Here is a 144,179-nt window from a genome sequence, read left to right as displayed (position 1 = left end):
TTAAATCTTTTCCATCCATTATTCACATTCAAAAAGGTTTAAATACGTATTATGCATTCGACTTGTCTACCTGTATAAACCATGCACTGAGAACCCTTAAGAACACCCAAGTGACATGTTAAACTCCTCCATTTACTTCCAACTCAGTCCCAGACTCACAACCCTCCAACAGTAGCAAGTAATTCGTAATAAAAAAAAAAATCAAAAATCAAATTCCAAGAGAGCCTGCTCAATTTTTGGAAAGAGCAGGCTCTTTTAGAGCTTTGAGCCGGCTCTTTTACCCCATGGAGCCGACTCTTTACCTAGAAAAGAGGAGGGAGCCGGCTCCCTCCATCCATGGAGCCTTCTCCTTTGCCTCTTTTGTATTACCAATGCTAGTTCACTCTCTGCTTGAATTTTGCTTCATTATGTCCGTGTATTCTTTCCCCGATTAATTCCTAGCCCTCTGTTGGTTACTTAGAGTGATCTTAGAGGTTCAATACTATCCTAATATCATCCCCCAAGCTTGATTACAGCAATTTAAATTAATTAAAAGAAGTAAATTTGCTACGGAACTAAACATGTTTCTATGCAAAAACTGAAACCTCATGCATGGATTACAACGAAGCAAAATGCAACAGAGATCTAAAACAGAAATAGCAACCTTCTTATGAGATTTACATAACTCCTGTAGTCTTTTCATACTTAGTTTACAGTAGTTGCAATCAAAAACAGAGACAAAAACTACGACAAAAACCCTCATGCTTAAAGGACATAAAACTGAACCAACTTGCATGCACTGTAACAGATATTGCAGAAATCATCACAGAAATAATTCAAAGCATACATATGATTAATTTGATGTATAACATACATGAATGATTTAGTTGTTAATTTCCTTAAAACCCTAGAGCATATCTAAGTGCACAGAACACGGCTCAAAGGGAAAGAGGAAGATAGAACTTGCCTGAATAGGTTTGCAAACAAACCCTTGTTGCCGTTGGTCTCAGTTTTTCGACATCCACTGAAACTTGTCTAACCTCCTAGAACCTCTGCTCTTTCCTTCTCCTTGGTTAAACCTTGGAACCCCAGTCGAAATTCTCACAAACTGCTCTGTTCTCACCAAAACTCCCTCTGTAACTCTCTCTATTTGGCAGACTTTTCCGTGTAAAAGCTACGACAATATGTAACCCTAGGTTTAACATATACTGAGGTATTTATAATTGCAAGATTAAAACCCTAATCCACAGAGCCCTAACTTCGTCGGCCCACAAAGTAACCCAGTTTAGATACATATCAGATGCCTATGAGACGGCTCCAAAAACCCTAACTAAAACGTATCTCAAAACCCTAGTTAATGGGAATTACAAAATTACCCTGTTCAAAAATTAAATACTTAATAAATAATTAATTAATAAAAACCATTAATTAAATCAAATAAGCAAGCAACGAATCACTTAAAACATATAAAATAAATAATCAAGCAACGAATCAATTACAACACATAAAACGCAAATAAAGAATAAACTGCAATTAAAGAATAATTTAAATAATAAATCAACTAATGCACATAAAAAATAAAAATAAAAATCCAATTTAAACAATAAATTAAATACCAGGACTATCATTTTGAAATTAGGGGTATTACAGTAGTGATACACACTCCTCTTGTTTGGCTACTTTGACTAACAGTGGAGTCTTCTAGTAGTTATTTCTACTACTGTGGATGAGATTTACTTTTTTATTGCCACTATATCATCTTCTTGTTCCATAAAATATTATAGTTTCGTTTATTTCTCATGTTTTAATTACAATTTGCACTATTAAAATTCTAACTTTGTTGTTGCAAAACAAATAAATTAAAGAAATTAAGTTTTTCAAGTTAATTGAATTAGATAATTTATTTTTAATGATAGAATTGAATTTCAAAAAAATAAATATAAAAGGACAGAAGCATAATAAAAATAGAAACATTACATATATTATTCTGTTTATTATATCATTTAATCAGTTTAACTTGCAAGTGTTGTGTTGTTCCAGTGGTTGAGTTACTGCATGTATTTAGGAGCCATACGAGTTCAAGCCCTGTATTGAACCAGGGGGGGCGGCGGGGGCGATGGCCGTTCCTACACACCAAATTGATGTAGTGAATGTGCGGTTCAAGAAAAGTCTTTTGGGTCAAGTTTAAATTTATAAAAACCACTAATACTAAGGGACTGTGAGGATCGAGCAATGTCGTGGAATCACAATTAGGGTTAGTAGGTCGAGTGATCAAACAATTGGTTGGTTGGTTGATTAAAGAGCAATTAAATTAAACTAAGTGATAACAAAAGAATGCAATTAAGAGTAAGTAAGAGAGAGAGAGATCTTGGGGTTTAGAAATCATCACCAAGCAATGCATTTCTATATCATTGACAAGTGATTAATGAGGACAAATGGTGTGTGTTGCAATATTGGTGTGTGTGTGTTTGGTTGATTCAACAAGCAAGGATGACTAGTTAAGCGTGTATTATCTAAACATCATGTGAAAGGCACAATATATCTAAGCAATGAAGTACATATTGTCTAAATAACATGTGAAAGGCACAATAAATCAAAACAAGTCATTAATCATTTCATTAAGTTCACAATCCAAATACAACACAAGGTTAGAGACATATGCTACTTGCATTCAAAAGCTTGGATCATCAAACAACAAGCATAGATTGTCCTCCCATTTAACACTACACTACAACTACACTACATCTACACTACTAGCATGAAAATAAACTAGGGGAGAGGTACAATCCATCAAGAGATAAGCATGAACCATCAAGAGAATCATAAAAGCATTCATTTAAGCACTATGTTTTGACAATTTCCAAATCTATAGCATCAATACACATAAACATGCATCAATAACACAAAATCTAGAGACAAGCATATGAACATATATTCTAGCATACATAGACATATGAATAGAATGAAATTATCAATTGGAAGCATTAAACCACATAAATCATTAAACAAACAAGATCTATATATATCAAAGTGTCAAAACATTAATTACAACACTAATCCCTCAATAATACACAAGATTAAGATATAGAAAGTATGATTGGGGCTAACTCTAGTCCCATGAGGATGTCTAGCCACTCATGGTGATGATGCTCCAAGCCTCAAGGGCTAATTCCATAGTTGAAATCTGCTCCTTGTTGATGAAGAGTCTCCAATGATCTCTCTAGCCTCCTCTTCCTCTAAATTTCCTCTCCAAGAGATGATACGAAAATAAATGTTAGCTCTATTGTAAAAAGCAATACTTATCCTTATATAGGTAGGTCAAAATGACACCCAAAATGAGCTGGGGTCGTGCACACAATATTCCCTAATGATTGGATAAAGGACAACTTTCAATGAGATGGAATTTTAACTTTTCGCACTGGAGGAAGTTCGATCGATCGAACCTTGAACTTGGATCGATCGAAAGTAAGTAAAATCGATCGAACTTAGGCTGGATCAATCCAACTGGCTGAGCTTTTTGGAAAAAGACAAATCCGAGATATTTATAGGAGATATTTATGGGAAAAGGACAAAAAAGATTAGTGGGTGGTACAGCTGTGGATAGGATCAATCATTTGAATAACGACAAAAGTGTTCGATCGATCGAAGGATGGTGTTGGATCGATCGAACTTTTGGAACTTTATGCTTTTGGGTCAAGGCTTGGATCTATCTTGAAGTGCTGAGATCGATCATTGTTCGATCGATCGAACCTTGAACTTGGATCGATCGAACTTTGTTGTTTCCCACCTTTGGCTTCATTTGCTTCCCTCTTTCTTTACTTTGCTCCTTTCTTTGTTTAATCCCAGAATTGCTTCAATTAAGCTCTTATTTGGCTGAGTTACCTTATTTTCGGGATAAGTGCCTGAAAAAGGAAATAATACGAAATCAATCTAAAACGGTAAAGTAAGATAGATAAAGGTAGTAGAATGCCTAAGCTTAAGGGGTTTAAGTACGTACTTTTCAGTGCTCATCATGCATCATCCTTATCTTCCCTCTAACAATTAAGAAATTATTAAATAGTCTTGAACCATTAACTCTTAACATTCTGGCCTTGAAAAACTAAAAATAAAAAACAAAAAATATGTGTTTAACTTTCTATTTTTATAAAGGGCCCATACAAAACAAAAATACTTGAAAAAGTATATATATCATCCTTATCCGGAAGTATAAAAAAAATTGGCATGGAAAAGAGGGGGGAAATGTTAGCATGCCCTTTCTCAAGTGGGGGCATTAGACCTAGGGATAAAAGTTTGCTCTACAGGGATGGGTTCCGCCCCAGCTCGCCCCATTTATAACGATTTTGGAGGAGCGTTTAACTTATTTGAACAGTAAAAGTTTTTATTAATGAAAATTCGCATAGGGGCAGGGGTGGGGGGGTCACCCCGCCCATATAGGTACTAAATTACTAAATTACCCTTATTTTAATAGTATATATAGTTAACTCTAGAAACCCTATGTCACATTTACTCACTTTCTCACTCATTCTAAAGAGCGTTAGAGCCTTACAAACTAAGAACACTCATACCCTTAAATTTTATGTTAAATTATTGATTACCAATTTTTTATGAATTTTTTCAATAATTAATATAATGGCATTTGAGGAAGGAAGACGATATTCGCACTCGACTTTTCAACGTTTGCACTTCATTTTTCATTTTTCTTTAAAGTGAAAAATAAAAAAAAAAGTCCCCAAACTAATTAATGCAGCATCCCTTATTTTATTATACCTTAACTATCCTTCGCACTATAAATTTTCTTTTTTTACCTTCTTTCCTATTTAGAAAATGATAGTTTAACGTAGCAATAAACCAATTAGTTATCCTCCTAAATCTTACCTGGCATATTAAATGCACTAATTTTAGACAAAACTATCATTTCATCCTCATCTTCCTTACCCTTTTTTATTTCTATATCATTTATTCCTCCATACATTATCTTTTTGTTGAAAATTCTTCTTTATATAAAATATTTTTCTTGAAGAACACTGTTGCAGTGAATTTTTTTTTTTTTTTTAATGTCATAAATTAATATTATATATTGTTAATTTTTAGAAATAAATAAAAAATTATACCCCAAGGAAAAGGAAAAGAAGATATTCGGAAGATAAGTTTTATTGTTGTTAGTTTTGACAAAGTTAAATTTAGAATTATATTTCAATTGAATGTAAGAGAAGTAGAGACAAAAAAATAAGAATACAAAACATATGAGGTCAAAAAGCGAATATAGTTATATATAATACCCATCTCTCTCTCTCTCTTATTCTTTTTTTATTTTTTATTTTTTTGCACAACATCCATATTCTTGAAATTTGTAATGACCTGGTCATTTTTCTTCCTTTCCTTTGTCTCAGATTTTCACGGATATTTTTTTTTCCGTTGATCTTTCCTTTTTTGAGTTTGGTTTCTCGTCACTTAGTGTCATCTCGAGTGCTCGAGAATGGTTTTCAAGACTCTTTCTCTTAGATTGACAACTTCCTTTATGCTCTGTTCGGTAGGAAGGAAGGAAGAGGGGTGGAAGGAAAATAAGAGAGAATGAACAAAATTCCTTCATTCGGTAGGAAGGAGACATGGAGAGAAAGGATAATAGGAGGAATGGTTTATCCCTCCTTCTTTATAAATTTTCATCCACTTAAATTTGGGCGGAAGACAAGAGAGAAAACAAGTGGAGCTACTAAATTACAAGATTATCCTTCCCAAAAATTAAAAAATAAACCCTACACATCTCGTTTCACGCAAAACCCTATCAAGAAAAACTCACCTTCACATTGAACTCTCTCTAGCGATCTCTCTCCAGCGATCTTTCTCACGCAAGTAAGAAACTCTCTCTTGCACTTTCTCTTCTCTATACATATACATAGATCGACAATATTTATAAGCAGATTTGATTCATGTGTTATATATATATATATATATTGACATTGATGCAAGGTGAAAATTTTGAATTCGGATCTTAAGCTGTTGTTTGATATGCTGTGTATGAATTTTAAGATAGTCTACAATATCGGGATCATAGAACACTTTAAACATGCGGATGTATTCTTGTACTGTTCTGATCACCTATACATACCTAAAAAATCTAAGGATGACAGGCCTGATCACAGATACTTGAATACACAATTCAACACAAGAGCAGAATAGCTTGTTTCTACAAGTCAGATATATTAGTATAATGTAGAAAATTATCGTAACCCCATCATGTTTCTGTAGTTCTTACATAAATTAACTTGAATAATTGGTGTTCTAACAATCATTACAGAAACTACCATCATAGAAAATAGCATAAATTAGGAAGACACTAGAACCTGAAATGTTAATGTTTCTACAAATCCATCAAAAATTGTGGGTAGGTTTTCATTGTTCATCAAATGCCTAAATAGTTTCAGGATTATGGTACTCAAATTAAACATCCTCAATTCCATCAAAAACTAATCCTTAAATTTGCTAGCAAGTTGAACCTGCGAGGCAGAGAATAATCTGCTCCCATCTTTAAGCTTTTTCTTAGAAGAAAGAAATTTGAAGTTTCCAATAAACTTGCACAAAAAACTAAAAACCTTACACATTGCTTATGAAATCCACTTAAGCCTAAAAAGGATAGATGCAATCAACACCTTCAAAACAAGAACAATAAATAATTGTCCTCTCTGCTACTTTTGTATAGTATGTCCCCCTCACAAAAAATAAATAAAAATATTAAATAATTGTATAACTGTGGAGAAAGATATATATAGATATATATTAATTAAACATTTTACCTTTATAACATTGTGTGTGATTTGAATAACTGTTTCACTAATTATTTAGATACAAATGACATTTATTTGGTAGATGGACAAGGAACATAATTTGCATAATAATTTTGGAGAAAATATATGTGACAATTGGGATGAGAATGAAGAGGAGAATTTAGATGAGTGTGGCGAAGAAAATTGGTGGGAAGATAGTGTAGGGCAATTGAATACTTAGGAACAACGACAGCGAATGGCAGCGGTACATAATTTGTTATTTTGTTTATGCTCTATATTTGATGGGAGAAGTATTCTATTCACATTATATAGATAGGTCTATCAACAACATGAATGAAGGCAAACAAAGAGCAAGAGAACGACTAATGAATAAACTTGCTTCAAATGAAAATTGTCGTGACATAATTTGTACGGGGCCATATACATTTGCCAAGTTGTGCCATATACTTCGTGGCACTGGTCGCTTCAAAGATTATAAAAATGCTTCAGTCGATGAGCAAGTGGCCAAGTTTTTCTATATATTAGCACGTAATGTGAAAAACTGTGCCATTCGATTTTTTTTTTTGCCAATCCGGTGACACTATTAGTCGTCATTTCCATGACGTGCTAAAAGCAATAATCACATTAGAAGAAATTTTTCTACAACAACCAAGTGGTTCAGACGTCGCTCCAGAAATACTCAACAGTAATAGATTTTATCAGTATTTCAAGGTAACATAATGTTAAACCACTAATTCACATTATTATATCCACATATGAAAATTATAGAAGTGTTTTCAATAATTTCAGGACTGTGTAGGAGCAATAGATGGAACTCATATTCGTGTCAAAGTGTCTAAAACAGATGCACCGAGATATCGAGGAAGAAAAGACTACCCAACACAAAATGTCTTAGCAGCATACTCATTCGACATGAAGTTTATGTATGTTTTACCGGGTTGGGAAGGAACTGCAACTGACTCAAGGATAATTAAAAATGCATTAAAAGAGCGTGAATATAAACTAATAATCCCTACAGGTAATTCAAAGACAATAATATATAGTTTTAAATTTTTAAACAAATAAATAATTTTTTAATTACTTTTTGTGTCCGGAGTTAGGTTTTGACTTCACGTATCCTCATTCTAAGTGGTTTCCACGAAATACGTTTCTTTACTTTTGCAGAAAAGTACTCTAGTTGCTCCCATTATCCATAAGGGCATGGATGCATAGTTTTTCAGAAACATTTTCTTTTCTTGGGGTGTTTTTTGTAAATATCTTTTGAAGATATTTTATTTCAGGGATTTCTAAGAAAATATTTTTGGAAGATATTTTCATTCTAAATCATTAGTGCAGTTAACCCTTTTTGCATGGGTCATTGTGCAATTAATGAAAGTTATTGCAAAGATGCCTTATTTTGAGTCTGGATCCTCGTACGGGATTCATTTTCACATTTCTTTGAGTTGCGTACTCTTAGAATTTCCTTCTGGTCATTTTTCTTTAGTTTCAGGGTTTTTGCCCCCAGTTGTCGCCGAACTTATTCGGGGCATATCTTTCTGTTCGGGACTCGATTTTCAACGTTGTTTCTTCCGTTATTCATGTTTTCTTATTTTGGTTCTTTTTCATTCACGGAGTTTCACCGTTTGAGGGCGTCGGCTCAAATTTCACTTTTCCGAACCCGGCAGGACCTTTTCGGGGCATTTTTAGGATTTTACTATAAATAGAATGTCTTAAAGTGAAAAATCACTTTTTCCATCTTCTTCCTCCCTCTTGGTTGGCAGCCATGGAAGCCCATGGGTCTGCCACCTTCTCTCTCTTCTTTTGAACTTCTTCCCTTTGTTAAAAAGTCGTAGTGCCTTCGTGTTTTATGCTTGTCTTGACTACGCGCATCTTTCCCCCTTATTAGAATCCGTTTTTGGCCATTTTTTGAGTTCGGGTTTGAGATCAAATTTGGATTTTGGTATGTCCTCGTTTAATATTCACCGTGTTGTCCTCAACATAATATAGGAGTATCGTCGGATTCGGAGCACTTTTCTTTCAGTGGGGATTGGAGATTTTCATCTCAAATGGAGGTAGATGATGTTATAGTTTATATTTTTGTTATCTTGCAAGCTATTGATGCTTATACAATTTGTATGCATGCTTTTGTTCACAATCTAGAATTTAATTTAATTATTTTCTATGTTTAAAATTTAAATCTCATGATGATATTCAACTTAGAATTAAATTGTGGCATGCTAGAAATTTAGGCCTTTGTATAGTTGTTGACATATATTAAATTTGGATTATTTGAATAAGAATAGCAACTTTTATTTAATATTTTTCTTTTGAGAAAGATTAATTCATATAGTTGTATAAAGCATGAAATTAACTTGTAATGTGATAGTAAAGTAGGCTTAGATGAGTTCTTTAACATATGTTAAATTGAGAGCATTTGGAGTTGTTTAAAAATCTAGAAGAAAATAATTAATTAGCTTAATTAATTTTATTCTAAGTATTTTAATCACTTAATTGGTTATTTGATGTGATATATGTGATGACTATGCTACGTCCTTCAACATATATTAATTTGAGATTATTTGGAATTGATTTGGAGTTTAGAGAATTTAATTATTTTTTTATTTAATTAAATTATATCCAATTGCTCCATGGATTTAATTGTGTTTTGGAAGTTGTTTCTATATTTAAATCATGGACTTGGACTTGTTGTACATTCACTTGGTTACATTTTGAGTATTGAATAACATTGTTGTTATATTTAGATTCATGAGTTTATGTTTCCAATATTAAGTAACATTGATATAGCGTGTAACGAATCGCACACTGAAGATTCGACATTTGTCATTCCATTGTAGTTGTGGACTTAGAGCATGTATTGTATGTGTTTCCAAATTTGGTTGTGCGTGGTAGATAGTTGATTATCTTGTATATACATGTTGATATATACGTTGTTGCACAACTTGTTGATTTTGGAAACTTGGAAATGTTGTTTGACTACGACTAGGACATGGTTATAGTACGGGGGATTGTCCCTCTATAGTCTAGTACACATATAGGGAGGTTACCCGTGAGCTAGTAACCCTAAAGTAACTATGGTGTCAGTCTGATCCGGCATGATATCGAAGTATCCACCTTGTTTGATTTCACATTTCATTTCAGGTTAATAACTAGATGCTAGCGTAATTTGTTGTTCCTTATTTGATTTCCCATTTTGAGTTTCAAGATGTTAACTTTGAGAAATCATGTTTTATGCGTTGTATTAGAAGTTCAAATGTTGGTTAAATTGCATCGATATTGTCATTTGGGTTGTATTGTTCTAATGTAGCCTAGGATGATTCCTTAGACTCATTTGGGACATAGACGTTAGGTAGCATGAATCATTTTAGTTGATTTCATATTTTAGATTTCAAGTTTATAACTTTGAGAATCTATATCTGGTTGCTTTATATAACATGCTTCTATGTTGTTGAATTGCATGAATGAGATGATTTTTGTTATAAACGATCTGACGTAGCTTAGGATGCTTCCTGAGTCTCACTTATGACATAGATGTTAGGTGGCATGACCCCTTTCGAATTGTTTCAGGTTAAGGTAATAACTTTGTAAAATGTTGGGTCTTTGCATGCTCATTTCCTACGAGTAGCTTTTTGTTACTCACCCCGAAATTACTGGAGGTATTTTGCAAGTACAAGAATCAAGATTCAAGATTCTCATCATGCATGGATGATTTGTAGACTCGAAAGTTTTAATTCTTGTAAAGATTGGTTTGAAAAACCACTTGTAGCCTTATATGTCGAAATATGTATATTTGATTCTAAACATGTAATGTATATATAAGTACGCTCTTTACAATGTATTTGACATGTATGAGATGAGGCCATAGGCCAATGATATCAAATTTGTATTCTATTCATTTTCACTTTCAAGGTTTATTATGAAAATATTGAAAAATGCCAAGTCATTGCTTCACCATGTTTGCATCGGGTGTGGGAATTCTATTTTTTTTCTTTCATAGGATCTCATTAATCATGTATGAAGTGTGGCCAAGGGCCAAACAGTAATTTGAAATCATATGTTAATTTTGGTTTTCAAAATTTTCATTTCTAGTTCATTTTAGTCATTTTTGGCCGTCGGGGGGTCATATTTTGCATCAGCCATTTTCAAAAGTCGCGGACCATTCCCGCATGCTCAAAATCACTATTTACGTTTGCGTGCATGATAATTTTCAAGTTTAGAGTCATATTCCACTAAATGAGTACTCTAATGATTTGTTTTGACACTTTTCTGCACAATCTGATTTGAGAGCATTTTGAAGATTTCTTTTTAAAAATAAATTCCGACCTTGACATGGTCACTTAGAAAACGTGATTTTAAGAGGGGTTTCTTCTTCGTGTTTTTCCAGAAAGCATCGTCTTGGTCCCGAAAATCCCGCGCAAATTTCATTTTTCTGGTTTATGCCATTTTCTTCAAAACTTGAGATTTTAGTACTTGATACTATTCATCGACTTTTTTTTAAAAAAATGTGTTCGACCGATCCAAAACTTCCATAGGTCTTGTGGGTGTATTTTAAGGTTGCATTTTCAATTTAGGCAATTGAAAAACCTCCCGACGCCCCATTTCTTTTCCTTTGGCAGCAGCTCGGAAAGATTTTGATCCACTTGACCTGATTTATTTAGGGACATTTTGGGCATTTTACAGCGCACTTTTTTTTCTTTTTTTTTCTGTTCAAGTGATTGGGTAGAAAACTTGACTTGGGGGGGGGGGGGGGGGGGGTTCACAAAAAAGTCCGTTTCGATGCCCGTTTTTGTTCTCAGTTGTAGCAGCAGTGGGCTTACAGCAACAGTAGCTGTCATGGCCTTCGTCGGAACGCCGAGACGTCAATTTTGTTTTTGACCTTTCTCCCTCGTCTAGACTCCAATTCGAGTGAACTCTTTTTTTTTTTTTTTTAACTTGACTAATTTTTCGTTGTCAATCCAACGGTGTACTCGATTGCACCCGGATATTTCTAGATAATTTATAATTTACCCTTTTAGCTTTATTGCTCGTTTTTCTTGTTTTGCCGTTTCTTCTTCGTCCGGATTCCGAATCATGCGATTCTTGAGTCCATCTTGATTTGTTTTTTTCTGTCTTTTCATTGGTGTGCCCGGTGGCACCCGAATTTATATTTTTATAAAATTACCATCTTGCCCCTGGAGACTTATTTGTCATATTTTCGATCTTTTACTTCAGCATCAGTTCTCATTGAGTTCCACGACCTCATGAAAGGTCACTTTGACTTCTTACAGTCTTGTTTTCCGTTTTCGCTTTCGCATTCGGATCCGTTATCGGGTCAATCTTCGGTTCATCACAGGACGCCCTGACTTGTAAAACTAGAGCCGTCACAAAATTTTATTATCAAAATAGTTAGGGCTTTTATCATCAACAAGAAGATTTAAATACATTTCAAATTATTTCTTAAAAATCAGATTAAGGAAAGCACACAATACCAAAAGAAAACTAAAAGGGAAAATTATCATCACCATTTGCATTAATGGAATTGAATGGCTCATGAAATTTTGATAGTTCTTATATATTTCTTATACTAACAAGATCAATTACTTTGTTTAACTCCACCATTTCTTCATGTGTGAAATTTTCCATTATTACATATAAAAATCAATATTAAACTCTAATGAGAGAGAAGATAAATAATACAAAGTAGAGAATAAACGTTAATTGGGGAGAGAGAGCTAAGGAGACCAAGATATCTTTCCTTAATTGTGGCATTTGAAAAAATATTATTTATTTATTTATAAAATTAGGGATATAAGTGTCATGTATTTTAAAAGAATAGTGCAATTGTAGAAAAGTGGAGTGCGAATATCGCCTCCCTTTGAGGGGAAAAAAAATAAAAAAATGTTCTGGAAATAAATGGGGTAGTGCTGGTGCCACCGGGCTGGGTAAAAAAGTTGAATAGGGCCAAGGATGTGGTGGAAAAGCCCCCTGCTTAGACAGTTTTGGGTGGAGGTTTCTAAACGGTTGTGGGGGCGAAAGAGGGTACACCCTCCCAAAATTGCCCTCATTGTCATCTCTAATTAGGCCATTACCTGATGCTGTGAAAAGCTAATGTAAATATTTTTATCTCCTACACAAATTATGAGCAAATAATAAAAATTTAGAAATAGATAATTAAGATAGGATTGATTAAATGGAAAAGTGATTCTAATAAAATATTGTATATGCTCTTAAAATTTGAAGGCAAATTTATTTTAAAAAATAGAGAATTATTAAATGAATTTATTTCTTTATTTTTTCCTTGGTAAAAAATGTGAGTTACGCGGTGCCAAAGCTATTAATTAATTAAGTTGTAATTAACTCTCTGAATAACCTAGAGGAAGTGATTAGGTTAACTTGCCCAATTTTTGTGATTGATTAATCTACCCACAAATATGATTAATTAAACATCCACAACCACAAAAATAAAATTTGAAAAATAAAGCAAGAAAAGTAAAGATCGAAAGATGACACTAGGATTTTTAGAGAGAAAACCAATTGGAAAACCTCGAGGAGTTTTGCATTGTCCCGAGCATAAACAATCCACTATGTATGAAACAAAATACAGCAAATTTTCACTCAGACTCACACCCCTTCACTCTACCAAGACCAAACTTGTTGAACGCCCTAGCTTAGCGACCTCCCATCCAGCAGGTCTCGACTCAGACTTATGCCTTGAACTTTGTAGAAGGATTGATGGTAGATCAATAATATTCCACAAGTGCCTTGACCCCTTCAAAGTGTGATCTTCTTCAAATCTGAATTTTATGTGAATATAGATAAGATCCAGCTTCTCAAAATTTCTGAATCTTCAATTAAACTCCAATTCTAATGAGATAGAGAACAACCCTCCTAAATCATTCTGTGTTTATGTGTGTGATCTCAAAACAAAATCAAAGAAATCAAGTTTGATTTTCTAAAAATTATTTCTCAATGGCTCTCTCAAAATATCTGAATTTTTATTCGAAAAAGCCGTATTTAATTTTAAGTAACAGAGAGATTATATAAAATTTTGGAAGACCTATAAACTCGTAGAAAATAAGCCAATTTCGTGCATAATCAACATAGAAGAAATCTACCCAAAATAGAAAGCCAAAACAGACTAGGATTGAAAGTTACCATCAACCGGTTTAGGAGGGGCTGAACCGATTCAAGTTGGGCAGAAAGAATTTAAAAACCAACCTTTGGTACTTGAACCGGTTCAAGTTGCCCAGACTTGAACTTCGCAAAAAGGCCTTCAAAAGTTGAATCGGTTCAGAAAAACTTGAACCGGTTCAAGTTAAGCAGAATGAAAATTTTCATAAAATGTCTAGTTTTAAACCACTCAATTGTCCTTACACACTCACTTACCTTCCTAAAGCATTATTTTCATCATCACGGAGTGTATCGAAGCATAAACATGATCACTTCTTCAATTCCGATTACAATCTTGAATCTTGATGATTCGAACTGAAAATTTGCAACTTGATCGGATTCGTTTTGGCAATGAAGTTAACCAAATTACAAATTTATATTTCACAAAAAAATTACTCATCCATTTGCTCTAATAAAGACTCTAACTCCGTCTTTACTTTGAAATGTAGAAAATATATCATTAAATTACAACTCTTAGTTTCAAATTAATTTATTGAACAAGAATAATAATAATAATAATAATAATAATGGAATAAAATGATAAAGGTAAAGTCAAAATAAATATTTAAAATTAAAGAAAATATGATAATATGTGAATTTAATCGAAGTTATGACACTAACAAAAAAGCAGAATAATGATATCTAATTGGGACAAGTGTAGAAAACACCCATAAAGTATAGTACTCCGTGTAACACTTTTACCCATATTTAAAAAAAAAATAAGCAAAAAACATATATAATCTTTTTACATTGTGCAAAAATAACCCTCAATCATAAATCTGACATAAATTAGTGCTGTAATAACTGTTTTGTCCTTTTATTTTTTCGAAAATGCCCAAGGGGGTATATATGCTACTAATATCATAGTGTAGGGGTGTTATATGCACATTACCTTATATATATACATACATACATATATATATATATATATATATTTGAAACTTTTTTCTCTATATATATCTTTAAACTTTTTTTTTTTTTTTTTTTTTTTTTGAACTTTGAGAATTTGAAGAATAAGGATTTGATTTTTTTGAGATTCCAGTTTACCGTCTTCTACTAAATTTGTTTTATTTATTTATTTTTCGTACCAACACTGTTAAAAAAAAAAAAAAAGAAACACATCAATATCAGTGTGCACTGTTTTCGAAGTTTAGAGCATATTTGTTTTCTTTAGTTTGTACTTTATTTTTTTTATTTTTTATTTTTTATCTTTACTTTTCATTTATACTTTTATTTTATATTTTTATCTTTACTTGTCCATTGTCAGGGTTCTCCAATAGTATCATTTTACAAAATTATTTATTTTTATATATTTTATAAAATAGTTCAGTTATGGTAATTTAGTCAACTTAGGGTTTAAACCTATTTGCACCAAATTGAAACTTTAGGAGTGTTTTTTGCACGTGAGAAGTGTCCTTCAATAGTGTCTTTTTCGGTCATTTTATAAAATTATTTATTTTTATATTTTTTATAAAATGGTTCAGGAAGGATAATTTAATCAATTTAGGATTTAAATTTGTCAGAGGGACTTATTTGCATCAAATTGAAATTTTAGGATTGTTTGTTACACGTAAAAAGTGTGATATGCATTATAAACATACTTATTGAAGAGTATTTTCTGCACTTGATCCTAGATAATTCATTTAGATAATTCATTTAGTTGGCATCATATCTTTAACAAAAAGTTCTGTTTGATTTGAGGGTCCATATTTTTATTTATTTATTTATTTATTTATGTTTTTTTTTTTTTTTTTAAGAATCTTAGGTATATAACTCAGTCCTGAGTGCTGAGTCCGCTTGTACATTAATTGGAGAAAGAAAGAAAAACGGGGGAAAAAAAAAAAAGTCAACAACAGTGAATTAGGTTAGGGTAATCTAAGGAAAAAAGTCAACAACCGTTAATTAGGTTTAGTCAATTATTTTTTGTATTTCTCGGAAAGTGCCTCTATCTGACCGTCAAGAATGTTGAACTAACAACAAACGTAAAGCGAGTGAAGTTTGAATAAGACTTGAACTTGGACGTTTCTTTAACCCTGTTTTTATTATAGAATATAGAAATAATTCAACAACAAAAATAAAATTGACTTCAGTTACAAAATCAATTAGACTTATTTCACCCATGAGCCAAACTTGACTTCAATTTGCAGATGAGTTTATAAAATTAAGTTCTCTCATTAGTGATGACAAATACAAAAGCTAATATATATGTGTGCACACACACACAAAAAAAAAAAAAAAAAAAAAAAAAAAAAAAAAAAAAGCACTAATATCCATATAACTCATCAATTAGATGAAAATTTGAAACTATACTTGTTTATTCATTGCATTAGGAAAAGAATAGACATGGTACAAAATCTACACCATTTGACTCTATGGTTGACAATTTGAGTTTTTAGAACTAAAAATTGTTCCTCTGTGAAAAAGATGAGAGAAAAATAGAGTGTAAAGAATTAAGGATTGCCGTACAAAAAGTGGCACACCCGCAACCAGAAATAAACATTTGGTAGTAAAATGTCAGCAATCCCAGCATCCAAAAAATTTTCCAGAATTCTGACCCATTGGAATTTGGCTAAAAACTCAGAAATTCCAAAGGAATGATGATTGTTCCGAAAATACCCCTTCGCAATTTTCATCACCATAATCAACGCTAGGCAATGGTGGAACATAAAAATCACTGGAGAGATCATCAAAACCCGGAAATATACCATAATCCGACACATTGTGTTCCTGACCCATGTTCGTAGATAGATCCAAGAACGACCCTTCCAGTCCACCCGTTTCACTATCCAAATGGACTGCTCCATCCGAAACCGAATGAGACGGTGATGGAGACTCGGTATGCAGTCCGGAGGACGATGACGAACGATCCGAATGAATATTCCGGGGCTCCGAATGACTTATTCTGGCTCCCGAACTACTACTTGTTTGGGGATTCGAATTCGCAAACCGTGCTGCAGCAGTTTGGATTTCCGCCGGAGTAAGAGACCTCCCGCCCACGATGTCCGGCGGGTTATCGGGGAAATTGAACTTCGCTGTGCGGCCGCGCAAGCAAAAAAGGGCGGCGTCGAAAGCCCGTGCCGCCTTCTCCGGCGTGTCGTAAGACCCTAACCAAATCCGTTCCCGACTGTTGGGTAGCCGGATTTCGGACACCCACTTGCCCCATTTTCGCTTCCTCACGCCCTTGTACTTGGAATCACTCCTCTCAGATGGATTTCTGCTCATCGGTCTCATCCTCAAATGGCAAGTGCTGTCTTTCTTTATGGATGTGATTGTGACAAATAAATTTGTTGTTACTGATTATGGAAATTGGGTACTTGATTTTTCGAGTGAGATAGTTCGAGCAAGTCTCCGTTGATGAGGTGTGTCTGGGATTGGCGGCCTATATATATGAGTGAGTATGTGACTGTGCGTGGTATTAGTACAGTGGAGGGGGGTCAACAGGGCGTGTTGATCAGAAAAGCAAAGAGAGAGAGTGTAAAAATAGCGGACACGTGGAGGATGAGAAAGGTAAGATGATGTGATCTACGCGGTGGAGTAATACTGCTGATGTTATCACGTGTGTCTTATATTCCTCGTGCCTCATATTTGTAGTCAGAAAACGACAATTTTTGTAATTATGTCTTGGAAACAATGTGGGAGCCCACCCGATTAGCATTATTTTTTTAAAACAATTCTCATTTAATATTATTTTGACCTTATCATTATTCACACACTTCAATTTTCTCTTCTTCTTTTTTTTTCCTTATATTTTTAGTAATTAAACATTCTGTTTGTCACATTTGGAGGGTTTGAATCCCTCATTTTTATATTAAGATGGTTAAAGTCATGCAACGTAAGTGGAGAGTTGAATGGTCATACATCTTTGCTAATTGAAATGTTATTATATAAATCTAATTTTCTCCAAGATTAAAAAAATAATTAATGGGTTTAAGGGAGCATATCAGCTTCCCTCAAGGGCATAACAATATTTGTAAATATAATTTAATTCATATATGTTACATGTAGAATTGAACTTACATAGCCATATATTTTTTAATTGGTAACTGGTAAGGCATTAATTTCAATTTTGTTAAATTAATTTAATTAAAAAAAAAAAAAGAAAAAAAAAAAGAACGATTTCCTGTAACATAATACTACCTAATACTACTTTTTAACATACAACTAATTGATTTGGCCCGGACGAATTATATGGGTAAAGAAGTCTAACGGTGATAAGGGAAGGAGCAAGAAAAACATAAGGAACTGTGCCTATCACTATATATGAGAAGAAGCAAAAGAAGGAGATGACGACCTTCGTTGTGGGGCGTGGTTTTCTTAGTTGTCAAATCATGCTTACATATTAGCTTGCGTATGCTCATACATAAGCCATCTTCCAGAGAACGCGTCGCTTACTGCCGTTGCTTTCTGACGACTCTCTTGTTGTTGTTGTTGTTGTTGTTGTTGTGATAAACAGACAGTGAGACTAGTCAACTCTATTTCTTTTATCAATCTTTTTTACTGCGTATAATACAGTACCATTACACACTCACGTATGTCATAATATGTCATCATCTATGACTTCCTACTTATTATGTCAGCTCCGCGCCTCTGCACGCCCTCTCTTTTTCAACCGTCTCAATTTTCCCCTTCATTTGTAACCGAAGGAAAAATGACCCTATTTAAGCCAAATTATATTGATTTGTAATTACTACTAATTATAATTATAATTAGTTAGTCATACCATGTCAATATTACAAGGGTAAATTATAGTGATCTTTTCTATAATTTTGTTAATGTACATTAACCTTGCATTTTGTTCATCAAATTATATTAACCTCTTGTGTCAGACTTATTAAATTTGTAATTACATTTCTGTCCTTATATGTAATGTATTTTATTACAATAAACATATCTCCTAACAGTAAAATTAAAATTTGAAAGTTACAAAAATTGCTCACTTCAGCATTTTTTTTGTCAGTCTATTGTCAACGAAGAGGAGGTATGTGTTATTTACATACAAATTTCAAAAGATGAGTTAGGAGAGGGTCAATGTAATTTACCATTGTTATTATCCTTACATTAAATTCTTTCCTTTTCAATTCAAATACTGTGACTCTCTGTGGGTGGGTGCAAGATATTGGACGAATTATTATACTGATAGGCTACAGGTGTCAGATATGATCCCATATTATGTATGTTTAACACGACACGATGCATTTAAAAACTGCGATGACAGCAAACCCATTAAAATTTTGCACAAGAGTAATATCAGGATGAATGGCCTCTTAAAAAGTCTAATTCGAAGAGTCAAAAGACAGTATTGCATCATGTACATAATAGTGTTGAAAATTTTGAAAGCTAAAAAATTTGACTGAAATACAAATTTGATTATTTTAAAATTAAACCAACGCGCTTGGAAATTTTATTTTGAATACTGCTTTCTGGAGCACTATTAAGTTAACCTTAAAAATAACAATCACTTTTTGATAGCTTCTTAGAAAGTGAATGAAAATGAATAGTTTAAAAGTGATTATACAATACAAGAACAAACACCAACATAATCACATGTACTGTTTGGTTTTCTAATATTTTTTAAACTGTTGTTTAGTGACTGCCTTTCTTTGTTTTTCTTTTTTTAAAGCCCTAAGTTGAACTTTTTCCTATAATTTTAATCTGCCACATGTTTCATACTTTCAGTTCTCCTGAAAATTGATATGAAATTGCATAATCAACTATTATATATTTGCTGAACTCAGAATGTCCATATTCTATTTTCCTTTTTTGTTTTGGTCCCCTTTAATTTTTTACTATATATATATATATATATATATATATATATATATATTCCTTTTGAGTTAAATAACAAAACATACGAACCTAAACAAATAAGAAGAAAGCAAATTTACTTGCATTAAAGAAGGGAAAAGTATTAATTAGTGAGAGTCACGCACGCCCCAAATGTTGGTCAAAGCAAGGCCTATTACCGGATGGGTTGGTACAGGCTCAACACGGGAATAGCGAAGACCATAAAGTTTTTTTTTTTTTTTTTTTTTTTTTTTGGGTAAATGAAGACCATAAAGTTAAGTGCTTCTTTAACATTTTTTTTTTTTTTTTTTTTTTTTTTGCACTTTTTTGATTTTTTTTTTTTTTTTTTTTTACAAGGTTAGAAGAGTTATAAGTTAAATTAGCAGATACAGAGAGTCGAAGTTTGGCACTCCAAAATCCACCAAAGGTACTAACATACTGGACTATCGAGACATCTACATATATTTATTTGTGAAGTAATGTCAAATTATATAAATATGATATTCTATTTAATATTTATTTTACTTTCATAAATATTGTGGAGATTCATGACCAAGACGAAAATTGAATTTGAAATCGATATGTAAATGACAATTAGGTTCCGTTTGTTTGGATGTATAATATTTTTTAAAAAATAATTTTTTAAAATTTTTGGTATTTAGTTATTGTAAAATATTTACGAAGAAAAAATAAATAAAATCTAACAAAAAATAACTTACTCATCAGTTTTCGGTAAATTATTTTACACACCTCATCTAATAGATTCGAGTTCAATCTCACCATAGATATTTAATAGATTCGAGCTCAATCTCGCCATAGATATTAGCTCAATCTCGACATAGATATTTATCAAGCACCGAAAAATAAAATAAAATAATATTTTACCTAAATTTTTTTTTCTTTACGTCAAAACAAACAAATGGAGTCAAAGGTTTGATAATTTATGCATTTAAATTACTCCACTTTTTTTTCCCCATACCTATGTTTTAATCATGGTTAAATCACTCTCACCTCCCCTGAGATTTTGGGTAATTACCCATAGCTTAAAGTTTTGACAAAACCACTCCGACCTCCTTATGTAAATCTAGCACAGAACCCCAATATATAAGTGTAAGATTATTTATTAATTGTGTGGCCCACATGATTTAGACACGTGATATATTTCATTAATTAATGGTTAAGTAAATAGATATCAAAAAAATATTATATTATTTGGTCAACTTATTAATTACCTTTTTGGTAATTAATTATTGGAGAATTGTTTTCCTATTTGTTCCTTACTTTGATGGAAAGTGGATATTAAGTTACTAAAAGGAAAATTGGTCATCTCTCTGTCTTTTATAAAAGTACATATATTCCATCAATTATGTACGCTAATAAAAACAACACGTATAATATTTATTTGTGCAAAAGGTCAAAAGAGAGAAATCAGTTTCCACGCTTTACCTATTGTTTGGAGTTGCAGTTTAGTTCGTTGTTAAAGGACCTCGACGTTGGACTTAATCTCAACAAGGTTTGCTATCACAGATCGATGTATTTATATTTATGCATTATAGGAATGTGAAGATAATGAAGTTTTATAATTTTGTGATTCATATTTATTTGTGATTAATGATTTGTACGAATAATTAAAGTTGGCATGTGGTATCAGAGCCTATGGCTTAGAGGCTCATTATTTTCCACTAAAGATTGCATAAATAATATGTGTCAGTAAAAATTATAATTATATAATTTATTTATTTATTAGGATCATGTACTGTTAGCGGATTACAATGAAATTGGATTCGGATTGTACTTTATCATAGATTTAAACAAGATATATCTAGCATGTATTTATTTATTGATTTTCGTGAGCAATGCAATGGTAAACTAATAGACACACAAAATATGTGTTAGTTTCTTGATTTTTGTGCGTCACTGAAATAGCTTATTGAATTGGAAAGTTTTAATAGAATTATGTTTGTTATTGTTCTGACGAAACTTATTATTATATTAATTGATGTCTAATGATTTCAAAGATTCTATTTTAATTTTTTAAAAGTTAATAAATTATTAAATACATAAAGTATATGTATTTATTTATTTTATTATCTGAATTTTTAGAATAATATGTGAGTTTAGAAATTTGATTTCATTGGACATATAAATAAATTATAATTTTGTACTCAAACATACATACATATTGGAGAATCAATTTTAGATTGATTCAATTATAATCTTCAAGTCCAAAAATAAAAATAATATATTTTATTATGTATATAAAGTAAAATTGATATTTTTATTGATTTTTTAGACTATTAAGTTTCTGGAATTGAACCTACTTAAATTTGGATTGATCAGTGTGAGTATATGTGTATAATGTTGTAATACCCCGATAATTTTAAAGGATTTATTAATTAGGATTAATTGTTTTATTTTATTTTTCAATGATTTATTTTATTTTATTGAGTGCTAGATTAATTATCTTATTTTAATTAAGTTATATTTCGTGATTATGTATGATGATTGATTGTTTGTGTGGTTGATTATTGATTGAATTATTGGTGTGTTGATTTTATTGGTATTGTGTGACTTAGTTGTAAATTCTTGTTTGTTTATGTGCTTCATGTAATTAGTTATTTTAATTTTAGTATTTAATTAATTATCTTATTTATTTAAATTAATTGGATTGGGTTTAAGGAAAGTTGGACAAAAAGATGTGGTCTTGGGTTTGTATGAAACCTTATTGGATTACTTAATGAAGGCCGGTGGTTATTTAATTATTTAAATGATCACTTTTGTATTAATTATAAATATATAAATATAATTAATTAATAATTGTTATGGAAAGATATATATATAGATATATATTTATTGATATTTATAAGTATATATGATTTAATTAACTAATGAGTTAATTATGGAAGGAATATATATTTATATATATATATGTTTATAGATATAAATTATTTAAAGATTATTATTTTAATTCATAATACTAGTTGGAATAGGATTTGGAATTTAAGGTGTATAAAAATACACATAAGGCTTTAGGGTTAGAGGTTTTACACGTTAGAAAAATAAAACAGACAGAGAGAGAAGAAGAGGAAGGGCTGACAAGGAGGAGGTCGGATCTGAAAAGGAGGACGTCGGAATTGGAAGAGATAATTAAAGCTTAAAGCGTCGGTTTCGTTTCGAAACCTTCAGGCGAGTTTTCTCTAACTTTCCTCTTAGAACTCATAAGGATTTCACCTTGAGTATCAAGGCTTTAATTAAATTTATTTGTTTAAAAATTATGGTTAGATCGGAATAATTAAAAAGTATAAACTATTATATTTGATTTTTAGATTATTGGATTTTAATTGATATATATAGGTGTTATGTATATTTTAAAATCAATCTATAGGTGGATTTGTGACACAAGAGAGTTAATTATGGTTTCTTTATTTTCTAGAATTGTTCTGTAATTTTCTGAAATTTTTCTGATATTTTTAGGAATTTATTAGGATTTATTTTCCTATTATTTGTTAGGAAAATAATTATATATATATATATACTAGGTAACTGGCGCATGTGGAGCGGCGGCACAATAAAGAATTGATCCAGTGCGGCGCGGTGTAGGATAATAGGGTGTATACGCCAATTAGGGCCATTTGATTAATTAAACTTATGTGAATTGATATGGTGCATCGCGGCGCATAAAACTTTGGTGCGCATGTGTATCTGGACCATAGAAGTGGTCTGGTCAACTATGGAATTATTTGGTGTATTGCAGACCATGAGAAGATGGTGCACTCGCTGATCTGGACCTTAAATCTATTATAGTTAATAGAAAATAATCTAGTGTGAGCGTGTTCATTTGCGCACTCATTTATGACCATTGGATGCGGCATAAAGGAAGTGATGGATTCAGTGTGGTGAGCTCACGGTAGCTGAAAGAGCTTAGCCAATACCAGCACACAAGGAGGCTTGAATCCAGCGCGTGCAAGTGCATAGTAAGCACGTGGGCGCGCGTGGGAAACTATGTTGGCCTAATTCGACACTAGAAATTAAAACGGTCATAACTTAGTCATTTTAAATCGAAATTGGGTTATTCTTGAGCTCAAATTCAAGGATTTTTCGTCTTCTTTCCAATGGTACCAATTTCATTATCAGATTCCCATCCTACTAGGAGATATTTATGTTTTAGTGAGAAAGTGTCGGAAAACTATTTAAACCAATATGGAGTATTTAAAGGAAACTATTTCTGACATATTTAGTTGCACTAATTTGTGTAAATATAATAAATTAATAATTTGTTATGGAAGGAAGTGTATATATATATATATATATATATATATATATATATATATATAATTATTTATATATGTGTATATATAGTTTAATTTGTCTATGAGTTGTATGGAAGGATGAATATATATATATGTATGTATGTATGTATATTGATTTTAAATAATCAAGGATTATTAAAGAAGGTGTTAAACACATAAATACATTAAATAACATATGTGTAGGTATATATATATATAAATCATTTAAGATGATTAATATTATCATTCTTATTTGGCATATCTTAATAGGCTGGTTGTTAAATTAATGATATGCGTATAATATGCATGTGATGGCTATGTATGATTTAGCGTATTGTTAATTTTAAAGTTAATTCATGGTTAAAGTGTGGGCATGGATGAATTGTCAAATGATTAAATATATTACCTAAATATTTGTATGAATAGAATACATATATGGAAAGCATGGATGAATTGCTAATTAAATGTATGAATAAATATACCTGTGGAGGCATGGTTGAATTGCCAATGTATAAATATACATACACGGAGGCATGGTTGAATTGCCAATGTATAAATAAATATACTTATGGAGGCATGGTTGAATTGCCAATATATAAATAAAAATATTTACAATGGCATGGTTGATTTGCCAGAGCATAATTACGTTGTTATGTGTTAGATGATTAAAATATCATCTATGGTTGTTGTATGTATGGATTGGATTAGGGTTAGATATTCTTAAATGAGAATAGTTTAGTACTTACTGGTTAGTGTATTATTTTACATTAATAAAATAATATTGGGGAAGACGTGGATGATTTGTCAAAACTTGGATTTTGGATATGTGATTTAAACAATTTAAATCATCATCGGGTTGGGATTAAATAGAGTATTTCTTTTATTATAATTTGTTGTTTAAATGATTAGACAACTGACTAGGATGGGATTAAGGTCAAAGGAGTTTTTATAAAATGAAATGGTAGATTGGTCTAGGTATGAATATTATTTTAATAATTATTTAATAGGTATGGAAATTTAATAAACCTATTAATGGATGTGATTAGTATAGTATATATAATTATATATAGACATGTATATCGTGCTTTATTAAAGTTAAAACTTTATTAGGTTTGGTTTTGATCAGAGATGATCTGCTTATTGGTTTTCAGAGGCCTGGTAGAGTGAACTTGCTCGTAGGGTTTAACCCACGATTTATTTTTCAGGTTATTAGAGGTTCCAGTCTCGAGGTTGAGGATCTGCAGCTGGGAGACTGTCATTCGTCTATTCATCTTGTGTACTTTTAAATAGTATTGGATTATTGGATAATGTTTAAGGGGTCCTTGAGTTATGAGATTTTCGAATTGTAATTGTTGGAGAATCATTAAGTAATATTTATTTATTAGTTTTCTTCAGCGGTTTATTTATTCTTTATTATTCATCTTTGTATTCTGTGCTTGTTATATACTTAAATTGTTTTGATATCCCTTGATTTTGTGCGCGGACTTGATCAATCCGTGTTCCAAAATTAGGGGGTATCACAGTTGGTATCAGAGCCTGACCCAGCCGGAAGTGTGCCGACGGGGACGTCGGGCCTCCAAGGGGGGTGGATTGTGATGACCCTGTGGGCGGGTGTGCCGTGGGCGGTTGCGAGAGACACTGTCAGGCTACCACACTGGCGAGCTACGGGTGCACAGTCCCACATCGCCTGGGTAGAGGAAAGGTGAAGTACTTATATGTAAGTGTGTCACCTCCAATTGGTATGAGGCCTTTTGGGGTGAAGCCCAAGAGCAAAACCGTGCGGGCTCAGGCCCAAAGCGGACAATATCATACCATGTGGTGGAGTGGGTCGTTACAAATGGTATCAGAGCACTCCAGGTTCAAGTGTCCCTAGGGTGTCTTTCGTTGTGTGACTTCCGCGTTGTGTACTCTTTTACTTAGAGCTTAAGTTTAGGATTCATTGTATTCTATATTCGGTCCGTTAGTGTGTCCTAATGGTAAATCATTGCGTCTTATCAGGAAAATGGTAAAACACCGATTTAGAAGGTATTGGTAAATCGTTGAGTCTTCCCCTAATTTTGAAGTATGGGTTTTATGGATTTATGCACCAATAAAATAATATGGAGGTATTTTAGGGACGGATTAACGGAATAGTTAAGTCCTACCTATTTATTTATGAATTGTATGGTTTAATGCACCGGTATGGGACGGTGGCATTTCAAGGACGGATTAACCAAAGAAGTTAAGTCCTACCTATATATTTATAAGGGAACGGATTAACCATAGCGTTAAGTCCTACTTATTCGTGTCAGGTCAACGGAATAGTTGGATGGTATGCCATTGAAATAATATGGTTGGATAGTTTACTTTGATGTGGATATAATGGATTATATATATATATATATATATATATATATATATATATATACATACATACATACACACACACATATATGGGCCATGATATAAGCTTGAGTCTCAGGATCAGTGGTTAGGATGGAGGCGTATATTGCCGATTGAGATGGGTAGCTGGGTTTAAGGATGTGTGGGCTCTGGTAGAAGGAGGACTCGTAACCACCTTTGTGTGCGTTTTACATGAGATACCCACTATCCGGTTAAGACTGCTTTAGTCCAGTGAGAGTCTCTAATGTGTATTTATATTTATCAATTATATAAATATGGAATTAGCTAATTACGTGATGTGTCTGCTAATAATGAATATGTGTGGATGGGTTAATTTCCACACGGATAAAAGGAATAATGAAATTTGAAATTAAATAATCAAAGTTTTTATTTCATGGATTTGTGAATTCCGAGGACGGAATTCCGTTTGTTAGGGGGGAAGAGTGTAATACCCCGATAATTTTAAAGGATTTATTAATTAGGATTAATTGTTTTATTTTATTTTTCAATGATTTATTTTATTTTATTGAGTGCTAGATTAATTATCTTATTTTAATTAAGTTATATTTCGTGATTATGTATGATGATTGATTGTTTGTGTGGTTGATTATTGATTGAATTATTGGTGTGTTGATTTTATTGGTATTGTGTGACTTAGTTGTAAATTCTTGTTTGTTTATGTGCTTCATGTAATTAGTTATTTTAATTTTAGTATTTAATTAATTATCTTATTTATTTAAATTAATTGGATTGGGTTTAAGGAAAGTTGGACAAAAAGATGTGGTCTTGGGTTTGTATGAATCTTATTGGATTACTTAATGAAGGCCGGTGGTTATTTAATTATTTAAATGATCACTTTTGTATTAATTATAAATATATAAATATAATTAATTAATAATTGTTATGGAAAGATATATATATAGATATATATTTATTGATATTTATAAGTATATATGATTTAATTAACTAATGAGTTAATTATGGAAGGAATATATATTTTTATATATATATGTTTATAGATATAAATTATTTAAAGATTATTATTTTAATTCATAATACTAGTTGGAATAGGATTTGGAATTTAAGGTGTATAAAAATACACATAAGGCTTTAGGGTTAGAGGTTTTACACGTTAGAAAAATAAAACAGACAGAGAGAGAAGAAGAGGAAGGGCTGACAAGGAGGAGGTCGGATCTGAAAAGGAGGACGTCGGAATTGGAAGAGATAATTAAAGCTTAAAGCGTCGGTTTCGTTTCGAAACCTTCAGGCGAGTTTTCTCTAACTTTCCTCTTAGAACTCATAAGGATTTCACCTTGAGTATCAAGGCTTTAATTAAATTTATTTGTTTAAAAATTATGGTTAGATCGGAATAATTAAAAAGTATAAACTATTATATTTGATTTTTAGATTATTGGATTTTAATTGATATATATAGGTGTTATGTATATTTTAAAATCAATCTATAGGTGGATTTGTGACCCAAGAGAGTTAATTATGGTTTCTTTATTTTCTAGAATTGTTCTGTAATTTTCTGGAATTTTTCTGATATTTTTAGGAATTTATTAGGATTTATTTTCCTATTATTTGTTAGGAAAATAATTATATATATATATATACTAGGTAACTGGCGCATGTGGAGCGGCGGCACAATAAAGAATTGATCCAGTGCGGCGCGGTGTAGGATAATAGGGTGTATACGCCAATTAGGGCCATTTGATTAATTAAACTTATGTGAATTGATATGGTGCATCGCGGCGCATAAAACTTTGGTGCGCATGTGTATCTGGACCATAGAAGTGGTCTGGTCAACTATGGAATTATTTGGTGTATTGCAGACCATGAGAAGATGGTGCACTCGCTGATCTGGACCTTAGATCTATTATAGTTAATAGAAAATAATCTAGTGTGAGCGTGTTCATTTGCGCACTCATTTATGACCATTGGATGCGGCATAAAGGAAGTGATGGATTCAGTGTGGTGAGCTCACGGTAGCTGAAAGAGCTTAGCCAATACCAGCACACAAGGAGGCTTGAATCCAGCGCGTGCAAGTGCATAGTAAGCACGTGGGCGCGCGTGGGAAACTATGTTGGCCTAATTCGACACTAGAAATTAAAACGGTCATAACTTAGTCATTTTAAATCGAAATTGGGTTATTCTTGAGCTCAAATTCAAGGATTTTTCGTCTTCTTTCCAATGGTACCAATTTCATTATCAGATTCCCATCCTACTAGGAGATATTTATGTTTTAGTGAGAAAGTGTCGGAAAACTATTTAAACCAATATGGAGTATTTAAAGGAAACTATTTCTGACATATTTAGTTGCACTAATTTGTGTAAATATAATAAATTAATAATTTGTTATGGAAGGAAGTGTATATATATATATATATATATATATATATATATATATATAATTATTTATATATGTGTATATATAGTTTAATTTGTCTATGAGTTGTATGGAAGGATGAATATATATATATGTATGTATGTATGTATATTGATTTTAAATAATCAAGGATTATTAAAGAAGGTGTTAAACACATAAATACATTAAATAACATATGTGTAGGTATATATATATATAAATCATTTAAGATGATTAATATTATCATTCTTATTTGGCATATCTTAATAGGCTGGTTGTTAAATTAATGATATGCGTATAATATGCATGTGATGGCTATGTATGATTTAGCGTATTGTTAATTTTAAAGTTAATTCATGGTTAAAGTGTGGGCATGGATGAATTGTCAAATGATTAAATATATTACCTAAATATTTGTATGAATAGAATACATATATGGAAAGCATGGATGAATTGCTAATTAAATGTATGAATAAATATACCTGTGGAGGCATGGTTGAATTGCCAATGTATAAATATACATACACGGAGGCATGGTTGAATTGCCAATGTATAAATAAATATACTTATGGAGGCATGGTTGAATTGCCAATATATAAATAAAAATATTTACAATGGCATGGTTGATTTGCCAGAGCATAATTACGTTGTTATGTGTTAGATGATTAAAATATCATCTATGGTTGTTGTATGTATGGATTGGATTAGGGTTAGATATTCTTAAATGAGAATAGTTTAGTACTTACTGGTTAGTGTATTATTTTACATTAATAAAATAATATTGGGGAAGACGTGGATGATTTGTCAAAACTTGGATTTTGGATATGTGATTTAAACAATTTAAATCATCATCGGGTTGGGATTAAATAGAGTATTTCTTTTATTATAATTTGTTGTTTAAATGATTAGACAACTGACTAGGATGGGATTAAGGTCAAAGGAGTTTTTATAAAATGAAATGGTAGATTGGTCTAGGTATGAATATTATTTTAATAATTATTTAATAGGTATGGAAATTTAATAAACCTATTAATGGATGTGATTAGTATAGTATATATAATTATATATAGACATGTATATCGTGCTTTATTAAAGTTAAAACTTTATTAGGTTTGGTTTTGATCAGAGATGATCTGCTTATTGGTTTTCAGAGGCCTGGTAGAGTGAACTTGCTCGTAGGGTTTAACCCACGATTTATTTTTCAGGTTATTAGAGGTTCCAGTCTCGAGGTTGAGGATCTGCAGCTGGGAGACTGTCATTCGTCTATTCATCTTGTGTACTTTTAAATAGTATTGGATTATTGGATAATGTTTAAGGGGTCCTTGAGTTATGAGATTTTCGAATTGTAATTGTTGGAGAATCATTAAGTAATATTTATTTATTAGTTTTCTTCAGCGGTTTATTTATTCTTTATTATTCATCTTTGTATTCTGTGCTTGTTATATACTTAAATTGTTTTGATATCCCTTGATTTTGTGCGCGGACTTGATCAATCCGTGTTCCAAAATTAGGGGGTATCACAGTTGGTATCAGAGCCTGACCCAGCCGGAAGTGTGCCGACGGGGACGTCGGGCCTCCAAGGGGGGTGGATTGTGATGACCCTGTGGGCGGGTGTGCCGTGGGCGGTTGCGAGAGACACTGTCAGGCTACCACACTGGCGAGCTACGGGTGCACAGTCCCACATCGCCTGGGTAGAGGAAAGGTGAAGTACTTATATGTAAGTGTGTCACCTCCAATTGGTATGAGGCCTTTTGGGGTGAAGCCCAAGAGCAAAACCGTGCGGGCTCAGGCCCAAAGCGGACAATATCATACCATGTGGTGGAGTGGGTCGTTACAAATGGTATCAGAGCACTCCAGGTTCAAGTGTCCCTAGGGTGTCTTTCGTTGTGTGACTTCCGCGTTGTGTACTCTTTTACTTAGAGCTTAAGTTTAGGATTCATTGTATTCTATATTCGGTCCGTTAGTGTGTCCTAATGGTAAATCATTGCGTCTTATCAGGAAAATGGTAAAACACCGATTTAGAAGGTATTGGTAAATCGTTGAGTCTTCCCCTAATTTTGAAGTATGGGTTTTATGGATTTATGCACCAATAAAATAATATGGAGGTATTTTAGGGACGGATTAACGGAATAGTTAAGTCCTACCTATTTATTTATGAATTGTATGGTTTAATGCACCGGTATGGGACGGTGGCATTTCAAGGACGGATTAACCAAAGAAGTTAAGTCCTACCTATATATTTATAAGGGAACGGATTAACCATAGCGTTAAGTCCTACTTATTCGTGTCAGGTCAACGGAATAGTTGGATGGTATGCCATTGAAATAATATGGTTGGATAGTTTACTTTGATGTGGATATAATGGATTATATATATATATATATATATATATATATATATATATACATACATACATACACACACACATATATGGGCCATGATATAAGCTTGAGTCTCAGGATCAGTGGTTAGGATGGAGGCGTATATTGCCGATTGAGATGGGTAGCTGGGTTTAAGGATGTGTGGGCTCTGGTAGAAGGAGGACTCGTAACCACCTTTGTGTGCGTTTTACATGAGATACCCACTATCCGGTTAAGACTGCTTTAGTCCAGTGAGAGTCTCTAATGTGTATTTATATTTATCAATTATATAAATATGGAATTAGCTAATTACGTGATGTGTCTGCTAATAATGAATATGTGTGGATGGGTTAATTTCCACACGGATAAAAGGAATAATGAAATTTGAAATTAAATAATCAAAGTTTTTATTTCATGGATTTGTGAATTCCGAGGACGGAATTCCGTTTGTTAGGGGGGAAGAGTGTAATACCCCGATAATTTTAAAGGATTTATTAATTAGGATTAATTGTTTTATTTTATTTTTCAATGATTTATTTTATTTTATTGAGTGCTAGATTAATTATCTTATTTTAATTAAGTTATATTTCGTGATTATGTATGATGATTGATTGTTTGTGTGGTTGATTATTGATTGAATTATTGGTGTGTTGATTTTATTGGTATTGTGTGACTTAGTTGTAAATTCTTGTTTGTTTATGTGCTTCATGTAATTAGTTATTTTAATTTTAGTATTTAATTAATTATCTTATTTATTTAAATTAATTGGATTGGGTTTAAGGAAAGTTGGACAAAAAGATGTGGTCTTGGGTTTGTATGAAATCTTATTGGATTACTTAATGAAGGCCGGTGGTTATTTAATTATTTAAATGATCACTTTTGTATTAATTATAAATATATAAATATAATTAATTAATAATTGTTATGGAAAGATATATATATAGATATATATTTATTGATATTTATAAGTATATATGATTTAATTAACTAATGAGTTAATTATGGAAGGAATATATATTTTTATATATATATGTTTATAGATATAAATTATTTAAAGATTATTATTTTAATTCATAATACTAGTTGGAATAGGATTTGGAATTTAAGGTGTATAAAAATACACATAAGGCTTTAGGGTTAGAGGTTTTACACGTTAGAAAAATAAAACAGACAGAGAGAGAAGAAGAGGAAGGGCTGACAAGGAGGAGGTCGGATCTGAAAAGGAGGACGTCGGAATTGGAAGAGATAATTAAAGCTTAAAGCGTCGGTTTCGTTTCGAAACCTTCAGGCGAGTTTTCTCTAACTTTCCTCTTAGAACTCATAAGGATTTCACCTTGAGTATCAAGGCTTTAATTAAATTTATTTGTTTAAAAATTATGGTTAGATCGGAATAATTAAAAAGTATAAACTATTATATTTGATTTTTAGATTATTGGATTTTAATTGATATATATAGGTGTTATGTATATTTTAAAATCAATCTATAGGTGGATTTGTGACCCAAGAGAGTTAATTATGGTTTCTTTATTTTCTAGAATTGTTCTGTAATTTTCTGGAATTTTTCTGATATTTTTAGGAATTTATTAGGATTTATTTTCCTATTATTTGTTAGGAAAATAATTATATATATATATATACTAGGTAACTGGCGCATGTGGAGCGGCGGCACAATAAAGAATTGATCCAGTGCGGCGCGGTGTAGGATAATAGGGTGTATACGCCAATTAGGGCCATTTGATTAATTAAACTTATGTGAATTGATATGGTGCATCGCGGCGCATAAAACTTTGGTGCGCATGTGTATCTGGACCATAGAAGTGGTCTGGTCAACTATGGAATTATTTGGTGTATTGCAGACCATGAGAAGATGGTGCACTCGCTGATCTGGACCTTAGATCTATTATAGTTAATAGAAAATAATCTAGTGTGAGCGTGTTCATTTGCGCACTCATTTATGACCATTGGATGCGGCATAAAGGAAGTGATGGATTCAGTGTGGTGAGCTCACGGTAGCTGAAAGAGCTTAGCCAATACCAGCACACAAGGAGGCTTGAATCCAGCGCGTGCAAGTGCATAGTAAGCACGTGGGCGCGCGTGGGAAACTATGTTGGCCTAATTCGACACTAGAAATTAAAACGGTCATAACTTAGTCATTTTAAATCGAAATTGGGTCATTCTTGAGCTCAAATTCAAGGATTTTTCGTCTTCTTTCCAATGGTACCAATTTCATTATCAGATTCCCATCCTACTAGGAGATATTTATGTTTTAGTGAGAAAGTGTCGGAAAACTATTTAAACCAATATGGAGTATTTAAAGGAAACTATTTCTGACATATTTAGTTGCACTAATTTGTGTAAATATAATAAATTAATAATTTGTTATGGAAGGAAGTGTATATATATATATATATATATATATATATATATAATTATTTATATATGTGTATATATAGTTTAATTTGTCTATGAGTTGTATGGAAGGATGAATATATATATATGTATGTATGTATGTATATTGATTTTAAATAATCAAGGATTATTAAAGAAGGTGTTAAACACATAAATACATTAAATAACATATGTGTAGGTATATATATATATATAAATCATTTAAGATGATTAATATTATCATTCTTATTTGGCATATCTTAATAGGCTGGTTGTTAAATTAATGATATGCGTATAATATGCATGTGATGGCTATGTATGATTTAGCGTATTGTTAATTTTAAAGTTAATTCATGGTTAAAGTGTGGGCATGGATGAATTGTCAAATAATTAAATATATTACCTAAATATTTGTATGAATAGAATACATATATGGAAAGCATGGATGAATTGCTAATTAAATGTATGAATAAATATACCTGTGGAGGCATGGTTGAATTGCCAATGTATAAATATACATACACGGAGGCATGGTTGAATTGCCAATGTATAAATAAATATACTTATGGAGGCATGGTTGAATTGCCAATATATAAATAAAAATATTTACAATGGCATGGTTGATTTGCCAGAGCATAATTACGTTGTTATGTGTTAGATGATTAAAATATCATCTATGGTTGTTGTATGTATGGATTGGATTAGGGTTAGATATTCTTAAATGAGAATAGTTTAGTACTTACTGGTTAGTGTATTATTTTACATTAATAAAATAATATTGGGGAAGACGTGGATGATTTGTCAAAACTTGGATTTTGGATATGTGATTTAAACAATTTAAATCATCATCGGGTTGGGATTAAATAGAGTATTTCTTTTATTATAATTTGTTGTTTAAATGATTAGACAACTGACTAGGATGGGATTAAGGTCAAAGGAGTTTTTATAAAATGAAATGGTAGATTGGTCTAGGTATGAATATTATTTTAATAATTATTTAATAGGTATGGAAATTTAATAAACCTATTAATGGATGTGATTAGTATAGTATATATAATTATATATAGACATGTATATCGTGCTTTATTAAAGTTAAAACTTTATTAGGTTTGGTTTTGATCAGAGATGATCTGCTTATTGGTTTTCAGAGGCCTGGTAGAGTGAACTTGCTCGTAGGGTTTAACCCACGATTTATTTTTCAGGTTATTAGAGGTTCCAGTCTCGAGGTTGAGGATCTGCAGCTGGGAGACTGTCATTCGTCTATTCATCTTGTGTACTTTTAAATAGTATTGGATTATTGGATAATGTTTAAGGGGTCCTTGAGTTATGAGATTTTCGAATTGTAATTGTTGGAGAATCATTAAGTAATATTTATTTATTAGTTTTCTTCAGCGGTTTATTTATTCTTTATTATTCATCTTTGTATTCTGTGCTTGTTATATACTTAAATTGTTTTGATATCCCTTGATTTTGTGCGCGGACTTGATCAATCCGTGTTCCAAAATTAGGGGGTATCACAAATGTTAAATGGGTAACTTAATGATGAATTAATCATTGTCTAATTTAATATTCATATTATGTGAGGGTTGGTATGTGATGATTTAGTCATTTTCCTTCATTTCTATTCCCTCAAATTTTACGGATATATTTTTTTTCCATTGATTTCTTTTTCTGGGTTTTCTTTTTCCGTCATCTTTCACTGTCTTTTCATTTTGCGTAACCTATCAAGTCGTGCTCGGAATTGATTCCGGCCTTGCATGCATTCATTATACTTGATTTCTATGTGATATGCATTTTTATTTTTGTAGAAAAGCATGCTAGTGTTCACTTTTGCCCGTAGGGGTATAAATGCAAAGATTCTTGAAAATCATTTTCCTTACTTAGGGTGTTTTTCATAATTGTCTTTCAATGAAATTTGGTATTTAAAGTTCTTTTAAATGTATCTTTTGAATGACAATTAATTTTTGGCTTTTTGGGAAATTCACTTTTTGAGTTATTTACTGGAGGGGTCTTTGTGTAATTTTGGAAAGTTTTTGGAAAAGTTTCTCGTTTTGGGTTCAAATCTTCATAATGGTTTATTTTCACTTTTCAAGAACTTTGGCACTTCTGGAATATTTTTTGAATTTTTATTTCATTTATTTTGAAATTTATTTTCCCGTTAGTCGTCAATCTTGTTCGGGGCATAACTTTTCGCTCGGGGCTCGGTTTTTAACTCCGTTTCTTTTGTTGATCTTAGAATTCCATTTTAAAACTTTTTTGTTCACGGACCATCTTCATTTGAGCTCGTCTTGATAGATTTCACTTTTTAGACTCGGGCAGGGCCGGTTCAGATTGTTCGGGACACATTTTTGACCTATTTAGGTATGGATGGCAATGGGGCAGGTTTGGAGCCGATTTTCCTAAATCCCGCCCCGCCCCGTTTAATTTTTGGCAAGTCCATGCCTACCCCGTGCCCCGCGACGAGTTAGATTTTCATATTCATCCCCGCACCGTTGGCAAATATTTTGCCCCGTGCCCGCCCCGCTAACAATTTTTTTTCACAATTTTTTTGGCTCAGAAATTGATCTGGTATCCCTTTCTGTCTTCCACAATTTTCTTGGTTGAATAGCCTAAAAAGGATAAGACGAAGAATAGATCAATCCCTCTGCCTCTGCCTGAGAAGAATAAATCAAATAAATTATAAAATAAGAGATATATTATATGTGTGTGTGTGTGTGTAAGTATAAAAAAGGTAGAAGAAGAACTGAAGAAGAATAGATCTACATGGGTGAATGCGTGAATCTACTTGAGAAAGAGAAACAGAGACTGGTGAGGGAGAAAGGGATTGAGGTCGAGGGTTTGGTTTTTGAGTTTTGACTCTCTCTGTCTATCCTTAATACGCACTCAGTGCACACATAAGGACTTAAGAAATCAGGGCTATAAGAAATGAGTAACTGAGTAAGCTAGTAAAATAAGTTATATATATATATATATAATTATATGCTTAACGGGGAGAGAGGGGGCGGGCGGGGCGGGGTCCCGGCAGATATGTATAAGAACCCTTACCCACCTCGTGACCCGCGACGGGTACAAAATTTGTATCCATGCCGCCCCAACAGTATAAAAGTTATTCCCATATCCGTTATTAACGGGGTGGGACGGGGCGGTAAAAATTGCCACCCTTATATTTAGGGCAGGTGGATGAGGGAGAAAGTCATTTCACTTTTTACACTTTCCAAAAATAGTAGCTACAGCCGCCATTAGAGGAGCTTGGGGCTGCCCTTTCTCTCTCCTTTTTTCATCTACCTCCTCTTTGATTCGCCTCTTCCCGATGAATACTTTTTTGATGTCTTCAATGACACGGTGATTTCTATCTGATCGATTTTTGATTTGCAGCACTTTGACTTTTGGGGTGTGGGTTCAAGTTTGAATTTAGGTCTTGTCACAAGAGAATTTCTTACGCTCCTTGTTGTCCCCGTCATAATTCAGAAGTTTCATCGCATATTGTGAAGTTTGATTTTTGTGTGATTTGAGATTTTCATCTCAAAGTGAGGTAGAGGGTGTTTCATGTTTATAATCTTAGTGTTTTACATGTTTTTGAGATTTATATAACTTGTATGCATGTTTAAAGTTTAGATTTAGAAATGGTTTTTATTTTTATTAAATGATGATTTAATTTCATAGCTGAAGCATGCTTAAATTTAATTGAGAATATGATATTTGAAAAACCCATGACTTGTTGTTCATTATATATTATTTTGGAATTTTTGGATAACTTTTAAAATCTAAAGATTTTTTTAATTAATTAAATTAATTAAAAATTAAGTAAGTGTTTTAGTGGCTTAATTAGACTTTTAATTTGATATTTGAGTTATTTATAATGTGTTGCTTAATATGTGTTAATTTCATGTCATTTGGTGATATTTTGCAATCTTGAGAAATTAATTAATTTATGTTTTATTAATTTCCATTTAATTATCTTATGGTTTAATTATGTCTTTGATGTTACTTAAGGCTTATTTGTTTTACATGCCATGATAGTTGAGAACTTAGGGCATGTCTTGTATGTTCCCACATTTTGATTGTGTGTGATATTTAATTATGTACATTTAGTATATGTGTATATAATTGTTGTGCATAATTTGTTGATTTTGGAAACTTGAGGATGTCGTAAGATTAACTATGGCTAAGGCTCGGCTCTAGTACGGGGGATATGAGAGCCCTCTATTTTTAGTGCGCATTTAAGGGAAAACATCCACGGGCTAGCAACCTAAATGATACTTGGAGCTAGTTTTATTCCGGTGTAACGTCCAAGTTTCCGTATGTTTGATTTCGCATTTTAAATTCCAAGTTGTTTACTTTCTGAATTTATATTTTGCTATTTGGTATTTGAAGTTTCAATGTTGCTCAATTGTTCATTTATTGTGGTTTATGATAAGGATGTTTTAATGTAATTTAGGATGATCCCTTAGTCTCACATTGGATGTAGACGTTAGATGGCATGAATCACATGGATTGATTTATATCAACTTATAAAGACTTGCAAAACTTTAGGTTATATGCATGTTCATTTCCTACAAGTAACTTGTTTACTCACCTTCGTTGCTTGGGACATTTTTCAGGTAAAGAACCATGTTATAAGGATGCACAACATTCTTGAACTTGCTTTGTGGCTTGATGAGTTTGACGTATTCCTTTACATGCACTTGCTAGCATGATTTTGCTTTATTTTAGTTAATTATGTCAAAACTTATACTTTTTATTTGGAATATGTAATAAGTACCTAAATGCATCTTTTGAGACATATTTGACTTATATGTGATGAGGCCAAGGGCCAATGACTTCATGCTTTACTTAAATGCTATTTGGTTATATGTTTAAATATGAGAAAAATAGAAAAATGCGAGATTTTAACATGTCATTTTCAGTTCGGATGGTGAAAAGTGTACTTTAATACATTCCTTAGTGTTCTTTTACCATATGTGACGTGTGGCCATGGGCCAAGTGGTCTTTTGAATGTATCTATGGTGATCGACTTCAATTATTGCTTAAAAATCTCATTTTTCATGCTTTAGGGATTTTAACATGTCATATTTTGCTTTGGGAATATTTTATGGTCGTAAACCATTATAGCACATTTTATTATGTATATTATGCTTGTGGGAATGATCACTTTGCACAAGATATCACGTTTGTATGATATGGATGCTATTAACTTCAAGTTTTCCTTTTTAAGCTTATTTTCTTGCATTTTTTAGGTTTAACAAGTCGGATTTTGCATTGGGTATATTTGGGAGTCACGGACCATTTCCGTATACTTGAAAACACTTATTACGATTGCGTGCACAATCGTTTTAGCACACAACTTCATATTTGGTCATTTGAATACTTGAAGCAAACTTGCGTTTTTTGGTTTTTTTGTCAAAACTGATCTCAAGGGCATTTTGGGGTTTCACGTAAAAAATAAAATTTTCTTTCGACATAGTCACCTTGAAAAATTATTTTAAGGAAGGTTTCTAGACAGTTGTTTAATCATTTAAACAATAAAATATAATTAAATGAATATTATATTTAATTCAAAACCTAATAACGATGTTAAATCGCACAGCCAAAATCTAGGTTTTGACAAATTATCTATGTCTTCACCAATATTATTTTATTAATATACATAAAATAATATACTAAACTGTAATTACTAGATTATTCTAATTTAAGAATATCTAATTATAATCCAACCTATACATACAATAACCTCAAATGAAATTTTAATTATCTAACAATTTAATTACGCTTTGACAAATCAACCATGCCACTTTCAATATATTTATTTACATATTGACAATTTAATTATACCTCCACAAGTATATTTATTTATACATTGGCAATTCAACCATACTTACACAAATATATATATATATATATATATATATATATATATTTATTTATTTATTTATTTATTTATACTTTTAAACTAGCAACTCATCCATACTTCTTATGTATGTATTTTATTCATACAAATACTTAGACAATATATTTATGCCTTTGACAACTCATCTATGCCTATAATTCAATAAATATAATCATGAAATATAATCTAATTAAAATAAGACAATTAATCTAAGCACTCAATTAAATAAAACAAATCATTTAAAAATAAAATAAAAGTAATTAATCCAAATTAAATTAAACAAATCATTTAAAAATAAAATAAAAGTAATTAATCTCAGTTAAAAAATTCTTTAAAATATCGGGGTATTACATTCTTCCCCCTTAACAAAAGGAATTTCGTCTTTGGAATTCACGAATCCATGAAATGAAAATTTGATTATTTATTCCAAATTTCTATTTTCCCTTTTTCCGTGTGGAATTAACTCATTCACACCTACTCATAATTACCAGACATATCTCGTAATTTATTAAGACTATGCTAAGTTAATCCATACTCATTGCATTTATTTGCAATCGAACCTCACCAACTTACATGCGTTGGTAAAATATACTCATTGCTCTATTTTCTTGCAACAAAAATACATGAAATCCGTTTACACACACATGACGTGAAAATATATGATATCGTCAACAATAGACAATTGCCTAATCAAACAAAATATGAATAACCCACATAATGAGGGAATAACCTCCTTTTTATTGCTAAACCAAGTTATACCCTTCACGGAAAAAAAAAAAAAATGTTTTAGGTAATAACCCGCTTCCCATTTTCGAACTGTAATATACGAGTTTACGATACCTAACTATTTCGTTTATTCTGGCAGCACACATAAGATCTCTAAAAAGAGTAATCTCCATAAATATATCCTTAATTAATGTCGGACTCATAATTCAACTCCTTTTAAACAACGATCCACAAAATGAAAAATCTTAAAAGATCATCCATACAAATCCTTAAGTAATGCCATACCAACAGGCAACCCTGAAAGCTTTATTTAATACTCTTAATCGATCTTGGTCAAACCCCTAAACCAAATTACTTCTCAACATACTAACCATTTTGTATCATGTTGATATTTGAGAGTATCTGTAATTACATTTATTCTTCCTGAACAATATTGAGTATAGAAGTAATAACTTCTTATAATTCAGTTATCTATTCTATCTCACACATGCGTTTACTCTGTGAACGTAAACTATAGACCGTCAAAGTGTATGTCATTCAATCAGTTTTCACGATAAATATTGTCTCCCTATATACTGATTTAGCATATGCTCCCGACACCTACGCTATTGCTTTAAATACCTTCTAAATCGGTGTCCTACCATTTGCTGATAAGACTAAACGATTTTAAGTTTAAAACATACTAACAGATCGAATATGGAATGCAATGAATCATAAACTTAAAATCTAAGTAAAAGAGTACAAAATGCGGAAGTCACACAACGAAAGACACCCTAGGGACACTTGAACCTAGAGTTCTCTGATACCAACTGTGATACCCCTTAATTTCAGAATACGGGTTGATCAAATCCGTGTACAAAACTGGGGGATATCAAAATAATGAAAGTATTTTAAACAAATACAGAGTACAAAAAGAAAAGAAAATAAATAAATAACTCGCTAAAGGAAAATTTATTAAATAATAAATCTATTAATAATTCTCCAATGATTACAACTCGGAAATCCTGTACTTCAAAAACCCCTAAAAACATTATCCAATAATCCAGTCAACTAAAAAAAAAAGTTTATAATCATACTTTGAAATAAACTGAAAGAATATATAAGTTCTCCAGCTGCGAATCCTCAACCTTGAGACTTAGACCTCTAGTAACCTGAAAGATTAAAAATAAGTGGGTCAAACCCACGAGTAAGTTTTGTCTACCAGACCTCTGAAAACCAATAAAAAGATCATCTCTGACCAAATTCAATCATAATAAAGTCTTTAAATAAATATTATATTTAATCCAAAACCCAATAACGATTTTAAATATTTTAAATCACACAGCCAACATCTAGGCTTTAACAAATCATCCATGTCTCCATCAATATTATTTTATTAATATACATAAAATAATACACTAACATGTAATTACTAGATTATTCTAATTTAAGAATATCTAATCCTAATCCAACTTATACATACAATAACCTCAAATGAAATTTTAATCATCTTACACATAGCAATTTAATTACGCTTTGGCAAATCAACCATGTCATTTTTAATATATTTAATTACATATTGGCAATTTAACCATGTGTAATACCCCTAATTTTAAATGGATAGTCTCGGCATTTTAATTAATAGTTTTATTACATTTTTATTTGATTTATTGAATTATTTACGTATTTATTTTATTTGTTTAATTATTCAGTTATGTGTTTATTTGTGTAATTATTTTGTTTGATTATTTAATTGTTTGATTTGTTTTTATTATTATATGTTTATGGGGAAATTCATGTAATTGTTGTTGTGATTAAATGATTTTAAATTCGTGTAATTAGTGTTTATATGTAAAGTGTAGGTTTAGGGTTTTATATTTTTTTATGAAATTTCGTGGGTTAGGTTAGCCGACTTATAATTAGGTTGGAATTAGAATTAGGTTTTATAGAAGCTTATATATATATAAGTTATGTGTCTGCCAAGGGTTTTAGAACTCTATTCACGTACTGAGAGGCAGAGAGAAACATAGAGGGATTTAAGAGGAAAAGAGAGAGAACCAGTTATGGTTTCGGCCGTCGATTAAAGGTCGGAGCAAGGAGGAAGGAAAAGGTTGATTGTGGGTTAGAACTGGAGCAGTAGGAGGCTTGACGGTAATCGTAACTCGCCGGGAAATCTAGGAAGACGGTGTGGAGATTTTAATTCAAAATCTCACAGGCAAGTTCCTATTCTAACTCCTTCCCTTAAACCTGTGTTCTGTGCATGCTTTATAGTCTATAGGAGTTAATTTAAACTTTAAAACGGATGTTTTATGCATGTTAAATTAAACTGTAAACTATTATATGTTTTGTTTAACTAAAACTATTTTGTGCATAAACTGTTATCAATTATGTTTTAAATCTTGCTAACAATTCATATTGGAATTTGAGGAGTTTCTGGAGTCTTTGGGACTTAGATTGAACCCTAAATTTTTTAATAAAATCAGTGCAGAGAATTCTTAACTTCACCGGAGGCGAAGAAGAGAAACAAGAGGAGCGTAACACGACTCTCAGGGAGAGAGCCGACTCCCTAATAGAGGGAGCCGGCTCCCTAGGTGAGAGAGCTTACTCTCCATGAGGGAGAGCCGGCTCTAGAGGTATGAGAGCCGGCTCCCATGAAGGGGGAGCCGGCTCCCTTGTTGGAACACCCCTACGAGTGTATTTTTGGTATTTTCAGATTGCAGGGGCTAAAGTGTAGTTCTGAAATTTAATTGGGGGTTTTTTTAAATGATGTATATAACATATTAAAGACCCAGGATTATTGGTTTATGCTATGGTAATGGACATCATGAAATTTAAATACTAAATTGTATGCTGTCAGGAGTTATGGGAGTTTTAATTGCTAGTTTTGTTTTAGCAAATTAAATGGACTAGTATGAAAGTATTTTTGGGATTTCACATAATGTGCTCAGTTTATATTTCTGATTATCATTATATCATGTTCTAGATTTCAATTGATGGACTATTTTAATTCTGTTCTGTCAATTATAGGGATATGGATGATTTAAATTGTTTATATGTATTCTAGTAATTTAAACGGAGGTTATAAGATTATAATCATATACTGGATGTATAATAGGATCTGGCATATATCTGACTTCTATTATACTTGTTTCTGGATGTATTTGATGTTCATATAAGTTGTTGCATCATTTATTGGATTTTGTGCATTATATATACCTGTATAGGGCAGTGGCATATTAGGGATGGATTAGATCAAAACGCTAATCCCTACCTATTCATACATACGAAATGGATTAACTAAAACAGTTAAATCCTACATTGATTCAAGTCTAGTCAACTAAAACAGTTGAATGACATTTTGGATGTTTGTTTATTTTATTTTATATATTCTGCATTAGGAAGGATATTATATATATACTTATGGTACCGTGATATGAGATTAAGTTTCAGGATCATGGTTAGGGTGCGTATATTGTCTAGGATGGATAACTGGACATAGTTGTTGTTCCCTGGTAAGTCTAGGTATACATGCCCACCGTGATATGAGATTTGCATTTTACCTTCTACACAAGCTGAGACAGAACTATAGGTTAGTGAGCATCCTATAGTGTGTATCTATACATATATGGGCTATTTTTGTTATTACTAAGCTATTTAGGATGTATCTACGTATCGGGTTTCTGTATAGATTGTAGTAGGATAGAACTTGCTAATGGGTCTGACCCACTCTTATTTTCAGGTGTTCGTCAGTTCCAGATTTAGAGCTTGATCGTGCTGAGCAGATACAGTCACTCACTCCTCCGACTACATAGGATTACTTTTTATGTTTTAGTGTTGGATTTGGTTTCGATACTTTACTTTCTATTAGATTTTATTAGGGGTCCACTAGATGGATTCCCGAATTGTACGAATATTGGAAGTTTGGATAATGTTAGTTTTATAACTTTTGAGTATTTAATATTTAGAATTCTTTCAGCCTTTATTATTTTGTTCTTAATTCTTTTTGTATTCTTGCTTGTTTACATATTAATTGTCTGGTATCTCTCGGATCTGTGCTCGGACTTGATCACCCGTGACTCTAGAATCGAAGGGTATCACACCATGCCTCCACAAGTATATTTATTTATATATTGACAATTTAACCATGCCTCCACAAGTATATATATATTTACACTTTTAAACTAGCAACTTATCCATTCTTCCTATGTATGTATTTTATTCATACAAATACTTAGGTAATATATTTACGCCTTTGGTAACTCATCCATGCCTACAATTCAACAAATATAATCTAATTAAAACATGACAATTAATCTAAGCACTCAATTAAATAAAACAAATCATTTAAAAATAAAATAAAAGTAATTAAGTGAGCAAACACCCAAAAATAAAAGACTTTGGTCAATCTATTAAAAGAAATAAATATAATAATGCAAAAGTGTCATTTATGCATTGAACACTTTTAGAAAGATTACATGAAACATAAAGAATGATTCGAAAAGAAAAGTAAGTCTTTTAACTTTTGTATATTTAAAATCACTTATTGATATTCTTTCTAATACATGATAGGTTGACTTAAGTATTAATGTTTATGTTTCTAATAGATGCAATGATTTCTTATGACCTAAATCACAAATTCAAATGAGAATTTCGTATTTATGAGAATTGGAAAGAAAAATTATTGAAACTATTAAGACATTTTGTTTAGTCTTAAACAATGAATTTTATTTAAATTATTTTAAACTTTTTACATTTTTTCAATTTCCCATTATTTGATTTGATTTCAAAACTTTATATTAATGATTTTTCCTTTAAATTTGATAATAATGTTTATTCAAAAAATTCTAATTTGTGAGTTATAGTATTCTTCTTGATGATTTACGTATATTCAAACTTTATAGTTTATTTATTAAAACCCTTTTGACCTTGCATCATAATGTTAGAATTAAGCGTAACTCAATTAATAAAATTCATTTATCATATGGCATACAAGACTAGGTCAATATCCAGTGAATGATTGGAAAGATTAGTAAATGATAGGATTCTTTTGAATCTAGACTTTACTGATTTTGTTGTGTGTGTGAATTGTATTAAGAGTAAACAAACCAAACACATAAAGAAATGAGTCACAAGAAATACAGATCTTCTTAAAATTATTCATACAGACATTTGCAAACCTTCTGATGTTCCATCTTTTGGTGGAGAAAAGTATTTTATCATCTTTATAGTTAATTTTTCACGTTAGCTATTTGTTGCATGAAAAATCTCAAGCAATGGGTACTCTTGAAGTATACATAATGAGGTTGAAAAATAATTAAATAGAAAAGTGAAAATCATAAGGTCATATAGAGGTACTGAATATTATGAAAGCATGATGAAATGGGCCAATGCTTTGGACCTTTAGCTAAATTCCTTGAACTATATGGCATTTGTGCTCAATACACTATGCTAGGCATGCCCCAGCAGAAGCGTGTAGCTGAAAGTTGTAATCGTACTCTTATGCATATGGTTAGGAGTATGTGAAGTAATTTCTTGTCACCCATAATCTAAAGGGTAAAAGTTTTATTATCCTAAACATAGTATGAGAATTGTCGAAACCGAAAATGTCAGATTCATTGAAAATGGTGAAGTCAGTAGGAGTGATAAAAATAAGAATGTGATCATTCAAGAAGTTAGGGTACAAATTTTTTTACTCATAACTTTTACGGAAATAATCATTTCTATAGTTGTTGAACCGTATAACAGCGAAGAATAATTAAATTATTAACAACTCAAAGATGAGATAGTCACCAATGAATAGATTGTAGAAGAATCACAAGGAATAACATTAAGACGATCTCAAAGAGAAAGAAGATCTGTTATTCCGGATGACTATGTGGTATATCTTCAAGAATTTGATATTGAGATTGAGATACATAAGGATTCGATTACATATTCACTAGCCATTAACAGTAATGATTTTACTAAATGGATTAATGTCATGAATTAAGAGATTATAAAGAAACCTTCTTTACAGTATCTAAGAAGGATCTCTTAAAATATCATGGCATTAATAGCTTATTATGATTTAGAATTACATCAAATGGATGTGAATACAACTTTTATGAATTGGAGTTTAGAAGATGAAGTTTATATGATCAACCTGAATGCTTCACAATAGAGGGTAAAGAATATATGGTCTATAAACTTAAAATGTCAATATATAATCTTAAACAGACTTCCTAACAATGGTATATTAAGTTTAATGATATTATTATTTATTTTAATTTTAAGAAAAACACTGTTGATCGGTGTATATACCAGAAGGTTAGTAGGAGTAAGTTTATATTTCTAATTCTATATATTGATGATATTGTGTTTGCTAGTAGTAATCTTAGTTTATTATATGAAACTAAAAGTTATCTCTAAAAACTTTGAAATAAAAGATATGGATGAGGCATCCTACGTGATGGGAATAGAAATACTGTATGATAGATCATGTGAATTTTTAAGATTGTCTCAAAAAGCATATATTGAAAGAGTTCTAGAAAGATTTGGTACGGAATGTTGTTCAACCAGTTTTGTTTCATACATAAAAGGAGATAAATTCAGCCTAATGCAATCTCAAAGAATGAGTTAGCTAAAAGGTAAAGAAATAAAAAAATTCCTTATGCATATATTGCGAAGTTTGATGTATATACAAGTTGATAATGGATAAAAGATTATATGTTCACACTTAGAAAGACATCTTTATGAATATGTGAATAATAATTAATTCACAATTGGTTATTTGTTCCTTTTGGCTAGAGGAACAATATTATGAAAAAGTATAAAGTAATTTATTTATTACTTTGTCTGTTATGAATTTTTAATTTGTAGCATGCTTTGAGGATATAATTTATGGTTGCAGAATTTATTTGAGGACTTGGAGTTATTAGTACCATTCAAATTGCTGAAAAATTTATACTATAATTGTTGATCTTCTTGTATTAAAAATGATAGGTATTATAAAATTGAAATACTTTATCATTAAAGAAGATGTTTAGAAATAACGAGTGTCTATTAAACATATAAGCACACAACTTATGATTGCAATCCATTAAGGAATGGACTACCACCCAAGACATTTATGGAACGTGTTCAAAGAATGAGTCTTGAATGTAGTTAATGATGATTATTTCTTAATTTTGGATTGTTTAACGGTGCTTATATATATTTGATGTTTTGCGCTCATTAAATATGTTTATGATATTTCCTATTAATTAATGTACATGCACGCATTACTTTAATAAGTGATTATAGGAATAGTCTTGGAAAAGACATTATTAATACTTCTCATTTATAGACTATGTTGAATAGGTTACTAGTGTTGTGGTACATGTAAAGGACTGTGTCATTTAGTGACATATAACCGCCATGACTCGCATTGGTAGTTTATTTACTATGGTATTTATGATGACCAACTTAATGAGTCAATCTGATATATAGTGTACATTAATGACTATTTTACTAAACCACTACAAAAGTTATCATATGGGCCAAGTGGGAGAATGTAAGATTATTTATTAATTGTGTGGCCCACATGATTTAGACATGTGGTATATTTTATTAATTAATGGTTAAGTAAGTAGATATCATATTAATAAAATATTATTTGGTCAACTTATTAATTACCTTTTTGGTAATTAATTATTGAAGAAATGTTTTCCTATTTGTTCCTTACTTTGATGGAAAGTGAATATTAAGTTACTAAAAGAAAAACTAGTCATCTCTCTGCCTTTATAAAAGTGCATATATTCCATCAATTATATACGCTAATGAAAGCAACATGTATAATATTTGTGTGTGCAAAAGGCCAAGATAGGGAAATCAATTTTCACGCTTTGCCTATTGTTTGGAGTTGTAGCTTAGTTCGTTGTTAAATGATCTCGACGTTGGATTGATCTCAACAAGGTTTGCTATCACAGATCGAGGTATTTATATTTAGGCAAACTACAATGACCTCCCCTGAGGTTTGGATTATATACAAGTAGACCTGATTATTATATTATTAAAAAATTAAAATATATAGAAATGACAAATCACCATTTTGCCCACTCTCTATCCCCTTATCTCAGAGCGCTTCCGCTGCTCAAATTCTCGTCGACGCTGATGATTGTGCGGTGAATGGGATAAACGGAATCAGCGGTGAACTGCGGCCGTGAGCTTACGGATTGGAAGAAGCTTGGCTGTGAGCTTGAGGTTTGGGAGAAGCTCGGCTGTGGAGAGAAGTATGATATGGCCGGTGAATCTGGTAGGTGGTGCAGCGGCGGTGACGGACCGGCGAGGATGAAGATGGGCTCGGCTGTGTCGGCTCAGACGTTTCGGCTGTAATTGATGGCGGGCGGTGGTGAAAAATTCACGACGAGCAAGGATCTGGGCACGGTGATGGCTGCCGTGACTGGTTTGGAAGCTCAGCGGCGGTGACGGATTGCCCTCCAACCACCACCTACCATCGCTACCTCTAACACGCCGACCCGTTTTTACCAACAACCACCATCGCCGCTACCACCCAATCTGAGACCCATGTCACCGCCACCCCCACCACTTTTTCCATCCGATCTTAATTAAACCCATGAATAATACAATCAAACCACGATTAAACCCAATTCGCCGGAATCGCGACTGATTCATAGTCTCGTCGCCGGAATTGCGACTGATTCACAGTCCTCACTGCTGTTTTATTCCCGCTGCTAGTCGCCATCGCATACCACACCGCCTTCTCCCATCCGGACTCGGTCTTCTAAGCCGTTGCCTCCCGCGTCTGCAACAACTTCAGATTAAAAAAAACCCAGAAAGTAACAGTGAATAAAATAAAATTAAAAATTAAATTATAGAAATATATATAAACAGAGAGAATTATGAATCTATATATCTATCTGACCTTGGGATTTAAGAACAAACAGAACTCCGGCGTCGAGCTCTTTGGCAGAGCTAACGGTACCATTTTCTTTATTTCTCGGGAGCAGTACATCTTCAGAGTTGGGAGCAAAAGTAGTTTCCATCCCCATATGTGTGTGTGAGAGAGACAGACAGAGAGAGGTTTATGAACAATAACAGATCTGTTTCTGGGTTTGAGGATAATACGAAAGTGGTGAAGGTGGGCTGGAGAGAGACAATGGTGAGTGGGTTTAAGGGTAGTTTGGTCCATTTAACATGAATTTTATTTTCATTTATTTATATTACAAGGGTAATAACGTCTTTTTACGTTGTTGATGGGCATTTTAGTCACTTCAAACAAATTTTTTGATAAAAAATATTATTTATTGTACAGAAGGGAGGTCATTGCAAAATAGTGAAAATCCCAGGGGGTTGCATTACAACAAAATGGCAAACTTCAGGTTTAGTTGCAATTAGTCCAAACCTCAGGGGAGGTCATTGTAGTTTGCCCTTATATATAACTATATTTATACATTATAGGAATGTGAAGATAATGAAGTTCTATGATCTTGTGATTTATGTTTATTTGTGATTAATGATTTGCACGAATAATTAAAGTTTACAATGAGAAGTTCGAATGGGTGACGAAGGTTGCGTGCATCAATCCGAATTAAACAATGAGCTATTGAAACTTGCATCCTTTGTATTTGTAATAATGAACCACTGCAGGCTCCCCCATTGTTCATCTTTCTCTGCTGTGCTGCCTCCACCTTCCCTCTCTCTCTCTCTCTCTCTCTCTCTCTCTCTCCTTTCCTGTCAGTCATCACTTCTTCTGGCTAATGGTTATGGAGGAGATGAGAAAGATAATGAAAAAAAAAGGAGATTAGTAGTGTTGATTTGTCTTTTTCACAACAGTAATTTTGGAATTCAATAATAAATTTTTAAAGGACTTAATAGTTACTTAATGGTTTGAGAGGTCAAGGTAATTTTATAAAAACACATTATTTTTTAAACTTTAATCCCAAACGGAGAGGCCGGAGTAATTTACCCTTTAATTGTCAATGCTTACTGTTGGATTGATTTATGGGATCAATTATTTATTTATTTATATATTTTTGGTCAACAATGACATTCTAATGATTAATAACGGGACACATGTAAATTTTTTAGGACTCGAACTCTCAAGTTTTTGTGATGTGAGAATCTTGCCGCTAAACTATTTCATTGAAAGGAGAATATTGGGTACCCCAAGGGTACCCCGTCAGCTTGTCCACCTGGTACCCTAATCCAATAAAAACATGACAACTGGCTAACTTTTCCACCTCAGCTTCCTACTTAACATGCCATTAACGAAGACGACGTCAACTTTGTTATAAAAAAAAAATAGCGTTGACCGGATTAAGGAATCATCTTCACCATCGCTGGCCCCACCAACCAGCAGCCATCGCCGAGCACAAAGTTCATTCTCGGGTAGCCAAGAAATGTCCCTTATGATCTCGCCGAGTTGGCTCACCAACGAGTCTGAGCTAAAGACCCACAAGAATTAAAGATTTTGGAGCGATTGAGAGAGACCCAGATGAGAGAATTGCTTGAATCTGTACGGCGGAGTTATGAGACATACGCCATAGTTTTGAAGGTCAGAGCGCTGCCGGTACCAGAGAAGATGGCGCGTCGAGAACCGGTTGATTTGGTGATAGTATTAGATGTGAGCGAAGCGTGACGATAGAGAAATTGCAGATGATGAAACACGCGATGCGATTGATCGTGTCGTCTCTTTCATCCGCCGATCGTCTCTCCATTGTGGCTTTCTCGGCGAACTCTAAGAGGTTGTTGCCACTGAAAAGAATGACGGTGAACGGACGGTTATCGGCGCGTTGAATCACCGACGCACTTGTGGCAGGCCAAGGCTCGAGTTTCACCGACGCGCTGAAAAAAGCAGCGAAGGTGTTAGAAGACGTTCACGACGGGCCAGTCTCTGCCGGTAAATCGGTGATGGAAAGGCGTCAATCCTTCGTCGTCTGTTCCACGCACTACTCGCACATCAAGATCCTGTACACGCCTTTGGATTCAGCCAAGGTGGTGCGTACGGCGACGCCTTCGCCAAATTATGGTCGGTTTACTGAGCGCCGCGGTGCAGGATTTCCGTCTACAGCTCTGTTTCGCCTCCGGTTCGCTTTGGCGAAGATCGCAGCGGTTATTCACACACCGGTCAGCCCAGCGCTCTCGGATCCGGTTGGATTTGACTCGGTGAGCTATATGCCGAAGAAGATAGGTTTCATAATATATATTTTTTTAACGAAGTTAACGATGTTCCGTTAGTGGCATGTTGAGTATGAAGCTGATGTGGAAAGTTAGCCAATTGTCATGTTTTTATTGGATTGGGATACCAAGTGGGACAAGCTGACGGGGTAAAATATTCTCTCCTCATTGAATTATAAAATTTCTCATTAATAATAAATTGCATATGAATATATTCATAATAATTTGTGGGATTATTATCAGTTCAGATCGGATAAAAATTAATCTTATCTGATTTAAGGTCAAATTCAACCTAATCCTGAGTCCTGACTGAGTTCAATCGCTTTAGAGATCTGTTTTCAGGTGTGTGTTGAACCTTGTAACAGCCTAGACCTTTGGTTGATCTACCTGCTCGTTGACTCCGGGCGGCCTCAATAACATGTGATGGGCCCAATTTTAATTTGTTTCTCACTTGGGTCTGGCACGCTACACTTACTCACGGGATTGTTGTCATGAAATGGACTACCAGCATGTGGGCCACTTCTCGGTTACATCATGCGAGTTCCTGTCGTTGATTAAATCAACCTTTTTTTTCCCCACCACTAACACAATCCTTTTTCTAACTTTCAAATCAATTAACAAAATCCAAAATCTCTTGCACCAAATTCCCAAGTCCCACCAAAAAAAAAAAAAAAAATGGACGGTTAAGGGTTGTACCTTAGTGGTCCTTTTTTGCCTTTCAAAATAGAATAATATGTGTTTAAATTCTCCTAAAAAATGCACCATTCTTTCAACTAAAAAAAAAAATTTCAAAACTTTTTACAATCTAATACGAGTTTTTATTAAAAACTACGATTGTAACGTGAATTAAAAAAGTGGAACCCATGTATTAGATAGCACTAATACTATTAAAAAAAATTCAAAATAATGCAAAAGTGAAGTGTGAACATCCATAGCTAAAGTGGGAACTTTTTTTTTTTTTTTTTTTTTTACTTATAAATATAAATAACTAATTTAATTTAAAAGAAACAAAAAGTAAGTATATATCATTTTATATTAAATTGTTAACCAATGTATACTTGTGGTCTTTGAGAATGGGCTCCGCACTGCTACGTTTGCGGAATGGAGCCGGGCCCTGGGTGTTGCCGATGTCCAAGCTGTTCCCAGCTTCTAATATGGCCAGGCAGGCTCGCCAGAGTCGCGTTGCATAATTTCCTCGAGATGGGCGAGGCCCATGGTTTACAAAGCCCAGCGCGTGGAACAGCAAACCCACTCGCTAATCTCGAACTTGCTCTAGAATTCTAGAAGCGTCTTTTGACTACTTTTCTTTTCCATAAAGCCCCCCTGATTAAAGCTTCTAGGGTTTTTATCTTCTCCTCCATTTTCCGAAGCAGCTCTACCTAAACCAGTCCCACTTAACCTTCTAAACCTATCTTCGATTCAATCCGTTTCAGGGGTATTTTTTTTGTTTCAATTTCATATGTTGAGTTATTCAATTATGCTTTTATATGGAAACTACGCGTATTCCATTTATTGGGGACTGTATCGAGTTATAATTATGTGATTGTTGTTGTAAGCGTGTGTTTAATTGGGGTTGTGGTGTATTTTTTTACACAGGAATGGCGACAGCTCAGCTTACTGCGTCATCGATTTCATATAGAAGTCTTCCCTCATTTGAAGGGCTTAAACCATCCACAGTTAAGTTCTCCTCGGTTGCACCTCTGAGGCAGAATCTCAAGTCCTTTCGTGGCCTTGTTGTCAAAGCTGCCACTGTTGTTGCTCCTAAGGTATTGCCTTCTACACTGTTCATTCATACATGGTTATTTTTGTTCACATTTCTTCTATTCCAGGTGAATTTTTTTGGGAAATTTTGGCTTGGTAATTTGCTGCAAGACTACATTTTTCGATATACAATGTTTTACGAATTGGGTTGATGTCTGGTGGTGGTATATGAGTAGGATGAGTAATGGGATTTTTGGTGGTAATATGAGTGGGATAAGTAACAGGATTTTTTGTGATGTATGTGCTCTTGATTTCTGGTCTTAAATGGCAAATTCTCTGTAAAAATACTCGACTTATCCTGTCAATCCTTGTAAAACTGTGAATTTAGGATCTGGTTTTTATATTTCATTCATGGTTTGATACCCCAAATTCTGCGAGGGACATATACTCTTTTTTCGCCCCCACCCCTTTGATAGAGAATTTCAATCTTTTCTCTTCATTTGGAAATTGGCAGCCTTCCTTTGCTTTTCAGCAATTGTCTTCAACTGGATCCCCTAATACAATTGCATCAAATTGATTAAAAAAAATTGGCTTATTAAAGTTTCTCTTTCAGACTTTATAGTTATTTGTTTTCCAATTTTCTTTTTCTGAGTCTTGGTTGAGATTTAATAGCTGCTGGAAATGTCAAATGTTCTTTCAAACGAACTGTTGTCGATGCATTACAAATGAAGACATATCATGAATATGGTATCCTTATTGTGGCTCATTTGCTCTGACGGTCTTCTGATTCCTCAGTACACTGCCATCAAGCCATTGGGTGATAGAGTATTGTTGAAGATTAAGACTGCAGAGGAAAAGACTGTAGGTGGTATCTTACTTCCAACTACAGCGCAAACAAAACCTCAAGGTGGTGAGGTGGTTGCTGTTGGAGAGGGTAAGACGATTGGAAAGAACAAGGTGGACATTAGTGTAAAGGTAACTGTTTGCTTTATTGTTACTCAGTATTGATGTCTGCTTTATGTTTTTTTTACTAATTAGCTTTCTGTATAGACTGGTACCCAGGTCGTGTATTCCAAGTATGCAGGGACTGAGGTGGAGTTTGATGGGACAAATCATCTGATACTGAAAGAGGACGACATTGTTGGTATTCTTGAATCAGATGATGTCAAAGAGATGAAGCCCTTGAATGACAGAGTCTTAATCAAGGTTTGCCAGCCTTCTAGTTATTTGCTTTGTTTTTTTTTTTTTAGCTATGTTCTTATGTAATGTATGCTCCATGCATTTGTGAGTGAGTTCTGTCACTCCTATTGTGATAACTGTAAGCTAGTTCACTAAATATGATATATATATTTGTATAAGGCCACCATTGATTTCATATTTGATTATACAATTATGGAAGTGGCCAACGGATCTGCTTTCTTGATTCTACAAATATGAAGATCCGGTATTGTTATCACTTATCAGTGTGGTGATAAAACACCCCCCAACCCAAGAAGAAAACAGCTCACTTCTGTTATTTGTTATTTTTGAAAGTATGTTTCTATATTTACTTTCTTTCATCTCTGATTATGCATCATCTATTCAAATCTCTTGAACCATTTTAGATTCTAAAGTCATAATATATGTTGTCTTGTATTAAAAATTTGAAACAGGTTGCTGAGGCCGAGGAGAAAACTGCTGGGGGTTTGTTGCTAACAGAGGCAACGAAGGAGAAACCTTCCATTGGCACGGTAAGTGATATTTTCCTTAACTCAAATTTCAGTAAAATGAGCATTTTTAGTCCACAATAACCATTAATGGGGAAAAAGGCGCCAATGTCCTCCACCGTCTACTGTTACTACTGGTCCACTACCAACTGTTACTACTGGTCCACTACCAACCACCAACAGCAGCTTGCTGTATGGTATCCTAGGAAGCACAGACACGCCTAAAAGTGCAAAGAAACCGTGTCGGTGTGTCCGACACGTGTCCGAATATTTTATATATTTTTTTGATATTCGGACATGTTAACGTGTCCGACACGCATGTCCCATTCTTTGGGGATTTTAAAGAAAGTTTTAGAAACAATATTGAGTTGAAGTCTAAATATTTTAAAAGTACTTCTTGTTTCATAAAACAATTTTATATTCAAACAATTAGATATTTATTCTTATATTTTAGTTCAAAAGTTTGAACTCTTGCACGATCATCTGTGACTCTCTTGTTATCCCACCAACCAAACTTCTCTACAGGTGAATGGTTTCTAAATCACTCTCCTCTTTCTCCTCCTCTCGTATTCTTTGTCCTCTTTTCTTTCTTCTTTTTGTTCGTCACAAACCTTAAATAATTCTTTTTTTCCCTTGTTCTTGATCTTTTTTTCGATTCCATGCTTTCTTAGATGGTATCCCTACGATGATCCTTGCGTGTACACTGTTGCACACACGATTTTAAGGTGGTTGGAGTTCATGATTGATTTAATTGTATTTTGCTGGATGGCAGGTGATTGCTGTAGGGCCTGGTCCTCTGGACGAGGAGGGTAACAGAAAACCACTTACAGTTTCTCCAGGTAACACCGTTTTGTACTCTAAATATGCTGGAAATGACTTTAAGGGCACCGATGGCTCGGACTACATAGCTCTTAGGGCTTCGGATGTGATGGCGGTGCTCTCGTAGTTGTCTATCAATTCGATTTTGTTTTTGTTTTTGTTTTTCCCAGTAGCAAATTTTCCATAGGACCATTGGGATGTCACTGTATCCAGCTTTATATTTATATCTGAAATTATGGTTGGAAGGCAATTTGTAGTACTTTGTATTGTTTGCTCAATCTATGCCTGTCATTGTTTTATGGAATGAAGGAATTGTTTTTGGATGAGTTGTTTTCAGCTGGGAGTGGATTTGTTGAAAAATGAGTGGACCTACACGGTCTACACCTGATCTTTAAAAAAAAAAAAAAAAAGGGAAGAAGAAGAAGAAGAAATACCTGAATCTTTCCCCCAAGGATTAATTGGTGTCCTCTCTCTTTTAGTGGCTTAATTATAAATTCTGCAAGTGCAATAATCAAGATAGGAAAGTCAAATCAACATTATCCACTTAAATGCCTCTTAGCATAAGCCTTCCAAAAATTTCAATACAAAAAAATCAACCTAGGAGGTTATAAATAATGGGCTACATAGTGCGGAATATCTCTCTCCTAATCATAAAATCCAGCTGCTCCAATGAAGATGCGATACAATCCAGTACTTCTATTGTGCAGCTAGAGTAGTAGCACAGTGCTATTTGAGTTTAAACACACACACACACATTACTAAACAACTTAAAATCATGCTGCTGCTTGTAACGGGATTACGCTTCTGATGGTGAATGACGAAATATTTTCTCATGCTATAGATGGCTATCTCTATTTTAAGGTATTTTCAACGGGCGCTGTTAAAATCAAAATGCCGTATTTTTCACACACAATGCTAGGGTAGGGTAGGGTAGGCTCATGCTGGAATCAGCTAATGGGACCTGAATCTTATGGATATATATATATATTATTAACCCATTCTTGTAATCTACATAGATCATGCCAAAGCTAGCTTGCATTCCATTAAAAAATCCAAGACATTTACAGTCATCTTATGGTAACATAAACATATAGTAATGATCATTTGAGCAATTTAAATTATCATCTTTAAAATTTCAAGTTTTTACGAAATTATGTAATGTTTTACTATATATATGAGAACGAACGAAGATGGCATCTCGCAAGAAACGAAGATGTTTATCAGTGTTAAACATGGTAATCCTTTCTAATTGTATTAGTAGTTCGAGCTTTTTAAAGTGTTAATATCACATCATTTGCCTCGTCTACCCCAATTAATATGTTGACATGTTCATGTAATTTGAAGGCCTTTGCAAAAAGCCTTTCGATGGAAGGGATTTTTTTTTTTTTTTTAAAAAGTTAGTTTGGTGGATGTAATTTTTTTGAATGCTTTCAACAGTTAACATGCTTTTATTTCTCTCCAAAAATATCAAAAGAACCCTATTGTTAACAACATGAACCTCTAAATGAACTAAAATTCACTTTCATGCATTTGATTTGAAGCAAACTATTGTTGGACTTCCCACAGATATTTTTTAGAAATAAAAAATTGAAAGAGCAACCTATCAAGAGTTCTTATGCCATGTTTGGTTGGAGAGAAGAATTGAGGAGGGATTGATGAGAAGGTGGATAAAAGAAGTTTTATGTATTTGGTTGAAGGGAAGGGAACAAAGGGAGGAAGCAAGGAGGAACGAAACATTCCTTATTCTCTTGTAATTCTTTATCCGCTCAAAATTGGTGAGGGGAAGAGAAGAGAGAAAGCATAATGATATATAACCCACAAGTTTTTAATTTTCATTTTTAACCTTCTTGTTGCATAATTTAGAATGGATATATAATTTATACAATTTTATATAACTAGGGTATATTAGTAAAGACAATATAAAACTATCTTTCTCTTCTTTTTAACCAAATAAAAAAAATGTGTCACCACATTTATCTTTTTTATTATCCATTCTATCCAACCAAATAAAAAATGGGGAAGACACCTTCCTTTCCCTCTAAGGATGCTTCATGCATCTCTTATCTTCTCCCTTCCATTCATTTTTTCATCCCTCCAACCAAACAAAGCATTAGACTAATCAAAAAAGTATTTTAGGATTCAATTTGAATGGAATTAGAAGACTCCAAAGATAACTTGTTTGAATAGGAAACATATTATTATAATTGGAATTTGAATGGGAGTAATTTGAATGGAAGTAGAAGACTCCAAAGAGAACTTGTTTGAGAAACATATAATTATAATTGGAATTTGAATGGGACTAGAGGACTCCTTCACGTTTATGTACAGATTAATAGATGGGCTAGTTTCACGAAATAAAAAAGGTATTCACCGTTCATCTACTGCAGATCAGTTGTACATAAAATTTGTTATTTAAACCACGAATGTGATAATGGCAGTAGTAAAAAATCACCTTTTGTCGATTTTGTTCATATCCTGATAATTTTAGCGTAGAACGACCGTGGAGAAAAAAAGAAGGGTTGCAATTCAATAAAATATTAGGGTTAATATCGGTAATATTTTATTATACGTAAAGACAATTTTATAAACTAGGTTTTATTACTTAAAATATGGCTAGTTTCCCGAGAAAGTCATTTTGAAAGCCTTTGGTTTTTTTGTTTTTTTTTTTTTTCGCTTTCTTCTAAGGGGTTTCAATACTTCCACTTTTGCCAGAAGCCCGTTACCATCATTCAACAAACACTCGTTATTTGTTTGGAAGGCCTTTTTGGTCTTGAAAGTCCCTTAGAGCATCTCGAGTTTATAAATAGGACAAGTTCATCCTCCAAGTGAGGTGAACTAATAAAATTAGAACACATGTTCAAAAAATTTAAAAGTTAAAAGATAGGTAATACTCATTTCTAACTTGCCAAACCCCTCCTCCTTTTATGAAGGGGATGACAATTATCTGATCTCACATCAATTTCTTCTCTTTCTCCTTTTCTCTCTTCCCACACAACGTAATTTTAGCTTAAAGAGTAGCAAATATTTCCTAGAGTTACATATGTTGATTCAATTATCGTCATAAATACTACAAGTCACTAAAAGCTAGCACACTTTCTGTTATTGTCTTGTCTATCTAGACATTATAGTAATGTTACATTATCTTATATATAAAGATGTGAGAGAGATGAGAAATTTGATATGTGAATTCACCATCAATCTTCTTCTGAGTTTGGAATCTCACTTTAAGGAAGAAGTATGATGGTGCTGACAATCATGTATCATACTAACTCAATTATATTAAACTAAAAGAAATGGATTTTGATTTTTGGGTAAAAAAAAAAAAAAAGAATGAGAAAAAAAAAAAAAAAAAACAATACACTACTCTAGAATGAAAACTCAAATCGATCGAGTCTCAGTTGAAAAAAAATAATTATAGATGTACAAATATAAAATTTGAACATGCCTAGTTAGCAAAAGAGAAAAACGAAGATCAGGGATTTGCGAATGGAGGTAGGGGATGAAAGAACGTCGTTTATGGAGTGTAGAGAGAGAGAATTCATTAGATGGGAGCTGTGATTCAAAAGGAAAGGAATGAGGGAAAAAAACACACACAGTTTAACCAGTAAGAAATAGGTATTACCTATCTTTAAGTTTTTTTAAATATTTTTAAATAGGTGTTCTAACTACATTTGTCCACCTCAGCACTTATAAATAGGCGAATATAGTTAGGGGAGGACCTAACTACTGTGGTTATAAATATGGCTTGTGGATATATAGTTCAATGGACAGTGCTTAGCTACTCACCAGTGAGTAATTTTACCCTACTCACCTCTTATGTATTCCAATAATAAAATAACACGTCAGCTTTAATAAAAAAATCAGCAAAATAATAAAAAAGAAGAAGAAAGAAATCGGATCGACTACCAACAGGCCTGTGGCCTAGCGGTACCAAGCTCCTATTTTTCAAAGAGAGGTCAAGAGTTCAAGCCTCAGTAGAGACATGTGTGTGTGAGTATCAACTAGGAAAAAAGAAATCGAATCGACCCGTTTTAATTGGGTAATCACCATTTCTCTTTTCTTTCTCTCTTTCATCGATTCGCTGTACACTTCTTTTGAAAAATGATCCCTGTGAGTAACTGTTTCTCTGTGTATGCTTGTGTCGTGTGAGGGCCATGGTTTTTGAGTTGGTTCGATTCTTTAGGAAGTCATGGTTTTCTTGGGATCATGCCTTCAAGAAGTGATTTATTTCTCAAGGATGGGATGATCACAGGCTCAGCTGCTGCCGCTTCTCTGTTTTAATTTTGTGGATTATGTCGCCTTCTCTGTACATTGTTGTATGTGACCTGTGAGGGATGTGCTTGTGAGGGCCGTGGCTTTAGGTCTTCTCTATACACTGCTTCTCTGTGTATGTATGTGGTTTTTGAGGACCGTGGACTTGGTTCATTGCTCTACTTGTTGTTTTTAAAGGTTTAGTTGTTTGTTGCGTTTTGGTGAGGGCAACCATCATGTTGGTTTCTCCATCTGCCTTCTGTTATTTTCGTGTGAAGGTATACCCTCGAATCTCCCTGTATCTTATTGTTTCATCTTATAATAAACTTTCCTCTAATTAGGAAAAAAAAAAAAAAAATCTTTTTAAAAATTAAACCCTAAATGTGCAAAGTAAAGAATTAAATCATACCTCCACTATAAGACCTAGTTGAACCCACAATTCTTATTTGCCTGTTGAGTAATGATGTTCAATGGAGCATGAAAGGAAAAAGAAAAATAACTCAAATATAAATCAGACATGTTCGCTCATTGATTGATGATGTCCCATAGAGATGAAAAGAAGAAGAAGAAGAGTTGAGAGAGAGAAGGGCGTGGGTTTGGGAAGCCATGAAAAAGAGAAATAAAAGAGAAAGGGTGAAGAAGAAGAACAGTAGAGAGAGGAGAGCGTGGGTTTAGGAATCGACGAAAGAGAGAGAGAGAAAAGAGAAAGAGTGATTACCGAATTAAAACTGGTGGATCTGATTTCTTTCTTCTTCTTTCTTTATTATTTTGCTGATTTTTTTTATTAAAGCTGATGTGTTATTTTGTTATTGAAACATATAAGAACATCTCCAATACTAAATGCCATTGTGGGCTGCCAAATCTATATTTTGAGAGAAACTACAGTGTCAAAATATTATATTTTAGCAATTTTGCTCCAATGGTACATTTCATCCAAAATGTTATATTTTAGTACAACAACCATTCTTTTCAACTACTATTCCCAACTACAATTTTCAACTACCAATTTTCAACAACCATTTTTTTTTTTTTCTTTTCTTAAATAATTGAATATATGAAAGTGAATTTTGAGTTTAAATTTTATATACGTGTAAGGTGTTGGATGGGTTTTTGAATTGTTGGACAACTTTGGGTTGAAATTATATATGTGTGTGGAATAACTTTTGGATTGAGATTATATATTTTTGTTGGAATTTCAATGGCGTGATGGCAACGATGGCAGAGAGCTTCGGAACGGCTGCCGACGAGCAAGGAGAAGCTCGGATGAGATGGGCAGGCCGTGGAGTCAGTTCCTTTGACGTGGGAATGGAAGTCTGATTTTTCTTCCTCTGGATCAGACATTTTCTCGGATTGCAGTGAAAAGGAGAGAGACGGATATGATTGAGGAACGGCGTCGTATGAGAAATAAGTGGTCTGCCAAAAAAATTTGACAGCCTCTATATTTGAGAGGAAATTTGAGAATCTCAAAATTTGAGAGCTTATTGGAGAACTCTTTTTTTACTCACCTCTCATATTTTGAGTTTGAGATCTCAAATGAGAGAGCATTGGAATTACTCTAAAGGGTGAGTAGGATAAAACTACTCACCAGTGAATAGCTAAGCATTGTTCTAGTTCAATTAATCAGTTTTTCTCGTATGGTTGAGAAGTGAGGGTCAAGGCAACTAATTATCATAACACATACTTACCATTCCTTTTAACATATAATATAGTTACTTAAATTAAAAGTCATTGCTTAATGCTGAGATACCGAGTACGATAAACGTGGGATTAAAAATTTATCCAGTCTCTCCCTCCTAGCAACTATATCAAATCATTTTTCTCCCAAAAAAAATAAAAAATAAATAAAAGCGCGCGCACACGTGACGTGATTGTTTTGTGGAAATGACGTGGCAGGTAAAATCCCAAATGACGTGTCTAGGCAAAATATGAAGTAGCCCGGTCCCTTAAACAATCTTATCTCAATGCCAGCAGAAGTCCGAAGTTGACCCTTGTGTGGTCGTAGTTTGATTTGGATTAGAGAGAACGAACAACTAATCAAATTGTGAAAAATGTGTCACTTATTTAAACCATTTGGCAGAAAAAACAAACTTGTCAATTAGTATTGACATGGGTGATATTCCCGGTACATATGATTGCATTTTCTTTAGCACTCTTTTCTTACTAAATGTATATACAAATATCATACTTCATCGGCAAACTAACTATTTATAATTCTTTCAGTAATAAATTACAGTAGTTACCCAAAAAAAAAAAAAAAAAGTAATATTCGGAATCACAATAAATGTGATTTTGAGATACGAGTAAGGAGTATAATACGGATTACACATTATAAGAGACATTATAAAAGTGATTTGATAAACTTCTTGATAATGTTAGTCTAGTCCTAAACAAAAGCGATGAGAATAAAAGACCAAAGCAAAAGTTAGATCGCACAAATAAGCTAATTTTCATGTTTCTTTACTCCAAAATTATTTAATCAATGGCTTTTGCCGGTGTGTGTTTTTCTCAAATTAGTCTACAATTAATTCACAAATGATGTTTGTTGCTCGTATACGAGTGTGATAAATTAACACCGGGTTAAAACCAAAGGCAATCACTTTTTGTAACAAATGGAAAAACTAAAATTAATATCAAAAATTAGAATTTATCCACTCTCTCCTAACATTTCGCATGGTTAAGATGAGCAATGATGAGAGGTTTTCATCACCTGCATTTGAGTTTGGAAATTGCACAAGTTAGCCATTTATGCACTTTAATTGGGCAATCTATATATTGCCATGTTTATCAGTAAAAAATTTACAATACTTCACGGTATTTGGACTATTGATATTCTTTTCAACTAAAATTTTATACTTTTTTATTTTTTATAAATGAAGAGGTTGATAGTGTCAAATAGGGGTAACAAATAGGGGTGACAATATTTGACACGACACGCTAACACGATACGAACACGACACAAGATAAGCGGGTTTGGGTTTGGACTAATCGTGTTTGTGTCATAATCGTGTCGACACGGATTGAGCCGCTAACTAAACGTGTCATGTTCGTCTGACTCTGTAAACACGATTATGACACGATTAACCCGATTAACTAAACGTGTCAGGTAAACGTGTCGTGTTCGTGTAAAAAATGACCCATTTTGCAAAATTTGTAAAATAAATATGTCGTATTCGTGTCAAAAATGACTTAAACGTATCTTTTTGTGTCGTGCCAAGTCTTGATTCGTTTATTAAACAAGTTATACGTGTCGTGTCGTGTTATACATATAATAATCGTGTCGTGTTCGCGTCAACCTTAATCGTGTCCGTGTCGTAATCGTGTCGACACGAACACGACACGCCAACACAAATTGCCACCCTTAGTAACAAATTACGATATGATATGAATTAAAAGGATTTGGATTTGACATAAACGGATTTGGATTATAAAAGGATCGACATGATTAACCCGCTTACTTAACCGTGTCGGATTACTGGATTAGGATTGAGGGGTTCAACTCGTGTAACCTGTTTATAACCCATTTAACTTAACATGTTATAATTGTGAATATAACATATGTAGTATATTACCTGTTTAAACTCAATTATTATGGATAGTTAAATCATTTAAACATAAAATTTGTCTATGCCTTATAATTTTTCTTTTTCTTTTGAATATTTGGATTAATTATGACATTTTTTTATTATTTAGTATTTAATTAAATATTAAATATCTCGTTTTGATAAATAGGTCATTAAATGAATCAACACGTTTATATGTTTAATAAACGGATTGGGTGAGTGTTGAGTATTTTTGACACGATTATTAAATGGGTTGGGTTTGAATTTACTTATTTAATATAATACTCTTATATCGACACTATATAACACGAACAGGATGTACGAACACGAATTGTCACCCTTAATTTCAAGATAAATAAAAAAATTAATACTTACGTGTCAAAATATTCCACAAAGTATTGTAAAATTTTTCTTTTGTACGCAAACCCTTGAAAACTTGAAAAAAATGGTCAGACAAACATAAGTGGACTTGTAGCTGAAAGGGGTCAAAGTTTATATTCCAGACGACAAGTTTTTACCTAACTCGATGAGTGTCAAATCATTTGACCAATTAAAACTCTGACAACTGTTAACCATGTGCGTGTGTGTATAATATATGGTTACTCTACTACATTGTTGAACCATTCGGACAAAAACGTGTCAACTATTAAAAGCCAAGAAGAAGGTGTCAATTTTAACACCCATTGCTCTCAATGTTTAAACCATTCTCTTGACAAAGTCTATAATGCAATTCGACCTGTTATTGACATCATTTTTTTTTTAATTATTGGTTCATATCATATCATTCATTTGCTAAACATGCACTTAAAGAGTCCTTTTGGTTTTAACATCCGAATCAAATCCGAATTCATTCTCTTTCATCTTATCTCTTATTTATGATAAGACCATAATCTGATTTACTTTCTCCCTTTTCTCCCTCTCTCGACTTTAATTAAGATTTTTAAATCATAGTTATCTTATTATTATTATTATTATTATTATGATTCATTCAAATATAAGATTCCATTATACTAATTGTGTAATAAAAAGTAAAAAATAAAAATTAGAGAGTTATTGATTTGCAAAAGAATGTTCATTTGTCTACTCTGATTCCGTAACAAGAAATTGGTTATCCACGGACTGATTTTAACAAATCTAACATATAAAACTCATCATTTATAATGCAAATGAGTAGAAATTTAATGGCTCAAATCGCGAAAATCTCAATTAAATTTTTTTTTTTTCGTTATTTTAGTAGAATAAAACCTAAAATCAATCAACCTTTTTGAATAGATAAATTCTAAATCAGAAACAAAAATAAAACAAAAAAAGAACAAAAATACATAGAAGAGAGAGAGAGTTACAGCTTTGGTCGGGTAAAGATTAAAATTTGAGTTAAGCATGGTAGCAACTTTCTATTTTAAACTAATTCTAATTGACAATCCACAGATTTAGAGAGAGAGAGATTTGATTTGGATCAGATTTGACTCATATAACCTTTCAAATGTACTTATTCAAAACCAAATTTTGCATATTAGTTTTTTTTTTATTTTTTATTTTTTATATATATTATTTTTTCAAAGGTAAATTTTGCATGTTAGGTTGTCAAAGTCTAGGGGAATGGTCAACAAATTAATAATAACACGTGGCAAAAGGCCGATCCTACAAGTATATAAATAAGCCAAACTGAAGGAAACCTTACAAAAATATAGCTAGTGCATTAGCAAGGTCCATCAGTTATAATCAATACGGAGAATTATATTATATATATACGATCAGTTTGCAACAATATATAGAGCTAGTATTATATACAAGATCGATAGATCAGTTATATAAATATATACAATAGACTTATATAAAAGAGCAGTTATGGTGAGTAGTGCTGGTAAGGTCGACGTACTATCAACTCAAGGCAATGATTTGCTCAACCGTCGCAGTTTCCCATATGATTTTATCTTCGGAGCAGCATCATCTGCTTATCAGGTATTTTAATTTGTTGTTTCAGTTCATTAATAGCTAGCTTCTATTTGCATGCATATATTTATACATAATATATGCATGTATATTTATATATATATATGCATATATGTTCTTAATTAATTATGTACTTCCTTTTTCAGTATGAAGGTGCAGCAAATGAAGGTGGCAAAGGGCAAAGTATTTGGGATACTTTCACACAGAGAAACCCTGGTACATACTCTCTCTCTCTCTTATGCAAATTTGTACAGTAATAATATTCTTATATGGATGCATGACATGCAATATATATATATATTGTAAAATGGCAGGTAAGATAGCAGACGGGAGTAATGGCAACGTGGCGAATGACTCTTATCATCGATACAAGGTACGAGGTCAAACTTGTTTTAGTTGATGGTTTAGGTTTAACATATAAGTTTTGAGTTAATTATATTATATCATAAAAGATTTAGAGGGATTCTTCTAACCATGTTGCAGGAAGACGTGAGTGTCATAAAGAAAATGGGTCTAGATGCGTACAGAATCTCAATCTCATGGCCTAGACTTTTGCCAAGTAAGTATTGGTTTAAATGATCCATCTTATCATATATTCAATGATTCATTATATAACACAAGTTCAAGTGATCACAGATTTGGAACCATATATGTCTAATTTGTGTTTATATATATATATATATATCAGCTGGAAGACTAAGTGGTGGTGTGAACAAAGAAGGAATCAATTACTATAATAATCTCATAGACGAGCTCCTCGCCAACGGTTATGATTCAACCTATGATCACTTATTTCATCAATATTGATTAGTATATATATATATTTCATCTCAAATTGTTTATGATTTTGCAGGAATACGGCCTTTCGTAACTCTGTTCCACTGGGATCTTCCACAAGCCTTAGAAGACGAGTATGGCGGGTTCTTAAGTTCCAAAATTGTGTAAGTGGATCAATTCTCGTCTAAAGATCCTTGTTTAATTAATTACTTGGTCAATCAATCAATTGTTTATAATTTATAATCAGATCAATTTTTTATTCTTAACATATAATTCCGGCTATACATCAAACACTTTAGAAGAAAATTTTATGTTGCAGCATTAATGTTTGCATTGTTAGTTTTTTCATTTCAATTATTTGTCATACCAGCTTATGAAACAAATTTTTGGCATTGAGTGCATGTATAAGACACTGGGGACGATCTTTAATCATAGAGTTTTGCTACAAAGTCCGATGTTACTGCAAAACGATGACATCATTTTCCATTCACATTAATTAGTCCGAGAGTGTGACTACTTTTCATTAATTAATTTTCCTTGCCGTACTATATATAAAAAAACCATGTTATTCTACTTTACTGCAGGCATGATTTTATTGAGTACGCTGAGCTTTGCTTCTGGGAGTTTGGTGATCGGGTGAAGCACTGGATCACACTGAATGAACCATGGAGTTTCAGCGTTGATGGGTATGTAAACGGTACCATTGCACCGGGTCGAGGATCTTCTTCATCGCCGGGAGATCCAGGCAGAGAACCATATTTGGTGTCACATCACCAGCTTCTTGCTCATGCAGCTGCAGTGGAACTCTATAGACAAAAGTTCAAGGTTTGTACTTGAATATCATAGAATTGTCATGATCTATATAGTATGAAAACAATAGAAATTTTGTGTTAATGCCTCATAAAATTTATAAAAGAAAAATTATTTGATCCGACCCTTTCATATAAAGGTAAGTACGAAATCAGATTTAACAATGATTTTGATTTGATTAAATGATGAATGTATATAGGCAACTCAAAACGGTATAATAGGGATTACACTAGTAACGGATTGGTATGAGCCTCTCTCGGAAACTAGTGACAGTGACAAAAAGGCTGCGGAACGAGCCTTCGATTTTGCATTTGGATGGTGAGGATTATATGTGCTTTATTTAATTAATTATACTAATTTATAGCATAAATAAATTGGTATCTTGCTATGTTTTATTTTCAATTTGTGTTTCAGGTTTATGGACCCGTTGACGACAGGTGACTATCCACAGAGCATGAGATCTAATGTGGGACCTAGACTTCCAAAGTTCAAAGTAGAAGAATCAGAGATGTTAATAGGGTCGTTTGATTTTATAGGATTAAACTACTATACTGCTAATTATGCTACTGATGCTTCATCATCTACTGTTGATAATCAAAATTTCAGTTACACTACAGATATTCGAGTCACCACTTCAAGTAACTCCAAAACTAATTCTTCTTATTTAGACATTAATTTCTATTTTAATCGCATTATTATTAAAATAACCATGATATTTTGTTTTTGTAGCTGAGCGGAATGGAGTCCCTATTGGTCCAAAGGTAAGCATTTCAAATGGACATATTCACATAAGACTTTCATTTATTTATTTTTAACAGTCCAATAAGTACATATATATATATATATTTCTCATATATAACTTTTTATTCTATGTTGCAGGCTGGTTCAGACTGGATCTATGTTTATCCAGAAGGGATATATAAGCTTTTGACCTACATGAAGAAAAAGTATAATAATCCACTTATTTACATTACAGAGAATGGTAATAAATTAATGTATTAATCTATTTTATTGGTGTTCAATAAGATTAATTTTTACATTCTTTCACGAGAATTTTTTAATATATTAATTTGACAAATAAATATCTGAATTGTTTCACAGGGGTGGATGAGAAAAACAATGCCTCTATAACGATTTCAGAAGCCCGCGTTGATAAGACTAGAATAGACCATCTTGATAGGCATTTTCGTTTTATTCGGAAAGCGATCAAGTAAGTTTCTCAAAGAAATTCCATATATGTGAGAAGTAAAATTTTCATTAATTTATTAAATAGTTAGGAAATAAAGAATGAAAATTTACAAGAGTAAAAAGTGTTAATTTTTATACGTTGATATGTTACTAATAGATGATTGTATATGACTTGAATTTTTCACAGTGAGGGTGTGGATGTAAAGGGACATTTTGTATGGTCGTTGATGGACAATTTCGAATGGAATGAGGGTTACAACGTTCGATTTGGCTTGATCTATGTCGATTACAAGAATGGGTTAACAAGGTACCCCAAAGAATCGGCCATATGGTTCATGAATTTTCTGAAAAAAGATACATTGAACTCTCGAAAAAGGCCACTGCCCAATAATAATTCCTCCAGAATTCTCAAGAAAAAATAATTGTTCTCCGAACCCTCCATGTTAATTTGAATTATTAATTTTTTTCTATTTGAATTTGTATTAGGTCTAATTCCTACTGTTTTGGTTGGATTATTAGAAATTCCAAACTCTTCGTTAAATTAATGCTTATGTTCTTTAATTTATGTAATAATGTCTACGTTGATATTACGGACAGGGGAAGGGCTGCCCCCTGTGTAGCCCATTGTTACATTTGAACAAATAAAAAACTTAAATTCAAATTATTGGTATTAGGAATAGTTTGGACCATTAAAATGTGATATATATATATATATATATATATATATATATATATATATATTTTGGGATTTGAGGTTTGCCAATATCTCAAATAGACTCCTGTTTTATTTCATAATCTTTCACTTACCTTTCTGGAGGTTCTAATTTATATAATAGATTCCTTCTACTTAACCGAGACAAACCAATGCCAGCAACAGAACACTGATAGAAGGTCAGTAATGGAAACAAACATTTTATGAGCAAAACGAAAAATAATCCACTACCGTTGCCAAATTAGACTAACGATCACTTACTAGGGAAGTAAATGAATCTATTTGAGATATTGGCAAACCTAAAATAAGATAAGTGAAATCAAATAAAAAAAATTTAAAAAAATTAAGATTTTGTATTGCGTTTACTTGAGCATTCTAATAGTTGCAACGTCTATTTGTTGTAACGGCTATTTTTGAAATCAACGTATGGGGTCACTATGAGTTTAAATATTGGGCTTTTGGGCTATTTATTTTTAAGCATGTAAAAATATGGAGTATTTCCTTAGCTTGTTGGGCTATAGTTGGGTTTCTTTTTCGGACTGTTTATTTGCCCTTGGACAGTTGGCTTCTTGGCTTTTTTTTTTTTTTTGTTTTTTTTTTATGTAAATTCTCACACACACAATATAACACATTTGCTTGTCCTTCCCAAAAAAGGGTAGGAAATAGTACTCTTATTTTCTATAAATGCACAAGTGAAATGACACTAATGTTCCTATTTCATAAATAAGAAAATCATGGGCATTTTTTCTCATTTAAATAATAAAAAAAAAACAATTAAAGGAGCGCATTTATAAGAGAGTGAATATGATATCTATAAGAGAGTCAAAAACACTGGCTTTGCTGTGTCAAAAACTTAAATCACTAACCTTCTACTTTACATATATATATATATATATATATATATATAGAGAGAGAGAGAGAGAGAGAGAGAGAGATGATAGCATTTCGACAGTGTTAGTGATGTATTTTTGGTACGAGGAATTAGTAATTTGGAGGATGGAAACAGTTGAGGGATGAGATGACGTGAAAAGAAGTGGTAGTTGCATGGTCTTTCTTCTTGATGAATGTTTTTCAACATTATTAATTGTGGGCAGGTGTTGTTTGTGTGAAGAGTAAATTCAGGAATCTAGTTGGGATGATAATGGTGTTTGGCTTACCAATTTTGACTTCTCACTCACTTCTCCAATACATTTCCTTCATGGTTTTTTTTTTTTTTTTAACTTTTTTTTAGAAAAGTCTTGCATTTATTCAAAGAATAAAGAAAAAATATTGAAACTTGGTTGAGCCATATAAATTGTACTTAAACAATAAACAATTCTCTTGGGACTTGTTTGGTTGACACTGACATTTTCTCCATGATCTAAAATACAAGGTTGTAGATTTGCAAATTCCCTTTTCTCGTCTACCTTATCAACTACCAAGTGGAGGTGTTTGTTACCAATCTATTAAAGCACCTCCACACAAAACATTGATTTGTTTTATGTATGTGGTTATTGGTCAGTTTGGTAGATAAACAACTTGCTTAATCAATATGACTCCACTTCTTAAAGACATCAAGCCAACCAAAATCTGTATTAACAATTTGTCTCAACTTAACATCCAACATTGATTCATTTGATTTTATGATGTTGATTTTGTGATCCAACTACTGGATTGCATTACCAATTTATTAATTTGGTTGAACATGTAGATATTAGATAGTTGTCAAAGCGGACGGTTTTCAGTTGTGATTACACACACACATTACATTAATATTTTGTACTAGTAAGCAAATGTCATTTTCAAGCATTCAAAAATTTTGGCCAAATCTTTTTTTTTCTTTTTCTTTTTCTTTTTTTGAGTAATGACTAATGAGATATATTGTTCCAACTATGCATTTAATTTGTGAACATATTATCTGCTATGAATATGTTTCAACTAACTTTTATTGATGTTTGATCTAATTGCACGTGCCATTGAACTAATGCATCTTATTGCAATGAATTCTCCTGTGGTTTGATCCGTTCTTACACATTTATTCTTCTATCAAAATTGATTACAATGACCAAAATGTTCATTAACTAAAATGAAAAGTCGTTGTTACCCTCATATTGCCATCAAATTACAAATATATATATATTTGCATGGACAAAATTGCCCTTCTTTTATTATTAAAAAAAGGTAATTTGACATATATAGATATTTTATCATTTAAAAAAAATAAAATATTAAAAATTGAGGGACAATAGAGTAAGAATGTAGTAGTAATACATAATAGCATGATTGTGAAAAATAATAATGTATAGTAAAAAAGAGGATTACAAGGGAAATTAGAAGCACAAAACATAATGAATGCATACCCTCTAGTAAGGTAGTCGAATCTAAAATGGGCCCTAAAACTCAGATTTTGATGAACACGGTCTGAATTAAGTACGAATGCTGACACTGTGTGGTTTGAGTAAATGTGTGTTGGGACCTGGTGTCAGTTGGTCCAAATAATTGCAACTGCATCTTAATTAATTACCTAGCTTCTTCTATGGTTGTGTTCCTACAATTTCCCACACTAGCAACTACAATTTCCGGCTGAGAGATGCACATTAAATTGGCCCGACTCTGACATTTGACAACTCAGTTTTTATTCAATTAAATTCAGATGTTTCCCCAATTTTCATTCTCAAGCAATTTCGATATCACACACAATTCACATAGAGATGAAGATGATTGTAATAATATATATATATATATATATATATATATATATGTCATTTTCACAGTCGATCTCAAACTCTATTCTTCATTCTTAACAAAATGAGGTGGTCTTTTTCTGTGTATTATTATAATCATTATTGTGTCAAGCTTAAGAGTAAAAAGTATGGAATATACTTTTGAAAAACTATATATATATATATATATATATATGGGCGAAATTGTCCCGCTGGTCCCTATATGTTATCCCGCCAGTAATCATTCTTTACACATGGAATACACTTTTGATATTAAAGGTTAAAATTATAAAATTTTAAACTAGCTTTTCTCGATTCCAAGTACAGGATTTCTATATTATAAACTCATAATTAAATGAACATAAATGATGTGGTACTGAAGTAGATTGTAGTTTGTCAATTGGATCTGTGGTTGGGGACAATTAGACGTATTGATACCTGGTATGTGATTCTTTTTGTATGCATATATATATATTCATATTCATGTATTATTAACGGAGTATAATTTAGGTCATATTCCGGCACCCAACTACTGGGGTATAATAAGTTCACTAGCCACCAGTGTGGTCGGTGATGGTAGCTTACCTTATTATTATTTTGATTGCCATTTTTTGCCAGTTTCAGTATATTTTTGTAAGACTCTGTAAATTTTAGTGCAAATGCGGAGGTTTTCGATCTCCCTAAGGCTCATAAGTATTAAATGATGGATTTTGAAATTAGCATTAGTTGAGTAACTCAATTGCATCCATCAATGACCAAAAAAAAAAAAAAAAAATTTGCATCCATCAAGTTTGAATTGTGATTTAATTGAGTTTAGATTAACTCGTTTAAACTCGATTATTCTAACTCAATTACATCCATCAATGACAAAATAAAAATAAAAAATTGAATCCATCAAGTTGAATTTTGATTTAATTGAGCTTAGATTAACTCGTTGAAAGTCAATTATTTATAATCAGGGGTCTTACTAATGTTATTTTCTTTACCTCACAAATGGATGGTGAGGGTTAGGATGTCAAAAGATAAAGTGGTGGATGCTTCTTATGAATGAAAAATAAATAAATGACAAAACACTCTTATACTTTAAAAATTGTATATAAAACTCTCGTTAACTTGATTGTGAAATGACAAAATTGACCTTATTTTTTATATTAAATTAACATATTAAAAATTATTATTTTAAAATTACAAAAATAATAAATGTATTCTTTTTTATTTTTTTTGTCGCCAAAAAACCCACATTCACTTTGAAGACTCGAACCCTAACTATTCATTTTAGGAAGTATAGAAAATACCATTGGGGGACCACAAAGCCATTGGTAATAAATGACCATTAAATAATGTTAAATTACAAAATTGTTTAAAATTACAAAATTATTATTTAATGTTATATTACAAAATTTAACTTGTTATTTTAAAATTACAAAAATAATTTTTAAAAAATATTATCCGTCAATTTAACATTAAATAGTAAGGTCAATTTTGTCATTTCACAACAAAATTAATGAGTCGGTCACAAATATGGGGCAACTCAATAACTTTTTTTTAGAAGAGTTTATAATTTTAACTCATGCTATGTATATAAATAATTAAATATCTAAATTATTTAAAATCAGTAGGTTCAAGTCCGGAAGTTTTAAGTTGAATACTATTTAAAAAATATAATATATATTTTTTTCTTTATTACGTGGTAGAAAAAACTGATATCAACTTTACATTAATTAATTAATTTAAAAAAAAAAAAAATTTTGAATTGGGTTATCATCTTTCCATAATTTCACTTTCTTAAGACTTATTTCTTTCCATTTCAATGCGTAAAAAATAGATCAATCCTTGTCAAGTGTGCTTGTAACATAAGGCGAATCTATTTTTTTAATTTTTATTTTAGTAATACTACAAAGAGGTCAACCTCATGACAATTGTCACGAGCTTAACACAATTTAAAAAAAAAAAAAAACATATACACTGCACAAATAATATCTGTCACATAGCCAACATTAAAGTAATCTCATTGTTAAAAAAATAAAAATAAAAGATCATAATAAAGACGTTCAAATATAATAATTTAATTTCATCAAATGACGTTAAAAAAAGAAAATGTAAAAGTAAATTTTGGTACTGTAAAATGAAGTCATGTGATCTAGTAAATAATTTTATGCACGAAATATTGATTGTTGATATAATAATATTTTAAATAATTAGTTGGGGGTCCAATTTTTAAATATGACCGCAACAAAAAGAAGGGTAACACAATTGTCATAAAATCGGCCTTTATTATTAGTATTATTATTATTATTTTCTGATTTGTTCAGGGTGTTTGTTGATTCATCATAGGTTATAAGAAAAAAGAAGAAGAGTAGTTTATGAGTTCTGTGAAACTAAACAAATTTCTTTCCTTCTCTTTTTCCTCTGTTTTTTTTTTATTAAAAAAATAAAATAAAAAATCATAAAAGCAAATCCATCATTTTCATTGTTGTTAATGCCTCCATAACGCTTGGCATTTATTTGATCTCCTTCTTTTTCATTTCACTCGCTTCTTAATACGTCAGCAAAAAATATAAAAAAATACATATGTTTATGTAAATTAACCTGAAAAAAAAAAAAAAAAAAAAAAAAACTAAACCAAATTGAAAGAGTGATCAAAATAAATTTATAATTTGTTATTTTATTTCTAACAATATTTCAAACAAGAGAGGCATGTTTATTTATTTCAATCTATAATTTAGTATCTCAAATATTAGTATGTCAGAGGTAAATGCAAATGACTCCCTGAACTTGGGGAAAAAACCCTAAACTATAAAAAAATTGTAAATAACTCTCTTGCTATTATTCAATTTGATGAAATTACATAACTATCCTTAAAATTTGAGAATTAAAAATATAGATTTTGAAATAAAAAATTATTCAAAATTGAATTAAGATCCTAGCCAGATTCTACTACTGAAATTACCAAACTCCCTGTCGAATCCCAAAAATGGATCCTCAATATATTTTTGTATATGAGTAATTTGGTTCTTAAAAATGCATATTTGTCAAAATATCATTCATTTTTGACTATGTTAAACAAAAATAAAATAAAATAAAATAAAATAACAGGCAAAGGACAATTTGCAAGGTTTCACAATAGTGGGTTATGTGCTAGATCTATAATTTAGAGGGGTTATTTGTAAATGTAAAATAGTTTAAGCTGATACTATTTGCAGTTTTTCTATATATAATTTATCAAGTCGTGGTTATCTTGAATCAATTTAATATTATAACATTTTAAGGAAAAGAAAGAAGTGTGGAGTTGAAGTTCAGATTATACTAATAGTGATTCACAATTTCACATGGTGAAATAAAAAAAAAAAGGAAAGAAGTAATATTATTATTTTACAATAAAAATATGAGATCGTATTAAAAGTATTCAATTATATTTATGTTAGTGAAAAGTGAAAAGGGAAAAATGACTAATCTCGCCTCTTTTATAATTATATAAATTAATATACTTAAATAAGAATGATAAAGTTTTTATGATTATATTCATTCTCTTTCTTTTTCCCTTTACCAAATAATAAAAATGTATTCCCCCCTCCTTTCCATCATCTTATATCCAATCAGATTTGGCAGAAAACATGAAAATAATGGTAATTTCCAGCTTTCTATAAATCGTCTACCACTATATCCACGTGCTGGCGATGCAAGCAACTCCAGAAATATATGAGTGGTTGATGTGGTTTTAATTTATTAAATTTCATTTTTTTGATGCAGCAGTGAAGTGTGATCCATTATTTTATTTTTCTGCAGGTTTTGGTCCTTTCATGTTTCTCATGTTTTTGTTCTCTGCAACCAGAACTCACTGAGTCCACTGCTATCTGATCAGGTTCCTGGGCACTAGGCAACACCACTCATTTGAAGAAAGGGGCACCCTTCTGGTCAAAGACTATTCTACCCTTTTCTGAATTTTGATGCAGAAATTTCTAATGGAAAGAACATGCATACCTAATCTGTTGGTAGTATATTTATGAAGTAGTTGCCTACATAATCTACAATTTAATGCATTATAATTTATAAATTCAAAAATAAACAAGTGCATCGAGTAATGATCTTTCTCAAGGGTACATTCTCTGTCTCCATGAGAAGTACGTTAATTTTGTGTCTTCACGCATTATGTTATAATAATATTGTAAATTCTCAAATATATTATTCTATTTCCCAACATATTAACTTTTGTTTTTCAACACATTTATTATGTTTTTTAATATCCTAACTTTTCAACACATTAATTTTATTTTTTAATACATAAAATATGACTGAAATAAGTAAGATTATAAAAAAGTAACACTTTTTTGTTTCTCTTGTACATCATTGCAAATTTTTCATGTGTGCCTCGAAATGTAAGAAATGAATCATTTTTTGATTAAATGGTTTGTAGGGGGATATTTAGTCACTCTGTAAGCCTGAAGTGATTTCTTACCAAATTTTTTTATTTGGTGAGAGAGAACAACTTCTAATTTATCATGAATTGTAGCTTAAACACACTTTCTTACATTTTAAAGTATAATTTCAAGAGTTAAAATCTGCAAAGGCAAAGTGGGTTGCCAAGGTTAAAAAAGAAAAAGAAAAATCTTATAGCTTAGGAAAAATTGAATTATATGATCTAATTTGTACTTCTAACCTTTTATTCATAAAACAGAAAGGAAGAAAAAGATAAAAGCGCAGGTACACTTAAAGGAGTGCTCTATTGGATACCTAATCTGTTGGTAATATATTTATAAAGTAGTGGCCTACATAATCTACAATTTAATGCATTATAATTTATAAATTAAAAAATAAACAAGTGCATCGGATAATAATGATCTCTCTTGAGGGTACTGTGAGAAGTATGTGGATTCTCTCTACCTTTGCACCATGCTATAATAGTATTGTAATACCTCAAACACATTACTATATTTCTCAACATATTCACTTTTGTTTTTCAAACATTAATTCTATTTTTTAATACATAAAATATGGCTGAAATTAGTAAAATTATAAAAAATAACACCTTTTTCTTTCTCTGGTACATCATTGTAAATTTTACATATGTACTAAGAATGCAAAAAATGAAATTTAAATCTAGGAGTTCAAATCTCTAAAAGGATAAAGTGGGTTGCCAAGGTTAAAAAAGTAAAAAAAAAAAAAAAAAAAAAAAAAAAAAATCTTATCGATTAGGAAAATTGAATTATATGATCTAATTTGTACTTCTAGCCTTTTATTCATAAAACAGAAAAGAAGAAAAAGATTAAATGGCAGGTACGGTAGCGTCTTTACACTTAAAGGAGTGCTCTATTGGTGATATATGATAATTAAACGCTATATATTTCTGGTCATAGATTCTTACATATTATATTGCATATACTACTATTTTATAATCTGTGTGTGTGTGTGTGTGTGAGAGAGAGAGAGAGAGAGAGAGAGAGCACTTTGGGTGTTTTGTTTGCCCAAACTTGCTTGGCGTCTCGAGCCTTTCAGAAAGAGATCCAAATAAATGACACTCATTCGATTCCCTTCCTGAGCGCTCTCTCTCTCTTGAGAAATTTATTCACCAAACCCAACCACACCTCACCACTATCCCTCTCTTATCAACACACACTCAATCTCTGCCTGAGATCATCACTACCCACCACACTCTGCACCATTTGTGTTATTGGGTATTCTCTAATTTCATCTCCCTCTGCAAATTCATCATATACATATATAGTGATTTCATTTGTTTCTGGGTTCTTGGTGTGGGTTCTTCCTATGGCTGCTTCTTCTGTTGTGTGCACATGGCTCGTGGCCGCTTGCATGTCAGTCGCTTGTGAAAAGGACCACACTATGATGAATCCGACGACCATGGCTCGCTCTTCTTCTCCAAGAAGGTTGAGTAGATGGGCTCGTAAGCGGAGGGTTTTGTCCAAATGCATCTCCGGTGGCACCGAATCTCCCAGAGGCCTAATCCCTTCCTTCTGTGGATCGAGCATTGAGGGTCTGATGAAGTCTTACTTGGCTTTCGAGCCCTGCGAGGCGTATTGTAGTTCCAAAGGGCTTACTTCTTCGGACTTATTCGGTGACAATGGGTTTGCTTCACTCTTCGGATCCAGAAACGCTCTGGTCACTCGCAAGCAGAGGCGGATTAATCGAGCCGTCCATTCTGGTAATCATGTTATTAGATATCCTATACTATATATCTATGAGCTTTTTGTGTTGACTGTTGGTGTTGATGTTGTGGGTGATTATGCATTTTTAAATGCATACTTTTAAATATATATATTTTTAATTTGGAAATCTGAGAGTTTAGTTATTAGATGATTTTTTTTTTTTTGGTTTGATTATTGCTAATCATGGGTTTACTCCTGAGTTTGATTTGGATTTCTCTAGGAAATTGATTTTCGTTTAATTCAATTTTTTCTTGGACGAAGAGCATGTGCACTAAATGAAGCCCAAAATTTGTAATTTGGAGAAAAAGTTACAAGTTAGATGATAATTTGTCTGCAAATTATTTATGAAGTAAAATAGCTCTGTGCAATGCTGTGTCGTAATCCAATAGCACTCCAGTCTCAATATTGGTGCAAAAATCTTTACTTTTTCCCACATCTGTCCCTCTACATTTTACCAATTATTATTATTATTTTTAATGTTGTTGAGGGTGGGTGGGGTTGGTTTGTTAATTTTGGTTATTATTGTCACTTGTAATCTGCCTTGCTGACTCCCAAGCTATCTGTGTTCTACAACATGAATATGAATGCGGACATAGCCACTTTAATTTTTGGGAATTCAGACATAGTTGCATTGCCTATGGAATTCTGACATATATATGTATACTTTTTTCTTAGTTGGTACACTCACACACACATGCCTCGACTAAGGCTTGAACCCCGGACCTTTCTTTGGGAAGTAAGGGCTTGATACCGCTAGGCCACCGGCCCCTTGGTAATTCTAACATATTCCATTGTGATATATATATATTTTTCCAGCCATTCCATTGACTGTTCGCACATGTCATGGGAAGAAATTGTTTCTCAGTTAGGTGCTAGGATTCATTGTCTAAATGTTTGAATGTTTACGTGGAAATAGTTTCAGATTACTGTGTTGACTCATGTAGTTTGAAACTTGTTCACATCCATATACCATACCTACCGTCTCACACAAATTGTACCGACACTTTCAAACACTATTTGTAATTTATATGGTAAAATTTTAGGGGAAGCAATGGCTGTAGCTATGCAACCTGCAATAGAAGTCACAAAAAGAAAGAAACCTCCTATGAAGCAAAGGCGAGTGGTTGTGACAGGGATGGGTGTGGAAACCCCAATTGGTCATGATCCAGATGTCTTTTACAATAATCTGCTTGAAGGTGTCAGTGGCATTAGTGAGATTGAGGCTTTTGACTGTACTCAATATCCAACGGTATATCTCGTTCATGATCTTTTCTTTTGCATGGGGGCTCCTGGTTTAGATCTTGATTGTAGATGTCTAAATACAGAGAATTGCTGGAGAGATCAAGTCCTATTCAACAGATGGTTGGGTTGCGCCAAAACTTTCAAAAAGGATGGACAAATTTATGCTTTACATGCTAACAGCCGGCAAGAAAGCATTGGCAGATGGTGGAATTACAGAAGATGTAATGGATGAATTAGATAAAACTAGATGTGGAGTTCTGATTGGCTCTGCCATGGGTGGCATGAAGGTAACCTTTGACTTTTCTGCAGATTAGAATGCGAACTGTATTTGATCGGAGAACATAGAGAAGTGTTTTTACTGTGCTTCTGCTAAATCATCTTAAATTTGTGGTTATCTAACACGTGTTTACCACATGTTACATCTTCTGTCTATGTGATTTTTATATGTAGTGATAGAGGCATTCCATAGTTATGCACCTAAACTACCTAAATGATTAGGAACAGTACTGTTTGATTCTTTTCTGATCGAAATATATGGATCCATGCATCTATGTGTCCATATAGATCATGTGACCCCTCTTCCCGCCACTCTCCTTTCAGTTACATGGACTCTTAAAATTTGTGTGATGTAGGACTGACATGCAACATTCGGATATGCATCTTAAGCAGTTCATCTCTCTTATTGTGTTTCTTTTGCTTCATCATTGCTTTAAAATGAGTGAATATTTGACTTTGGATAAATAATTAAATTATTATGCCATGTCTCCGGTATTTTGAGTCTGGAGATTTGATTGATCTCACATACCTGCAACCAACTCACACACCTAAGTCCATGTAATATAGATTTTAAAATGTAGAATGGCAGTGGCAGTGGCAGTTTTTTCTCTCTCTCTCTCTCTCTTTGTTGGTACTCACACACCCATGCTTCCACAAAGGCTTGAACCCCTGACCTCCCTTCGAGAAGTAGGGGCATGGTATCACTGGGCCATTGGCCCGTTGGTGCAGTGTTTTACCCATGTACTGGGATCCTCTTGGAAACTTTTCTGGCAGAAAGGGGATGTCGAGACTCCAATGTCTCCATGTGAGAGACGCAATACCTGCAGATGGGGGTAGGAAGCATATTTGTATAGCATCAATTTCTTGGTCGCTGATTCCTTTCCTTCCTTTGGGTTGTTTTGTAAATTAAGCAGGTTTTCAACGATGCAATAGAAGCTTTAAGGGTCTCATACAAGAAGATGAATCCTTTTTGTGTACCTTTTGCAACAACAAACATGGGTTCTGCCATGCTCGCTATGGATCTGGTTAGCTTAAATTAATTCGCTGCAAACTTGACATCCATCTGATGGGTTACAGAAAGTTTTGAATGTGTCCTTAAAGCTTTTTGTTTACGTGCTGAATTGCAGGGATGGATGGGACCAAACTATTCCATCTCTACTGCTTGTGCTACGAGCAACTTCTGTATACTGAATGCAGCAAACCACATCATCAGAGGTGAAGCTGTAAGTGTCTCACACATTTTCTCTGTCAAAAAGTGGAACAGTAGGACTTTCTTATGCGGTATACCATGTTAGTGGTGTTTTTATTTTTTTCTTTGACCAATTGAGCAATGATATAAAATTAAATTAGAAATAGTTGGAGTTCTACTGCAATATTTTCTGACATTTGTTAATAACTTTCAGGAAATGATGCTTTGTGGTGGCTCAGACGCCGCAATTATACCTATCGGTATTTCTTCCTTTGTTTGGTAGTTTATACTTATTTTACTAGCTTGAGGTTGTCGATTTTTATGATAATTTTTGGTGGTGTAGGATTGGGAGGTTTTGTGGCATGCAGAGCACTTTCTCAGAGAAACAGTGATCCTACCAAAGCTTCACGCCCTTGGGATACTGTAATGTCTGATAAATCTCGTGCTTTTGTTTCCTTGTCTTTTCTTCAGTCATTGTCAAAGTTTTGGGAGAGCGAGTTTAAATGAACAAAATTGGAATTGATGATTTGATTTACACCTACATGATATTTTAGTTAACTTGAAAAAAAATAATACACTAGGGTTGTAGTTGAACCAGACAATGACATTACATGATTATAGTTCAATGTTTTCTTTTAGATTCTAAAGGTTAATGGGTTGTACACGATTCTTAACTGAAATGCTCTGGCTTTTGTGTTTCTGAACTGTTGAGAATTTTCAAATCTCTGACAAAACAATCTCATTTAATCATGATTCTGTCAATGAACAGTTATGCTCAAAATCCCTATGCTGGTTCTTTCTTTCCTTGATCTAATTATGAGCATTGGTCACCATAGAATATGGTTTTGTCATTCAACAGAGTCGTGATGGATTTGTTATGGGAGAAGGAGCTGGAGTTCTGCTTTTGGAAGAATTAGAGCATGCTAAGGTATGCTTATAGCAAGTCTTTTATTTCATATTTGATGTAGAATTAATCCTATAGGCTAGTATTTTCCTTACCATTTCATATTTTTTCTTAATTTGCAGAAAAGAGGTGCAAATATCTATGCAGAATTCCTTGGTGGAAGCTTCACATGTGATGCTTATCACATGACAGAGCCTCATCCTGACGGTAATATTCCAAGTTTTCATACTAATGATTCTATGTATCTAATTATGTCGTGTTCTTCAACTCTTGCAAAATGTGCATGGCGTGTTTTTTTTTTTTACCCTTTATTTTCCTCTTCTCATTGTTATTAGTTGGTTACATGGTTCTATATATCTCTCTCACCTTTTTTTTTTTTTTTTTTTTTTTTTCGGGGGTTCGGGGGGAGAAGTGGGTGGTGCTAAGTTTGTTGGAGTTATTTATATTGCAAAAACTTCTTTATCACATGATTGTGTGTTGACATTAATATAGAAGTACTCATCTTGTTTCCACTGTTTTTAGTTTTTTGCGTAGGCTAGTGTATGGGTTAACATAGGTACGTGAGTTTTTTATTTTTATTTTTTTGGACAAAAATGTATTTGGTTGAGCTATTTGTCAAGTTAGAGTGCTTTGCCTAGAGAGACTTAATTATACATACAATTTAGGGTAGTCCAAAGCTCAGAGGAGAAGGTTGCATTAACTGCATATTGTGTCAAACCTTTAATCTTATGACCATTGAAACGTGCATCCTAATTTATCTATTTATTTATTTTATCTTATGCTTACCATTTGATTTTGTGCTTGTCAGCTTCCTGTCAAGGTAACCCTTGGTAAAGATACTGACAAGCAGAGGATATGTAGCCATCCTGAAATGATTGGCACAAGGCTTTAGGTTTATTGAGTTATTTGGGTAATGGTGCAAGGCATTGTTAGTTGTCGCGTCCTTGTGCTTTTGGTGTGCATCTAAACTTAATTTTCTATAAAACCACTGCTCATAGTTAGAAAATTGAAATAATAAATTTTTCATAGTTAGATAATTGAAATTCTAAAATTTTCGTATATAAAGTACTTGGGAACATTTATAAAAATTTAAGCAACAGACAAAACAAAATGCAACTTTCTAGAGCGGGTAATAAATACAGATGGAGAGACTTGGGCCCAAGACCTCCTAGAAGGCTAGAACCAAAGCTCAAAAACCATGTTTGACTACCAGTTGTTCAAATTAAGTTGTTAAGGAATGGACCAACACTCACAATCGATTCTTAGGGTCCACTGCTTAATGCTATGGTAAAAACTCAGGTTAACAAGCACGAGGACATGGTTTCAAGTCTCGAAATAGCTACTGTGTGCACAAATAATACCAAACTTTAGGCCTTTTCCGGTCTTCCCTTCCCAATGCCCCACAGACAAGACCAACACCTGGACAAAGGCTTTTTAGAATTTTGATGTTTCACACTTGAATGAATATAGATACAAATGATAATTTTTATTTTTATTTTTATTTTTTTTTAAAAAAAGAAGCTTTACAACAAAGTCAATCTCTCCCTTTGACTTCATTTGATTTGAGTAAGAGAGACTGTTTCCCAGGTTTGTAATTGAAAACGCATTGTTGAATTTTGCTAGATTACTTCTTAATAAGAAATTTTGCTAAATCGTTGAAATATTGGATGACTTTGTTTGATATTTTTCATTCAAATAAAGTCTATTCTCTTTACTGTTTGCTTTGTGGCATTTGTATTTATAGCACCTCGTTCTATAAATTTTATTTAAGCAACTCTTTTGAAGTTTTAAATGAATAATGACATTTCTGAGTGAGATGCATACAAGATGTTTCATATATGATATACCAAAAATCTATGAAGCACGGACACGGACACGAGACACGGGTACGATACGACACGGGTACGGCGACACGGCAAATTTAAAAAAATAGGACATGGACACGGCACAGATACGGCAATAAAACAATAATATAATTTTTATTATATATAAAAAAAATATTTCCTTTTATTTAATTTCTTATATATATTAATAAATACAACCCATATAAATTATATATATAATATTTACTATTTATAAAATAATATATATATATATATATGTGTGTGTGTAAAAGAAACAACACTGATGTCTCATCTAACCCCTCTTTTTCTCAATCTCTCCTTTTTCAGTGACCCATGTGACCATGTCTGATCCCCCTCTATCTTCACACACAATCTGATCCCCTTCTCCGATCCCCTCTATCTTCACACACAATTTGAACACAAAAGCAAACACGTCTCTGCTTCTCTGATCCTCATCTATCTTCACAATTTGAGATCCATAAACACAACATCAAAATCAAATTTACGCCTTCGTGTACCCCATCGTTCCGATCATTCTCTTAGGTCTCTCTATCTTCACAATTTTTACATATATATATATATATATGATACCATGTTAGGTTTGGCTCCCTTCTCAACTTCTTCCTCTCTGGCTCTCTTCTTCCTCTTCCTTCACCACTTCAGGCAAAAGAGGCACGGTGAAATATCTTAGTCCTGAGATGAGAATGCAAAAGAAGAGGCACAGTGGAATCAAATCGGTGCGTGTCCGATCGGTGTCCGGTGCGTGTCCGATCGGTGTCTGGCCATGTCCGATCGGTGTCCGGCTACATCAAATATATTAAAATATGCAAGACACGGTTAGAGCGTGTCGGACACGTGTCCAAGCCTGGGATACGCGTGTCCGTGTCGGACACGTGTCCGACACTGGTACGTCGACCCTTAGAGTCGTGTCGGTGCTTCATAGCCAAAAAATTTCAGCTTCTTTTTCAACACCTCTAATTGTGACCTATTGTAGGGTAGTCATGAATCACAATGCCCATGCCTATAGAACACTTGTAATGAATAACACATCATAATTTAGCACATTGATTTTTTACTCTTTAAGTTGTTTATTCTGTTCCTAAAATTTAACTTGTGTTACATGAACTCTTCAAATCTAAGTGAATTACCCGTGTCGGACACACAAAACTCGGACATGGTTACGGGACATGTGTCTGATACTTTTAGTTGCCCAGCCCCATCTCTACGGGATAAAGGCAAGGATGATGATGACGACGACAACTTTTAGTTGGACATGCACTGATGCACCTTAAAAACCCACCCAATAATTCAGTTTAATTGCATTATTTATTCAAATGGAGTGAAATGCATATGTTAAACATTACACAAAGACATTATTTTATTTTAAAAAATAAAATAAAATAATTAAATAGTATGAGGTTTTAGCAGTGTCCATGTATCCTTCTATTTGGGAATTTGACACATCCGACACATGGATATGTACGTACCCGAGTCCAGGTAACATAGATTATTTAACATCCTGATGGAAACTACTTGAATTTATTATATTTATGTAGGTTACATTAGAAAATTCTGGATGTTCAATTATTTGAACCAGGGATGATTTTTTTAGCTGCGTCTGTACTAATGCAAAATAATTGGTGTGCATGATTCATTTATCAGGAATGTAAAATAATTACTTAATTATGGATTATGAAACTATAATGCAACATATATAACATAATATCCCTTGTTTCACATCCATAAGCAGGTGCCGGTGTCATTTTATGCATAGAGAAGGCCTTAGGTCAGGCTGGAGTGTCCAAGGAAGAGGTGAACTACATAAATGCACATGCTACGTCCACACTGTCAGGAGATCTCAAGGAGTACCAAGCCCTCCTTCACTGTTTTGGCCAGAATCCAGTGGTAACTTAAATGCATATAATTTTCCTTTATGGCTATTTGTTTCTAAAATCATCATATGCATGCTTGATACAATGTTACTGTTCTTACAGTTAAGAGTGAACTCTACAAAATCAATGATCGGTCACCTACTAGGAGCAGCTGGTGCTGTGGAAGCTGTTGCTACAGTGCAGGTAATTAAAATATGGATTAAGTTTTGAAAAATACTGCAAAATATATATTTTTTGAATTAATATATCACTTTTGCAGTGGAATTCCTGATTTATGAAGTTTATTTATTTATTATTTTGGTAAATAAGAGGAGGTCGGGCAACTTATGAAGTTTATATACATGTGTGTATATTAGGCCTTCTAGCTGCTAATGACAAAATACTGTAGCCAACTGCTGTCTTCTGCGTCTTTATTTCAATTTTATTTTTTGTTTGTGGGGTGGGTAGGGGGATGTACGTTGGCAAAGGTAAGGAGCATTTTCCCATTCGCAGATATTGGTAAAGGTCACATATATTATTATATTTTTCTGTGATTATGTGAGCGTTATCTCATGCATCTTACACTCGGTCCAATTGCGGGCCTTGGCACAACAATAAGGTTGCTCCATTGTGACCTCCATGTCACGAAATCGAATCAAGGAAACAACCTCTCCACATGCGGAGGTAAGGCTGCATACATCTGACCCTCCCCTGACCCCACAACGGCGAGAGCCACGTGCATTGGCTAGCCCTTTTATAAAATTTACCATTATCTTGTGGTGGTAGGATTATGAGGATGATCACATTCACTTTCTGTAAACGTCCAAAATGCTAGCAAATATCAGTTAAATTTAATTATAGTTGAGAGAAATCGATTAAGATGGTTTGGAAGTATGTAAAGAAGACCACTTAGTGCATCAGTTAGAAAGACTGACATGATCCACATTGAGGGTAGTTCTAGGGGAAGGGGGGACCAAGAGGCCAAAATTAACATGGGTTGAGGTTGGGTGAAAAGATATGATAACATGTGGTTTGACTTAGGTTATGATCTTAGGTAGAGTGGAATGAAAAAATATGATTCATACAGCCAACCCCAAGTAGAATGGTATTTTGTTTCTGCTGTCAATAAAGACTACCTTGTGACTTCAATCAAGTTCAGTGTCGCAAATTTAAAGAACTTGTGTTGTACATGTGATTCTTGAAATATAGCTTACGGAATGGAATGGGATTGAGAGATTCTTGAAAAAATATTAGGGCCTGTTTGGTTTAGTTTTTCAAGGTTTAGTTTTTCAAAAATAGTTTTATTTTTTAAGAGAACTGAAAATCAGAAAACAGTACAGAATTTTGTATGATTGATAGTTCTCTGAAAACTCAGTTTGAAAAAGGCCTGTTATAGAACAGTCTTTTATGATTCTCTGGAAAACTGTTTTCCGAGTTCTTGAAAACTATTTTTAGAAAACTGAGCCAAACATGCCCTTCTACTTTAAGTCTCTTTTTTTTTAATTATATTATTATTATTATTATTATTATTATTTTGGGGGGGGGGGGGGGGTTGATTAACGTTCAGAAGGTGCAAGTTATATATGACTGGAAGAGATCCCCTCTACCCATAAATTGCATAATTCTATCCTATTGAGATTCAAGTCCTGCATCTGACTTGAGAGGGGGGAGCAGGTGATATCACATAAGCTAGACACCTGGTGCTGGCATATGATTTTGTCTATCCGAACTCTATAGGTATTATCCAATTTATATATTTTGTCTTTAAAATGTGTTGTAGCATAATGTGGATGAAAAGTAAAATGCACGAGTCTCCCAACGTGTTCATGGCTAGCCATAAAGCAACAAAGTTGATAACATGAGATCCTACAGAAAAATTCAACACTCCAGTCCTTGATTATGCTTCCAGCTGATTGACTTGAGCTTTTTCCTTCATATAAAAATTAAAAACAATGCAGAACATGTTAATTTTCATGATATCATGATATCTGAAGTTCTAGCAATATAAGGGATTTGTTGGAGGGTAAATTATCTTTTGAGGTCTTTATGTCCTCTAATTTTGCCTTTGAATGTTCCCGTTGGGTGAGGGATATGATTTAAACAAATGGGGTTGTAATTCGACTTATTGGAAGCTTCAATCACAAACTTAGTTATTGGATGCAGGTTAGTAGTCCAGATTAGGGAAATAATATAATCTGGCATAGAATCTTTCAAGAATCTCTAATGTTTCACTTGGTGAAATCATGTCTCAGCTATTGCATTCATTTCTATCACCGGTGTGGTATTGTTGTATTGGTGTGATTTGTTTCGAAGTCTTTTTTATATGTAGCTTTTTGTTAATACGTGTAATACAAAATCAAATATGCCTTCTTTTGTTTGGTTTTTTGTTCTTGATTTTCACCACTTAGTTGCAAACTTATAATAGATTTATCAAAATTGATGCTGAAACTTATATGGTTTGACGCCAAGTTTCTGATGATTGTTGACATGATCCTGTGTAATCATGTAGGCTATACGGACTGGGTGGGTTCATCCAAACATCAATCTTGAAAACCCTGATAAAGGCGTGGTATGTTTTCTTCTTTATTTAAAATTTTTTTTTGCATTCCATAGAAAAGGTCATCTAAACCTGATATTTGTGGCATGTTGTAATGTCTCATTTAGCCATAGAAAAGGTCATCTAAGCTGCTACTTTTTTTTTTCTTTCACAGTAGGCTTATTCCAATAGGGACTTGGGCAGCAATTGCTAAAGGGAAAGAAAGTTCTATTTTCTTTTTTGGACATTCAATTACACTTATGGTTGAATAATTTCGATTTTCTTATAATTTGGTGTTTTTTTTTTGGCTACTTGATATGTGGGATGATTTCTGTAAATCAATTAAACTATCATATTGATTTAAGGCATTGAATAATCTAAAACTATGCCTACGCATCTAATCAGGACACAAATGTGCTGGTGGGCCCAAAGAAAGAAAGGCTGGACATTAAGGTGGCGTTGTCTAATTCGTTTGGCTTTGGTGGCCATAACTCGTCAATCTTATTTGCTCCTTACAAATAGATCCTGTGGACTTCTCCAACTTGGGATCAGATGGTACCAAGGTATTTGGCATGTTATTAGTATTTTTTTTTCGAAGTAACCATTGGAATTGGAGTATGATATAAAACCAAACTGATGGTAGCGTTATCGTTATTAAAGCTCATACTTCGATTATTTGTTTCTTTATTGCTACATGATAATAGAGGGGAGCTATTCATGATATTCAGTTTGAATTCATTGAATAAAAAAATTAGAAGAAAAAAAAGAAGATATATGCATTAGATTCAGTTTGCAGGACACGTAGAAAGAATTATTCCTACATCAGTCTTGGGTTCAAGCTACTTCCATGAAATATTTTAAGAATTTTAGCTGTATTAGTGGAAAACTTTAATTGGCTGATCATATTTGACTTGTAAGAGTTGATTGGCTTTGCTGTGTCTTGCAGTTTCTTGCGGTATCCTTCTTCGTTGTGTCTGATCTTCTATATGACTGGCCGAAGAAATGAAACTGTTTGGACAGACCGAGGAGGTGGCCCTCTGGAATTGGGGAAGGGACAAATACAGAGTTCCCCCATGGCTACCATGATGATACTCCTGTTCTGCTTTTTGATGAGTTTTCCTTTCCTCCTTTTAATCCTTTTCTCCTCCTCCTAAAAAGTTACACTAGGGCTTCAGCTGGCGGTCTAATACGAGCCATGCTTGAGTTCAACTACTGTTTCCTTGTACAAGTAGATGGTCCAGTGAAGTTTTAACGAACGATTGTATCAAACTCTAACCTGGTAATTTGCCAATGTTGGACATGTGAAATGTTGGTTATATTGCGCAGAAGTTGGTTGCATTATTATTATAATCATGGAAGTGAAATGATGTCCATTGTGGCCCTAATTACAACGTTGCTTTCAGTACTTTTTCTATGTTTTGTTGCGGATGGACCCGTAAGGAAAAATAATGTTATCATGTCACCCTATGGTTACTAAGCATAGGGCAAGAAAAATGCATAATTTGGGAGGTCCATCCACACCTGGTACCACTTGGTTAACAGATCAAACCAATCACATTACCTCAAAGAGGAAGTTACTACCCAAAACTCACGACAAATTAAAATAAGGGTAGTTTTGTAATTAGCTTTAGGTCTAGCCGAATGTGGACCAATAATAAATAGTGATACAAAGAAGACAAGTCTATTTTTGCATTTTGGCGACGACTATAACTTTATAATAAAAAAAACAAAAAATAGTAACTGTTTTTTTTTTATACTATTTATTTTCATATGCTAGTAACTGATTTCAAGTATTTTCATATATGAATGCATGGTGCAACTACAGTTTACTCACCACTAAAGCGTGTGCATCTACGAATGTCTTGTGCTATATTGTTGGGCTTGGGCCTGTGGTGTTTTACTTTTGTTCTCTTTTGTGTTGTAGCTCCTTACTGCTTTTGCTGGCCAGTCCACAATCGTGGGCCTCATTCGCAAATGATTTGTATTCTTTTGTATTTAATATATACTACTAACTTACCTTCAAAAAAAAAAAAAAAATCTACGAATCTAACAACAGCTTTTTAAGATTAAGATCTTTCATTTACCATGTTGTGCCTTCATTCACCAGATCCATGCTGGGCTCACAACAAATTCTAGATCACGATAATTCGTGATACCGTAAATTCAAATTACCTGCTTAAACAAAGAAGCAAAGAAGATGAAATCAAAGTAGTTGTTCTATTTACTGAGGTGAAAAATCAAAGTCGCCTCTATAGTTATTTTTTAAGAAAGAGAAGAAAAAAAAAGTAATTAGGGAAAGAGAGAAACTTTAGTATATCATTATAGCTGATGAACAAGTACTATAGTACAGTAATATATTACAGACACATATAGAAGGGTAAAATAGAGAAGAGAAGAAAAACAGAGAGAGTGAAACACAGCACATACATAGACGCAGCAAGCATGCGTGTATATATCACATAATAGTGTAACAAACGAAATCACAACCGTCCAATCTTCAAGGATTCCCAATGGGTTTCCCACGAGGCTGATCGAGGCGACTAATGAGGTAGAGGGCGTTACTGGTGACTCTGGCTACATTGGTGACCTTATGCTTCACATCAGACCTCACCTTCCCATCAATGTCCCTGAACCCATCAAGGCAAGTGTCCTCATTCGTCAGCGCCGCACTCACCCAAGTCTCCGCATTGCTCATGTGCCACCTGAACGCCGCCCCGCGAAGCTCCTTCAGCTCCGTCAGCGTCATGCTCAGCTCGTCCACCGAATCTGCTATCTGGTCCACGCAGTCCTTCAGCGCCGATTTCTCTCTCTTGCTTCCGCTCCTGAGCGTCGCCAGGAAGCCCGACACTTTCTTGGTTCGGGAGATGCTCACCTTCACGGCGGCCTGGGCTAGGTCCCTCGGCGTCTTGGCTGGTCCCACGTACGACGAGAGGGTTTTTAGGCAGATGTCAGGGTAACTGGCGTGGACGCATGATGAACGGACCAGATCTTTTGGCTCATCGGCTTTTTTTGATGAGGCGGAGTAGCAATGGGAGGAGAGAGAAAGTGTGAGCAAGAAAACGAGGAGGAGAGAGAAACACGGTGGTGCCATTCTATCTATCTCCCTCTCTGTTACTACTGTCTTCTGTTGGGGTGATGGCAGGGATAGACACACACACACACACACACACACACAGAGAGTGGGGGGTGGTTGGTTAAATAAGGGTGGGTGCGTAGGATAAGAAAGCCAGAATTCAGTGGGGTCCTTTAAGTTGGGGCATAATTACGGTGCCATTCTTTTGGGTTGATGGCAATTTGGTAGTTGAAGTGAGGGCAGTATTGGAAGAGGAGAGATGGGATAAGAAGGGAGTAAATGCACCGCAGCTAATTGCAGCATTGGCCAGCAATTCGAAGTCGGCACTTGTCAATTATTGCTTTTTTCACCGCCTATGTTTACCGGCAATTGTTCAACCTCTTTTTTTTAAAGTGAAAAATTGATGACTAAATAATATTTATTTATTATTTTTGTTTTGCTTTGTTTGGTCAATAACTTTAGTAATGATCAGTTTTCTGTAACAGATGAGCTTTGATTTGCACTTTTAAGTCTACTTTTATAAACTAAACTAGCATTAGTCATTTACGTAATAACCATTGTGACCGTTCTTAGCTGCGGCATATTTGTTGTCACGTCATGCTGTTAGGCGTTTTGTGATGTTGTCACGAGAACCACACTATTCAAAAATTAAAACGAGACTGTCCCTTATTATACACAAAAAGTGAGACATTGTTGTATTTCGAATTTCAAAATTTTTAACTTAATTTTTGACTTGAAGACAAAATGGTACCCTGTCATTGATGAGTACTCACAAGTTTGCAAATAAAATGAAAATGATGGGTCACGCTAGCCGTATGTGTTGCAGAGAGTCACGTGACCGCTGTAAGCACCTGTTGTTGCTGCGCTGTACTGGGCTGGCTCTGCTTTAATATGCAAATGGGACGTGTTTAAAAATAAGTTACTATTACAATAATGGATAGTTCAAGGGTCCCACAAGCTATATAAACAACTGATATATACTTTAACCCAGCAGCATCAAGCACATAATAAAGTGTGTGTTTTTTTTACGATCCAAAATTAAAGTAGTGTGAGAATTTTGTTTGTTCTCTTGTTTTCGAACGCCGTGAAATGAAAATGATCATAACAAACAAGGGTAAATTAAAGGGAAGACATGGCATGTGCGACTTAACAGTCATGCAGGGCCCCCAACCCACGCCGAGGCCCAGGCCTAGGCCCATGCCCATGCCCAAGCCCTCCTTAAATATTACCGATCATATATATGCTAAGGAATTTCACACTGCCCTGATCCATTGCTTTCGATTCATAATAAATACAGCTTCAGATTGAATAAGGATCACGATTGATGAAGCAAAGGTCACTAAATTGGGAATTTTTTATTTTTTTTATTTTAAATTTGGTGTAAAGGTAGAATGAAGATAATTTTAAACTAATTGCTTTAAAAAGAAAAAAAGAGAAAATTTGTTGGGGCACTTAAGAAATTGACAGAACCTAAGTCCATGTTTTGGATATATATAGTTCACTAAAACTAGTAATACTTTTTTTTTGTTTTTTTTTTTTCTTAGTTAACTAGTAACACTTGTAATACACTTGTAATGAATAATATAGATTATATGTACCATTGAAATAACTATCCTTTGGAATCGATCAATTTTTATAGGGTTTTTTTCGTTAATAATATGTGTTGGGGGTACTAAATCGATGCTCTGAAGTTGAAATTAAAAAATATATATATAATTAATAATTAAATTTCTTCTAATTCCAAATTCCTCCCAAACATAACATAAATTATTTTGAAACGAATTAGTCCCAATCGAAATATATATATATTTTTAGATAGATAAAAATACTATTGTTGCTAAAAAGAAGACAAAAATAGAGTATGGTTATTAATTTCCAAAATAAAACAATATTAAACAAGTATTCATTCATAAATTGCACAATTATATGAATGGTTGGATGGTGTGTGTTGTTAAATTAATTTCAAAATGATGAAATGAAAGATGGAACGTCTCTCAATCATGTGAGTCCCATGTGAATGCATCTCACCAGGATTGTGCATCATTCGTCCTATCATTCCAGCATCAAATATAGGTTTAAGTAAAAAAAAAAAAAAAAAAAAAAAAAAAAAAAAAAAAAAAAGAAAAAGAAAAAATCAATCAACTTGTAAAAGAAAGAAGAAAAGAGAGGGTGGGTGTGTTTGTCCTGTTTCAAAAGAATGGGTTCCGTGCAGACATGGCTAATTGTTAGGAAAATGTTTGGAGATGGATCCACAGTCTTTTATGAGTGAGATTAGTAGCGAGTGGTATTTTCATTGGCTTTTGATGACACCTTGTCTTTCCAATTCCTTCACATTTGGGCCCCATGTTTTGTAGATTATTACAATGTGACGCACAGTAGTCCCTGTCTTCATTCTGTTTTTTAGGCACACACATTAGCGTGGAAGTAAGTGAAAACACACATCCATCGCTACGTCATACAATTATTGATCCATTCACAAGACTCAACCCCATGCAATGCTTGTCTCTTGCTGCTTCCGCTGAATATTTTTCACTTAATTATTGATTTGTTTTGGTAAACCAGAGGTCCTGACGCCTAAACATGATGGAGAGAGTTTGGATACATATAGGTGAGAAAAAGAAGAAGATAATATTAGTTTTAAGCTTGTTTTATAATATAATTTACAATTCATATAAAAGAATAAGCATCGTTTTAAAAACTTAGGGGTAAAATTTTATGCGAGGAAGATTGCACTTTTACTAGAAATTGAGTCCTTAAAATTCAAATGAGTAGCAAAGTTCTCCAATTATAATTACAACTTAAGAGAGGGAAATATAAAGTTAGGTTTTAAGATTTAAACGCTTTAGTTATCAGTTTTATCAATGGCCTCCTATATGTTTTTTTGTTTCCGTTTCCTTTCGTTTTTTAAATGATAGACAAAAATATAATTAAGGTTTGAGTTATTTTTCTTCTATCTCATTCCTTTCCTTCCTCATTTTAAGCCACATACGTTCCTTTCCCTTCCTCCTCAAGGGTTTTAGCATGTCATCGTACCGTTATTTGATCATACACAAATATTATCTAAAAATAGACAATCATTAATGTAAGAATGAAAAAGAAAGTTGGTTATTTTCAAAATCCGAAGTACTGAAATACCAATCTTTTCTACTAAAATATGTGATTCACGAATCACATCCATGAAGAGAAAGGCTGTAAATGCAATACTTTAGACGCTAAGAACATGTGGTCCATCAAAATAAAAAATAAAGAAAGAGAAGCAACACAGATAGAGACGAGAGAGAGCTATCATATGGCGGGGTGTAGCTATTTTTCATAAATTTAGCATTAATTGTGACATATAGAATGATGTTAAAAGAGCAACAAACAAACTTTGTGATAAACAACGATAGGGTCGAAGAAAGGAGAGTGATTAGCAAAGAAAATGTAGTGACTAGTGTGCATCCATTAATTAACAAGCTTTTATGTCTAATTAATGACGAGTACGCGATGAATTAGGTGGTTCCATATTCACATTAATGATAAATGTCTCAACCATCCGCTTGTACAAAAAAAACTTTTTGATGGACCTTCTTCATTTAATACGTTGAAACACAAATATTTAATTCATCTTAGTTGGCTTGTAGCCAACACCTACAACCACCACATTTTCCTTAGAATTTTGGTTACATCATTTTCCTTCATCACATGACACCTTTGTATGGTTGTTAATCTGATGTTCTACACCCTTAAATATTGTCTTCCCCGTACTAGATCTGTCTGCAGTGTTGTATATACCACCGTCTCCGTCACTAAAGTTTCGGAGATGAATGAATTGCATATGTTCCGTGATTAATTATGAATTATTTTAAGAGTTCTGATACCACTTTTATTGATAAAAAAATAAAAATTAAGTACTCGATGCGTAATTATTGGTCATGCTTGAAAGCATTGTTTGGAGAATAGTGCGTGTGTAATTTACCAAAAAAAAAGAATAGTGTGTGTGTTTTTTTTTTTCATCTTTTACGACAATCATGATTTTTTTGTACGTATACCAAGCATAAAAGGCCATTGCATTGATTGTGAAGAAACTTTTCTGAACACCAACATTCTCTTTGGTAATCTGAATAGTGATCTGATAAAATATTTGAAGCTCGGAATTAATTAATTTATTTATTTTTTAGTAAATTCTCAGAATTTATTTATTTTAATAAACATAATTATTTTTTTTTTATTTTATTTTTGATGTTGAGAAAGGCTCGTAATGTCAAATCATTTATTTGGCACTCCTAAGTGTATTGAATGAATTTGATTATTATGTGGTGCAACTACACTTGAGTTGAAGCCCCGCAACTATATTGACGGTTCATTTAGTAGGGAGGAAGAGTATGGTTATGAATATTGCTAAAATCAATTTTCAATTTTTTTGGGGGCTAATATCTAAAGAAATAAATGAATAGATTCAAATACACTCCAGTTTTTTAAGCTGGGAGATCTCTACTATCGTTCAAGTATTTCCGCACACATTTCTTAAATTGTTATCTTATTTGAAACTCGAAATTTTTAACTTTTCAAGGAGGAAGAGGTTAAAGATATAATTAAAACGGTAAGAGTAGTGAACTTTTCTATTAATCAAAAGATTGTGACTTTTTTTTTACATTAACAAATGTTGCTAATAACTCTTATACCAGCAATAAATAGGAAGATCTCGACCTCTTGATAGCCTATATATATATATATATATAAAATGATTTATAAGACGATTTAATTATTGGGAAAAACAAAAAAAACAAAAAAAAGAAGAAGAATTAAACCACTTCTGTTCAATCATGAGTTTTGTTAATTTAGAGAATGAAAATGGTGATATCAAATTGATGATGAGTAATTATAGCATTTTATTGTGATGGAAGAATTGTGTTGCAAGGTGCACACACATAAGTGATGATAAGAGAGATCACGAAATGGGGAGCCGACCCACCTTAGGCATGCCCTTCTTAATGTATAAATTAATGAGAGCTTTATTCAGTTGAGACTTTTCTTTTGCCACTCTCATGGGAGAGAATATCATTTTTTCTTCTCTTCTCTCTCTCTCTCTCTCTCTCTCTATATATATATATATGTTATAGATGTCTCTATACACAACGACAGCAGCCAAACATTTTTTTTAAATTTTTTTTTTTTTTGTGTGTATATTTATTTATTTTTCAAATAATAAAATAAATACATACACATTTTATCCACGTCACTCTACTCGACTCCATGCAGTAAATACATACCTATTGTTGATCAGATAAATCTCTGGACAGTGAAATTAACTCAGAGCCTTCTATATGTTCTATATGCATATATAATCTATTTTGTTTTTATTTGATAAGTGTTTGTCCCCACTGATTTTTTTGGCCTGGTGAATAAATAAATGAAAGAATATACGAATAAAATTTTAAATGATCAACACCAAATTTTAATTGGGTATTGTTCCTCTCTCTCTCTCTCTATATATATATATATATTATAGAAGAAAAAAAAAAAAAAGAAAAAAAAAAAAGAGGGTTATCATCTCTAGATGTCCTCCTACGCAAACAAGAAAGAAAATAAAAAGTCTATGGGTAAAAGAAAATACCAAAAGAAACCCACAAACAAACAAAGCAAATAAAAAACAGATAAGTTAGAGAAAATAGAAAAAGAAACAAGTAGCAAATTGACCAAAAAGTTCGAATTTTATTTGGATAGAGCGACACCACTTTGTCTTCTACAGACGATTTTATTAGGGGAAATAATAAGTATACAACTACATACACTTATTATATTTTACCCTTTTTTTAATTATTAAAAAAAAAAATAAAAATTGATCACTCATCACTCCAAGCAAAAAGATAATTATATAAAATAAAAATAAAAACTTTCTTCCATTAAAAAAAAAAAAAACAAGTTAATTGCGAGTGCATAGAAAATAGCTTGGTATGAATATATCATTAATTTCCCCAGTGATTACACACAATCATATATACAATTCATAACCTTAAAATCCTACATTTAATTAAGACTACCAGCTCCAACAAAACATAAAACTACCAGAGACGGCACTGTTTCCGTCTACAACCATCCCATAACCTAACAACGTTACCGTCAAGCACCGTCAGGTCCTGCAAACGGTACAACCCCATATCCCCCATTCTCATCCTCAACATTCCCTCCCAACCGTCGTCACACCACGCTCCTCCTCCACCCTTCACCACCCCATCACTGCCGTCATCATACTCTCTGGTCAACGTCACCCCTTCATCACCACGTTCACATTGTTCCTCCTCGTAGTACAACGTGAACTTGTTCCCTCTGGTCGCTCCATCACTCTCCACGTGACGAACCCACGGAGTCATTGTAGTCAAAGGAGCCGGAGCTGGGGATGGCTCAGCCGCCGTGGGAGGCAGAGGTGACGCCGCCTTGGGTGGACCCACATCTGGGTTGGGGCAAGGTGGGTCAGATATGGATGAACCGGAAGCTTTGATCCTCCAAAAACTGACGGCAGCCGTGATAACGGCGATCCACGTCCATATGTTATTGACTACCGTTAAGAAGCCAAAGCTGACATAGTTGAAGGCCAGAGCTTCAAGAGGAGAATCAAAAGACTTCATCATCTTTCTCTCTCGGCTCTATGGGGGGAGGGGGTTTCTCTCTCTAAAAATGTGGGTGTGAGTGAGTGTCCGGGTTTGTGGCACTCAAAGTCAGGGTGATTTATTTATTTCTAATGGGACAAGGTGAGGTAGTGGTAAGAGGAAATATGGGCCGTTGGATGTGATAGGTGGAAGGTATCTGACAATAGATGCCGAGTATCGAATCTCAGATGCTAAGGTAGATCCAATATTTATACCGAATTCGTAGAGTGATGGTTCTCATATGATACTCATGTGTTGGCACATGTGTATCCAGTTTCAACACGCGAATTCTCTACCATCCACTACCAAGGACAAAAATGACTACTACTGACTCTTTCTTTGTCGTGGCTACAAGTGCTTCTCTTTTGAGGGCGATGCAATTAATCCAATGATGCCTACCTTACCTCATCAAAATCATAATCATAATAATAATATTAATGTCATTAAGATATAAACCGCCTTATTTAAGGCATGGATTAGAAGATTTACTAAATGGGTGTTACTCAAGCGTTTTAGTTTTTAAATTTGGTGTACCCGTGTTCAAGTTTTTCTTTATTACTTTGTCAAAAAAAAAATTAAATAATTAATTTAATTATTCAAATTATATATATATATATATATATATATATATAACTATTTCAATTAATTTAGCTGTGGAATACTATATTTAGAGTAGTAAATATAATATTATACTAACTTAGGGTTTGTTGTATATAAGGGCATGATCAAATTGTGGAGAATTCAATAATTTCTTTGATTTTTTAAGTCTTAGAAATTTATTTATTTATTTATTTTTGAATGTTTTCAGTCTTAGGTTCCTAAAAGAGGATTTGACATTGAGACTTTTCTAGATGATGGTTTGTACTTTGTACAATATGACTCTAATGTTTGTCTTAACTATTATTCTTTAAGTACAATTTAGAAAAAGTGTGATGTAATTACCTTCTCAAAGTTTGCAAACTTAAATAACAACACCCCTAATTATGATAAGAGGACGTAATTATCTTTTGACTTCTAAATTGACCCATTTAAATCATTAAAATACAAAATTAATCTTTATAAGTCATTTTATTTGACCAAAATGATCCTTAGTAAAAAAAAAAAAATCAAACTCTGCCACTGTGGCAACGCCATATGCATACAGACAGGGGCGGAGCCATGAATTTTATGCATACAGATAGGGGCGGAGCCATGAATTTTAAATTGGGAGGGATAAACTAGTAGTGGAAAATTAAAATTTTAAAATAATATAAAATTATTGTAAGAATTTTTTATTATTATTTTTTGCATATTTAATGTGTGAAATATAGGGGTATTACACTATGCCCTTGCTGAAATAGATAGATTAGTTATATTATCTAATACTTAAATAAAGTTTTCATACAAAACTCTGACTTTCCATCTCAAAAAGTAAGAAATATAATTTTTAAATATATATGTTTGTATTATATGATAGTAAAATATTTTTATATTAAAAGATCATTTATAATATTTAAATATTAAATATCACCTTCAAGTAATCATACACAAACTAATTTTTTTTTTTCTTGGTGTTTATTGAAGCATTACTTACACAACATGTCACATTTTTCTTCCACAAAAACAAAAAAAAGAGGAAAATAAAACATGTCACAATAAAATTATTATTATTTCCATTTTTGAGGGCCATTTGGGTCAATTAATAGGAGGTTATAAAGGTAATCTAATGATTCACATGTGTCAATTTAGAAGTCAAAGGGCAAGTATGTACTTTTATCAGGAGTTGTCTTTGTTCATTTTACCAAATCTGTAAAGTGTCATTGTCCAAAAAGTATTTAAGTTATATTATCTTTAACTCAAATATAAAGTGTCAGTACAATTTACCCTTAATTTTATTTGACAAGTAAGTTGAAATTGAATTATGAACGAAGGCACAAGGTGAAGGCGTTGTGTAGGCATCATATTGACACACCATGAATCACAATTGCCTGTATGGAGGATGATTACAATTGAAGTTTTGAAAAATAAATAAAAATGTCACAATTATTGGTACGTGTTTGTCAATTTATTAAAATTTGAAAACTATTTAGATCGATTGACTGAATTACATTGAAAACTTAAGAAAAATGCATCGACTCTAATTAGTTGTTGTTTCAAAGTGCGGAACAATAACGTGTTTCACGAATCTTAACAATGGGCATATATACTTAATTTTGTTTAGGGATGGATGCACATTTGTAGTTACTTTTAGATGTAAAGCGGAAAGGTTAGAGTCAAATATGTAGTGTTGGTAAAAGGGGTGAGCCAATTAATTGGGAAAATGTAGTATGGGTTGGTTGGAGTTGGTCCACAGTAATAATGGAAAATAATTATTAAGGATGGTGACAAGTAATTGCGAGATTAGGTAAGGTGTGAATTTGTTGAAATTTCAACCTTAAAATAAATAATGCATGGTCGTTCCACGTGATTCACAAACCTATATTTGCTCCGACCACTTTTTTTGAGGTTGGTTTAAGGCTTCATTTGAATTTGAATGCAAGGATTTTGAATAAATACATTTAAATTTAAATTTAATTGTGCAAGAAAGAAAGTGATTTTCAATGGTGGCAAAGGAAACAGAGTTGAGACGGTATTTTATTAAAGATTAGTACCACGTCACATAAGTGCATCATATGGCTGTTGAAGAGTTAATCTTTCAATTTGGCCGTTTGTTTCGATTAAAATAGCATGATTCATGTAAGAAATCTATATATATATATATTCAAGATCTTAATGCTGAGTTATTTTTATACTGCGGTAAATTACGTCCAAATATGTGAAAGACGTGATTGGAGTGGGTAGGGCTTCATATGCTGGGGACTAGCTAAGATGTGTCTTCTTCAGAGACCAGAGCTAGTTTTGTTGCAGAAAAAGCTGACCATTTGGAACCGTGTTGCACTCGAAGATGTGGGATATTTGAAAAAGTACGAGAATTAGATAATTGATTATTCAGAAATTGTCAAGAGACTTCTAAGCAAACACAAACTCGCTAATTGTGGGACTTAATTCTGAATTTCTTTTATTTGGGTACAGAAGTTATACCATTGGGTTAAAAATCTTTTGATGAAGGTCTGTTCGGTGGTTATTATTATTATTATCTATTCATATTACATTATCAAGAAACACACTCATTTTGCACAATTTAATTTGAATGGTAAATGCGATACCACCAAGGCACAAGACTCACAGTAAGTTATTATCTGTTTGATTGTGTTTATTTTGATTTATGAATACTCCTTGCTTTGAAATACATTAGGAAAATAAATATATGTGTATTTTACGTGATTAACCATATTCATATTAAAATAAAGTTGATAATGATATTTAAGTATTATTTATTTATTTTAAATTTTTTTGTATCATCGTTGTTTAGGAAAAGTGAGTAGAAGAGCCATGAAATAAGGACCCCTTGCTCCCCAATCCCACATTATCTGGTGGAGGGTGTAGATGGCTGACGTTAACTAAAGTATACCATAACTATAGTGAACGTGAATAGTTGGTTTGATCAAAAGTAAAAAAATGGTTGATGGAAATAATAAACAAACTCTTTTGGGGGCAGACTATATATCTCTATCACAACAAACATTGTTATTTATTACCAATTTTCAACTTTGTCTTGGACAGTGATGCTTTTATCATAATAATAAGAAATAAGAAATACTGATATTTCCATGCCTTCCCGTCTCTTGAAGGTAGCTGAGAATAATATTGATAGATGCCTAATTCTGATGCATTGCTAATTTGTTGCAAATATGTCCATATTCATCATTCATGTAGAGTTTTTTTTTTTTTTTTTTTTTTTGACAGACTCCAATTGATATGGGTATATTTACATGTGCAAAGATCATATTTAAAGATCTTGTTTTTAATTTTTGTTGGAAACCCTAAATAGAAGCTGTAAACCACCAAAAAAAAAAAAAAAGAAAAAAAAAAAAAAGAAGAAGAAGAAGAAGAGTAAAGCCTCATCAATTTATTGATTTTGTGCATCCAATTGATCCAAGGTTCTAAAGCCTCTCAACTGCACCAACAATTAATATAAGTGAGAATGCTGTGTTGTCCCCATAATACTGGTCTCATATGTGTGTGTTAGTTTATAGTCTTTATTTAAACTCATTAATCTTCATGGGCCAGCAGAGCATGGTTTGGGCTTACTGAACAATTTATTTTACATGGAGTCTATAGACGACACATGCAGAGCAGGACTGGCTCTGGGCTTTAGAAGTTATTTGTGGAGTCTGGGCCTTATCTCACACGACTCAAAAACAAGTTACCATGGCACAATGGAAGTAATATGACACAATACAAAGATTGGAGATATGATTCTTATTATTACATTTACTTACTCCCCCAGTCTAAAAAATATATATAATTTTTTAAAGAAACAAGACATGTCACACATGTTTTTTTAAAAATTTCTATTTCCCAAAAGCAACATTTAAATTAGAATAGAGGGAATAAAATAAACAAGGTGATCAATTGATTTAAAAATATATATTAACATGGTTGGGTTGATATATTAATTGCACTTATTAAAAAATGTTAGACATTGATTCTATTTTTTAATTTTATTTTTTTGTTAGTTAACAAACGGTCCATTAAATAATATTACAGTTAAAGACTGTTTTAAATAAAATTTCAAAATTACCCCTTTTCTTAAATTATCTGAGTCACGTTCTTAGCCTGTCACCCCTAGATTTTCTCATTAAAGAAAAAAAAAAAAACAAACACACACACAATCCTATTCAACAACACATATGACAATGCCTTTGTTTCTCCTTCTCAATCCATTATTCAGGTACATCTAGTTGTCCCTATTTTGTTTGATAAGAAAATAATAATAATAATAATAATAATGGGGAAGAAATTGATAGCACTGTGAGCAACAATGCATTTTGGGCACTTCGCTGAGCTTCCCAGCCTTCCCTCTTGTGCAGAAATAAATTTATTAAAAAATAATAAGAAGAAGAGAGAGGGGTAGGGTTTTGACACGTTTCTAATCATTAGAAGTTTGGCAGGCAAATAATTAGGGATAGTTTTGAAATTTTATCTAAAAAGGCTCTTACCGTTAATTTTGTTTATTAGACTGTTTGTTGACTAGCAGAAAATATATAAAAATTAAACTAATTAATAATTTTTTAAAAAAAGGGATTGATATCAAAATTTATACAAAATTATGGGACTTTGTAAAAAAGAAAAATCTACTATTTTATAATTCATTCTCTACTAATACAATAAAAAAATATATCAAAATTGATACACTTAAAAATTTAGATTCCCAAATAGAGAGGTTTAATTTGGGATGGAGGGAATAATAAGAAAGGAAAAATTCATGATGATAATTATCATTATGATGATGGGTTGATAAATTAGTTGGAGGTCTTAGATTGAGCAATCATTAATATCAAAACAATTCATATAGGAGCCGTGCATTGCAGGTGTGTAGATGTATTTTTTGTCAATAATTTTTTAAAAAAAATAATATCGAAAATAATCAAGTTAGAATTAGAAATTGATATTTTGAGTTCATTTGATTGACATTTCTTTTTAAAACTCCTGCTACAAAAAGAGTAAAAAGAATGCATAATTTTTAAAGCCAAAACTAAACATGTCCAAAAAGTTTACTATTTTGATGTTTTTATTTTAAAAAATCTTATGAAATATGTTTTCAATTACTATTTAATACATTCTACCACATTTTTTTTTTTTTTTGTATCGAATGAAAAAAAAAAACACCAACCAAAAACGATTGTCAGACACGCATTTTAACTTACAAAAATAAAAACACATGCTACAAGGACTTGATTGAACCTTGTACATGGTAGAAAAAAATCCTTATAAAAAAATAAATAAATAAATAAATAAATAATAATGAGAGAAAGTTAAAACACCTACTCAAATAGGGAATTAATTAGGTCGTAGCTTGCTAACATTCAAACTTGAATATTCAACGTTTCAAACCATTCAAACACATGCTGAAGTTTCAATTTCAATTTCAATGTCAATGGTCTTCAATCTTCATCACAGATATGCTTGTACATGGACATGTGTACGGGAAAAAACGAATATTGAATTTTTAGAGCTGGTCTCAATCACATTATCTTCTTGTTCGTTAAGGAGAGAGAGATCGAGAACATGCAGAATTCGTACCACACTGTAGTCACGTAGTCTCTTAACTCATATATTATATTCATTTTGGTCAAAAATTGGCGTTGTCTGTTCTCATTTTTAATAACTATTTAAAGTCCTTGGAATAATTTTTTTGTATTTACTTTCAAATGTTACTTGGATATACAAGAATATCTAGTTATAATTATCAATTTCTAACACATGTATGATGTATACACACTCCAAATATTATGATCTAACTTCACGTATGCATACGTGACTAGCAAATTCTAATGTATAATTATAATTTTTATTGTTTTGATTCCAAGTGTGATTAGCAAGTTGAGTCTTTCGAATCAAATAAAGCCCAATGAAATCTTTCCCATGTTTTTTCATTATTTCTTTTTATATTAACCAAAATTTATCCCAAAAAAATATTGAATACTATGAATGTAACGACCCACTTTACCACATGGTATGATATTGTCAGCTTTGAGCCTGAGTCGGCACGGTTTTGTTCTTGGGCTTTATCCCAAAAGGCCTCATATCAATTAGAATGACACACCTACATATAAGCACTTCACCTTTCATTTTTTTAGACGATGTGGGATTGTGCACCTGTAACTCGCCAGTGTGATAGTTTGTCAGTGTCTCGTACTGTGATACCCCTCGATTCTAGAGCCACGGGTGATCAAGTTCGAGCACAGATCCGAGGGATACCAACTGTCAATATGTAAACAAGCACGAATACAAAACGAAATAAAAGAAAATAAATAATAAACTGAGTAGAAATCTAAATACGAAAAACTTCCAAATAAAAGTTTAATAAAAGTTAAACCTTTAATTCCGTACAATTCGGGAATCCAACTAGTGGACCCCTAATAATCCCAAATGATAAAACTTTACAGATTTAAAATCCAAAACTAAAGTCAGAAAGGAAATTCTATTTAGTCAGAAGAGTGAGTGACTGTATCTGCATCCCCGCGAACAAGCTCTAAACCTGGTACTGTCAAATACCTGAAAAATAAGAGTGGGTCAGGCTCACATGCAAGTTCCATACTACTACAATCCATACATAAACCCGATACGCAATACATCCTAGATAGCTCAACAATAATTAAAGTAATCCATATAGATATAAGTACACACTATAGGACGTTCACCAGCCCGCATAATCCTTCTCAACCCGAGTAGAACAACCAGGGAAACATCACCAGGCCTGGTTATCAATCCTAGGCGATATACGCACCCTAACCGTGATCAGGAGACTCAAGCTCATATCACGGCACCATAAGTATATATTTAAATCCTTCCTAATACAAAAAATAAAGCAACCATCCATTATGTCGTTCAACTGTTTTAGTTGACAGGACATGCATCCATATAGGAGTTAACTGTTTTAATTAATCCATTACATATGTATGAAGGGGTAGGACTTAGCTTTTTGATCTAATCCATCCCTGATATGTCACCGTCCCATATCGGTACATATAATGCAAATGATCCATAAATGATGCATACTCAATTGAACATCAAATACATCCAAAGACAAACAAAATAGAAATTAGATATTTGCATGATTCTATTATACATCCAGTATATGATTAATATCACGAACATTCGTTCAAATTGCTACAGTAATAATAAACAATTTAAACCATTCATTCCCTATATAATTGACAGAACATGAAGTATATTAGTTCAGCAATTAACATCCATAACATGATATAATGATTTTCAGAATTCTAAACTGACGACATTATATTAAAATTCCCTACCAATATTTCCATACTAGCCCGTTTGAATTACTGAAACAAAGGCTAGTAAACACACCCTCCTATCTCCTCGACGGCATGTATGTTAATATTTAAATCTCATGACGTCATTTAATCCTCAAATATAACTCCAGAGCATAATATATTGATACTTAGAAGTATAAGCTGAACACATTATATTTGAATGCCAAAACCATCTCTATACTAGTCCGTTTAGTTTTCTAAAGCGATACTAGCAATTACAACTTCCACTCCTCCTGACAACATATAATTTAGTATCTAAATTTCATGATGTCTATAACTATAGTAAGAACCAACATTCCTGGGACTTAATAATGTTATATAAGTTATTGATATAAAATCTCACAATTACCTTTCAATTCAGTCTACCTAATTTGTTAAAACAACTAACAAATTAAATTTTCCTCCTTCTTTGACAGCATGCATATTATTTTTATATATTTCATGATGCCCATTCTCATAGCCTACACCAATAATCATAGGTCTTTAAGGTGTTATAAACATCATTTAAGAACCCCCATCCAAGTTTAGACTTGCCTTTTAACCCCTGGAGTAACAAAAATTACAAAAATCCACGTATTGGGCACTTTATAAAATTGGAGCCGCCTCCAATTTTAGGTTGAGCCGGCTCCACCCATATTGGAGCCGCCTCAACATCTTGTGGAGCCGGCTCCACTTCAATGGAGTTGCCTCCATTGAAGGGTGGAGCCGCCTCCACTTCCCCAGCCTCCGTTTTTCCTTCTCTGCTTCCTCTGTTCTTCGTCTTTGCTTCCGACGAAAACTCCAACTGTCTGTTCTAAGTTTCTTAAGGATTTTAAGGGTTCACTTTAAGCCCTAATACTCCTAAAAACTCCTTCGTTTCCACTACCAATTATTTGTCAAAAACTAAAAACAAGAACAGAACAATTTATGCCACAACAAGTTATAGTTACAAAATATAAGACAGTTTCAGTTACAAAACATAAGACAATTTCAGTTACAGAAGTTCCAACTGTCTGTTCTAAGTTTCTTAAAGATTTTAGGGGTTCAATTTATGTCCTAACCATCCTAGAAACTCCTTAACTTCCATTACAAATTAATTTTCAGAAGTTTAAATCCTAACCAAAACAGTTTATGCAAAACAAAACAAATTAACAGTTACAATCTCGTTAGACAGTTTTCAGCCTATCTATCATGCATAAATCTCAGTTTTAAATTAAATTAGATTCCTAGAGGCTATATAGAATGCACAGAACACAAGTTTACAGGAAAAAGATAGAATGAAACTTGCCTTCGAGATTTTTGAATTAAAAATCTCTACACCGTCTTCCTAGATTTTCCGGCGATCACACACTATTCTAACTTCTCTGTTTCCTCCTTGGTTCCTCACACGAACAACACTCCTCCTATCCTTCCTTGGTTTAACCCACAGTCTATGGCTGAAATCCCATCTGGTGGTTCTCTCAATCTCAAGCTCCCCTCTGCTGTTCCCTTAAACACCATTACATGCCTTTGTATCTCTCTATCTCACAATACGTGAATATGGTTTTGTTTTTCCTAACCCTAGCAAACGTAAAAGATTATTTATATATAGGCACTTACTAAGACCTAATTTTTAATTCCCAGCTAACTATAAGTCGGCTACCACAACCTCCTAAAATAAAACCCTAACTCTAAATTAAATATACGACACATAAAAAAAATAACAAAAAAATTAAATCAAAAGAAATAGACAATTACAATTAAGCACAAAACCAAATAATCACATTATAACAAACAATTAAATTAAAACAAATAGACAATTATAATTAAACACAAAACCAAATAATTACATTATAACAAACAATTAAATTAAAACAAATAGACAATTACAATTAAGCGCAAAACCAAATAATCACATTTAAATGTACATAAACCAAATAATCCACATCATTAAATAAAAATGAAATAAAATTCAAAGAATATTTAATTTAAATTCCAACTATATCATTTTTAAATATTAAAGGTATTACACGCACCTTCCCACGGTACACCCACCCACAACGTCATTACAATCCACCCCCCTTGGAGGCCCGACGTCCCCGTCGGCACACTTCTGATTGGGTCAAGCTCTGATACCATTTGTAACGACCTACTCCACCACATGATATGATATTGTTCGTTTTGGGCCTGAGCTCGCACGGTTTTGCTCTTGGGTTTTACCTCAAAGGGCCTCATACCAGTTAGAGTGATACACCTACATATAAGCACTTCACCTTTCCCTTTCCCTTTTCCTTTCCCAAACGATGTGGGACTGTGCACCCGTAATTCGCCAGTGTGGTAGCCTGTCAGTGTCTCGCACCCACCCACAAGGTCATCACAATGAAAATAGTGATAGTATAAGCCCTATCACACAGTTCTTTTTAATATGTGTTGTTCTTACGCTAATAGCGTACTCTGGCTCTTACGTTCCGCTGGTACTCTTGCTCTTTCGCTCCTTTTCTTACTCTGTATAATTTTAATTTTTTTATTTTCGTTCTCAATCTTACTTTATGTGTCTTAGTTTCAATCAATAATAAATTATTATTTTTTATTATATATATATATATTCATTGGCCGTTGATATTACTTAGTTGTTACTTGTTACCTTCCGAATATCCAATATTCTCCTCAATTATTGACTGGTATATAAAAGTATTTCGTTAGTCATGGTTAAGATTTGCAATCAATCCCCCTTTTCCATTCATGTCATGGAAGTGTTGGGGTTAGTCCTAATCAATTAAATATATTTTAACCCTCATTGAGTTGCACACCACGGTTATATGTATCACATTTTTACCTAGTCACACTTAATGACCAAAAAGAAAAAAACAGTAAATAAATGAAAGGAAGGAAAGAAAAGGAAGAACATGACGTGTAGTTTCTCCCAAAACTCACGTTAATTAGTTATCCGTCAAAATCTTGGACAAATTCTTTGATTTGAGCACAGGAAGTTTATAAATTGTTAGATGTAGTCAAGGTCAAAAGTACAATTTCAACCATTTTTTATTCTATAAAGTTCGATCTGCATAGACCTATACAATTCAAATGCAATAAAGTTTGGATTTGCATTGACCCATATAATTTAATGTGATTGCAAGATTAATTAAATTCTTACATTAATCCATTAGTCCAATTTGAATTGTGGATATGAGTTGGCAATTTCCAGTGAAGATACTAATTACCCCAAGTTAAGCTCCCTATGTTAAGTGGGTTTATTGTATGTTAATAAAACAATCGAAAGAACTTTTATTGTAAGTTTTATTTATTTTTTAAGAACAGTTTTATTTTCGCGCGTGAACATTTTTATGCTATCTTTTCAGATAAATAACTTTTATAATTATGTTATATATATGTTTCTTGAAATGTGTATTTTAGAAAATTAAATTAAACAAATTATGAATTTGTGGTATATTTTGTCTGAATTGGAAGTTCTAAAATGATGAAGACAAGTTCAATAAGGGAATCCCTGAAAGCACAGTGGACTAATTCAAATATCTGAATATTTGATGACTGTTGAACAAAAGTTTGGGCTTCAAGTTCTGTGGCCCAATGAATTTCTTGGGTGGGGCTTAGGCTCTTGGATAAATTCTGATTTCAGAATACTCTCACGTGCGTTCAAGTTTGGGAGGAAGGGGCTAACGACAACTCACAGCCGAAAAGCCGCCTGTCGTGGTTGAAGGGGTAGCAAAAGCCAACTAAAAAAAGCTAAACAGGTGTGTATATATGTATGTATATTATTACAGTGCCATGGTTGTGCGTTTGAATTTTGATTTGAATTTGATTAAAAAAAAATAAGACTATTACCAGGAAAATGAAAAGCTTGAAAGAACACAGATGGTCATAGTATGTAAGTAGACTAGAGTTAATTAGAGGGACTTTGAAATTAATTCAAGTATTTGCGTGTACTCTGCAAATATTTTCCCATACGATCTAATGGGTATGCTTTGATTTCATTGGATTTGCCCTCATGTTTCTACTTGTTTTCTAGGATGTTTCCTTTTTCAACCCATGGGCTGCACCAAAACCATGGACCAAATTTCACACGAGAGGGATAGATTCATGCATACTTCCTTAAAATTAAGGCCTCTCTCTCCATACATATATGTGTACCTATAATATATGCTACATGGAATGTAAGAATTCTATGTAGATCGCCATCAACAAAAGCAATTTATGGTGGCTGGTGGCTGGTTTTTTTGTACATAATATTCATCCTTATGAACTTCACCTAAAAAAATATAATAGTGTATAATAATAATAACGGAACTGAGATGAGTCGGATCAATTGATTTATTTTTTATTTATGATAAAATTATTTAACTCGATCCCAATTTATATACGTTTGGATCTTTAAATATGCAAAGGCCGAATGCATTATAGTATAACACAAGTGTTGTACCGTGTGAGATTCCAACCCCATAAATAAATTTATTCATTTATAATTAGTTATTGATTTAATATAACAAGAATGCGATCGACATTTATTCCTTTTTTTTTCCAGTATTATTACTTTGCATATAAATGTATCACAAAAACAACAATAATAGAAGGGATTAGGCAACTAGCACTTTCATGATTTCATCAGTACCGTCACTCTACCTATATGCATATATTTATACAAATATATATACATATTTAGAAGGGCTCGAAAGTGATGAGAAATTCAACCACCACCTTCAATTTAGAAACTAAAGCAAAGCAAAGGATGGAAGAAATTTCCCGACTATAACCGGCCAGTTTCTCGTACTAACCATATAATCCTACAATATTAATTAAAAAGAGAAATGGTCCTCTTTCTCTCTCTAGGCTTTAAAATCAGTTCACATGACGTGTTGCTAACGTAACCAACTCATGCGAAGTCTATAAATTAGCTCATTTCGATCACTAGGTTCATAAGCATCTCAAAATTCTAGCTCAAACACACACATACACACACATATATTATAATTTCAATGGCTTTCTTCTCTAAAATTGGCATCATTGGAGCTGGCATAAGCGGTATTGCTGCTGCCAAACAGCTCTCTAAATATGAGCCTGTGGTGTTTGAAGCCACTGACTCTCTTGGAGGAGTTTGGAGACATTGTTCTTACAAGTCTACTAAACTTCAGACCCCTCGTTGCGATTACGAGTTCTCGGATTATCCATGGCCCCAAAGAGATAATACAAGTTTTCCATCTCATTTAGAGATAGTGGAATACTTGAATTCTTATGCTACTCACTTTGATGTGTTGAAATTTGTCAGGTTTAATTCCAAGGTGGTGGAAATCCGGTTTGTTGGTGACCGGGAAACCACCGATATTGGTGGTAAACCGGGAGAATATGGAAGTTTGTTGGCCGGCAAGCCGGTGTGGGAGGTTGCTGTCCAGTCCAACCAGTCTCAGACCATTCAGGTTGTTATCTTTCTAGGAAAATTACTTGATTCACAAAATCAGGACCCTTTCTTTTATATATGGGACTTCCACTTCTTTTCATTTCCCTGAAATTTCTATTTGCTGATTAAACTCTATATATTTAGTACCTTCTATATAGGAAAATTATATAATTGACTACTTTAATAGCCCCACTAAAAGAAGGCTGTCAAATCTAGAACAAAAATTGCAATATTTTGCCATTTTCCAGCCTGAACTGCAAACGCCATGTTTTTCAATTTTTATTCTTTAAATTCATCTCTTTATTTTTATTTATGGTATCATTATTAGCTTTGAACATTATAATAATTAACAAATGTCTGTCAAAATAGATAGATGAATTTAATGATCAAATACACAATCTTTTATTTATACACATATAACAAGGGATATACAAACTAATTATATATATATATATGTATGTATATATAAAAACAAGGGATATGCAATGTAATGAACTATTGCAAGGTAAAAGTGCTCTTGTAAGTTACAACAACAAAGGTTGTTTTGTTTTGTTTTTTTTTTCAAGTATTGATAGGATTAATATTCACAAGATCGTGACAAAATTTTATGTTGGATGTCAAACTATCTAACACAACCCTCCTTTTTTATCGAGGCTAGTAGGGTGATTATTATTATTATTTTATTAGTATCTATTTTTAGTGATAAAGAAGGTAAACCAAGTTCTTATGAAATTCTCCTATATTTATAATGATTTTTTGTGACACTTTCTATATGTAGGCTCCGTTTGTTTCGACATAAAATATTTTTTAGGTAAATTATTATCTTTTATTTTTACTTTGTCGGTGTTTGGCAAAGGTCTACGTCGAGGTTGAGGTCGAGTCCATTGGGTGGGACATGTAAAATAACCTACCGAAAATTGATAAATAAATTATTTTTGTTATATTTTAATAATTTTTTTCTTTATAAATATTTTACGACAATCAAATACCAAAAAAATAAAAAATAAAAAACATTTAAAAAAAAAATTTTTTACATCCAAACAAACGTTGCCGTAGGGTATAATATTTTGCTTATCTATGTGAAGTTTTAGCAAAGTTGTACATGCATCCTCTAATATACTTACTTCATCTAATCAACTGAATTATTTGGATACAATCATATGTGTGCCCAAACCTTAACTCCTCCTGGTACTAAAAAGTAAGCCTAGCTTGTTAAAAAAAAAGTGACAATAATTTGCAGTACTAAGTATACATGCATCATTATTATTATATTTATGCATATATACAGCACAGTAGTGATAAAGTAACAAAATATTGCTTATATATTAATTATTTTGTTTCGATCATTTCAGTGGTATACCTTTGAATTTCTTGTGGTTTGCACGGGGAAATATGGCGATGTACCAAAAGGACCAGTTTTCCCTCAGAAAAAAGGACCTGAAATATATGGAGGAAAGGTTTTGCATACTCTTGATTACTGCAAACTCGACAAAGAAGCCTCTACCCAACTACTTAAGGGAAAGAAAGTTGTAGTCGTTGGCTACAAGAAATCAGCTATAGATTTGGCTGTTGAATGTGCAGAAGCAAACCAAGGTAATTATTTTAACATCTATTCAAACAAACACAGCCACACAACACAACTAACAACTCTGTTTATCATTTTTGTTATGCCTTTTCTTTTATATTTTTCTCTATTTTCTCACATGATAGTTAAATGTGTCTTCCACATTATTTATTTTGCTTATGGTTAGTACAGAAAAAATAAAATTTTACAATTTTTTTTTTTTTTTTTTTCATGTTTAATTTAGGACAAGCAAAAGGTATTATCTAATGAATCATAGCCAAAATGAATTTTTGGTTCAACAAATACAATGACTTTTTTTTTTGAAGTTAAATATATATAATAATAACTTTTGCTTTCTTATTATTCCTAATATCATTGTCACTATTTGGCATCTATGTGTAGGTGGGTGGGTGTATGCGATGCCATAAAGTCTGATCATTTTGCTCATACTTATTGATATTCTCACAAGGCTTTTTAGAATAATAAATTCGGTTTTTTATAATCTTTTTGGGGAAAAATTAGTATAATATACTAGAATTTTATATAGTCTAATTTTTATTGATTTTTCTTGTCCGTGTTGTTTCGTTTCGGGCCCACAAAGGCAGGCCAACAACTTGAATTTAGTTATATTCTTTGAAAAAATCTGTCGTAAAACCAGAACCATTAATTTACTTGATGTTTGTATCTTAATGTTTTTTCCACGGAGAATAGGGGCAATTTTGACCAAGGAATAGGTCGTTTTAGTGTGACTAATCACTATTTTCTACGTTGTGATATGTAAAGAAGTATGCATGGTTTTGATTATGAGAGTCAATACTGGAACCTTCACTTACAAAAAAAAAAAAAAAGGTCAATACTGGAAGTAGAAAACGTGGGAAAAGGCTGTACGTGGCCAAAGTGTGAAAACTGACAATGAAGTGTGTGATGTTTTGACACAAACACTTGTTTTCAGAATTTTTTAGAGCAGCCCCAGCTGGCATAGGAGTGATGGTTAGAGCTTGGGTTTTCACATAAGGGGTCCGAGTTCGACTCCTAACCTCTGCGTTTTCGGACTCACCCGAAGGTGTCCTTGGACAGGGCTCCACCTCCAGGTTTGTACCTCACGGTGGGTCCCTAAGGGGCCTTGCGTGGAGGAGTTCCTGAGTCATCCAAAAAAAAAAAAAAAATTTCTAGAGCACACAATTGGAATTCCACGGTATTTGATTTGGACTTCGGTGACAACTAATAAAATATATATATATATATGGCACTTAAGGCCTCCCCCCTCAACACACACACACAAACAAATACTACAACGGGCTTTATTTCCCTTTTTTGTTCTATATTTAAAAATTCATTGTACACCACTACACCCAATTAATATTTACCACAAGAAAAAATTATGGTCAAACTTTCGCGACCTTGAAAACTGCTTATATTTTTCAAGAAAGCCAATTTGGGTTTTGCGACCTGTTCCAGTTATTTCCTTATTCGGCTATTATACTACTGTCCATTAAAAATTCTTCATTTGAAGAAATTAGGGGTGGGGTAGATTTGGTAATTTTCACGTGAAAAACTAAGGTATTTGTATATGCAGAAAGCGATAGATATATAACTTTCATATATACATGTGTATATGCAGAAGTCTACATAGGAGCATGGACCGCGATTAGAGAATTGTGTTTGAGGGATCGATCTTGAACAATAATAATATATACTATTAATAATATATAATGAAGTATCATTAAAAATTAAGTGGGAGTATTTTTAAAAAATTTTACAAAAAAGTAAAGACACTTTAAATATATTTACAAAATATATAGGTAATTTTGCAAATAAAAAGAGTTTCAGTACGGGCGGTGCCCCCAACTGAGCCTTAATGCTTCCATGTCTGTGTAGAAGCAACGGGTGTATAAATTTCTTAGCAAGATAAAAATAAAAAATTTGTTTTATTTTATAAATTATATTTAAAATTAAATGTTTTTATTTAAAGGGAGCTTAGTTTTCTTGCTTAATTTCTTTAAATTATAGTCTCAAAGAATATTCAGTTTATAGCTGCAATGGAAATTAAATCAATAATTATTTTTCTATTTTCATTATTTTTTCCAGTAGAGTTTATGTTCAGGGAAATTCACAAGTATTTTATATTGGTGTGACTGTATTTATTGAAGGACCAGAAGGCAAACCATGCACCATGGTAGTAAGGACTCTGCATTGGACCGTTCCACATTATTGGGTTTGGGGTTTGCCATTTTACTTGTTCTATTCAACAAGATTTTCTCAGTACCTCCATGAAAGACCAAACCAAGGTCTTTTCAGGACCCTCCTATGCCATCTATTATCTCCTGCAGTAAGTATATATATATTATATATATATATATACATTTCCCTTTCTTACAACACATTAATGTTAAGTAATTACTCAATTTGTTTAGACTAATGCTAATTAGGCTTTGGCCTTTCTACAATGGTTCTTGACAGAGACGAGCTGTGTCAAAGTTTATTGAATCCTATTTGGTATGGAAGCTTCCATTGCTCAAGTATGGACTGAAACCAGATCACCCATTTGAAGAAGACTACGCGTCTTGTCAGATGGCTATCTTGCCAGAGAACTTTTTCTCAGAGGCTGATAAGGGAAAGATTGTGTTCAAAAAAGCATCAAAATGGTGGTTTTGGGAAGGAGGAGTAGAATTTGAAGACAACACTAGGTTGGAGGCTGATGTTGTGGTTTATGCCACTGGATTTGATGGCAAGAAAAAGCTCAAAACCATATTACCGGAGCCTTTTCGCAGTCTCATAGAATTTCCCTCTGGCATGATGCCATTGTACAGGTAATTGCACAATACGTACTGCCCCTATCAGAGCTCGAACACTCAACCTAACCTATAATTGTAGGTTCTATATCGAAATATGTTTAATTTTTTTGGTTGGTTTTATTGGGCAGGGGCACAATTCATCCATTGATTCCGAACATGGCATTTGTGGGATTCATTGAGAGTGTTTCGAATCTGCACACAGCAGAGATGAGGTGCAGATGGTTGGGTCGACTTGTAGATGATGAATTCAAGCTCCCAAGTGTGGAGAAGATGCTTCAACAAACAAGTCAAGAGATGGAGATAATGAAGAGGACAACCAGGTTCTATAAGAGGCACTGCATTTCTACTTACAGTATCAACCACACTGATGAAATATGTGAAGACATGGGTTGGGCGTCTTGGAGAAAGAACAACTGGCTTGCAGAAGCATTTAGCCCCTACAACAGTAAAGATTACGAAGAGGAAAAATGAATATATATATATATATATATATATATATATATATATATATATATATATATATGAAACTATATGGATGTTAATGCCTTAATTCAAATTTTTAAATTTTTTTTTTTTTTTTTTGTTACAAAATAATACATAGCAATTGGTATACGAATAAAATGTTTCGGAGTAGATTACTTAAGCATTTACATTCTTACATTGTACCTCTTCAGAAATTTATAATACTAGAATATATATTCATGGTTCAATCCTTTGTTTATATGGGTATTTCTCTCTTTAATTATTCAATCTACCAGTGGAATATAAAATGTCTTCTAATTATTAAGTATACTCTGTTAATTAAGATTTGAGAGTACTGAATAGGACAAATTGAATACAAACTTAACTGTTGTCTTTAATTGTATATGGTTTCACTTTCAGAATTCAAATCGCATTCTAAGGCTTAACAGGCCAAACATTTTAGGGATAATTAAATAGACATCGACTTTTTTAAAGCTCTGTTTACTACTGTACTTCATAGGTAAAAGGCATGATGTAAAAAAAAAAAAAAAAAATTACACTATTTAGAGCAGGTCCAATACGTTTTTAAGTGAGCCCAGACCAATTAAGCGACCCAATCAGCTTCATTACGGGTCACCAAATGGGCCGCAAATTTAAGATTTCCATTACACTCTAATTAAAAACTTGGACAAAATAGACTAGGAGATAATTCAAACTTTAGAGGAGAGTGATATATCTGGTTTAATTTTCTTAAGATTATTTTTAAGAACTCTAAAACTCTAAAATTATTTTTAAAGAAGACCGGTTTTATTTCATTTCTTTCTGTTATAAAATTGAACCAAACGCGGAATTTTTTTTTTACCCTTTTCTTATATGAAAAGATAATATTTTCACTATAGTGATATATTTATTATAATATAAGGACATTACATACTTTTCGTCGCATACTAACTATAGCGAACCCGTTAAGACGTGGTTTATTAGTGTGTAATTTGTTCAAACCTAAATGTAATTTACCTTTCTTTCTTTCTTTTTTTTCTTAGGTAAATTGTAGTGAAACCCCCTTCAGGTTTGCTTAAAAAAAAGGTAAATACAACTTAAGTCATTTTTTAACAATGACAATTCTAGATTCCCAAACTTAAACAATGACACCCCATTTTATAAAAAAAGAAATCAAACACGGCCTTAATTGACATGAAATGTCTAATATGCCCTAAGTTTTATTTTAATTCTCTAACAAAATGACCAAACTACCCTCTGTTTATCTTTATATTTTCAATCCCTATTTGGCCAGACTCTCATCTGTCTTTCAACCCCTCTCATCTCATCGGGTGGTGGTGGCGACGAAGGTTGTGGGTGAAGATGTGGGTGGTGGCAGCAAAGGTTGTGGGTGGCGGCGGCGAAGGTCGTGGTGAAGATGTGGTGGTGGGGCGAAGGTCGCGATTAAGATGTGGTGGTGGGGTGGTAGAGGCGAAGGTCGTGGGTGAATCCCTTTGTTTGATTCGACAATCCCTCTATTCGATGTCGCTATCGCCGTTGTTGAACCACAGTTTGGGACTGGATGTGAAGAATAAGAGGGGTGATTGGCTACGGGATTTTGGGTGTTTGGCCGCTGCAGTTTTTGTGCGTGAGGTGTGACCGGCGATAAGGTAGTAGAAGATAGAGGTGGTGGTGGCGACGTGGTAACAGAAGGCGGCGGCGAGCTAGGCTTTGATAGGCTCGGCCGTGGAGGGTGTCTGCTGTGATGGATGTGGCAGCGAGCTCAGCATTGATGGGCTCGGCCGTGGAGGATGTCGGCTGTGATGGAGGCGGCGACGAGCTCAGCTTTGATCGGCTCGGCCGGTGTAGAGCTTGGCTTTCAGTTCTTTTGATTAGGACTGTGGTTGGGGTTGCAATTGATGGTGAATAATGAACTGCACCGACGATGTGGAAGGCATGAATTGGGTGTCTGTGCTACAATGTGTCTGCTATTGATTATTATTATTTTTTTTTGTTTACTCACTGTATACTAATTTCAAGGAGATTATATCTCTAAAAAAAATACAGAGTGAGCAAAATTTGATAGAGACGAAAATCATGTAATTTATGGACATGTGTGTAATTTGAAACCCTACATTTTGTGTATATATGTAATTTTTAGTTGTTAGGTTTTGTGTAACAGTGGTGGTGAGTGAGGTTACGGTGGTTGTGTATTTTGGTTGAGGCTACTTTGGTCATTTTACGTGGTCAAAGGGTGGTCAAAAGGTAAACATGTACTTTCATCATATTTGGGGTGTTATTGTCCAAGTTTGCAAACTTGAAGGGTGTCAATGTCCAAAAATAGCCTAAGTTGTATTTACTTGTTTTTTAAGCAAACCCAAGGGGTGTCACTGCAATTTACCCTTTTTTTTTTTCTTTTTTCCTTCATTTTCATAAAGATAAGGAGAAAAATCAAATAACCCCCAAGTATTATCACTTTCGTCCAAAATATTCCCACTAAAATTAACCATAAAACGTCATCATATTACTCCCAAATTGATATAAAATGACAAAACTACTCTTATAATTTAATTGTTAAATTTAAAAATTATAATATTATTATAAAATTACAAAAATATCCTTGAATCTTCTTCCTTCAACACCTAGGGTCGATGAAAACAATGTACTGAAAAGACATAAATACCTTTTTTCTCTTTCCTCGCCGGCCACCATACCAGTGACAGTGTCTGTCACACCACCATCTCTATGTGCCATTCGATTTGGTCCTTTACAGAAATCATAATTAGACCAATCGGTAGAGGTGATTACGGCATTGTTTGGTAAGTTATTTTCAAACACATGTATGTATATATATGTATTGTAGATGGTATATATAGATGTGTTGTTTATGTACCCTGTCGTGGAATTTGAAGTTTGGTTCTTTCTGGATTTGTTTTGGGTTAATTTGGGTTCTTTCTATTCTTTGTTTTAGAACTTTATGTGGTTATGAACCCCTAAAGTACAAATTTTTGGTATTTCTATTAGTTTGTTTTGATTGAATCTCAAATGGGTCTTGGGTTGTTTTAGTAGATGTGTAGATGTATTATTTATATATCCAAATACCGAGTTGAAGTTTGTTTCTTGCTGGATTTGTTTTTGGGTTAATTTGTTATTTTTTCTTTTCTCTGCCTTTGAACTTATGTGGTTATGAAGACCCAAAGTTCAAATTTTAAGTATTTCTATTAGTTTGTTTTGCTTAAATCTTAAATGGGTCTTGGGATATTTTAGATAAGAATATTTAGATGTTTTATTTATATATAATACTAAGTTGAAGTTCGATCCATGCTGGATTAGTTTATTGGTTAATTTGCCGTTCTTTTTATTCTGTCTTTGAACTTCTGTGATTATAGAGATAGAAAGATCAAAATGCCAAAGAAATGAAAGACCAAAACCCAGGAAAGATGCAGAAGAAATATGAGAGAGAGCTTTCAATAGAGAACTGGCCGGATTTCATTGACTGAGTATAAAAATGGCTGAAGGTACTTCAATGGAGCAAGTTTGAGAGAGAAGAAAAAGGGCGAGACCAAAAAGCTTCACCATTGTCAAAACCAAAAGCTTCACAATTTCTATTCATTTCAGTGACCCAACCGATTGGTGCACCCTCAACTACCAAGATTTGCTTTGACAGTGTCACAGTGACAGAGATTAATTAAAAAATTAAAAAAATTAAAGTTGATAAAGCTCGCAATTGCAACACAAAATTGGCACCTCTTTCTCTTATAGATGATAATGGGTCTTCCTCCAATCAAGCAAAAATCATTCCAGCACATTCCTTATTTCCTCTATGATCTTAGGGTCACGTGAAATTTTTGTGTAGAATTGATTAAGCCTTTTATCACTCCTATAGTTTAGCATATTTTTCAAATTTAAATTTGTTGTAAACTTTCTATAGGTAGTCTCATTGTAACTCTGTATAAATTCACAAAGCAGTGATAATACAAGTGTGTTTTTTACGCTCTCAATACAACTTTATTCTCTTTATGGTATCAGAGCAAAAAAAAGCTCAAACGAGCAAGAAACAGAAGTCTGTTCCATGGCTGAAGAAGCTTCTCAAAATACCTCTACCCCTCTTGTTATTTCTTCCTCCAATCCACTTTGTATAGACAGCACCCTAGTTTCAATAAATGCCGCTACCCAACTCCCTCTCAAACTTACACCTTCGAACTATCCCTCATGGCGTGCCCAATTTCATTCCTTACTTCTTGGATATGATTTGATGAGCTATATTGATGGCACACAATCATGTCCACCCAAAAACCCTTTTGAAGGATGGAAAATCCTCACAAAAAGATAAGCTGTTGTTGCATGCTATCATCGCCTCAATGTCCTAAACTGTCATGTCATTTATTGCATCCTCAAAGACCTTCCATGAAGCTTGGGAAAAACTTGTCAAACTCTATGCTAACAGGTCACGATCAAGGGTGATGCACCTTAAGGAATGACTCACCCTTACTCTTTGAGGCTCTAGGCCAGTGGCTGAGTATCTACAGATTATCAGAGGAATATCTGATAAGCTAGCTCTCATTGATGCTCCCTTAGCCGAAGATGATATCATTATTCATTCTCTCAATGGCTTTGGACTTAAGTTCAAGGAAATTGCAGCAGCTGTACGAGCACGTGAAAATCCTATCACGTTTGAGGAGCTCCATGATAAACTGGTGGAATATGAGGATTTTTCCAAAAGAGAAGAAACTCGTAGAGATCCGTCTCCCAAAACGGCGAATTACACTCCCCATTCTGGTAGCAACAACTCTCATTCAAAGAATGGGAACACCTGCAACAGAAATGGCAAAAATTCTGGCCACTAATTTCAAGGTCACTTTAATCAAGGGCCCAACTTCAATCAACGACCAAACTCCAACTCACACCGTCGCCAAAATGGAAACCAAAACCAAGGCAGCCAAGGTTCTAAAGTTGTTTGTCAATTGTGTGACCAACATGGTCATGTAGCCAAACAGTGTTGTCGTGCACGATCCACTCATTTTCAAGAACCCATTGCGAATTGCGTCTCAGCCTCACAACCAATCAATCAAAATTGGCTTATTGACTCTGGTGCCTCACACCATGTGACCACTGATTTACGCAACCTCTCCCTTCACTCTGAGTAGAAGGGCCTGATGAGATAGTTATAGGTGATGGTTCAAGTTTAGACATAACTCATGCTTGTCTTCTTTATTTCATGCTTCCTCAGTTTGTAATTCTTGTCAATGTAATAAGAGCCATAGGCTCCCATTTGGTATGTCCTCCCTTCATAGTTGTGGTCCTTTTGATCTAATTTACACTGATGTTTGGGGCCCTGCTCTAGTAACTTCAATGGAAGGATTCAGTTTTTATATCATTTTTGTGGATCATTTTACAAAGTATGTATGGTTTTATCCTCTTCATCACAAAGTATGTCCATTATCTCTATGTGATCTCCTAGTTCTATTTCTCTTGCAACCAACAGTCCCATACTTTTTCCTGTGCCAGTCTCTCATAGCTCCTCACACAATGATTCACCAGGGTTGTCTTCTCCCATGCATCCTATTATGGAACTTGCATCTCCGCCACCGATGCCTCATAATGATGTACCTCACGCTTCTTCCCCTAACTCATATCCCTCCTCATCATCCTCCCCCTTGTCTAGTTCACCTCCTACATATCAAGAAACATCCCTTCAGCCTTCTTCCCTTAAACCACAACCAACCCGCACTCACCAAATGGTCACCCGTTCCCAAAATCAGACTTTTAAACTGAAGCAAGTTCATGCCACTTCCAAACACCATATTCTGGAACCACTTGTGTCTCTTAAGCATTACGTGATCCAAAATGGCGTTCTGCCATGTCTGATGAGTTTAATGCATTGGTTCAAAATGGAAACTGGAACATTGTTCCTCCTCACCCAGATCAGAATGTTGTTAGGTGCAAATGGGTCTTTCGTATTAAGAGACATTCTGATGGTAGCATTAATCGCTACAAAGCCCGTCTAGTTGCCAAAGGTTTTCATCAACGCCCTGGTATTGATTATAAGGAGACATTCAGTCTAGTTATTAAACCTACTACTATCAAAATTGTTCTTAGCCTTGCTTTTGCTCGTGGTTGGCCTATTCGACAACTTGATGTCAATAATGCATTCCTTCATGGCACTTTATCTGAAGAGGTATACATGTTGTAATCCCCAGGTTTCCTTGATCCTACCTTCTCGTCTCATGTGTATCGACTTCACAAGGCTTTTTATAGCCTCAAGCAAGCGCCTCGTGCATGGTACAATGTTTCTCTCCTATGGTTTCTCTAACTCTAAATCAAACACATCTCTTTTTATGTATTCACACAATCATATTCTTGTTTATTTTATAGTTTATGTAGATAATCTCATTGTGACGGGCAATAATGTCTCATTTATTACTCAATTTATTCATGTTCTTTCTACCCGATTTTATGTCAAAGATTTGGAGGCTTTACACTACTTTCTTGGGGTTGACGTCATTTCTACTTCCACTGGTTTATTTCTCACCCAACACAAATATATTCGAGACCTCTTGGACCGCACTCACATGTCTGGTGCAAAAGAGGTCAGCACACCTTTATCTATTACGGGCTCTCTTGTACTTCAGGATGGATCTTCACCTGCTAATCCAACTGAATTTCATAGTGTCATTGATGCTCTACAGTATCTATCCATTACAAGACCAGACATCGTCTATGCTGTTAACAAACTTTCACAATTCATGCATAAGCCTTCTCAGATACATTGGACTGCTGCCAAAAGGCTTATTCGGTACCTCAAAAGAACTATTCATCATGGTCTTTTTCTCAAACGTCATGCTACTCCTTTTTTGCATGCTTATTCTGATGCCGACTGGGCTGGAATTCGTGATGACTGTACCTCCACAACTGCCTACATTGTTTATCTTGGTGGTAATCCAATTTTATGGAGTTCAAGGAAGCAAAGATTCGTTGCTCGATCCTCTACTGAAGCTGAATACCGGGCTGTTGCTGCCACTACAGCAGAATTATCTTGGCCAGTCTCACTCACAAAACCTCTTGTTATCTTCTGTGATAATGTTGGTGCAATATATCTTTGTATTAATCCGGTTTTTCACTCACGCATGAAATATATTGTTATTGACTATCATTTTGTACGCGACCAAGTCTCCAAAGGATTGCTTCAAGTTTCTCATGTATCCACAACTGATCAACTTGATGATGCTCTTACAAAGCCTCTTTCAAGGCAACAATTTTCACTCTTACGATCCAAGATTGGTATTTCTAATGGAAGCACCATCTTGCGGGAGCGTATAGATGATAATGGGTCTTCCTTGAATCAAGCAAAATTCATTCCAGCACATTCCTTATTTCCTCCATAATCTTAGGGTCACGTGAAACTTTTGTGTAGAATTGATTAAGCCTTTTATCATTCCTATAGTTTAACATATTTTTCAAATTTAAATTTATTGTAAACTTTCTATAGATAGTCTCATTGTAACTCTGTATAAATTCACAAAGCAGTGATAATACAAATGTGCTTTTTACCCTCTCAATACAACTTTATTCTCTTTATTTCTCTCATCTGCACTTTTGCTTTCTCTCTCTACCTGACACTACTTTGATTTAAGTCCTCCCTACCCCTGTCCCTTTATTTGTATCCCAATTCTATTAAGTACCGTGTTGGATTTTTTTCTCGGAGTACCCTATGAGCGGATGCAAAGCTTCTGTTCATGATTGCCTCTTCAATTTATTTCATCATCACTTACACTGCTTTAATGGAGATTGTCAGTTCATCTTTCTCTCATTCTCTCTCTTTATATATATATATGTGTGTGTGTTTATATTATATATATAGATCCGTATAATTTTAAATTTTTTCTTTGCAATTGAGCTGAATTTTAAGAATTACTTCTAAACCCATGTTGCAGCCACCGACTTCAATTGTTTTAAATTACATGTTGGGAAGATAGGGGTATTTTTGTAATTTTATAATAATATTATAAGTTTTAAATTTAATAATTAAATTATAAAGACAATTTTGTTATTTTATATCGATTCAGGGACAATGCGTTTTATAGCTCAGGGTGTTTAAATTGAGTGAGGACATTTAGAACAAAAATGATAGTACATGTGACTTATGTGATTTTTCCCTAAAGATAATCTTGACCGTTCATCATCAGCACAGCAATGATGTGCTGAGTTGAGCGGGTTGATTAAAAGCCCCAAAACCCTTTAAAAACCCTAACATGATCACCAGATGCAGAATCATTGAATCGCAGCAAATAGGGCCTTGATCTTTTGTGTTTGAGTTTAGAAATTTTGTGTTAATTTGATGGAGGGATTACAGAAAACGTTCCGTACATTTTATGAAGACGCCAAAAATGGCTCTTCTTCTTCCTCATTCAACAAACCTTCTGGAGTGGACGCTTTGTCAACAGACAGTTCTAGGGTTCTAATCACCAGACCTCCCAGGTACTTTCCCTCTGTATGTGTATTATACTAGTAATCTTCCATGTTTTTTTGTTTTCTTTTTCTAAGTTTGTTTGAGCAGTGCAAGTATGGGGTTCTGTTCGCGATTTTTGTTCTTCCTAGTTGGTACTCACAGCCCCTCCGAAGAATTGTTTGCATCCAAGAGGAGTCGAACCTTAGATAACTAATTATAGTTCTGTTCGCTTTTAATACTAAATAACTAATGAATTTCTTAAATTTGTGGTCTTTGGTTTTACTGGAATTCATTTATTTTTGATCTTGTAATAATACTTAATTGCAAAATTTGCATTGTTCATTGTGGTCTTACTTTTTTGTTGACTTCACTTACTATACTGAACCAAAATTTCACAAGCATGAATGTGATTAAATGAGTGAATTAATTTTGGATTTTTGAGTTCCTTCTGAAACAATATTTGAAGTTGTGATTTTTTGTGGTTCCTATGCATAGTTACTATTTTAGTTGCCGTCAAGGTTAGCATTGTTTGGAAGCTTTTGGTTTTGTAGTAGACCTATAATACAGTTAAATTTAACTGGGATGATTACGATGAACTGATTGAATTGCCTAAACTGACATTTGATGCAGTTTGTCGGGCTTTTTGCTTGAAACACTGCGGAGCTACTAAATAGCTCTAGCAACAGTGCTTATTTAAATTGCTACCTAGCCGATTAATAACATGTTGAATGCTTCAAGCATTGAAAAAATGGTATGTCAGTCTATTAGCATTTTTTATTGTATATTAGTATGACATTTATAGTTTTTAAGCTAATTGTGTATGCTTGAGAGATGAATTATTGTGATTCTCCCCTTTTTGAATTCAATGGGTGATAGACTGGTGTCTAGATTGTTTGTTAAGGCCTTAGAGGGTTGAAAAAGAGAGAGTGTGAATGAAGAGTGAATAGCAGTGTGTCTATTCTTGTAGAGTATTAGGGCGGAGCGAATAGATGATTGTTTGAATGAGTGGAAATTCTAGTGGTTGAGTTGGACAATATATTTCTGAGATCCCTCTATTTTTGGCTTTCAACAAGTTATATTTTGAAATGTCTGTAGAATTTTGGGGTTACATGGTTGTAGTTTTGTTATATTTATGTGTTTTTCTTTTACTGTGATATGTATTTACAACCCTTCCGTGATTGCAGAAGTTTTTCTCTTTTTACTTGTTAGAAAAAGACATTTGCTGAACTTTTAAAAAACAAAATGTTAAGCTTCTCTAACATTTAAGGTCTGTTTGTTTAAGTATTTCTTTTTCATATTTTTGATCTTTTTGGCCCTTTTCTTCATTTTTCAAAAGTTTACAAGCAGCAAATGCTTTTTTTTTTTTTTTTTTTCCTTTCAAAATTTAGAAGACAGGCAAAATGTTTTGAAATAGTTTGTTTACCCTGAGAGATTTTTGTTCTCACTTTGTTCAAGTAACTTATATGCGAGTAATGATTGAAGCATGTTTAACGTAGAAATTTGGTTACTTGAAAAGTGAATAATTAAATATTGGAAAGAGCAATTTTGTTGCTGTTAGGTGTGGCATTTATCATCACATTTGTAACTATTATGTTGGTATAGCAATGAGAGATGTGTGGGATGTGGATGATGAATTATATGAACTCAAACCAATGTTCATATAGGAAGGATATGATAGCATGTAGTTTGGCTCGGGTTATGGACTTTGTTAAGAGCGGAATGGAAACATAGGATTCATGTAGCCAACCCCAAGTAGTTGGGAAAAGTTTTGGGGTGGTGGTGGTTTTGTAAACTCAAACCGATGTGGTGATTAGGAAGGAAATTCAAGTAAGAGTAATTCCTTTCATGTGATAAGATGATATATGATGTTTGAATCTTTAAAAAGACGTGCCATAAAAAAAGAAAAAAAAGCAAAAAAAGAAGAGAGAGAGAGAGAGAGAGAGGGAGGGAGGATGGAGACGATTTGCACTTGTGCTGAGCAAAGTCATCATGTATGCTAAAATAAATTGAATACATGGAATGTTGTTGCTTAGGAGAAGAGTTCACCCTCTTCTAAATTGCTATTCCTTTCATCTATTTTTTCATTTATTTATAATTTTGTTTTTTTCAATGATATATATATATATATTGAAACTGGAAGATTCTATAGGCAGCATTGTAAATGTGCTTTTAATTAAACTGCATTTATCTAATCGCAGACAAGTCGTATCACTATGGACCTGCTCAAAGCTTTGTGCAATTTTCTTTGTTGCTGGAGTCGTCGTTGGTTTCACTCTTAAGCGACGTGTCAAACGCTGGGCTTCAAAAGTTCTCAGGAGATTGAAGGATGACTAAGGGCGTCTGATCTTCAGATTCTCATGCCCATTCACTGTAATCATCTATATCATCCGAACATGAATGCGCTTACAATACAGCAGGTTTGATTCAATATATATGGCTTCCCTTTGTAAACAAGCTATTCTCAAACAATTTGCAATTATTAAAACGTTAGATTCTTGGCATTCAGTATCATGTGTTTCAAACAGATTGAATTTTGTGCTGAACAGCTATTACTGTCTTCATCTAAAAAATGATTGTGTTCTATAACTCAATTCTTCATGATACTTGAAAATACCATTCTCATCATTTTTGTTTTGTACAAGAGACAAGTTGTTGTCTAAATGGATTGGATGATGTGGATTGAATTTTATATATATGAAAAGAAAAGAAAATAGAAGAAGAAGAAGAGAGAGATGGTAAGTGAAGGAGAAAAGAGAGGGGGGGGGGGGGGGGGGGGGGGGGGAGGGAGGAGTTGGGTTGTTGAAAGAAATGTCTTACGAATTAAGTATTTATGTGAAACTTATTCCTTTTAGTATGAGAGAATGTGGGTATAATTAATAAACAGAACTCCAATACTTTGCCAAGAAAATTAGGCATGTTGAAGTGGATAGAAACCTTTATATCTAGTTTGTATTTTGACTTGATCAACAATGTAATATATGCATATACATGTATATGGGTATATTTATATTCTTAAGTAGTAATATATATTCCTCCGAATCATTTGAATAATTACAAAATAAAAAAGAAAAGAAAAAAACAGCTTCGTCTTCTTAGTGGCAGATACTTTCTTCAGAAATACTCCTTGTGGAACTCGAATCTTGTAGATGTTTTGCGAGTCAGCTCATGTGATAGCTTCTTGAGCTCCTTTGCCAACACTGGCATCCCACAGTAGAACACTCCTGCAGATTGTCAATCCTTCATATAATTAAACAATAATCTTTAATATCTCGTGTGTGTGTGTGTGTGTGTATTTTTCACAAGACCGTCTATATGACCCTAGGTTCAGAATGTCTGATCAGATGTTCCCAGTCTTCTTCTGGTTATCACCTTTGTAAAATTGGACATCCATGGAAGTATTGTGCGCATGTGCTTTGATTGGTAGGATTCCTCTTTAATCACATGACTAATGATCTCTCTGTCATGACCTTTTACTCCTAATTCCTAAAATGCTACGAATTTTCAGTTGGCAGTTGGTAGAATTAGATGGTTATCAATGAGCTGGGAACAACTTTAAATGCTATAACTTAGGTCCAGGTATGAAAAAATGAAGTTAAAGTTATGAAGATACTACTTGTTTCACATGCATATGTTTGTACGATAGTTTTGTTCTTTTGATTTTTTTTTTTTTTTTTTTTTTACCTACGACGGCGTATGGATGCTTTGAAGCTATTTTGGTGAACACTTCTTTCCAATTTGGTCTTGCAAAATGCGTCCTTACCTGCAACAAAGTTGACTTCATATATTATATACTATTAGGATCATTAACTGTACCGAAACTGTCATATAAAATGCCTATTTTTTTAATGAATTTATTAGTGCCATGATTGCCCTCCATTACTTGATAGAAAATGGTGGTTGTAGAACTATTGAATTATCAATATTAAAATTTTCATGTTCAATGTAAAATAATGATAGATCATACTCTGGTTCCAGATAGGATGTCAACACCATGTTTGGCATGGTTGAGAGCTTGGACCATGGTGATTAGGGTTGACCTTGCATCACCTTCTTCGTAAACACTCGTAAGATAATTGTGCATCTCAATTTGACCCTGTTTCGAAGTAATTATAAGAAAGAGAGGTAACACAATCAACCATAATGGGTAAATAATAAATAATAAAAAGTAAGTGCATATACTTTTTGATCCAATTCTGCAACTTCATTCATAACTCCTTTAAACCATTCGAAAGACCCATGTTCCCTAGTTACCCAATAGAAATGTGCATTTGTTGTTCTCTGGGATTTCTTTTTTCCACTTGATGTTATACTTGAAGAGGCAAAACTAGTCAGGCTATCATCTGATATACTTGTTTCTGTGTTTGAATCCTAAGCCACAGCACACAACAGATATCATAATTTGGATATTAAGAACGATGCCATTGATTTAGAAAAATAATTCTCCTTAGTATAAATTGTACCACTTGGTCTTCTGCTGTTCTTGTATCGTTTAATAGATCTCTGAGGATGCTTATAAAAGGAGTAGCTCCAATGCCAAGCCCCACAAGAAGTAACACATCATAGTTTCTGTAGTCCTGTGCTGCAGCACCATAGGGTCCATCGACATGCAGTTTGGGTAGACTGCACCAATGAATTATGTTGAGAAGACTTTTCAATAGAAAGTAATCTGAATATAAATTTTGGCTTGTAAAATTAATGCGATGAACTTACCCTCTCTGATCCATGTACCCAAGCTGTCCAAACGTTGCTCGACCAATCACACACGCTGAACCATTATCCTCGGTAAATACTCGCTTAAGTTCTTGCGTCCAGTCTCCCACTGTCCGGATGTGAACGCTGAGGTAGTCGTCTCCTGGTGCTGAAGTTATTGAAAATGGATGCCTGTAGATATCTCGAGAGGTTATTTTAATGCTTCGGCACGACACCCATTTCATTAAATGGAATGGGAGCTGGAAGCCCAGCAAAATCACACTCACCATTCAAATGGGGAGATTGTAGGACATTGTAGAAACATATACTGCCCACTTTTGTATTTAAACCCATTTGGCTTGGACATGATTAAGCTGAAGACATCTCCTGGTAGAACTGAAACCTGCAAGAACCTCTTATAATTTAACTAATTGCACATATTGTCGGTGCTATTGCAGACGGTCTTGAGAACTTATACATGGAGGGGCTAAAATTGTAGCAGCTAGTAATGCCTGTGATTGCTGTAATTGATGTCAAGAAGTTATTCGAAGCAAGAAATATTATTATACTAGTTTCTTAGAATGATCCTTATCGAGGTCGTAGAATTATTAAGTCGCTATATGTTATTCTTTGGAAATCCTGGATGGTAGGATCGTTGAGTTTAGTTTAGAGAAGACAACATAGGTTAATGACAGTCTTACCTTCAAAATTTTTACCGTATAATGTTCTGATCGACATGTTCTCAAACTCCGCTCTGCTATGTAGAGGAAAAGAGGAACAGAGATGTACATCCATGTCTGGAAAATTGAGAAAGGATCATTAGTGACACAGAAATCATCACATATCCACTCTGTCAACCAGATTTCAGTATTGTTTCTAGCATTTCATCTACAATTCGTTTCTCACACCTAATTAGTGTGTTTTCCTAAATATCAATAACAGCAAATGTTGTAAATAGCGGTGACTTCAAGTTCTTACCGTTTTCTGATACCATCTCTGGACGAAGAACAAGAAGGTTCCGTGGATTAATAACGCCACGTAGACTAGACCGAAGAGGTGATGAGAATACCAGAATGCGTTAAAGCCCGTCAACCTGTTGAATGGTGCCGGCAGCTTTACCACATTTTTGCGGAAGCGTCTAGTTGCAAGTGTGAAAGCAATGGTCATTAGAATCACCATAGAAATCCCAGTTAGGCCTTCAACACCGGTCAATAGGTCTTTGTAGGTGGGCTTTTTGTTGTTGAAATCAGAGGCTATGGTGGCGAATTTTTCTGGTGAAGAGTTAATCAAACGTGGAAAATCACAAAACATATGGTTTCCAACATGCAGGAGGATCCCAAATGCTATAGCACATGCAATTGTCTGTAAATTGAAAGTAAATAATTAGAGAATAAAATGTCAGGAAGGTGTTGAGAATGTTAGAAAATTTTTGCCCTCTAATCCACCACTGGATACATGCAAACCCTACACTCTACATGCACAGAGTAATTATTGAATTTTTTTTCTAGGATTTAAGAGTGGTGAATTGCTGCTTGGTTGATACTCTTTATCATGTACCTCTATATGTAACTGGTTACATTGGTAATTTTTGCCCTATAATCCACCACTAGACACATGCAAACCCTACACTCTACATGCACAGGGTAATTGTTGAATTTTTTTCTAGGATTTAAGAATGGTGAATTGACTGGTTGGTTGATACTCTTTATCATGTACCTCTATATGTAACTGGTTATATTGGGAGCTTAAAGTGACACACATCCCATATTTAGAGTTGGGTTGGGCTGGTAAAAACTTTTGAAGTCTGACACATTGCATGTGAGTTTAAACATTTAAGAAAGTGAATCAGTGGGCTTGAATGAGACACAAACAATTTGAAGGGATATATGCATGTGGAGGACCATATTTTAAAAGCAAGGATGAATTTGATTTCTCAGAAGTCATGCCTTTGTTTTCTTGTATAGTTCACAATATTGTAATTGCAGCCACAGTAAGCAAAGTATGTAAAATATTGGTTGAAACACTATCATTTGTTTCACAGAATGAAACGCATAAACAAATAAATATGAGTATGAAGTGTGCTACCTTGTGAAAATTGATGTTGTCGTCAAAAGGGATAAATAGCCTGGCTCTTGTGGAGCGGAGCCACGTCAACGTATTCCGACACACGGGCAAAAGGATGAGAGCCATGTTGAGCTTTAGGGTTTCTGCGGCCCCTTTAGCGGTTGTCAAGCAATAACCCATGACTTGAAATGCTGCTTTATCCCTGTATTGATTGAACTTCCATGCGAATAGAGCAGCCATGGCCATGAACCAGAGCAGCAAGATCCAACCTCTTTGCCAGTTCTCTAATACCAGGGACTTGAGTTTGGAGCTTGCCCTGCGCACCACATTCTTGGGCCTGGACGTCCCCAAGTTCTGGCTCCATCCTACACTAGCTGTGCTGAGAGGCCTGCTGTAGTTCATGTAGGTGTCTCTTTGTAGAAGAAGTGTTTCCAACTGCCATAACTGAAATAAAGGGCAATGAAGGGATTTTCTCCCATTTTTGTCTTATGCAAACAAGGATGTTCATGTATAAACCATTTCAGCCTAGCCCAGCCCTTGAAGTCAGCATAATATTTGGTGGTAACTGGTAACTGGTAACTAACCATCAACCCACCCGGGGCAAGGCAACCACCTCTCTCCCAGGGATCCATCCCTGTTGGACGTCACAATCACTTTTTTATAGGACTTGAGATTCTGTTTTATCAGCATGGGCTTGTTCACGCTAACTCATCAACTCTGTGTATACGCTTTGTAAATTCTTCTCTCGCTCTCGGTGCTCGCAATTTTTCACGGAGGAGGGTGTTTAGTGGTGTATAATACATACAAGTGTCTTGATTGGATTGGGCTTTGACATTATGATTACATTTGCCTAATGGAGAAGATCTAATTATATATATATATATATAGTTAAGACACACCTAATATGTGTTTCCAATTGAGAATTGAAATCTCAAACTCGTATTTGGATGGTAGGTGAGATCTCACTCAAACTAATGCTTTATGCTAATAAGTCATCTTGGAGAGGCTGCTAAATACAAACAATTACAAGATGTTTGAAAGCAACTTTGGATGGGTATGGGTAAATAATTTAGTCAAGAAATTTGGGGTCATAATAAAACTGGGTGTGTGCCAAAAATAGTTTATACATACAAACACCTTGTTTGAATAAGACAGGTAGAGGAGTAAATCCCAGTAAGAAAAAGATTAGATCAAAATTCTCGTATGAAAGAGCTAGGGACAGTATATAATAATAAATTAATAATGAATGAATGTCATTAGAAAATTAACCATTCATTCACAGGATACCTACTTTACCTCAATATAACCAAGATTTTCTGGATCTAGTTCTTCCATTATCAATGAAGCGTATTCCTCTGCTTGTTCTTTCAATTTGGACAGCTTATTCGCAGAAGCACTGAGCATTATAAGCTACAAAAAATGGTCAAATAAATCAATTATAATGCCATGATTAAATCAATACTTCATTCATTCATGATTTTAACTATACCATTGTTACAAACAAAATCTAAACCCCCTAAGAAAAACAAGAAAAATATTCTAGACGACGTAGTACCGTAATTTTGCAAAGTTATGTTGGCTTACGCATGTTACCTGCAATATTGTTTGACCTAAATAAAACTTTATTGATTTCGTTTTCCATAAGTTTACCAATTGAGCATCCAACTTTACCTCCCGCACTTCATCCCTTGTCACTCTTCCATCTTCATTGCTATCCGCCCTGAAAACCAACTTAATTCTGTTAATAACTAATTTTAATATAATTTCATTATAACTGCTCTTTCCAATTAAGTTATTGCTTTCTCCAAATTTCCCCCCTTCCTTTTTCTAAGAATTGGCAAAAATAAAAATAAAACCGGTATTTAGTCTTAAAACCAATTAATACTACATTTCAGTTTATTTGTTGGGTCATAATAATCAAAATGCAGTTTGGCACTAGCAAAACCTCACGGTTGAATCCGTTGGGATTCAAAGGCCGTTGTTTTGCTTGAAACAGAGATGAAGGGCATTAAAGTGCCAGACACGAGGCCAAAAACGAGCGAGAGAGACGTGTATGTGTGAATATATATATATATATATATATATATAGAGAGAGAGAGAGAGAGAGAGAGAAGAGAGAGAGAGTCCCACATGTCGAAGAAAATCTGAAGACGAGCGTCAAAGCTCTGGTCCGAAACCTGCAACCAGAAGTCATAAAGTTCATCTTTGGTTATCTTCCCAATGTTGTGACCTCTTCGTCTCGCCAGTGCATCAAATACTCCCAAAGCGAACTCTTTTGAGTCGGCCATTCCTAATCAACAACACAACAACAAAGTCAACAAAATTCATGCCTACTATTTCACAGCCGTTGATTAATCTGGGTGGACGGTGATTAAATTAGCTTCTTTACCTATACATTCACCGAAGTCCTCTCTACACAGCAACTCCTCCTTCGCCAAACACTCAAACCGCGACTCAACTTTTTTCCATAACTCGTTCGAATCTGATTTTCCGGTGTTTCTGCTAATGAATCTGAGGCCATTAAGAGCCTCCCGAGCGCTCGATCTCGTCCGTGCCAGTTGCCCTTTTATTTTCATAGCGTCGCGTGCGGAGATTGTAGGCACTTCGATTTCCGATGACGCTCTTGATGACGACGACCGTCTCAACCAAGAGAATTTCCGCCGAATTCTCGACGTCGCCGACAGACTCCTGGCCATAAATCCGTTCGCCGATTCTTCTCCGGCGGGGGGATTAGCGTTCGAAGTCGGCGTGACGCTGCACAAGACAATGGAGTCGTCTTCGAGCTCCAATGTCACTTCAACTAAATCTCGCTCATTGTTCGGTCTCAAGTCGTTGAGAAACATCGGCAACATTGCACCTCCCACGACGCCGTATTCCCTGGAGTCTTCCGGCAAATCAAATGTACGGCTATAATTCGATATTCTGGAGCTGCTTCCGAAGGAAGACGACGACCTCATTTTCCAGGTAAATGTAATTTTCTCTCTATCTTTTTCTCTCTGTACAGCCTACTAGTACTTACCTTAAAACTGTTTATCTCTCTCTAAAAAAGGCAACGATAGTGCCTTATTTCACACGCTTCGACTCAATGTTCTTAAAACAAACACCTCTCAACCGATCTCCACACACGATTTCAACGCTTTCGTCTAGTCGTGCTTAGAGTAGTTGAGATTTGTTCAAAAACTTCTGTAATTAATATGCCTATACATATATATATATATATATTATAGCTACCTAGCTACTATCATGTATATCTATATCTATATATATAGATATAGAAATATATTTATGTTCTACTATTCTAACCATATTTACTACTCTCTCCCTATGTGTGGAGTATGGAGGAGAGGTGAAATTTACGTGTTGACAAGAAGAGGAAGCATATTATTAGCTGAGTTGGCTGTGGTTCTTTTTCCAGAAACTACGGCAATGATTGCGCCACGTAGATAGGTGCAAATCTTACAGGCGTCGTTGATTCCTGAATGTTTTTGTGTTGTGATGAATACGAATGATTAATGATGTGGACAAAAAAGAAAATATAAAAATAGTGAATTTAGTAAATTAATGAGGTCAAAGTGTAAGGTGTCGATGGAGGAACTGGTCACGTCCTCGGCCATCACCGAGATAAAGAATCGGGTAACCAGTTTTTAGCAACAAGACGCTCTTTACATGTCTTGTAACGCTCCGAGTGTTGTCTTCTGGCATGACTGCGACTGTCACTCAACTTGGATTTTATTGTGCAAATATAATACTATATATATATATATATATATATATATAAATTGTTGTATCTATGTATATAGACATATCTCTCTCTCTATATAACACTCCACTTTATTAATTTTTTTTTTTTTAAATAACTTAAATGTGTTCCAAAATCACTTTTCCAATGCATAATTATTTTAAAAAGAACAAATCCTAAACACATTCTAATAATTCTTCAGTTACTTCTTGATAATTGTTAGCTTCTGAATTTGTTTTATACTCTCTCTATTCCAATTTAAATGTCACTTTTGGAGTGTAAGAATTTTGAAGGGAACATGTGGGGCATGCCTTGTCTCCCCCAAAAAGTTACTAATTTGTTCTTCTAAGTTTTAAATATTCAATTCGAAATTTTAAACTCCAAGTACAAATTTTTTTTTTTGAGACAAAGGGAGTATATCATATTTGAATAAGTATAGAACGATACTTCATTTTAATATTATTAACATATTTAGTGTGCACTTCCAATTTTTCGTTTTAGATCTTCCTAGCTCTATGTATGTTTTGGCAAACGACACCTACACTATGTACAAATTATTAACTTAAATAATAATAATTTATAAAATTATATATAAACATCATTATTATTATTGTGTGTGTATATACTGCGCGCTATCCACTCGTCTTAATGGGACTTGAACCCTTCAAGAAATGCATATTATTGCTTTAGTGATCTCATGGTAGGGGCACTATCTAACAAATGGAATCTAGTGGTTAGGAATTACAGTGGTGGGGCCTAAAAGGAATTATGAGGACCTTAATTTGGAAATCTCAGTGACATTATAGCCTTAATTACCTTTTTCTTCAACCATAATGTTATTGGGAGTTGCTATCACAGTTACATCTCAATACTCTTAACCTCCAAAACTTTTTGTATCTAATCATTTGACTAGGTTTAAGTTTTAAAGAAGAGGTTTGTAAATTTCAAAAGTGAGAGAATTAAGGGTGTAGTCTTGTAGCTCTACTTTAAAATTAGAGGATTCAAACTTGCTAAATGAACAAAGTGATTGTTTTGTTGAGATAAAAATACATCAAGAGTAAAAAAAATAAAAAAATAAAAAATTTCTATAATTGATGACACCTAATCGTCTATTGTCTTACACGGTCTAAAATATACCACAATAATTTTGACATAAATCAGCTTAGTGAGAAACCCGAGATGGGTCTCAATAATTACAGCGTGTTCAAAATTTAAAGGTATGGTTGATATAATTTTATAAAGAAACATTTTTATAGATGGAATGGTCAAAAGTTTTAGTTTGAAACATGCTTGTGGTGCCTCACAATTTAGTTGGGCGTATACATGGTATAAAAACCGTTACATTAGACATGATGAAATGTTAATTGTGATTTAGGTGGCAGTGGAGTTGTGTGATGAGTGAAAACCATTTTGTGCATGTATTGGTAGAATGTAGGTGGGTAACAATAACAATAACAATAGTCGTAGGTACCGTACCAAATTAATTCAACATTATTTGTTTGTTGCTCATACACATTATTATAAAAAATTTTGTCGCATAAAATATTTAGCATGTACTACATCTTATAATCAGTACATTAATAAACTATATTTCTTTCATTTAGCTATCATCACATTCGTGTCTCCCACCTCCCACTCTCGCCGTCCCTAATTAGACTACTACCATTTCTGTTTGAGAAAAGTTGTTGGTCTCGAATCTCTGTTGTGTTAAGCATATCTCTTTATTTTTTTAATTTTTTAATTTTTCTTTACAAATAAATTACACACCGGCTTAAATGTGAAGGATGAGCTACGTATACATGCCCCAAAAAATTTGCTACGTATACCTCTTATATCTGTGTATCACATATATATAACACACACACACACACACACATATATATATGTATATATGTATGTATTATTATATTGCGAAGCAGTTACCAGTTCTTACACCTGGGGCCAAAACTCAAACATCTTAAAAGTATTTGGTGGATGCGTTTGTGATGGAAACATCCTTTGCCATTTCAATGGTCTATTATATTATTTTTTATGAATAATTAAATCAATTTAATTTGCTTAATTAATTTATAGTTATATGTCTTGCCATTGGAGCTATAGTTTTATGCCACTAGTTTTTCATTTATCTTAATTTGTTTCGTGCATTCGATCAGAAGGACAATGTTTAATAACGTATGACACTATAACTTTTGTCATTTAAAATTTGAATGGAGCGTGAATAAAAAGGGGTAAAAACTCCCTTGTTATATACAGAATGCAATATTTCTTGGTGTTTAAAAACAACCGCTGATAGTGCGCCAACAATATCCACTAACGGTCTACTTTTCTTTTCTCTTAAAATAAAATTACAAAAAAGTCTCAAAACTTAAAATCAATAAAATTACAAAAAAGTCTCAAAAGTTAAAATCATTAATTCTTATATTTTTAAATGCTATTATTACCCTTCTTTATTAATGTTAAGAGTCCTCATATGAATTGTAATTTCTATTTTCGTTCTGGGTTCCTTCATCTCTCACTCGCGTATGTTATTATTTGTCAATTATTCTGGTCCTTGATACAAAATTAATAATGTTTTTCTTACTCCCTAAATTCTTACCATAGAAATCACGCTTCCATAATAATTGCAAGATTCTTCTTTGAGAATTAATGAATTATGATTCTTCGATCTTTTCTACTTCTTCTTTCTCAATTTTTATTTTTATTTTATCAAGTATAATTATTTAACAATGCTTTTTATTAATAGAATGTGTTGGGACATAATCTTTGATCTATAAATAAGATTGGCTTAAAGTAGATGCCTTGAAGCACATTTATCACATTTCAATTATGATTCCATTTCATTGGTGTTTGGTGGTTTGGTATGTGGCTCTGCCCTTTTGATCTGTTTCATGAATTGGTCTCTTGTTCCCCATCTTCCTCCATACTGATTTCTTCAAAGGAATGGTGTTGCATTGGTTTCCCCACCTTTCCTATCTCTTCTCATACTTATTTCATGACAAAAAATAAATAAAATGTAATAATAATATAATATAATAAAATAAGAGTAATTTACTGAATCTATCAAACTCATGCTTGCTAAATTTACCATTGAATTAGCAAAGTTAGTACTAGTGTTGCATTTGGGTTGGTACCTTTTTATTTTTATTTTTGTTTTTATTTTTATGTAATGTGATAAAATTTTCCAATACAAAGATTTATGTACACACTTTTTAAAAGTACGAATATTTCTTGCACATTTTTTATATACATAATGATAATCTGTCCGATCAAATTGGCCTACTCGTAGTCCAAAACCTACGTGTAATTGTCACTAATTACCTAAATCGTTGATATTTTATTTGCACGCTAAAGATACCAAAAATAAATATATGGAAAGAAGCTGAAAATGTTTTGACGACTCATCTCTATCTCTCTGATTTCGTTCTGCTGCTTCCTTGATTCTTTCTCTCTTTAACTCACTGTTCTCTCTTTTCCACTAGCAAAATTAACAGAAAAACAAAGTATTGAGAAGTCTTTATTAGTTCATAAAATCAAAAGAGAAAATACATATATATGTTTGTTTGAAGAGGAAAAAACGAACCCTAATAAGATTGAAGGTATTTTTTTATTTTTTTAAATTTCATTTTCAATATATATTTTGGCTTTAGTATATTGTATTAGTTTTGGGGATTTGATTAGGAAAAAAAAAAAAAAACTTCAAAAGTTCATTAAGAATTGTAATGATGAATCGTGAGTTAGAGAGATAAAGAATCAACGGAGCAGCAGAACGAAGAAGATGAATCGGGCAGTTATACGTATGATTCAGACTAGAGTAGGCCAATTTGATCGGACAGAGTATCATTAATCTTTTTATATAACAAATATTTTTGCACTGTATCCAAAACAAAAAAAAAAACTTTTCTATGGATAATTAGTGCAACTTTTTCTTTCTTTTTTAAAAAATGAGATGAAAATTTGTTTCCAAAAAGAAGTCACAAGAATACAAGGTTCCTTGTTTTTTCCCGATAAATAGAAGTCACAAGTTTTAAAGTAAACTATTCTTAAATAATCTTTTATTCATGTTAATCATTTTGCTCCATATGATAGATGTTTTTTTATTTTATTTTATACAAAACTAAATCAAAAACATTTTATCACTCAATGATTAATCGAAGTTGGTGGAAGATATTATAAATTAAATAAGATTCGTGTAAAGAAATAAATCTTAGTTGGCTTGGAAAGGTATGGGCCACGGACTGCACGTATTCCCTTCTGGAAGGTCTATGAGAATTTTTGAAGTAGTACCATTTGCAGTGAAGTCATCGTGTGTCCATGTACTATATATGCACACACACACACACACACACACACATATATATATATATATGATGTTCAGCTGCACCATCCTCACTCCATTTTACGTACCAACTTTGACTTTCAAAAACATAATCAATATTGTGGTTCATCCATCACTTTTCATGCTAGAGCTGTTGAGTTCGTTAGTTCACCCTTGATTTATATCATAATTAAAACTTTTTTCCTTTAAATATTTTCATTTTATTATCATTTAGAGGTACTATATATATTTCTCTTAATACGCATTGATGGGTTATATTTGATTTGATTGGGCAGTTGGGTTAGCCTTGAGTTGGTCGTGTTATATTGAGTTTGGTTGAGATTCTTAATATTTTAATTAAAAAAAATTGTCTTTATCTAACCTCAAACTCAATTGAGTTCGAGTTGGCATTTTTGATCATTATGTCTAAGATTGGGTTGAGTTCGGATTGATTTTGGATTGGCACACCCAAGTTGCCTAGTATTTGTATCACTTAAGACGTAAAGTCACACCTTGTCACCACTGATTAAACTTCAATCTCATTTTCTTGGAAAACATTTGAATAATGAGTCTAAATAAGTTCATAAATAATTAATATAGACCGACCGCCAACTTCCTCTTATAATAGAGTAATAATTATTAGGGGATGCATGCTTAAGATTGAGTATAAAAAATGCTTAATCTGCCCAGTTATTGATTATTCTAAATGTTACTAGCTTAATTACTAAATTTTAGCGTTATGGGTTTTTGACGTTGTCTCTCCATTATTAAGTCCCAAGAAGGCTAGCTACAGTACAAGCAACATAAAGTCAAACAAGTCGATTTATAGCCTTAATATTTAGTCTTCTCATGCACCCTTTAAAAAAAAAAAAAAAGGTCATTCTTTTATATTTGCATAATTGTATTCAATAAGATCATATAGAGATAAATGCACAACATGCATGTAAGAAACACCCGCGCATATATGTAAATATATATATATATATATATGCACAAACAGGGGGTATGTACCATTGTGATTAAGAATGTAGAGTCGTTTAGAAATTCCTAATTGGGCGAATGGTTTATTATTAGAGGTACCAAATTAATTTAGACTAATGTGAAAGCCACCACTGACGAGTGCATGCCCTAATTCTCTATAGAAAGAAAAGTAGGAGAAGTCTGCTAGGTGTCATAATCTTTGAGAGGTAAAACTCAACTAACTCCTTTGACATTAAAGCCTAAAAGCATATTGAAATTTCAATATATATATATATATGTAGAACATGTATCTAAATTCAAGTAACTTTGGACTTAAATATTGAAATTGAAATGTATATATCCTCAATGACAACAAGATAATGACAACTCAAAACATAATATTTATAAGTTGTCATAAACTAATTTGTCCACGGTAGGCGTCATTCACCAATTGTTCCACATATGATTCTTTTCATTACCTATCATAAATTTGTCCATGCTAGGCGTCATTTACCAATTGTTACATATGATAAAATGCCTATAATTCTACTTTCTTAGCTGTTTGCTTTTGTCTTAGGTTATCACCAATTTACTAGCCCATGCTAATTGTCAAAGCAATCATAACTTCTGGGAAAAAAACATCCAAGTCTAATCAAGTGCTTTTGTAATATATTTTCTCATCTTTTTCACACCTAATTAGGAGTCAAAGGTACGAGGACGCATTATTAGGTAGAGTAAATTACATGGGAGAGTGGAAAAAAAATAAAAAAAATTTACTCGGGAGAGTAGGAGACTGTTTAATGGTTCTTAATTTAATCTTTTTTAAATTCCTTGGGTGATTGAAAAATAATTTTAAAAATAAAAAATTAGTAATGTTCTTATGTTATAATGATATACTATATTATATTTTATATAAACAAATAATAAAATTATCATTTTTAAAATTTGGTCACTAGGACGGTTGAAAAGAAATGTTAGGAGTTATCATTTAGCACATGCACCAAATATATGGGTGGTCAAAACAATAAAGGATGAATGATCTTCTCTCTCAAAGAAGTTCAGTATAATTTATTCTAAATACAAAATAAAATTTATATATATGTATATAAATATATCATATATGACAACTACATGATCCTGGCTAATTTTCTTTTTTCATACCAAGAATTGCATCATGCAAAATATGAAAATAAGCAAATATCATTAAAAAATTTTTTTTTTTAAAAAATTACTAGTATCCTTTTATATTTTTGTCAATTTACTTTTCTTAAAAAATAATTGTTTTTGGATTTTCCAAGATTCTCTGTCAAATTCTATTGTTTTAGCCACCAAGTCAAGAGAGAAATAATGAAAGCTAGAATTGAGTGATGGACACACAAGAGGGGTTGGACAGTATCTAGAAGTGTTGATGAAGTGCATGAACGTACATAGAATGATCATACAAAGTGTCTCTATTGCTTTAAAGTTTGCAGTTATATATTGTTTACGCAACTGTTATTACTGTTTGTCGACAACCCAAAAAATTTGCTCTATCTTCTACACCAAATTTTATTTATTTCCATTTATTTAATTTTCAGATGCATCGAAGCAGACACCGCTAGTACTTGCTCATGTACATAATTTGACACCAAATGCATTGGAGGTTTCACTTTCACAGGAGGTTGTAGTACTACTCCTCCATTGTACTGATCATGGAAGCTACTACTGTACTGCGCGCCAATGATTTCTTCATCTACAATCCGATCGAGTGTGTGTTGTTGGTGGAAATCTATTATCTACCGTAGAATCAACATTCGACAACTATCAACATAAATCCGAGTGTTGTTGGTGGAAATCTATTATCTACCGTAGAATCCACATTTGGACAACTATCAACATAAAGATGGTGACATGCTTTGAGCTCAAATATCATCCAGCCAAGTTTTTCAATGAGATATATATATATATATATATATATATATATATAAAATTTAAGTAAGATAAGCCTAGTCGCTCAATTTTGGATAAAATTTGGTAAATTCTTCATTACAAAGCAAAATAAAGCAGAGGTACGTACATTGCTAGGTACTGTGTCCTTGTGCTTACTACATCACCTATTATATATATTTGTTCACATATTTCTATCTTATACATATTACTGATGGATGAAGCAATCTAAACTCACCCACAAAAAGTTAAAATTGATGATAGTAAATCAAACCAATCAAATTATGGTCGCTTGAGTCATTCAAAAACTACCAACTAAATACCTAAAAAAGGTAAATAACTACTAGATGAGAAAATAACTTCTTAGCTCACCAAGTTCCAACTGCATGCGTCGGGAAGTGAATAAATGGTTCATATATATATATATATATATATATATATATATGCCATTGTATTCATTCTTTGGATGTCTTAAGCCATACATAATTTATCTTTTGAAACACAAAGAAGAGCTATTTGGATAAAATAAGCTCAACTGACAAACCCCCATCAAGAATCAACCTAAGAAAGGAAAGGAACAAAAAAAAGTGTATTCACAGTGAATCATGCAGTTAAAATTGGCATGTGTTCATTAATTTTGACATTTATCTCATCTATAAATTGAATGAATGTCAAACAAGGATAATTTGGAATTATGAGAAGCTTAAATTATTACATGAACAAAAAGATCATTGAGTAGAAAATATGCTATTGATCCATTACAAACAGCTGGCACGTGACCTATTTTGGAGTCAGCAGGGGCAATTGCCCCACTGATCGAATTTTTTTTTCTTCCCAGTATTATATGCGGTTATACTTACTAATTTCTTTTTCTTTTTTTTTTTTTTTCTTTTTTTTTTTTTGTTAAATAAATTTTCTTTTTTCTTTTTTCTATTAAATACCTATAAAATTTTAAAATTACCCCCACTAAAATTATAATAAAACTCCACTATTATCCCTCACAATATTTTTTATCCTGTTATTAAACACTGTCCTTGACATAATTTTTTGAGTCTGTTCCTGTTATTAAAAGTTACAAAAACTTCCTAGTATTAACAATTTTCTATTAGAGATAAAAAAAAAAAAAAAAGAAAAAAAAAAAAAGACATTTTATTACAATACTTGTGCAACTAGAAGCTACACCGGTATGGATTCTAAAAAACTCTTTGTAAATTTGACAAGTTTTATGAAACAAAACTTCTTCTTTTTTCCCTGGAGAAAATAAAAGGCACTACACTCAATCAAAATTGTTAACAAATACCATTCAAAAATAAATTTGTTAGCAAAAAATCAAATGAAAAATAAAATCACATCATTATAAACAAGTGCAATTTTATAAGTAAATCAATATAGCCCATTTTATATGTTTGGGCCATTCTGTTAAATGAATCTAGAGTGGATGGGCCGGATGTGGGTCCCCTACAACCAACCAATCCCAAGTACCAATCCACAAGAAAAACTTAGTTGAGCCCGCTTACAACTGGAGCATCTGGACCATCCGTGTGTATTATATGGGCGGAGCGTGTTTTACACACTCGATAATGAGCGAGATGTGAGTGCAACGGGTACAACCAGGGACGGATCTAAAAATTTTTGTTATTGTATTTTATATTCCTAAGCTTGTACTTTTTTGTATTTATATCCATAAAATTTTGAAATTACCCCTACTAAAATAATCAAAATAATAAAAAAAAAACCTTTTATATAAATTTGTTCCCCTTTATATAAATTTCTAGATCCGTCCTGAGTACAACCAAGTTTTTCTCCCAATCCACACCATACACAACCCAAAAACTCTTTCCTTTTCTTCTTTTCTTTTATTTATTTTTAAAATTTTGAAAATTACACATCCATGTTTTTTTTTTTCAATGGGGATTCAAACTCAACCCTCTAACATAGAAGGTGATGAATTATCACAAAACACAGAGATTTCAACTGAAAATAGTAACGAGAAAAGACCATGATATCTTAACCTATCAAAAAATTTACTATAAAAGACCGAAAAATATGTTAACTTAGAACCACTTACCACATATAGTTTTCTTAGATTGGGATGCCCTTATTTGCAATTTATTGGAAGTTATGTGGAAAGACAATAAATATATCTCCTTTACATGTCCATTTTTAGATTTACATATAATTAGACGGACTAATTTTCCAAATCGTTCCATTCAAAATGTGAAATTGAAAAAGTGAATATGGACTATTTAAATTGAAGAAAAGTGAAGAAACATGTTTTTTTTTTTTTTTAAAGCTAAGCAAATTTATTATAAATCGAGAAAAAGTAAATACATAAAGGTGGGCCTATGGAGAGGATAAGCCCACAATAACAAACTATCTATAACAACTAGCCCAAATACATCACAGTCTAAGCCCAAGTATAAGAACCCAAAAAATCTCCAAAATCATAGCCGGCGAAACAATAGATCCATCTATACTAGCAGGAAAATAAGCCAAATATGAGTAGATCTAATCGAACAAAAACAATCACGACGTAAAAAACACCCACAAAACGAACTTAATGAAACACGCCAAGTTTATTGAATGCCATGCATGTATTACCACTCTAAATCCCATCTGCACACTTAAACCACCTATAATGTAACTTGAGAATTATGATGCATCTCATGCAAGTATATATAAAACTCAATACATGCATTTTTAATTTAATAAATCATATTTATTAACTAAATGTCAAATATTAAAAATATATAATTAAATTTTAGGGCACATAATCCCAACATATTGAGAACCGTGGATGTATACCCAGTCTAATT

The 144,179-nt window shown here is 33.2% G+C and overlaps 9 protein-coding genes across 9 annotated transcripts; 5 read left to right on the top strand and 4 right to left on the bottom strand.

Moving 5' to 3' along the window:
• Window positions 1-16,055: 16,055 nt before the first annotated feature.
• LOC132279819 (ethylene-responsive transcription factor ERF017-like) lies at window positions 16,056-17,314 on the bottom strand. Its single transcript, XM_059781864.1, has one exon. It carries the CDS (start codon window positions 17,136-17,138, stop codon window positions 16,485-16,487), a length of 654 nt encoding a protein of 217 aa, XP_059637847.1. The 5' UTR covers window positions 17,139-17,314; the 3' UTR covers window positions 16,056-16,484.
• A 35,189-nt stretch (window positions 17,315-52,503) lies between these two features.
• Window positions 52,504-55,776, top strand: LOC132277013 (20 kDa chaperonin, chloroplastic-like). The gene is made up of 6 exons (XM_059778702.1): window positions 52,504-52,662; window positions 52,824-52,993; window positions 53,724-53,903; window positions 53,979-54,134; window positions 54,581-54,658; window positions 55,407-55,776. Exons 2-6 carry the CDS (start codon window positions 52,826-52,828, stop codon window positions 55,578-55,580), a joined length of 756 nt encoding a protein of 251 aa, XP_059634685.1. The 5' UTR covers window positions 52,504-52,662; window positions 52,824-52,825; the 3' UTR covers window positions 55,581-55,776.
• Window positions 55,777-64,970: 9,194 nt separating this feature from the next.
• Window positions 64,971-68,662, top strand: LOC132277012 (raucaffricine-O-beta-D-glucosidase-like). Its single transcript, XM_059778701.1, has 13 exons — window positions 64,971-65,226; window positions 65,364-65,433; window positions 65,532-65,590; window positions 65,701-65,776; window positions 65,906-65,983; window positions 66,071-66,158; window positions 66,579-66,819; window positions 67,004-67,122; window positions 67,219-67,442; window positions 67,534-67,565; window positions 67,684-67,786; window positions 67,906-68,014; window positions 68,180-68,662. The coding sequence occupies exons 1-13, from the start codon at window positions 65,113-65,115 to the stop codon at window positions 68,412-68,414; spliced, it is 1,548 nt and encodes a 515-aa protein (XP_059634684.1). The 5' UTR covers window positions 64,971-65,112; the 3' UTR covers window positions 68,415-68,662.
• Window positions 68,663-76,788: 8,126 nt separating this feature from the next.
• Window positions 76,789-88,779, top strand: LOC132277009 (3-oxoacyl-[acyl-carrier-protein] synthase II, chloroplastic-like). Its single transcript, XM_059778698.1, has 14 exons — window positions 76,789-77,563; window positions 78,611-78,816; window positions 78,893-79,096; window positions 80,000-80,110; window positions 80,213-80,308; window positions 80,489-80,534; window positions 80,618-80,697; window positions 81,134-81,202; window positions 81,301-81,385; window positions 84,773-84,927; window positions 85,017-85,097; window positions 87,403-87,462; window positions 87,835-87,992; window positions 88,376-88,779. Exons 1-13 carry the CDS (start codon window positions 77,170-77,172, stop codon window positions 87,949-87,951), a joined length of 1,704 nt encoding a protein of 567 aa, XP_059634681.1. The 5' UTR covers window positions 76,789-77,169; the 3' UTR covers window positions 87,952-87,992; window positions 88,376-88,779.
• Window positions 88,780-89,718: 939 nt separating this feature from the next.
• On the bottom strand, window positions 89,719-90,605 carry LOC132277010 (pectinesterase inhibitor 3-like). Its single transcript, XM_059778699.1, has one exon. The coding sequence runs from the start codon at window positions 90,518-90,520 to the stop codon at window positions 89,927-89,929; it is 594 nt and encodes a 197-aa protein (XP_059634682.1). The 5' UTR covers window positions 90,521-90,605; the 3' UTR covers window positions 89,719-89,926.
• A 5,817-nt stretch (window positions 90,606-96,422) lies between these two features.
• Window positions 96,423-97,279, bottom strand: LOC132277011 (uncharacterized). The gene has a single exon (XM_059778700.1). The coding sequence runs from the start codon at window positions 97,111-97,113 to the stop codon at window positions 96,547-96,549; it is 567 nt and encodes a 188-aa protein (XP_059634683.1). The 5' UTR covers window positions 97,114-97,279; the 3' UTR covers window positions 96,423-96,546.
• A 12,723-nt stretch (window positions 97,280-110,002) lies between these two features.
• On the top strand, window positions 110,003-115,498 carry LOC132278381 (probable flavin-containing monooxygenase 1). The gene is made up of 5 exons (XM_059780174.1): window positions 110,003-110,440; window positions 111,774-112,014; window positions 114,136-114,314; window positions 114,446-114,795; window positions 114,909-115,498. The coding sequence occupies exons 1-5, from the start codon at window positions 110,003-110,005 to the stop codon at window positions 115,249-115,251; spliced, it is 1,551 nt and encodes a 516-aa protein (XP_059636157.1). The 3' UTR covers window positions 115,252-115,498.
• A 7,840-nt stretch (window positions 115,499-123,338) lies between these two features.
• On the top strand, window positions 123,339-126,256 carry LOC132277008 (uncharacterized). The gene is made up of 2 exons (XM_059778697.1): window positions 123,339-123,699; window positions 125,869-126,256. The coding sequence occupies exons 1-2, from the start codon at window positions 123,560-123,562 to the stop codon at window positions 126,002-126,004; spliced, it is 276 nt and encodes a 91-aa protein (XP_059634680.1). The 5' UTR covers window positions 123,339-123,559; the 3' UTR covers window positions 126,005-126,256.
• A 331-nt stretch (window positions 126,257-126,587) lies between these two features.
• On the bottom strand, window positions 126,588-133,601 carry LOC132277007 (respiratory burst oxidase homolog protein E). Its single transcript, XM_059778695.1, has 14 exons — window positions 132,813-133,601; window positions 132,554-132,713; window positions 132,095-132,143; window positions 131,720-131,833; window positions 130,445-130,867; window positions 129,338-129,721; window positions 129,061-129,156; window positions 128,647-128,762; window positions 128,381-128,551; window positions 128,131-128,290; window positions 127,850-128,038; window positions 127,635-127,763; window positions 127,352-127,430; window positions 126,588-126,891 (listed from the first exon to the last, which is right to left on the bottom strand). The coding sequence occupies exons 1-14, from the start codon at window positions 133,378-133,380 to the stop codon at window positions 126,782-126,784; spliced, it is 2,748 nt and encodes a 915-aa protein (XP_059634678.1). The 5' UTR covers window positions 133,381-133,601; the 3' UTR covers window positions 126,588-126,781.
• Between the last annotated feature and the right edge of the window lie 10,578 nt (window positions 133,602-144,179).

The sequence above is a fragment of the Cornus florida genome, unplaced genomic scaffold, assembly GCF_030987335.1.
Source record: "Cornus florida cultivar Cherokee Brave unplaced genomic scaffold, ASM3098733v1 CherokeeBrave_3.0.0_Hap2_Chr10, whole genome shotgun sequence".
NCBI lineage: Eukaryota > Viridiplantae > Streptophyta > Magnoliopsida > Cornales > Cornaceae > Cornus > Cornus florida.
Note: the sequence above shows the minus strand (reverse complement) of the source record. Positions and strands in the feature narration are given on the sequence as shown.

Excerpts from the sequence above, each read along its gene's own strand:
- LOC132279819 (XM_059781864.1), bottom strand. The coding sequence starts at position 17,138 with ATGAGACCGATGAGCAGAAATCCATCTGAGAGGAGTGATTCCAAGTAC.
- LOC132277013 (XM_059778702.1), top strand. The coding sequence starts at position 52,826 with ATGGCGACAGCTCAGCTTACTGCGTCATCGATTTCATATAGAAGTCTT. Across the intron at positions 52,994-53,723 it reads CCACTGTTGTTGCTCCTAAG|TACACTGCCATCAAGCCATT; the intron begins GTATTGCCTTCT and ends CTGATTCCTCAG. Across the intron at positions 53,904-53,978 it reads AGGTGGACATTAGTGTAAAG|ACTGGTACCCAGGTCGTGTA; the intron begins GTAACTGTTTGC and ends CTTTCTGTATAG.
- LOC132277012 (XM_059778701.1), top strand. The coding sequence starts at position 65,113 with ATGGTGAGTAGTGCTGGTAAGGTCGACGTACTATCAACTCAAGGCAAT. Across the intron at positions 67,566-67,683 it reads GAGTCCCTATTGGTCCAAAG|GCTGGTTCAGACTGGATCTA; the intron begins GTAAGCATTTCA and ends TCTATGTTGCAG. Across the intron at positions 67,787-67,905 it reads TATTTACATTACAGAGAATG|GGGTGGATGAGAAAAACAAT; the intron begins GTAATAAATTAA and ends ATTGTTTCACAG.
- LOC132277009 (XM_059778698.1), top strand. The coding sequence starts at position 77,170 with ATGGCTGCTTCTTCTGTTGTGTGCACATGGCTCGTGGCCGCTTGCATG. Across the intron at positions 80,111-80,212 it reads CCATGCTCGCTATGGATCTG|GGATGGATGGGACCAAACTA; the intron begins GTTAGCTTAAAT and ends GCTGAATTGCAG. Across the intron at positions 81,386-84,772 it reads GACAGAGCCTCATCCTGACG|GTGCCGGTGTCATTTTATGC; the intron begins GTAATATTCCAA and ends ATCCATAAGCAG.
- LOC132277010 (XM_059778699.1), bottom strand. The coding sequence starts at position 90,520 with ATGGCACCACCGTGTTTCTCTCTCCTCCTCGTTTTCTTGCTCACACTT.
- LOC132277011 (XM_059778700.1), bottom strand. The coding sequence starts at position 97,113 with ATGATGAAGTCTTTTGATTCTCCTCTTGAAGCTCTGGCCTTCAACTAT.
- LOC132278381 (XM_059780174.1), top strand. The coding sequence starts at position 110,003 with ATGGCTTTCTTCTCTAAAATTGGCATCATTGGAGCTGGCATAAGCGGT. Across the intron at positions 110,441-111,773 it reads ACCAGTCTCAGACCATTCAG|TGGTATACCTTTGAATTTCT; the intron begins GTTGTTATCTTT and ends CGATCATTTCAG. Across the intron at positions 112,015-114,135 it reads ATGTGCAGAAGCAAACCAAG|GACCAGAAGGCAAACCATGC; the intron begins GTAATTATTTTA and ends TATTTATTGAAG.
- LOC132277008 (XM_059778697.1), top strand. The coding sequence starts at position 123,560 with ATGGAGGGATTACAGAAAACGTTCCGTACATTTTATGAAGACGCCAAA. Across the intron at positions 123,700-125,868 it reads CTAATCACCAGACCTCCCAG|ACAAGTCGTATCACTATGGA; the intron begins GTACTTTCCCTC and ends ATCTAATCGCAG.
- LOC132277007 (XM_059778695.1), bottom strand. The coding sequence starts at position 133,380 with ATGAGGTCGTCGTCTTCCTTCGGAAGCAGCTCCAGAATATCGAATTAT. Across the intron at positions 130,868-131,719 it reads AAAATCTTGGTTATATTGAG|TTATGGCAGTTGGAAACACT; the intron begins GTAAAGTAGGTA and ends CCTTTATTTCAG. Across the intron at positions 128,291-128,380 it reads GGGTACATGGATCAGAGAGG|TCTACCCAAACTGCATGTCG; the intron begins GTAAGTTCATCG and ends TCATTGGTGCAG.